The sequence below is a fragment of the Salarias fasciatus genome, chromosome 7 (genome assembly GCF_902148845.1).
Source record: "Salarias fasciatus chromosome 7, fSalaFa1.1, whole genome shotgun sequence".
Classification (NCBI taxonomy): Eukaryota; Metazoa; Chordata; class Actinopteri; order Blenniiformes; family Blenniidae; genus Salarias; species Salarias fasciatus.
Window position 1 is genome coordinate 8,289,783 of NC_043751.1, and position 144,179 is coordinate 8,433,961.

Sequence of the window (144,179 nt, forward strand, 5' to 3'; positions counted from 1 at the left end):
GTTTCAAAGATAAACACTTGTTGACTTCGTGAAAAGTGAAAATTGGAAAAGTAGTGAAATCCTCCAGATGATGATGACGATGATGATGAAGCTGCTCTCTTATTTGGCCGTCTTGCCGCCTCTCGCTGGTCCGATGTTCTGAGCTGCTCTGCCCAGAGAAACCTGCCGGATGGTGGAGCCGAACTGCAGCGTGCTGAGAGTTTCCACCACGTCCTTCACATCCGGACTCACGTTGACAAACATGCAACACTGCAGACACACAACACACACACAGCCGTCACTAAAACCCAGATTACAGAGCATCTTGTGAGTGAGTGAATCACAGCTTGCTGGGTCTGCTTTAGCTCGTCTCAGGCTTGCTGTGTCTTACTTTGGCATCTCCGCTGAGGCAGGGCTGCAGGAGATGAGTGAGTTTGGAGTTTCTGAAGGGGATGTGGAGCGCGTTGCACTTCAGAGCTCCAAACACCTGAGAGCAAAAGGAAACTACACATCAGTGACTCTTAAACGTTTCCAGAGACCGGAGCAGGTCGGTGTACCTGTCCCAGTGCTGTCAGTGACTTGTTGATGGCGGCGGCCTCCACCAGCCTCTGTCCTTCAGCTTCTGTCTTCGAGATCCGTTCCGATCCAGCAAGGTCACACAAGGTCAGCGTCCCGCGAGTCCTCAGCCCGGACACACTGTCTGAGATCTCCACCTCCAGCGCCACCAGCAGGTGAGAGCGGGAGCTGCGGCAGTAAATAACACGTTGTGGTTATGAATTCTTCTCTCAGTACAAAATGTGAATTAATTTTGGATTGTTAAAATATGATTGGAAGTTTTTGCTCTTTTTTTTATTAATCAGTCTTCTTGATACCTAAAGTACTCGTAGTCGGAGACAAAACAGTGTTTAAACCTAAACATCCATTTCAAATCAAATGTATTCAAATCAAATAGTAGACTCCAAATGAATGGCGTGTGACTGACTGAGGGAAGAATGATGCATGTAGAACTTTTGGGAAACACTCCAACACTCCAGTCTCACTGGAGACTCCTCTCTGCTTCAGGGTCATGGAGGCGCCGATCACATGTGGGAAATATGTTCAGAGCTTTCAAGGAGTTTTGTTTGTGTTGGAATAGTTACAGAATCCATCTAAAACATGCCGATATGTTCATAGATTTGCAGTGAACCTCTGCGTGTTCATCTTGGTGGAGGCGATCTTTCTGTTCCATTCACCCATCTCCATGACGCCCAGGATGTCGGCCTCGGTCTGGACCTGGACTTGGGTCAGACCGGGGACTGCCACTGACTTCCCCTGGACTCGGATATCCAGTGAAGCGTCGGGACTTTTGGTCAGAAGGTCCTTCAAGGTCTCGTAAATCTCCAGCATGGACATCTGAAAACAGGGACATTCACACTCATTTATTTGGAGATGTTCAGTTCAGTTTGATTTTCAGATAAGTTCACCTGCAGTAAACACATATTAACAAGGTCTGAGTTTCATGTTTTCAAATGTTTAAGGCCTTACCTTCAGTGTGTAGGACACCTTCTCCTTTTCCGCACAGATGTGAAGGAGTTTCCGTACAGACCTGGAAAAAAACACACACACACACACACACACACACACACACACACACACACACACACACACACACACACACTCAGTGACTTGATTTACTTCCTAAAGACAGTTGAGAAAACAGACAGGAAACCAAACTATGAAAACCAGAATCCAATATTGATTAATTGACACACATTCAAAACATTACTTTTCACCCATCCGCCATTAAAATAACCAGTAACTGAAGAACACGTGCTTTAACATCAGAGTCTCCAAAATATCAGACAAATCTCAAACAGCTCCAGAAGACAATGCTTTATTTGTTGCATTTGACCAATAGAAAGTCGATGGATTCAGAAATCTGCCATATTTAGATCCCTTTTACACAACATTTTCAAGTAAAAACGGAAAAAAGTCAGTTCTGTTTTGTGTGTCTGTTTACATGGCAATGGTGATCAGAGCTACTGAAAATACTTCATTTTGGAAACAGTTGACATTTCTGAAATGCTGCTCCTTTGGCACCACGGCCATAGTGAATAGCTCTACTGCATATGCTCAGTAGGCAGAAAATAAGAACAAAGTATTCATCCACAGTAACTCCCAGTCCATATTCTCCTGGTCCTGGCAGTTCTAGAGCTGACAGTAGACAGCTGACCAGTCACAACTGGTTTAATGGACTCGAGAAACCTCAATAGCTCTCTGGAGATCCAGTGAGTCAGCTTGTTTAGGCCTCCAGTAGGAACCACTGGGACATGGTGGTGGAACTATCAGGGTTGCATGGCTGCCTAGGCACTGAAGATTGTTTAGTTAGCCTTCGATTTAAAGCTTGATGTTGGTCTTACTTGATCTAAATCAAACTGAGAAAGCTGTGACCTGCCACTGGAGAAAAATCTTTGAATTTATCAGACCAGATGCAGACAAAAACTTCAAGCTGCACTGAAAAGACTTTTGGATGACGGACTGATGGGTGAGTCGTGGGGGTGGGGTGGTAGCTCACCTGCAGGGTGTCACTGCTCTGCTGTCCTTGAGGTGAAGAAGCTTCCCTTTCCCCCCCCTCTCAGCCTCTCTGGCCGGGGTTCCTCAGTGACCGATGCTCCGCTGCCCATCCCGACCTGCACAGACACACACTGACAACACAGAAGCATCCAGCAGCAGGAGGGGTGTGTGTGTGGTCTGTGACAGATGAGACGAGGTAATCTGAACAGCCTGGAATACATGAGCCCCATGAGAGATGATCTGAAGAGCAGCGATCCGTCAGGCAGGACGCGCCGTGCTGGAGGCTGCTGTTTGAGTAGTTTTAGCCTTTTTGACATATCAAGTCATTTCACCAGATTTTGTGTGTTCAGAGGTTTTTACAGTTTCAATATTTGAGTCATTTGACCTGTTTTAGACCCTGTTCACGTGACATTTCAAGAGGAGAAAAGATAATTGCTCTTTTATGACAATGTTTGGAATCGATGTCCGTTTACATGGAAAGGGTAGCAACGCGTAAAACGACGTAGTTAGTAAAGTAACTAGTTAACTGTTAGCTGCATAATGTGCAATTTTCATCTGTCCCAGGTGAAAGACAACACTCGTGAGAGGATCATGGTGATGTCTTGCTCTAAATCGGTGGTCCTGCGTCACACCGACAGACGACTGTTCTCATGGTCTCCTGACCAAAAACAACCTGCCATGAAACTCTGAGTGTCAGAAAGTTGGGATGATGGTGACTGCTGCGGCTGTGGCCTTAGTCAGCTGACCAATAGAAATGCAGTTTGAAGTGACGCATTGATCAGCGCAGCTCTAGAACTTACTTCAATCGGATTTCTCTCCAAACACATAAATTCCAGAATAGCGAGGGCTCTGTTCATGTTTCGCCAGTTTCTCCTCTGTGAATGACGATGGAGCACGCCTTTGACGTTTCATTCTCCTGTAATCACACTGAGGTACATTTACACTGTGATTCAGCTTGTTTTCATCATGCAGTCTGCACACAGCAAGCTTCATGCTGTACAAGTTGTTAAAATAGCAGTTAGTAGCCAGCCTCAGATGCTCAGAACACATTGCTGTGAATTCTTCTGGGGATGAAGGGTCTTGCTCAGTGGGATTTGAACCTGCAAACTTCCAAAGACCCCATAGTCCCTGTGAGGCGGCAGTCCGAACCGCTACACGCCGTGATCCTGCTGCCTTTAAATACCTGAGCTGTGAGTTCAGGCTTCACTGAAGAGACAAGGAGACAAAGACACATGTCCAAGTGATTTATTCCCTCCCACAGTCTGACATCGCTTCACGTCCTGATTGATCTCCCAGGATTCTCCACCAAGATTTCTTTTTTACTTTACAACAACCATTTCTGGTTAAAAGAACATAGATGTAGTGGAGGCTAAATACTGTGACTGGGTTCCTTGTCTGCAATCGCAGAGCGCGCGTCGGTCAGAACGCATTTGAGTTCCCCCAAGACTTAATCCAAGGATGACACTGAGATGATATGTCCCTTTATGCAGCTTTAATGGTCCTCAACAGACAGGGTACATTTCTATTCTGTGAGTGTGTATGTGTGTGGTTCTACGAATAAACAGAAACAATAATCATTAATGACCCACCACACTTATCCATCATTCCAAACACTATACATGTATAAACAACTCCACACAGATAAACAAAGATAAACAAAGCCCAACACAGCATGAACACATTATCATAAGATCAACCAGAATGTGTCGTTAGCTTCTGTGATCCTCTATCATCATTCATTAGCATTGCTAATCAACTGTAATCAACTGAGGTCAAGCCAGCACACAACTACAAACACTTGGTCAAACCAGCCCACAAGTTGTTTTGCGGTGCGCGCATTGATGGCACATTACGGTAATGGCGACAAACGACTCATTTCACAGGAAGAGCAACCTTCCACAAAACCCAAGGACTTCAGAAATGCGCACGTCAATATCACGTAGTCTTTCAAAGTAAAAGCATTTTACATGGTCGTATTTCAGTTACATTAGGCCACAAGTGAACATTAAAAAAAAAACAAAAAAACTGCCAGTTATAACTGGACCGTTCCACCTCAAACTAATAGTACTCCACCCCAGGATGAGACTCAGAAAAGATCAACTCCATCTGATGTGGAATTTCAGAATAAAAGCCCTCCCAAATCTGACACTAACTGTACTTTATGTACGCAAGGATTAGTAGTTAACGGAAAAACGAGCAGTTATAACTGGACCGTTCCACCTCACACTGAGTGTACTCCACCCCAGGATGACACTCAGAAAAGATCAACTCCATCTGATGTGGAATTTCTGAATAAAAGCCCTCTCAACTTTGACACTGACTCTACACTATGTACACAAAGATTTATGCTTTATGGGAAAAGTACCTGTTATAACTGGACCGTTCCACCTCACACTAATAGTACTCCGCCCCAGGATGACACTCAGAAAAGATCAACTCCATCTGATGTGGAATTTCAGAATAAAAGCCCTCTCAACGTTGACACTAACTCTACACTATGTACACAAAGATTTATGCTTTATGGGAAAAGTACCTGTTATAACTGGACCGTTCCACCTCACACTAATAGTACTCCGCCCCAGGATGACACTCAGAAAAGATCAACTCCATCTGATGTGGAATTTCAGAATAAAAGCCCTCTCAACTTTGACACTAACTCTACTTTATGTACACAATGATTAGTAGTTTATGGAAAAACTAGCAGTTATAACTGGACCGTTCCATCTCACACTGAGTGTACTCCACCCCAGGATGACACTCAGAAAAGATCAACTCCATCTGATGTGGAATTTCTGAATAAAAGCCCTCTCAACTTTGACACGAACTCTACACTATGTACACAAAGATTTATGCTTTATGGGAAAAATACCTGTTACAACTGGACCGTTCCACCTCACATTAGTAGTACTCCGCCCCAGGATGACACTCACAAAAGATCAACTCCATCTGATGTGGAATTTCAGAATAAAAGCCCTCTCAACTTTGACACTCACTCTACACTATGTACACAAGGATTAGTAGTTTACGGAAAAACTACTAGTTATAACGGGACCGTTCCACCTCAAACTGATAGTACTCCACCCCAGGATGACACTCAGAAAAGATAAACTCCATCTGATGTGGAATTTCAGAATAAAAGCCCTCTCAACTTTGACACTAACTCTACACTATGTACACAAAGATTTATGATTTATGGAAAAAGTACCTGTTATAACTGGACCGTTCCACCTCACACTAATAGTACTCCACCCCAGGATGACACTCAGAAAAGATCAACTTCATCTGATGTGGAATTTCAGAATAAAAGCCCTCTCAACTTTGACACTTACTGTACATTATGTACACAAGGATTAGTAGTTTACAGAAAAACTAGCAGTTATAACTGGACTGTTCCACCTCAAACTGATGGTACTCCGCTCCAGGAAAACACTCACAAAAGATCAACTCCATCTGATGTGCAATTTCAGAATAAAAGCCCTCTCAACTTTGACACTAACTCTACACTATGTACACAAGGATTAGTAGTTTACGGAAAAACTGCCAGTTATAACTGGACCGTTCCACCTCACACTGAGTGTACTCCACCCCGGGATGACACTCACAAAAGATCAACTCCATCTGATGTGGAATTTCAGAATAAAAGCCCTCCCAACTTTGACACTAACTTTACTGTACATTATGTACACAAGGATTAGTAGTTTACGGAAAAACTAGCAGTTATAACTTGACCGTTCCACCACAAACTGATAGTACTCCACCCCAGGATGACACTCAGAAAAGATCAACTCCATCTGATGTGGAATTTCAGAATAAAAGCCCAAGGATTAGTAGTTTACGGAAAACCTAGCAGTTATCACTGGACCGTTCCACCTCACACTGAGTGTACTCCACCCCAGAATGACACTCACAAAAGATCAACTCCATCTGATGTGGAATTTCAGAATAAAAGCCCTCCCAACTTTGACACTAACTGTACTTTATGTACACAAGGATTAGTAGTTTACGGAAAAACTAGCAGTTATATGTGGACCGTTCCACCACAAACTGATAGTACTCCACCCCAGGATGACAGTCAGAAAAGATCAACTCCATCTGATGTGGAATTTCAGAATAAAAGCCCTCTCAACTTTGACACTCACTCTACACTATGTACACAAGGATTAGTAGTTTACGGAAAAACTAGCAGTTATCACTGGACCGTTCCACCTCACACTGAGTGTACTCCACCCCAGAATGACACTCACTAAAGATCAACTCCATCTGATGTGGAATTTCAGAGTAAAAGCCCTCTCAACTTTGACACTAATTGTACTTTATGTACACAAGGATTAGTAGTTTACGGAAAAACTAGCAGTTATAACTGGACCGTTCCACCTCACACTGAGTGTAGTCCACCCCAGAATGTCACTCAGAAAAGATCAACTCCATCTGATGTGGAATTTCAGAATAAAAGCCCTCTCAACTTTGACACTAACTGTACTGTATGTACACAAAGATTTATGCTTCATGGAAAAAGGACCTGTTATAACTGGACCGTTCCACCTCAAACTGATAGTACTCCACCGCAGGATGACACTCAGAAAAGATCAACTCCATCTAATGTGGAATTTCAGAATGAAAGCCCTCTCAACTTTGACACTAACTCTACACTATGTACACAATGATTTATGCTTTATGGGAAAAGTACCTGTTATAACTGGACCGTTCCACCTCAAACTGATAGTACTCCACCCCAGGATGACACTCAGAAAAGATCAACTCCATCTGATGTGGAATTTCAGAATAAAATCCCTCTCAACGTTGACACTAACTTTACACTATGTACACAAAGATTTATGCTTTATGGAAAAAATACCAGTTTTAACTGGACCGTTCCACCTCAAACTGATAGTACTCCGCCCCAGGAAAGCACTCACAAAAGATCAACTCCATCTGATGTGGAATTTCAGAATAAAAGCCCTCTCAACTTTGACACTAACTCTACACTATGTACACAAAGATTTATGCTTTATGGGGAAAACTACCAGTTATAATTTGTAGTTACAGGACGTAACTCCAGTTCTATGAGTAAGTGCGTGTTCACCTACGGGCTTTGCTATTGGTTTTCCTCTTTGGTGCAGCCAATCCACTGAGACAACAGAAAACTCAACGCACCAATCCACGCCGCGTGATGGCGCATCAGCACGCCCCTCCCTGAGGGTATATACCGAGCTGGCTGCGGTCTATTCTCCCTTCTTCTTCCTCAGCCCTTGAGACATCAAGAAGCCACAAGATTCTTCGGATCAAGATTCTATGGATCAAGACTGCATGGATTCACCGGCCCGTGAAATGTCGCCAACGGACATCGGGTGCTTCACCTGCCGCTCCTGCGGCGCTCCGCTCATTTAGCAGGATCACCACGAGTGCTGCTTCATCTGCCTCGGCTGGCAGCATCACCACCAGCGGTCCTTCTGCCCGGCCTGCCTCGCTCTGCCAATTGAAGAAAGTTAGCGGCGAGCAGCCTTCATGGGCTCCACCTACCTCGGTTCCCGACCGCGAGGACGCCGCCGCCGCCGCCCGCGCCTTTGCCAAGTATGACTGGGCCAAGGTCAGCGGCAGCATCAGCAGCAGCGTCTCGGTGTCGCGGAGGTCGACTCAACATGATGACTCCGTCTCCACCTTCTCTCGAGCCAGCCGCCAGGACGCCGCCCACGAGCCTGTGGAGCACCTCGCGAGGGCTCTTCATGTCTGCTGTCGAGCGCACTGGCCTCGCGCTGCCGCCGCAGCCTCCGGAGCCGGCTCAGCGCGCAACACTCGGGCTAGCAACCCAGTCATGGACTCGTTCCCGGACTGCGGTGCTGTGTTCCGCTGTGCCATCTTTCCAAGCTAACGTGCAGCAGGATTGGGGTACGCCACTCACCGCCAAGGGGCCGGTGAAAGGCTACCGCGAATATTGTTGTGTGGACGGCTGGCCGCCGGTCTCTGGAGTACCTGCTATTGAGGACTCCGTCAGACTGTGCCTTCTCCCAAGATCCTCCGCCTGGCCTAGTGGAAAGCCCATGCTGCTGTCAGAGAGGGACAGGCGCATGGCGGGCTTCCTGGACAGAGGTTACGCTCGCGGCAATCAAACGTTTGCCCTAGCCAACAATATGACCTTTCTACTGGGCTCCATTGACAAGATATGCCACGAGAGATCCCTGTTATCCGCTGATGACATTGAGGAGATTCAGAACACGGCCGAGGTCCTGATGCGAATGTGCCGCACCATCGGCATCAATGGAGGCCGCGTCATGGACAATGCACAGCTTGCCATGAGGCACCTGTGGCTTGGTCTCTCCTCACTCTCCGAGCGGGACCAGCGAGAAGTCCTGAGGCTCCCCCTGTCCACCTCTTCTCTTTTTGGACCTGACATACAGGTCATCATCGAGCGCCTGGAGGCGGTGGCACGAGGCTCAGTGCAGCTTGCCCCGCACCTGCAGCCCTGCCATGAGCCGCACCCGCAGCGAAGAAGTTCTGCGGAGCAGCGGCGTCCAGCCCCCTGGAGTTCACCGGCACCTAGCCAGACCCGGCCGTCTCCTGCCGACCTTCCTCCCGGGGCGCTGACCAGCCAAGACGGTCCCGCGCTCCCGAGCCGCGGAGCACCCCGTCTGCTCGTCCTGCATCTGCTGTTAAAAATGTAAATGAAGGCCGTCAGGCCCGTTACATCTCTCAAAGAGCAGCAATCCTCCCCTTTTCCCGTGTTTGCATGACTGAAGCATGTCAAGCTCGACAGGGCCCTTTCCTCCCTTCTCTCACTACGTGATTGTGGAGGAGGGACGTGGTTTGCTCTCGGCTGCAGGAGAGAGGGAGGTGGGGAAGCGGCTCAGGGAGCGAGGGCAAAAGTGCAGCAGGTGTTGGCGATTGATTGATGACTGTCTTCCCTGCTAGAAGTAGTGTGCTGGAGCAGCGCGCGGGAGAGAGGAGCACAGCTGCACTGGCAGCAGGAGACTGGAGGAGCCAGCGCACGCAAGCCAGAAAAGGCTGGAGTCTGGGACGACCAGGACGGGAACTGCACGGAGTAGCCGTGCCAGCCCGGGTTCTCGCTGATGCGCGTCCCAGTCCCGGCATCATTACTGAGGTCAGCGGCTCGAGAAACTTGGGGATCATGTCTCTGCCGGGTTTGTCCCCAACAAAGCGCTGGTCCGCGGCCCTGAAGCAACCACCCGCGCTAATTCATGGGACACCCCCTCCACTGCCCTTTCGCCGGGGGCCCCGTCTCCCGAGGCCGGGAGGACGGGTGGGCCATCCCCGCAGGCCGTGGTACAGCCACTCACGCTCCGCTTCCAGACGTGGTGTGCTATGTTGGGACCGTTTTCTCCCTGGTTGTCCAGGACGCTGAGAAGTTGCTATGCCCTGCAGTTCGCCTGTCGTCCGCCTCTCTTCAACAGCATCCTCCGTACGCAGCTCGCATGCCCTGCTGGGGCAGCCGCTCTCGAAGCAGAAGTGTTCTTCCTTCTCCGCCGGGGTGCGGTACGGACCTGAGCGGGGAGGAGGTGCACTCGGGCTTTTATTCCCCCTACTTCTTGGTTCCCAAGAAGAGCGGAGGTATGAGACCCATTCTGGACCTGCGGGTCATGAACGCTCACATAGCCACCAGGAGATTCCGCATGCTGACGGTCAAGCACCTCCTGGAGAGCATCCACCCTGGGGACTGGATGACGTCGGTCGACCTCACGGACGCCTACTTCCACATATCCATTCTGAGGGGAGGCACCGAACCTTCCTGCAGTTTTTCAATACAACCGGCTCCCCTTCGGCTACTCTCTCGCTCCTTGCACCTTCACCAAGTGTGTCGAGGCGGCGCTGGAGCCGATTCGTCGTCATGGTCTGAGGATCCTCAACTACATCGACAACTCCCAGATAGCAAAATTCTTATGGCCCATATCTGGCCCATACCTGACATGTTCATATGGCCCACATACCGCGTGGAATGATGGCACTTGGGAGGTCTGCTCCTGTTTGCCAAAAGTGGGCCACAACCAAGCCTTCACAATGCCAGATGTCAACCAAAAACAGGCCAAATCTATCAGAACTCAACCGAATGTGGGCCACTAACAAAATTCTTTTGTGCATAGTGGTCCAAATTTGGGTGAGTGCTGATTTATTTGGTCTCTTCTTGGCTGACATTTGGCGCTGCTGGTTTTGGTTGTGGCTCACTTTTGGCAAACAACTGTGGACCACCTTTGTGCCATCATTCCATATCGTATATGGGCCAGAATAAAAGTGTACAGTGGCCCATATTTGGTTGAGTTCTGGTACATTTGGCCTGTTTTTGGTTGACATCTGGCATTGTGAAGGCTTGGTTGTGGCCCACTTTTGGCACACGGGAGCGGACCTCCCAAGTGCCATCAGTCCATGCAGTATGTGGGCCATATGAACATGTCAGGTATGGGCCAGATATGGGCCATAAGAATTTTGCTATCTGGGTTGGACCCGGTCTCCTGTGCTATTGGTGAAGTTTTGGAGTTTCTCCAGGCCCTGCTGGACAGCAGTCGCACTGCATCCACTCTAGCGGTGTTTGCATCAGCCATTACGGCGGGTCAAGGCGGCTTTGGCCGTTTCTCTGCACGCAGTCACCCACTGGTGAAGTGGTTTCTGCGAGGGGCGTGTCGGCTACGGCCACTCCCCAGGCATGTGGTCTCTCCATGGGACCTCCAAACGGTGTTGGAGAGTCTTAAAGGACCCCCTTTGAGCCTTTGGAGCAGGCGGAGGACCGCTTTCTCTCCTTTAAGGCCGCCATCTTGTTAGTGCTAGCATCCGCCAAGAGAGTTGGGGATCTCCGCGCTCTGTCGGTCCACCCCTCCTGTATGGTGTTCAGCCAGGATGGGGGACTCGTGCACCTCTGGCCTAACCCGACCTTTCATGCCAAGGTGATCACTTCTGACTTCCGGTCGTGAGTGATCCGGATCAGAACGCTTAGCTCCCTGCCTGGCTTGTCTGGGGACGATCCACGGCTGCGGTCACTGTGCCCAGTCAGGGCCCTGCGTTACTATGTCCAGCGCACAGCTAGCTTTCGCACTACGGACCAGCTGTTTGTGAGGTTTGGAGCCAGTGGACGTGAAGCCCCGCCTACCTCTCAGCGTCTCGCCCACTGGGTAGGGGGCGCTATTGCAGCTGCCTACGAGGCACAGAATCTCTCGCCGCCGGCAGTGATTCGTGCTCATTCCACACGGAGTGTGGCTGCCTCTGTGGCCCTGTGCAGGGGGGTCACGGTGGGTGACATCTGCCAGGCTGCCTCCTGGGCCTCTGCGTCCACTTTTGTGCATTCATATCTGTGCGGATATGTGCACAGACTCTGTGGCCATATCGGTTTTCAGCGCGAACACGAGTTCCGTCGCTTAACCGTGTTGGTCCCTGTGGCCCGGCAGCTGCATCCCGAGTGGGGTCGCAGCCCAGGGATTTCTCCACCTGCCGTTCGAGCTTTGCCTTGGCTGGCGGATGTTGTGACCCTGTCGGTGTTCAACGGGAACAGGTGTTCTGCCGCTTGACCGTGTTGGTCTCTGTGGCCCAGCTGCTGCGTCCCGAGTGGGGTCGCAGACCAGGGTTTTTCCCCGCCTGCCGTTTTGGCTCTGCCGCGGCTTGCGGATGTTGTGACCGTGGCGGTGCTTAGCGGGAACAGGAGTTCTGCCGCCTACCGTATTGGTTCTTCTAGCCAGGCTGCCGCGAGGGGTTTTCCTGGCCTGCCGCTGTGGCTTTGCCCCGGCCGGCGTGTGTGTGTCGCTGTGGCGATGCTTGTGCACATCGCGGGTGGTGCTTCGATGTCCGCCTCATTCCTCCGGAGTTCTGCGGCCGTTCTGGACGTATGGTTTGTTTACTTCCGCCGTCCACACCAATCCTGTCAGCATGCCAGCTGGGAGTACATTCATCCCTACGGCCTCCGCCTTGGTGAGTACCAATAGCGAAGCCTGTAGGTGGGCTAAGCACTTACGAAATAACATTAGAAGTTACTGGACGTAACTCCATTTCTATGAGTAAGTGCGTGCCCACCTACCTGCTGGCCCAGCTGTCTGCTTCCCTGACTTGACTGAATTCAGAAGAAGGGAGAGTAGACAGCTGCTGGCTCGTGATATACCCTCGGCGAGGGGGGTGGTACTGCGCCATCACGCAGCGGGAATTGGTGCGTCATGTTTTCTGTTGTCTCAGTGGATTGAGGGAGTACCCAATCGAGGACCCTATAGAAGTACCAATAGCGAAGCCCGTAGGTGGGCACGCACTTACCCATAGAACTGGAGTTACGTCCTGTAACTACTAATTATGACTGGTAGTTTTTCCATAAAGCATAAATCTTTGTGTACATACAGTACAGTTAGTGTCAAAGTTGAGAGGGCTTTTATTCTGAAATTCCACATCAGATGGAGTTGATCTTTTCTGAGTGTCATCCTGGGGTGGAGTACTATTAGTGTGAGGTGGAACGGTCCAGTTATAACAAGTACTTTTTCCATGAATCATAAATCTTTGTGTACATAGTGTAGAGTACGTGTCAAAGTTGAGAGGGCTTTTATTCTGAAATTCCACATCAGATGGAGTTGATCTTTTCTGAGTGTCATCCTGGGGCGGAGTACTATTAGTGTGAGGTGGAACGGTCCAGTTATAACAGGTACTTTTTCCATGAATCATAAATCTTTGTGTACATAGTGTAGAGGGCTTTTATTCTGAAATTCCACATCAGATAGAGTTGATCTTTTCTGAGTGTCATCCTGGGGTGGAGTACTATTAGTGTGAGGTGGAGCGGTCCAGTTATAACAGGTACTTTTTCCATGAATCATAAATCTTTGTGTACATAGTGTAGAGGGCTTTTATTCTGAAATTCCACATCAGATAGAGTTGATCTTTTCTGAGTGTCATCCTGGGGTGGAGTACTATTAGTGTGAGGTGGAGCGGTCCAGTTATAACAGGTACTTTTTCCATAAATCATAAATCTTTGTGTACATAGTGTAGAGTTAGTGTCAAAGTTGAGAGGGCTTTTATTCTGAAATTCCACATCAGATGGATTTGATCTTTTCTGAGTGTCATCCTGGGGTGGAGTACACTCAGTGTGAGGTGGAACGGTCCAGTTATAACTGCTAGTTTTTCCGTAAACTACTAATTCTTGTGTACATAAAGTACAGTTAGTGTCAGATTTGGGAGGGCTTTTATTCTGAAATTCCACATCAGATGGAGTTGATCTTTTCTGAGTGTCATCCTGGGGTGGAGTACTATTAGTTTGAGGTGGAATGGTCCAGTTATAACAGGTAGTTTTTCCATAAAGCATAAATCTTTGTTTGGTCTAGGAGTATGATTCTCACTTTGGGGGTGTGAGAGGTCCCGGGTTCATTTCCCGGACGAGCCCCCACTATGTTACGTCCCCCCCCCCCCTTTAGATGTTATAGTTGGCCAAGCTTGGAGCGGGGGGGGGGGGGGGAACGCAACGCTTACGCGCAGGCCTACTGGCTGATGTAAATGCTTCAGGTGGTGTGCGGACGAAGCAAGGTGCAGCACAAAAGAGTTTGGGTGGCCTTTTCCCCAAAGGAAAAGGGAATTTATATAACAAAAGATAAAACAGAAGCAACGTTACAAACAAACTCACAAGATACAACAAAAATGCCAGAATGCAGCCAGCAGGCTTTAAACAACAAAACGTAATGAGCCTAAACAAAAAAATCTGGCAAACAGCAAAAATGGGGAGAGCTAACGGAGGGCAGGCGGACGTTAGGAGAAGGGCCCTGTGGGCGGTGCCACTAAACACAAAAACCCTAATCTTCTCCTACACCTCAACCCTATGACCCTAACTATCTTACCCAGTGACTAGCCCTAACTCACTAACTATGCCTGAACCTTACCTACCTGCTACAGAAGATCGTGGCAGCCGCCCACACTTACCTAGTGTGTATATACAGAAAGTCACCTACGTGCAGAAATGTAGACCCCGGGGTGTCTTACCTGGAGCCCTTCTCCAGGGAAGAAGACAATACAGAGAATGGGGTTGACTACAAAACACACTAGGTGGGGACAGGCAGGGTTTAACAAAAATAAGTCCTCAAATAGTAGCTTTGGCTGAGGAGGGCAAAAACAAGATGTCTCAAACTTTAGTCAAAGCGTCAAAAAGCTCTCCAAGAGATGCAGTGATCTCTCTCTCACAGACAGACAGACGGGGAGAAACACAGGGTGCAAAACAATATATAGGGGCAGGACTGGAGGTTGATTGGTTGATCGGCTGATGGGATGATTGGCGACAGGTGTCCAGGATGGCTGCTGGCTGGAAAGGTGAGGTCTTGGCTGAAGGCTGGGAAAGGAAAGAAAAACACCACAACTGGACACCTGGGGGAGACAAACAGGATCAAACCCATGACACACAAAGGCAGCAGCCGTAACATACATACAGTTCAGAAAGTGTCAAAGTTGAGAGGGCTTTTATTCTGAAATTCCACATCAGACAGAGCTGATTTTTTTCTGAGTGTCATCCTGGGGTGGAGTACTGTCAGTGTGAGGTGGAACGGTCCAGTTATAACTGCTAGTTTTTTCGTTAACTACTAATCCTTGCATACATAAAGTACAGTTAGTGTCAAAGTTGAGAGACTTCTATTCTGAAATTCAACATCAGATGGAACTGTTACTTTCTGGGTGTAATCCTGGGGTGGAGTACTATCATTGTGAGGTGGAACGGTCCAGTTATAACATGTAGCTTTTTTTTTTTTTTAATGTTCACTTTTGGCCTAATGTAACTGAAATACGACCGTGTAAAATGCTTTTACTTTGAAAGACTACGTGATATTGACGTGCGCATTTCTGAAGTCCTCGGGTTTTGTGGAAGGTTGCTTTTACTTTGAAATGAGGCGTTTGTTGCTATTACCGTAATGTGCCATCAATGCGCACACCGCAAAACAACTTGTGGGCTGGCTTGACCAAGTGTTTGTAGTTGTGTGCTGGCTTGACCTGCCCCTTAGTGGCTGGATGTATGAACAACGCCTCCAGTCTTCAGAACAGCCGCCCCCAAATTTGCCTCCGCAAATATGCAGTATCCAGACTGACACTGTCCATCCTCTTCTGGAGCTGCTGGGAGTCTGACGAGACGACTCACAGGCCGAACAGAAGTTCTGCCCTGGACTTGAACTTCTGCAGTGCGTATCAGGCCATCAGCCCCAGGGAAGACCTTGCTTATCTTCTCAACCGGCCACGACGCCCTGGAGAGTTGTGGGTCAATGATCATCACCACAGTGTCCACCTGAAGAGGTGAAGTGTCTGCCTGCCACTTGGACCTCGTTTGAAGCCAACCCAGTCTCAAGGCAATTCGTGCTAGGAGTCACGTAAATTAATCTATTGAATCGCATCCCGGAGCACGATTTGCACTTTTTTTCGTGTCCACGTCACTCTTTTTAAACTAATACATTTCAATGAGAGTCGCCTGGCCACGCCCCCCTCGCGATTAAACGAGGCATAAACTATTGTTTCTTTTATCCGGACACTCAAATAATATCCAGCATTACTGTTATTGCCCTGTCCACGCTGAAGGTAACTTCAAAGATGTGTGCACCCACATAGCTGAACAGGAAAATGCTGGAAACATCGCGATCATATCCACTCAAATATAAAAGGGGAGAAAAAAATTATCCACTCTCTGTATGGTCGAAAAACATATTGGCGATCTACGTGGTTACATTCTCAGTTCAAATGTGTTCAAAAGTGAGCAAAGCGACATATCAAAGCGACTTTGACCGGGGAGGAACGGACATGCAGTGCAGGAGGCACCTACGAAAATGGTTTATGCACCAAATCATCCGTGCTTCCACATCTGCCCGGGACCCTGTGCCAAAATCATCTTATAGACTGTCAATGGACAAAAATCATTGATCCAGAGAGTGGGACAGTCGGTATCGCGAGAACACAAGATCTCGCAGGAATAGCAACATTAGCGGTCACACGGTTGCTGGCAAATAACAGAAATAAATCCAGATCGATATGTTTCTTCACTCTCAATTCATAAGACACGCATTACACTTTACCAGTAGCACATGTTCAGCTGCTCATACGGTTTATTGGCGTTCATAAGCTCATAGACGTAACCCTACGTTCAAACCCCATACGGAACTACAAAATATGTGACCCTAAGTAGAAGAGTAAAACACACAAAAAAAAGTACATTTAGGGGTTTAGAGTGATGAGGAACATGCTTCTTTGGATTATTTTTTGAAATAAAACTGACATACGTAAGTGAAATTTAGTTTTTACCACATATCGTGATGCCCCCTGCTGGTGATAATATCAAGTCAAACCTGACAGGATAGTGGAGTTCAAGAGCTTTGTATAACAGTTGGTCCCATGATTCTAGCATTTTTCATTGTCAAAATAGAAGCTTTAAAAGAAGCGCCAAAGTCAAAGTTCAAAGGTCAATATCTCTGAGCAGGAGCAAATTCAAACTTCCAGTCTGCCATAATCTTACTCCCCTGATCAAGTCCTTTACAATGATGTATCATGCTTAGTCTCATGACATATTTTTAATTTTCCCTCTTTTGGAACCAGCCTTGTTTGACATGTACGTTTCAGGGACACATGTGAGGCTCGACAGGATGAAAAGTGATTGAATTGAATTTATCTCAAATATAGTATATCTCCCCCTAGAACTGCCACCTTAACGTGGTGGGGGAGTTTGAGAGCCCGCATGATCCCAGGAGCTATGTTGCCGGGGGGCTTTATGCCCCCTAGTAGGGTCTCCCATGGCAAACAGGTCCTGGGTGACGGGCCAGACTGAGAGCAGTTCAAAACCCCCTATGAGCAGAAAAAGAACAAAGGTCGTTACGTCGCCCGGTATGGCGCAGCCGGGGCCCCACCCTGGAGCCAGGCCTGGGGTTGGGGCTCGTAAGCGAGCGCCTGGTGGCCGGGTCTTTGCCCACGGGGCCCAGCCGGGCTCAGCCCGAAGGGACGACGTGGGCCTGACCTCCGGTGGGCTCACCACCCACCGAGGGAACCGTAGGGGCCGGGTGCAGTGTGGATTGGGTGGCAGCCGACGGCAGGGTGCCCGGCGACCCGATCCTCGGACACAGAGACTGGCTCTAGGGACATGGAATGTCACCTCGTTGGCGGGGAAGGAGCCCGAGCTTGTGAGGGAGGTTGAGAGGTACCGGCTAGATATAGTCGGGCTCACCTCCACACATAGCCTGGGCTCTGGAACCCAACCTCTCGAGAAGGGCTGGACTCTCCACTTCTCTGGCGTTGCCCACGGTGAGAGGCGGCGGGCTGGTGTGGGTTTGCTTGTAGCCCCACAGCTCAGCCGCCATGTGTTGGACTTCACTCCAGTGAACGAGAGGGTTGCATCCCTGCACCTTCGGGTCGGGGATAGGTGCCTCACTGTTGTCTCGGCTTACGGGCTGAACAGCAGTGCAGAGTACCCGGCCTTCTTGGAGTCCCTGGGAGGGGTGCTGGATAGTGCTCCGACTGGGGACTCCATTGTTCTACTGGGGGACTTCAACGCCCACGTGGGCAGTGACAGTGAGACCTGGAAGGGGGTGATTGGATCGCACGGCCTCCCCGATCTGAACCCGAGTGGTGTTCTGTTATTGGACTTCTGTGCTAGTCACAGTTTGTCCATAACGAACACCATGTTCGAGCACAGGGGTGTCCATAAGTGCACTTGGCACCAGGACACCCGAGGTCGGAGGTCGATGATCGACTTTGTTGTCGTGTCATCTGACCGGCCGCGTGTTTTGGACACTCGGGCGAAGAGAGGGGCAGAGCTGTTGACCGATCACCACCTGGTGGTGAGTTGGATTCGCTGGCGGAGGAGGAAACCGGACAGACTTGGCAGACCCGAACGTGTTGTGAGGGTCTGCTGGGAACGTCTGGCGGAACCCTCTGTCAGCGTGGCTTTCAACTCCCACCTCCGGGAGAGCTTCTCTCATGTCCCGAGGGAGGCTGGGGACATTGAGTCTGAGTGGACCATGTTCTCCACCTCCATTGTCGAAGCAGCTGCTCGGAGCTGTGGTCGTAACGTCTCCGGTGCCTGTCGTGGCGGCAACCCCCGAACCCGGTGGTGGACACCGGAAGTAAGGGCTGCCATCAAGCTGAAGAAGGAGTCCTATCGAGCCTTGCTGGCTCATGGGACTCCCGAAGCAGCTGACGGGTACCGGCAGGCCAAGCGAACTGCAGCCCGAGCAGTTGTGGAGGCAAAAACTCGGGTCTGGGAGGAGTTCGGGGAGGCCATGGAGGAGGACTATCGGTCGGCCTCGAAGAAATTCTGGCAAACCGTCCGGCGCCTCAGGAGGGGAAAGCAGGTCTCCGCCAACACTGTTTACAGTGGAGGTGTGGAGCTGCTGACCTCAACTGGGGATATTGTTGGACGGTGGAAGGAATGCTTTGAGGACCTCCTCAATCCCGTCGCCACGTCTTCCGTGGAGGAAGCAGAGGCTGAGGTCTCAGAGGTGGACTCGTCCATCACCCAAGCTGAAGTCACTGAGGTGGTTGGCAAGCTCCTCGGTGGCAAGGCACCGGGGGTGGATGAGATTCGGCCTGAGTACCTTAAGTCTCTGGATGTGCAGGGACTGTCTTGGTTGACACGTCTCTGCAACATCGCGTGGCTGTCGGGGACGGTGCCTCTGGATTGGCAGACCGGGGTGGTGGTCCCCCTGTTTAAAAAGGGGGACCGGAGGGTGTGCTCCAACTATAGGAGGATTACACTCCTCAGCCTCCCCGGGAAAGTCTATTCTAGGGTACTGGAGAGGAGGATCCGACCGATAGTCGAACCTCGGATCCAGGAGGAACAATGCGGTTTTCGTCCTGGTCGTGGAACAGTGGACCAGCTCTATACCCTGCATAGGGTGCTCGAGGGTTCGTGGGAGTTTGCCCAACCAGTCCACATGTGTTTTGTGGATTTGGAGAAGGCATTCGACCGTGTCCCTCGTGGTGTCTTGTGGGGGGTGCTCCGGGAATACGGAGTCCGGGGCCCCTTGCTAAGGGCCGTCCGGTCTTTGTATGACAGGAGTAGGAGTCTGGTCCGCATTGCTGGCAGTAAGTCGGACCTGATCCCGGTGCATGTTGGACTCTGGCAGGGCTGCCCTTTGTCACCGGTTCTGTTCATAATCTTCATGGACAGAATTTCTAGGTGCAGCCAGGGGCCGGAGGGGGTCCGGTTCGGGAACCACAGGATTTCATCTCTGCTTTTTGCAGATGATGTTGTCCTGTTGGCTTTATCGAACCCGGACCTACAGCATGCACTGGGGCTGTTCGCAGCCGAGTGTGAAGCGGCAGGGATGAGGATCAGCACCTCCAAATCCGAGGCCATGGTCCTCGACCGGAGGAAGGTGGCTTGCCCCCTCCAGGTTGGTGGAGAGACCCTAGTCCAAGTGGAGGAGTTCAAGTATCTTGGGGTCTTGTTCACGAGTGGGGGACGGATGGAGCGTGAGGTTGACAGGCGGATCGGTGCAGCGGCTGCAGTGATGCAGTCGCTGTATCGGTCCGTCGTGGTGAAGAAGGAGCTGAGCCGAAAGGCGAAGCTCTCCATTTACCGGTCAATCTACGTTCCCACCCTCACCTATGGTCATGAGCTTTGGGTCATGACCGAAAGGACAAGATCCCGGATACAAGCGGCCGAAATGAGCTTCCTCCGTAGGGTGGCTGGGCGCTCCCTTAGAGATAGGGTGAGGAGCTCAGTCACCAGGGAGGAGCTTGGAGTAGAGCCGCTACTCCTCCACATCGAGAGGAACCAGCTGAGGTGGCTCGGACATCTGTTTAGGATGCCTCCTGGACGCCTCCCTGGGGAGGTGTTCCGGGCATGTCCCACTGGGAGGAGACCCCGGGGAAGACCCAGGACACGCTGGAGAGACTATGTCTCTCGGCTGGCCTGGGAACGCCTTGGGATCCTCCCAGAGGAGCTGGAGGAAGTGTCTGGGGACAGGGAAGTCTGGGCATCCCTGCTGAGACTGCTGCCCCCGCGACCCGGCCCCGGATAAGCGGTAGAAAATGGATGGATGGATGGATATAGTGGCCAAATTCTTCATTGAGAACGTTGTTTGAACTTACTGGAATGCTTTGTTGTCATTTTGGGTCTCTTCTTAAAATCTACACAGTTGATCCTCACATGTGTCCCTGAAATGTACATGTCAAACAAGGCTGGTTCCAAAAGAGGGAACATTAAAAATATGTCATGAGACGAAGCATGATACATCATTGTAAAGGACTTGATCAGGGGAGTAAGATTATGGCAGACTGGAAGTTTGAATTTGCTGATGTGACTGTAACTGAGCAGATAGAAACAAACTGTGGGTTTTGTTTGACTCAGAGGGAAACTACCTTGATTTCTACCTTCACTGTTTTGCTTTTTCCTGGACAGACTAACTGAAAAGGGGCCGGCAGCCTACATTCTCCTTCATTCTGCGGTCAACACCCACCTGGTCAATCTGTAGATTCTAGATTCTACAAACCAGAGATCACAGTGACCGACCGCCATCAATTTGAACAGGAGGTGATTAAAAGGGAAACAACATCCATGTTTATCAGCTGATTGTCATTGAACACATTCTCCTGACGTCACCAACCAGAGGCTGTCGTCTGCCTTTCAGATCGACCACGATTTCCCGATCGATCCGTCCCGTCCCATCCTGCTGCTCGCCTGGACGACCTTTAAACCACGGGCGGGAACGTCCTGTCCTCCACCAGGGAGTGCGAGAGGTTCCTCAGTTCTCTGGGGTGAAAGACGGCCTTGTAGCCCAGGAGGCCCAGCAGCGGCTGGCAGGCGGTCTGCGTGTACGCCACCATGTCGAAGGACAGCTTCACCCTCCAGTTCTCGGCGTTGGCGGCGGAGTCTCGCACCGTGGTGAACTACTGGCGGGACAACAGGTCGCTGCTGCCCCGCGTGTTGTTGGTGATCCAGTCCTCCACGCCGGGGTGCAGAACCAGACCCAGGAAGCTGTAGAGCTCCCGGGCCTTCTGGAGAGGGAACCGGGCCAGGTCTTCATACCTGGAGGAGGGAAAATGGAAATCCATGTAACTGTAGAATTACATGTTGAAATTCAAATTTTCCAGCTCCTGATCTCTGCAGTTCTGTGAGTTATCCTTTCCTGTAGAGGTCACAGGTCACAGGCGGCGAGCCCTCTCACCTCAGCAGCATGTACCTCCCCTTCAGCCAGGGCGGCTTGGCCAGGCTGGTGGACACAGAGTGCAGGAAGTCCTCGCACACGGTGTTGATCTGACCCAGGTCCAGGTTGTGCGGCCGCCGTCCGGTCGCTCTCCAGTGACGCCACAGCCGGTACGTGTCCCGGAAGGTTTCGATACGAGACGCCAGAATGCCACGAGGGTCCCGGACCAGCTGGACCACCTGAGGCCCACAAACACAGTCAGAGGGAATTTTAAAAACACCATCTGGGTTATTTTTTAGTCACAAAATGTGAAGAATGTCTGTGTTTCACACTGTAATCAACCCGTCTCACAGCAGAAAGATCTTGACCAAAGCTGACTGAAACTGGGGGCTGGTTCTACAAAGCTCCACCTCCTGTTCTACTTTTAGAGAACCGAGGAACCTCCAGCAGGCCAGCACTCTGAGAATGAAGCACTCTCCTGGGCCCATATGGGACTAGTAGCTCTTTATGATATGATGGTTCCTGGTTGTTCAGAGCTTTATACGTTAAATGGGTAGCACTTTATAATACGGCCCGCGTCTTACAGAGTAACTTCCCTTCTCTTATAGTGTAGTTTCCTCAACTGTGAAGGTAACTGTCGGACATGTACAAGTTATTTCGCGGAACCCGAGGAGTACTTACACCTGTGTCTGACAGCGTAAGCTCGCTGTTGAGCTGAAGTAAACGTGCTTTAGTGAGAACAGCACAGTAAAAAGGCAGACATCAGCGGTGTTGGCAGCTATGAAAGATGGCGGAGAGGCAGAGCGACACGTCTTCAACTTCAAGCAGAAGAAGTTCACGGACATCATGCTCGACAGCCAGCGCCACAGCACGTGCCCGTGCTAAAGCAGAGGCCGCCAAAGTAAGAGCAGCTTATGCCGACCAAGGAGCTCGACTCAAGATAGAGAAAGCAGAGAAACAGCTAGCCGCAGCTAAATATGATGCAGAGTTGGAAGCACTCACCCTCAAGCGTGAAGCAGAGGCAGCCGTTGCAGAGGCTGAAGTCTTGGAAGCTATTGAACTAAAAGGAGACTTTAAAGTGTTGGATGCCATCACAGAAGAAGAAAAAATAGAACGCACGAGTGAGTTTGTCAAGTCACAAACCGAATTCTACTCTGGTAAAGGTGGGTCACCTACACCTGTCACCCCTCTTCCACAAGTCTATGATGACGGCAGCCATCCAGAAGACCAGGCTCAGGTAACCCACAGTAAAAAGCCATCATGTCTTGACTCTATGAACAGGCCAAGACAGTTTGACCATCAAGCGGTGAGTAAACCATTCTCTATGAAAAGTGAATGCCAGCTCTCATGTGAAGAATATGACTACCAGAGACATCCAAGCAGGCCTCACCCAAATCTAAATGTTTCAGCCCAGCCTTTCACTCCCCACACCACTCCAACAGCTCATGGTAATTCAGCTGCAACCGAACCTCTCATTCAGCTCCTCGCTCGCCGAGACTTGGTGAGCTCCAGCCTGTACCAGTTTGATGACAGACCTGAAAATTACCGTGCTTGGATTTACTGACAAAATGGCTCGGTAAAGAAGGATGTGAGAAGGATGTGGTCTGTGCATGTGAATAATCCAGCAGCAGCACTCACAAAAGCATGGAGAAGACTCCATGAATGTTATGCAGCACCAGAAATAATAGAAAGATCCCTATTCAAGAGGCTGGATGAATTTCCACGGGTGTCAGCTAAAGAAAACAAAAGGCTACAGGAACTTGGTGACCTGCTCATGGAGCTTCAGTGTGCAAAGGAGGATGGTGATCTCTTGGGATTGTCATATTTAGACACTGCACGAAGCATAAATCCCATTGTTGAGAAACTGCCGTATGCACTTCAAGAAAAGTGGGTGTCCGCTGGCTCCAGTTGGAAAGAAGAAAATGGTGGTTCTTTCCCACCATTCGCATACTTCACCAGGTTTGTCTGTCACAAAGCCAGAAAGCGCATTGATCCAAGTTTCATTCTTCCCTGCAGCAGCAACACACCTGTAAAACAAGATAAACTTACCTTTAGAGGTCACAGCTCCAGAAATCCAGTCACAGTTCACAAGACAAACATCTCTTCAGAGAACTTGGATACAGAACCAGTAAAGAGCGATACTGACATAGCCAGAACATGTCCAATCCACAACAAGCCACACTCTCTTCAGAAGTGCAGGGCATTTAGGAATAAACCGTTGCCTGACAGGAAGAATTTTCTCAAAGAAAAGAGAATATGTTTCAGATGTGTATCTTCATCCTCTCATATGGCAAAGGACTGCAAAAAAAGCAGTAAAGTGTGCTGAGTGCAACAGCAGCTTGCATGAAACAGCCATGCATCCCGGACCAGTCCTGCAGCCATCCCGGCCTACTTCATCGCCAACAGATAACGGCGGGGAGGGAGAAGAAGACCGTGCTAACGAAGCCATTGTTAGCTCCAGTTGCACAGAAATATGCGGTCTGGGCCAAGCTGGCAGATCATGCTCCAAGATCTGTCTTGTAAAACTGCATCCAAAGGGTTTTTGGGACAAAGCTATCAAGGCTTATGTAATTATAGATGACCAAAGCAACCGCTCATTGGCAAGATCTGACTTCTTTGATTTGTTTGACATACAGGTTGAACCATCTTCATACTGCCTCAAGACATGTTCCGGCATGGTCGAGACATCCGGCAGGAAAGCTGAGGGATTTGTGATCGAGTCGCTCTACAGCAATGTCAGTATCCATCTGCCACCGCTTATCGAATGCAACGAGATCATCAACAACAGGTCAGAGATCCCCACACCAGATGCAGCCATGCACCACCCACACCTAAGGAAGATTGCTGAATACATCCCACATTTAGACCCACAAGCAGAGATATTACTGTTGCTTGGCAGAGATGTCATCAGAGTGCATAAAGTAAGAGAACAAGTCAGTGGGCCACACAATGCTCCCTTCGCCCAACGTCTGGACTTAGGCTGGGTGCTCATAGGAGATGTATGCCTGGGCAACGCGCACAAACCCGTGGTCACAACGTTTAAGACCAACGTGTTAGAAAATGGCCGCCCATCAATCCTCCGACCCTGCACAAACTTTCTGCACGTTAAAGAGAAAACCTCCCAAGGCAGGGAGTCACGTGATAGTTTCTTCAGGGCGAGCAAGAGTAAAGAAAAGACGATCGGACAGACAGTATTCAACAGAACCGAATCAGACAATAAGCCAGCTCCCTCCATTGAAGACGCAATCTTCATAAAAATGATGGATGAGGAAGTCTATAAGGACGAGGCTAACAACTGGGTTGCTCCACTACCGTTCAGAAAGCCACGTCAAAGACTACCAAACAACAGACAACAGGCAGTTGATCGCTTCACAGTTCTCCAGAAAACTCTGAGAAAGAACCAACAAATGCATGATCAGTATGTCACCTTCATGAGCAAGATTTTCGAGAATCGCCACGCTGAAGTAGCACCCCCGCTGGGAGAAGATGAAGAATGCTGGTACCTGCCGACGTTTGGAGTGTACCGTCCACAAAAGCCTGGACAAATTCGCGTGGTCTTTGACTCCAGCGCCCAGTTCCACAACATCTCTCTCAACGACGTGCTGCTCACGGGCCCTGACCTCAATAACTCCCTTCTTGGTGTCCTGATCCACTTTCGCAAAGAACAAGTTGCTGCAATGGCTGATGTACAGCAAATGTTCTACTGTTTCCAGGTTCGAGAGGACCACAGGAACTTTCTACGTTTCTTTTGGTACAAAGACAACGACACAACCAAACCAGTCATCGAGTACCGGATGAGAGTCCACGTTTTTGGCAACAGCCCTTCCCCCGCAGTGGCCATATATGGCCTGAGAAGAGCCATCATGGAAGGTGCATGCAGCCATGGAGAAGACACCGTCCAGTTTGTGAAAAGACATTTCTACGTTGATGACAGACTCCTTTCGGTACCAACTGAAACTGAAGCTATTGACCTGCTGAGAAGGACCCAAGCCTCACTGGCTGAATCGAACCTGCGCCTCCATAAATTTGTCTCAAGCAATCCAGCTGTCATGGCAGCCTTCCCACCTGAAGATTGTGCTAAACGTGTGAAAGATTTAGACTTCAGTGATCAAGCCATGCCCGCACAACGTAGCCTGGGACTGTTATGGGAGACAGCAACTGACAGTTTCACTTTCGTTGCATCCTCAGCAGAAAAGCCGTTCACTCGCCGAGGAGTGCTCTCCACAGTTAACAGTGTTTTCGATCCCCTGGGATTGCTGGCTCCTGTTACAATTCAAGGAAGAGCTCTTCTTCGAGAACTCACTGGAGACCAGTCTGCTTGGGACTGCCCAATCCCTGCCAAGATGCTCCCTAAATGGATGGCCTGGCGAGATTCTCTCCAAGACCTCAAAGGTCTGCACATGCCACGTGCATACACGAAAACCTCTCTCTCCAAGGCAGTACACACAGAGCTGTGTGTGTTTTCCGATGCTTCCACAAAGGCAATAGGTGTGGTGGCGTACCTAAAAGCAGTGCAAAGATGGACATGTCGACATCGGCTTCGTGATGGGAAAGTCAAAGTTGGCACCTCAGTCTGAGCCTACCATCCCAAGACTCGAACTTTGTGCTGCTGTCTTAGCTGTGGAAATGGCGGAGCTCATCCAGGATGAGCTTGACATCAACCTGAAGGAAACCAACTTCTACACAGACAGTAAAGTAGTCTTAGGCTACATATGCAATGAGACCAAGAGATTCTTTGTGTACGTCCACAACAGGGTGCAGCGAATCCGTCAGTCCATGAAACCTGCTCAGTGGCACGATGTACACACCGAAGTCAATCCAGCTGACCACGCATCTCGCTCAGTACCCGCATCACATCTGGGAAAGACCACTTGGTTCACTGGACCTGCCTTCCTACGCCAGCATCCTGCAGAAAAGACAAGAAAAGGTCAGCCATTTGAGTTGGTTGAACCTGAAAGTGACATTGAGATACGACCACAGATCAAAACCTACGCCACTCAGCTGAAAGAGAAAGGCCTCACCATTGAAAGATTTCAGAGTTTCTCCACCTTCAGCTCTCTCCTAAGAGGTGTAGCACTCCTGATCCATATTGCACGATCCTTCAGACAAAACAATGGCAAATGCCAAGGATGGCACTTCTGTAACCGACCTCGCACCCCAAACGAGCTGACTCAAGCGAAAGAAGTTGTCCTCAAAGCAACTCAAAGAGCAACTTTCTCAAAAGAACTTGTCGCTCTCCAACAGAGCAACCAAATTTCAAAAGGTAGCAGTCTTCAGCCACTTTGTCCAATCCTCGAAGGTGGCCTGATCTGTGTTGGAGGACGACTCAAGCATGCACATTTGAGTGGAGGAGAAAAGAATCCAGTTATCCTGCCTAAGGACAGCCACGTCTCTCTACTGCTTGTCAGACACCATCATGGCCAAGTGAAACATCAGGTCTGTGGATCTTGGGAGGGAAAAACTCTGATCAACTCGGTCATACACAAATGTGTGACCTGCAGAAAGCTGCGAGGGAAACTCCAACAGCAACGCATGGCAGACTTACCTCCAGAACACCTTCAAACATGTCCTCCTTTCACCTATGTGGGACTGGATGTTTTTGGTCCTTGGTCCATTGTAACAAGACGCACTCGAGGAGGACATGCAGAGAACAAATGGTGGGCTATTATCTTCAGCTGCATGAGTTCAAGGGCCATTCACATTGAAGTAATTGAGTCACTGAGTACATCAAGCTGCATCAATGCTCTTAGGCGCTTCTTCTTCATCAGAGGACCTGCGAAGCAGCTAAGGTCGGATTGTGGGACCAACTTCATAGGAGCCTGCAATGAACTGGGACTCACCCAAGACCAGAGGGGCACCAGTGTACAAAAGTACCTCAGCCAGCAAGGGTGCACTTGGGAGTTCAATCCCCCTCACAGCTCACACATGGGCGGGTCCTGGGAAAGGATGATCGGCATGGGCCGAAGAATCATAGACTCCATGTTGCTTCAAAACAATGTCCATCTGACACACGAAGTGTTGTGCACGCTCATGGCAGAAGTCACAGGGATCATGAACTCAAGACCACTCACTCCTGTGTCTACAGACCCAGACTCTCCATTCATACTCTCACCTTCAATGATTCTCACACAGAAAGCTGGAGTCCCCCCTCCTCTTGGAGACTTCACAGAGAAGGATCTCTACACCAAGCAGTGGAGACAAGTTCAAGCTCTAGCTGACCAGTTTTGGAGACGTTGGAGTCGCGAGTACTTGCCTACCTTGCAGAAGAGAATGAAGTGGACGGAACCTAAAAGAAATCTGCAGGAAGGAGACATCATTCTGCTGAAGGACAATCAAGAAGCTCGCAACAACTGGCCAATGGCAAGGATCACATGCACCTTTCCAGGGAATGATGAGAGAGTTCGAAAGGTGGAAGTGAAGACTGTGGACCAAGGATGCACAAAAACCTTCCACAGACCAGTGACTGAAGTAGTTTTGCTTCTACCGAAAGAAGAATGATGTTCAAAATCTTTATAGTAATTTAGCAGTGACCTCATAAAGGTCAGGCGGGGAGTGTGTTGTTACTTGTTATTCAGAGATGTTTCTTTATCTGACTTTTATTTTGAAAATGCGGGTTTTCCGGAAGTGTTCTTATTTTGAAGGGCCGTTTTCTCAGAGAAACAGGAAGTGTTCAGACACTCACAGAGAAGATGTAAAAATCTCCATGTTTTCAGCTCTCTCTTCTTTCAAAACATCTCTCAACTCCGTTCAAGCAATGCCGTGAGTAATATTTCATGTTAATAAGTTACAGAAAGATAAAACAGATGATAAAATGTGTTAAAAAGTGATTGTTTCTGCATCATATAAAAAGTGTTTGTGTTTCCAATTCTGGCCTGTAATACTCGAGACTGATGGCATGTAACATTATTTTATTTTGTGTATTTCAGTTTTTACTCCATGTCCATGTTGAAATGAAGAGCCTTCAGTAAATGTTCAACTTTACTACACGACTCTGTCATTTTTGGAGTGGAGTTTAGCTCGCTGTTGAGCTGAAGTAAACGCGCTTTAGTGAGAACAGCACACCTATTTTACCCACTGTATGTTCGAATCAAATCAAATCAAACTTTATTTGTAGAGCACTTTTTCATGTTTATAAAAACAACGCAAAGTGCTGAACAGTAAAAACAGTCATAAAAACAAAAGAAAAAAAACCGCACCATCAATCAGTATACACCACACACACACACACACACACACTCTCACACACACACACACACACACACACACACACACACACACACACACACAAACACACACACATGTTTGTACTTATATCGTTGTGAGGACACTCATTGACATAATGCATTTCCTAGCCCCTTACCCTAACCATCAAAAATAAATGCCTAACCCTAACCTATGCCCTAAACCTAACCTAAACCCAATTGTAACCCTAAATCAAAAACCAAGTCTTAACCCTCAAAAAGGCCAAAAAAGGCCTTTTGAAAAGTGAGGACCGGCAAAAATGTCCTCACTCTGTTGGTGAAATACGAATTTTGGTCCTTACTTTTGGGTATGTACAAGAACACACACACACACACACACACACACACACACACACACACACACACACACACACACACACACTCACACTCACACTCACACTCACACTCACACTCACTCTGAATTATTTGCACACAGCAGAAGAGACATGGCATGGCACTAAGCATCATGGGAAAACACTATCAGTGGGGCCATTCACCAGGAGAAGGTGAAGGTCATTAATATTGGGGCCCCAGCGCTCGACCCCCGACCCCGCCAGACCAAGGAGAACCCACACACCGAGGTGTGGAGACCCCCAGGTAGGGCCGGCCTGGACTTCAAAGGCGCCCTAGGCGAGCCCGAGATGAGCGCCCCTTGGGAGCGTGTTTTTCGAGCAGTCCTGAGAGTTGTTGGGGGGGGGGGGGGGGGGTGATGCCAAACGATAAGGACTCGAGCGCAGTGACCCCAGCAGAGGACCGAGACCAACTCCCGGTGTGAAGAACCCCCCTGAAGGAAACACTGGAGTTAAAACAGTTCAAGCAAAATGGGAAATAGATAACAGAGTAAGAGTGGGTAACTCAGTTATTATACATCCATATGTGAAGGAATTGTCGCCACCTGCTGGAGAAATTGTGGAAATGCACATGATTGCCACGTTTTAGCTTCTTGGGACAAATCATGTTATTAAACGTTACTGCAAGAAAACATAATGTAAGAGAGATAAATACTTTTGCTGGTGGCAGGAAAAAAGGCCCTGATGAAAAGATGGCTTTCAAGGGAGAGCTCAACCTGGACCTGAGGAGAATGGAGAGGATAACAGCAGAGTCAGTTTACAAGAAGGATCTATTTGGAAGAAATGGATGGACTATATAATCCCACACAGACCAGACTGTGGCTCTGCTTTAGATAAAGCTTAAAAATACTCATACAACCATTTAAGAAGAAAATCAATCTTAAATAAAAAAGTCAAGCTACTGATGAGACTGGTTCTACCTTCAGGTTGAGTTTGGGGTCTTCCAGCAGGGCTCGGAGGTCGCTGATCTGTGGGATTCGAACCGTCTTGATGGCAGCGTGGCGTTTGGCTCCACAGGCCTCCGCAGCCACGGACAGGCTGAGCGGCCCACACCTCCTCACACACTCGCCCTCGTCGGCCAGCACCAGACTCTGCTCCTTGGCGTCCAGCGAGGCCTCGCACACCGGGGGCAAGCAGAGAGAGCGACCTGCGGACAGAGCCAGGCGGAGGATGAGCGCCGCGCCGCGACCCGCCGGGCGAGCTGCGGGGAGTGGCGGGGTTCTTACTGGCGCCCCGTCTGAAGAGCTTGTCGGTGGCGTGCCGGGCCGGGCGGGGCGGGGCTGGATGTAACCCTCCAGGCCGTCCAGGTGACAGTGGAACAGAGACCTCAGCAGGTCTCTGGCGGCTCCCATCATCACCCTCCTCTCAGCCGGGTTCCAGCTCTGATCCAGGCGGGGGAGCAGCGCCAGCTGGACGTGGTAGAGGGGCTCGAACAGGTAGAAGACCTGGAGTGGAAAGGGAATCTGTGCTGAGCTACTGAAATACTCCTAAACATCAGTTTGTGCTTGAGGGAGGGGTTTCAATCTGGACCAGTCTCTTATTAAGCAGCGGTATGAGGGGATTTTTAAGGTTCTGTCATTTCAAGACTACAAGGAAACAAGGAGCCGTCGGTGACGGTGTGTCCCGCCCTGACCTCCGGGTGCTGGTTGAAGAGCTGACCCACGAAGGAGGATCCGCTCCGGGTGGTGGCCAGGATGAGGATGTGGGTTCTCCTGCTGCTGTTGTAGGCGGGGAGGGAGAAGGACGGAGAAGCAGACGTAGGGGACGGGGCTTCATCGCAGCCCCCCAGAGCCTTCCGGCCCACCGGCGTCAGCTGTCCGAGGCTGCAGTTGACGGCGTGGTCGGTGGGGGCCAGGCCGACGGAGCACAGCAGGTTCAGAGGGTTAGCGGAGAAGGTCCGGATGGCAGTGTACTGGATGGCGATGGACGCCAGAGCCAGCAGCACCATGGACTTCCACGAACACCGCATGGAGGCTGGACAGATGCATCAGGACGCCGCTGCACCGCCTGCAAACACAGGAGACTCTGTTTTCACTGAAACTCGTTCCAGTCAAGTTTAGAGACATCAAATGATCCCAAGCCAACGTCAAGACGGCCAACTGTATGTTCATGAAGCAATGCTAAGGAGGGAGAACGGCTCCTCATCCACAACAGGATGCTGAATATAAAAATCTCCAATCCAGGGGTGTCAAATATAAGGCATGTGGCCCAAAACTGACCCACATAGTAAACATAATCTGAAATGACACATATCTGACTGTAATGTCAGTAAATTTGAATAAAATACAGAGCTCGCTTGTCCTGTGCAAATGCACTGACAGAAACACAGATGTCAAATTACCAAATTACCGGAGGTCCCAAGGTAATACCCTGTGCAAATAGGACATACTATGTATTTAACTGTTAATCATGTTTTATTTCATACTCTCTTACTCTGTTTTGTTTTAATTTCATACTTTATTTTTCATTATTTTATATGCAGTGTATCTTCATGGGGGCCGACCGCTGGGGCAGCAAGACTCCCCAGTTGTCTTTCAATGAATGATAGACCTCAGCAATGGTCAGATGGTTGTTGCCGTTACCATGCGGTTCCTATGACTGGTTCCCTCAACCCCATCTTCCCTGAGTCTTTTCCCTTAACTGTTTTTTCTATATCTTAGTAGTTGTCCTGCTCTTTTTTTCTAACTGGTTCTATTTTTCTTTTCTCTTTTTAAGATCCTTATTGTCCACGGGATTTCTTTTTGTCTGCTTTGTCTCTGGTCCTCCACGTGCTCCTCTCTCTTTCAGCCTGTTTTCATGCTTTGTCCTCGGCTTTCTTCATGTTGACCGATTACATTTTTTTACCGTTTTCAAAAAAACCTGGCAGCTCTCCAGTCCTCAAGCTCTGCAGCCCTCCAGCTCTCCACGTTGGAATGTGTGGCGAGAAACAAGCCTTCAGGCGCTGTGCGTAACGGTCCACAAACCAAGATGGAGGCCAGAGGCATGGCTGAACATGGTGGCTGAGCACGTATTTCAGGTCACACGTTCTGAGGCGGACCATGCGGTTCATATGACTGGTTTGCTCAACCCCATCTTACCTGAGTGTTTCCCCTTTACCTGTTTTTTCTATATCTCAGTTGTTGTCCTGCTCTTTCTTTCTAACTTGTTGTATTTTTCTTTTCTCTTTTTAAGATCCTTATTGTCCACAGGGATGTCTTTGTGTCTGCTTTGTCTCTGGTCCTCCACGTCCTCCTCTCTCTTTCAGCTTGTTTTCATGCTTTGTCCTCGGCTTTCTTCATGTTGACCAATTATATTTTGATACCATTTTCAACAAAACCTGGCAGCTCTCCAGTCTTCAAGCTCTGCGCCATCCAACTCCTCAGCCCTGCTGGTCTTTCTTCCGAAGCTTGGAGTCCATTTGCTTTTGTTTAGACTCTAAAGCAGTGACTTTGTTGGTCTCAGCTTCCTGCTGATGAGGCTGGTTACTGGCTCCTGAGTGTATCTTCATGGGGGCTGTCCACATTGGGAGTTGTGTCTGGTCTGCCTATGGAGGGTGTCGTCCTGGGGACTCTTCTGGCCTGATTGGTGGGTGGCCTGCACTATGGTTCATGGACCGTGCTGTGGGTCGGCGTGATCCTGTAAAGAGCCCCCGTAGAAATGGACTGTGGCACCTTTGGATGTAGATGGCTCTCTGTGAATTGTCTTTTTGTCCTGGTTTATCAGTTCCATTGTTAAAACTGTCTTGTATTTTAATAATTGTTGACTCCCTTTCACTATTCATCGGACCTCTATACCCTCTGTTCACTCTTTCTCTGTCTCCCTCTCCCTAAAAACACATATTAACGCTGAATCAGTAAATCAATCTGTCTCTCCTGTTCTTTTCTCTCTTTCTATCGGTAGTGGGCAGGCAAGTGGCACCGACTCCTCTGTGTTTTCCTTCTTCTTCATCGTCCTCCTTCTCCTCCTCCTCCTCATCGCATCCTCCTCTTTCTATTCCTCTTAGTCTTCATCCTCCTGCTCTTCCTCCTCCTCCTCTTCCTCATCATCTTCGTTGCCCTCCTCTTCGTCCTCTTTGTGTTCGTCTTCTTTTTGTTACTCTTCCCGATCCTCCATTTCTGCGTCTACCTGAATAAATGGCAGGCTGTCTCGATTGAAGGTGTAGTCCTCCATGTTGGGGAGTCCGTGAATCACACAGCAGCTCAATGCAGCACAAGAGTCATACAAGTCCCGGACATCAGACCACAGATTCAACATCGGATCAAAGCACTCCACAGCACGGATGGTGTGAATGCGGTCGTCGAAACCCCCAACCACAAAGATGCGATCATCAAGTACTCCGATGCCAGGGGCGGTGTGCCTGCTTCCCATGGACGGCAGGACGGCCCAGCTGTCGGTCAATGGATGATAGACCTCAGCACTGCTCAGATGTTCGTTGCCATCAAAGCCACCAACCTTCAGAAAGAAAAAGGAATAATGTATTTGAAAAAAGTTCTTAATTACATGAATTAATGGATACTTCTTTTTAAATAATTGTTTTTCTTCATCAGTGGTCAGGATAAATCATATTACTAACTCAGATTCAAAACCCAGCTCATCCAGGGTTCCAAGCAGAGGCGTAATTTACGTAGGGTTGGTGGGTTATGAAAACCCACGGGCCCCCCTGGCGCCCCGACGCTCTGTGTTCCGAGTGTGCACGGAGCTCCATGCTCTCCGAGCGCTCCGACGCTCTGTGTGAGCACCGCAGCGTTCGGCACTACTCGGCATTGCTCGGACACGCTCGCCCCCCCCCCACTCGGCAACTCCCGCATGAAAACCCATGTGGAATACATCCGAGCTACGCCCATCATTCCAAGCATTCTATGAGTGAGTTACATGTTATCGAAGTGTCAGCTTGGTTTGGTAAACTTACCACATAGACGAGATTCTTATGAGCAACAGCTGCACATCCATCGCGGGGAATACTCATGTCAAAAATCCTTGTCCACTGGTTGGTTTGTGGATTGTAACATTCAGCGCTTTGCAGAGGGTCCCTCCCATTGCTTCCTCCAAAAATATAAATCTAAAAATTAAAGCAAGGACAGGAAGTCATTTTACATTTTAGGCCGTAAGTGTTGCCAATGTTTCCTATGTCACTATTGAGCTACAGTGTTATGGTAATCATCATTAGTATTCTGAACATGAGAAAATAAATAAATAAATAAATAAATAAATAAATAAATAAATAAGTTATTTCATCCTTAGAGGTCATTATAAATCCCATCTCATATCAGGTGCAAACAGACTGTCAAACTTTAAATTCAGCTGCTCTTTGGAGTCACTCACCTTCTCGTGGAGGACTGTGCTACTGGCGGCACCCCTCCTTTCATGCATGGGTGCTATGAGGGTCCACTGGTTGCTCTCGGGCAGGTAGTATTCTGCAGATCTGTGACACATCTGCCCATCAGAGCCTCCCATGGCAAAGATGAGCCCATTCAGCACAGTCACGCTGACAAAGACACGACAAAAATGCATCGGTGCCACTTCTTCAAAAACTTTCATGATGGGATTAAACCTGCACACACTGTTCAACTGCTCATTTCCGTCCGAGCCACCAATGACATAAATATATCCATTCAGGAAGGCGGTGCCGTGGCAATAACGAGGGGATTCTAAAGGGGCTGTTAACTGGAACCAACGGTTGACCCGGATGTCATATGCATCAATGTTTAAGATGACGTTTGCTTCATTAAGGCCTCCAATGGCCACCAGAATGGCATTTGGTTGACGCGGGTCGAGCAAAGGGGTTTGAGAAGATGTCACCAGCATGGTGATTGTTGAGGTAACGCAGGATTCTGGAGACTCTGGTGACCATGGCCCGGCACTGAGAGTCCTTCTTCACTAGGTCGTTGGACAGCAGCACATTCATGATGTCAGTCGAGCTCATCATACAGAGTCGCATCTAAAAAGCAATGAAATGGACACATTTTATGAGTATTACCTTATGAAATATGGCACTTGTTGTCAGTTATCTCTATTTGTCTATGATTGTGGATGTTTAAGTCAAACCCTAGCCTTTCACTATCCTGCCTAGTGTGTATGACCCTGAATATGAGTCACACAGATTACTGTACCTTTGAAATTAGAGAGCAGAGGTGTCCTTTTCGTTGATGGGGGTCATTGGTGATCCATTTCATAATGCCCTCATACACAGTTCTCTCTGTCCTTACAATAAGGTCATCTCTGCTGAGGAAATGCACAAATTCATGGACACTGAGCTGCATCAATTGCCCTGCACTACTGGAAACCACTTCTTCAAAGTGATACAGAATATAGCGTTGGACTTGAAATTCTAGCTTGGAGAAACAATAGTTTTTTGTGAACTGCCAAATGCTTATGCAATTCTCTGGACAGAGCTGTTCTTCCAGTGCATGGCTGCAGGTTTGTACAATGTCCATTATTTCAAAATGATTAGCCGTGACCATGAGGTCCTGCACATTGTCCATTGTCACAGGAACAGAGCCTGTGTATGCAAACTGGATAATAAGCTCCATAATCACAGGAGTGACGCCATCAATGACATAGTCCCTCTGGTTTGGGCTGGATCTCTTAACGAAAAGAGCTCTGAAAGAGAAAACATTTCAAATTTTTGTGAAACGGTTAAAAGGAGCACATCAGGCATTGAAACAACAACTCAAACCACAATAAAGTTGCTGGGTCCAGCACATTTATGCTAAATTAGTACAATTTACAAAATGCTCAGCAGTTTTTCATATTCTATCCATCATACCAGGTGAAATGTATCACTTTAAAAGGAAAACATTGTTTCTCTGTTTCAACTTACTCGAAGTATGGTGAACATTCACACAAGATAATTTTGTGAATTTGAAATTCAACGTCTTGAACTTTCAGAAATGCATCACAAAGCAATCCAGCTAAACGGAGCTCCTCCTGAACTGTCGCCATGTTGCAGAAATGCTGCTTTTGTGTTGTTACACGGACTCTCAGAGGTTATCATCTCAAGAGATGAAAGGGGCTTTGATGTTTGACTGTGTCTGATGACATCATTGGGAAGTCAATGACATCAGCCACTTGGGAATCAAGAACCGATTCTTTTGTGAGAATCGAGTCTTTTTCAGTTTTTATTAAGCTCACGTGTCAAACATAAGGCCTGTGAGCCAAAACCGGCCCACCTGAGGTCTGAGGTCCATTTCACCAAGCAGGTTGAAAAAACTGAGTGAAATCCTGAACTCTGTGTGGGACTAGCGACCTCTTTTATTGTGTTTTTATATTTGTTTTATTTGCATGTTTGTTGCTGCAATTTTATTGGTTGCTGTGGACATTTTTAATTGAGTCAGGCCATTCCCACTACCTGCAGTCTTCAGACCTGAAGCTGATCAGACTAATCAGGGCTGCTGTGTGGGAGTGAGGGATCCCAAGATTTAAACAGGGCAGGTGTGGAGCAGGAGGGGAGCACAGCAGAGGAGACGAGGCCAGTCCACGCTACACAGGCAGTAGTGAGGCAGTGGAGCGGGACAACACCGAGAGGGCCACCAACACGACCCAACGGAGACCGCCAGCACCCGGCATGCAGCTCCGACAGTAGCAGGGTCTGATCCCTGCCTCGCCTGTGAGTAGCCGCTGTTGAGACGGGGGTGCTGCAGGGGCGGTGCAGCCTCGGCTGTGGGGGATCGGTGGCCGTGGGCTCTTTCCTGGCCGTGTTGCGTCCAATAAGATGTGTCTGCAGCCGGATGCCGCACGAATACGACCCGCACGAATACGGCCCTACCGCAATTTACGTTTTAAATTGGTGATTCTGTAGCGTGGCGCAAGTTGCACTCCACTACACATTTAATTCGATTTTTTTATTTTGATGCTGTAAAGAGCAAAAATAAAGTATTTTTAACACCACAGTTCACATTCACTGACTTCCGTGTGTCCCCATTCTCAGAGTGTAACCACGTGAGACTATCCCTATCCCCGAACACACCGTGTAGTGAATGCCCCATCTACTGGTTAGAGTTAGACACTGCTTTATAAAACAACATTAATGTAAAACAACCACTAATGGCTCTAAATGCCACAATTCCACTCAAATTATACTTATATTAACCCCTATATTTCTTTTTACACAGCCAGAGTCTGCTCTTTCTGGACCACACCGAGTATTCAACACACACACTTTATGTTCTATGATTTTAAATGTTTAATTCACACAAGCAGTACTTATTACAATGTCACAAGTTATCAAAATATTCTATTTATTAAGAGAAAATATTAATGAAATCATCTGTAATGGCCTTTGTGGAGTCCAGATCTAACGGGAAAGAGACAAAACACAAGGGCAACTCTTAAGACAGATATATATTTATTTTACACTTGGCTAGGCAACCAACCAATATGACAATAAGCAGCAAAAGCATTATTGTCACCATGTGTGTGATGTGTGTGTGACTTGTGTGTGAAGCTTTCCGGGATTCTGATTGACTGGCCTGGCTTTACGCTTCTCACTACTTCACCCTGTGTGTGTGTGTGTAGCTTTTATTTTTATTACATGTTGATCCGTCTCCTCCAACTTTGACACACACGCACACGCACACGCACACACACACACGTCGTTGTCTGTGACTCCCGCTGTATTTTACTTCCTCCTGACAGAGACACACAGACAGACATTAACGAGAATAAGTACATATAGCAGTGATTTATCTGATAAACGGTACATATTTCACTTATTTAATAAAATATTTTATTTTTTACATTTCAAGCCAATATTTCTCCTTTGAAATGAGCAGCACGTACCAATTGAACAGTCTGCCTTCTTTCTTCAGGTCTTTCTTTAGCCTTTGACAGAATTCCTCCACTTCACTGAAATAGTAGGCAGACATTATCACTGCAGGCTTGACAGAAATACTGGGAACACTTAGAGGATACATTCACAGACATTGGTACACTTCAACGAAGGTGGCAACTACTTTAATAGGTAAACAGTTAAAAAACAAAAACATTTTAGTGCATTGTGTGAATTAAAAAAAAAATCCTTTCCTCTTACCTTTGATGGTAAGCAGGACCACTGAAGAAGACCTGCTCAGCCTCCTGCACGGACAGATTGGCCTGCTTAGACAGGCCATATATGATGGCCTACCAAAAGAAAAGAGTTCATTTGTGTTCACTGTGCAGACACAGTGGAGTGCTGCAGCGAGTGCTGTACGGGTTGAACGCACTGAACGTGGAAGCGCCGCGCACGGAGTTTCTCGCCCGCACACAACGCGCAGGGGGGCGCCGCGTGCGCCGCTAGCCGAACCTGTCCTGCGCCCCGAGTAGGAGAGCCTCACTGCGCTCCAGCTGAGCATAAAAAAAAAACGACACATGCGCTTTTAGCGGTGAAACACGGCCCATTCCTCATTATTTGCCATATCGAACTCGGCCGTATTATCAGAAAAATCACAAGGAAAATGCTGGTATGAGGCACAAACTGAAATAACAAGCGCAAATATGAAGAAAATGAAACTGAAACTTAAATCGCGAGTTTTGTCGGTGCAGCGTTTCGGCCAGCTGGGCGTTTTTCAGGCGCTGAAAACACGCAAAATAAAGGACATTTCCCTTCAACACACAATCTGGCTTAATAAAGTTAAGTGTGGCATTTAGAGCCATTAGTACACTGAAAACTGTTGTTTTGTGGGGCAGTATCTAATTCTGGCCAGTAGAGGGCGCGTTCACTACACGGTGTGTTCATGGATAGGGGTACTCTCGCCGTGATTACACCCCGAGAACGGGAACACCCACGGATGTCAGTGAATGTGAACTGTGGTGTTAAAACACATCTTTTTGCTCTTTACAGCATCAAAATAAAAGAAATTAAAATTAAATGTGTAGTCGAGTACAACTTCGTATTGTGCCACGCTACATAAGTATGAGGCAAAATTCGGCGTGACTGAATTTAGGCTGTCTTGCAGATAGGATGAAGTTTGAGGAAGGGAGCGCTCATAAGAAACTTCCATTTTTCATCTGCTCTGCTATTGGTGTGTGTGTGTGTGTGTGTGTGTGTGTGTGTGTGTGTGTGTGTGTGTGTGTGTTGGAGGGCAATCTTGATAAAGACTTGGTATTTTAAGCCATTATAAATCATATTTGATCAATTGTAAAATTATTTATGTAACACACATTTTCAATGGAATCGGCAGACTTCAAATGAGCCATTTAATCGCGATTAACTCCAGGATTGGGGTGCAATTAATCGCGATTAAGAAATTTAGTCATTGCCCAGCTCTAATTAGAAATGAAAAAAGAAGAACATATTACGACTCAAATTCCTTATTTGGAGTTTTTGTACGACGGCGACAATGACCAACGCGAACCGAACCCCCCCCCCCCCCCAAAGGAGCCAATCCTAGGGGAAACACTGAGATAGAGATCATTTCAACATGCTATTACCATCTGGTTAATTAATATGCTGCTTGTAGTAAATTATAATCACCTGGACCTGGGCCTCCAAAATCTGGCTAGGATTCAATTTAACAAATTATTAAACAATCATGGACCGTAAACAGCTAAACGTGTAGGATGCTGTAGGACTCGGAGGCTCTTATTTTCACCCGACGGATAATAGCGTGCACAATTAAAGGGGCGTGGCTTGGTCGCTCATGAAAGCAGAGGGAGGGCGGAACCTCGAGACATTGGATATCTTTCAAAACTCCGGACACGAGCTTTAAGCTTTGTTGTTATTGCACTGCTCACCCCTGGGTCAGAGCACAGTGTCCGCACAGCATTACATGCTGTTGTGTCGACCTCAGCTTCCAACCCTGCAGTCTCCACAATCCGAAAGGTTTGCTATCCACACACTCAAAAACTGAATGGCAATGAACCGGAGCCGATCAAATGGGGAAGAAACCACGAGCAAACAGCCAGGGAGTGGTATGTCACACACAGCGCACGCACAGCGAGCTGGAAGTGGAGAACTGTGGATTTATTATCAACCCCTCATTCCCTGAGTCGGGTGCCACCCCAGATGCCTTGGTTTATTGCGCTTGCTGTGGGGAGGGCTGTCTCGAAATAAAATGACCTTTCAAGCACCGGGACCACAACCTGCTACAGGCCTGTGAGAACAAGAACTTTTGTCTACAACTGACTGATGGAGTTCTGGAACTGAAACATACACACCCTTACTACAAACAAGTCCAAACCCAGATTTTTGTCACCAAGTCACAGTTCTGTGACTTTGTTGTTTGGACAAACAAAACGTGTGTAATAGCACGTGTCCTGCCAGACGAGCACATGTGGGGTCAAGTGTTACCTGTGGCTCAGGGTTTTTGTTTTTTTTTTTACAACGTTGTGCTGCCCGAGCTAGTGGCCCAACATTACACACATGACACCACACAACACAGCATCGCACAAGTCACCCCTGCTGCAGATTGCACACAGACATCCACTGTCAAAAGAAAGAAAAAGACACGCTAAGCCAGGGGTGTCCATCAGCAAACATATCTGACACTTGTAAATTCTGTACATATGCATACATATTTTTGTGGGTTGTTTTTGTAAGTTTCATGCCCATGTTTTTTGCACTACTGTTTTGTCATAATTAACTCATTAACCGCAATAAAAGAACTATAAACAAAAGATTCTGCCTTACCTTTGAGGAACTTTGAATGACGAGGTTAAATGGGAAGCAAAATATCTGTTTACAGAATGTAAAGGCAAAACTATGTGCTTGGTCTGCTTAGAGACCCTATCTGCAATGAAAGACTTTAATTTAAAGAGGCTGTATCATGCTTTTTTAGCTAGTCCAAACCCTAGAAATGGCATTAACATGGTAATTAGGGGTGTTTAAAAAAATCAATTCGACAATATATCGCGATACTACGTCACGGGATTCTCGCATCGATTCAAAACACGTCCATATCGATTTTTAATTATGTATTTTTCGGGTAAATATCCATTGCAGCTTCTTTTTGTGTGCTGTACTTTTACTCCCGGCCACTAGTTGGCAGCGCTCCACACCAGGAGCTTTGCAGAGCCACCAGTCCGGCAGAGCAAGAACAGCATCTCGCGAGAGCTATCCCAAGTGGCTTCTTTACACTACGGTCTTGCGGTATTTTGTTTACTCATGGTCTTATGGCGGGTGAACTGGAAGACGCTCCGAGGAGTATTTACAAATCAGAAATATGGACGCACTTTGGATTTTACAGCAAGGACGGAGGTAGAGATAAAAGCCACGCCATCTGCAAAATGTGCCTCTCAAAAGTAAAATACTGCGGGAACACCACCAACCTCCGTGCTCACGTTGCAAGGCACCACCAGGACGTAGAGGTAAAGGGAAAACAAGCGACTTCCTCGTCTCAACTTACTCTTGAACAAGTAACTTCAGCCAAATTTGCCTCAAGCTCACCGCGTGCTGCAAAAATAACACACTCGGTGATCTACTACATGTGTAAAGACATGCGCCCTCTGAGCACGGTGGAAGGAGATGGCTTTCGTTTCAATGTGAACACTCTGGAACCCAGGTACACAATACCATCCCGCCAGCACTTCATTGATGTCGCTTTGCCCCGCTTATACAAAGAAGAGAAAACAACTGTTCTGGATGAGCTTCGTTTTGCTGAGCGAGTTGCATTAACATGTGATGCCTGGACATCTAGGTCCACTGAGTCATATGTAACAGTAACAGCACATCACATTGACGAGTGGAAGATTAGTTCTCACGTGTTACAAACACGACCAATGTATGACAGCCACACGGGAGAGAACATTACTGCTTTGCTGCGTGAAGTTGTGGATGAATGGGGGCTGAGAGCAAAAGAACCCGTGGTTGTTACTGACAATGCTCCCAACATGGCTGTAGCTGCTCGACTGGCAGAGATGGATCACATTAAGTGTTTTGCACACAGCCTTAACCTGGCATCGCAAAAAGCACTCAAACTACCAGCAGTGGCGAGGCTGCTCGGCAGAATAAGACGTGTCACTGGATTCTTCAGACGCAGCACCACTGCAAGTCACCAGCTCCAGCTCAAGCCCAACTGCAGCTACCACAGCACAGACTGATCACAGATGTGATCACCAGATGGAACAGCTCCTATGATATGACTGAGAGGTTTTTGGAGCAGCAGCCAGCTATCGTCGCAGCACTTCTTTCCAATGAAGTGAGAAAAAATTAAAAGGAAGTGTTCACTCTGACTGAGGCTGACATCACATGCGCAGAGGAGGTACTCAAAGCACTGAAGGCAATGAAAGATGCTACCAAAGTGATGTCTGAGGAGGGCATGCCAACTCTGTCAGTCATTGCGCCACTTCATGCCAAGCTTGTTATGGAAACAGAGGAAAACTCTGAAGATTCACAAACTGTTAAAGACATCAAGGCTGCAATAGCACAAGATCTGTCGAAAAGACATGCCAATGATGAGACCCTGTACATGACATCTGCTGTTGATCCACAATTCAAGAACCTGCCCTTTCTGCCTGAAGAAAAGCAGAGGCTCATCTACTCCAGACTGACTGATGCTATCGTGACAGAAAAGCAAAAGCACAGTGTAAGTAAATAAAATATAACCTTTTTAGTTGATTGTATTATGTAATGTGAATTTTAAAATCTTGTTTTATGTTTTTTAGCAAGAACAACATGAAGAGGATCAACCTGCTCCCTCACCAGAACCTGAGAGTCAACCCATTCCCGACATGCCACCCGTGAAGAGGCCCAGAGCATCATGCGCTTTAGCTGATCTCCTTGGTTCCACATTTCCTACTCAGAAAAATGACACTGAAACAAAAAGCGATCAGGAAGCTGCAGAAGATGAGGTCAAGATGTTTAGGATGGAGTCCCCCTTGCCCCTGAATGGTGATCCGCTCAACTGGTGGATGGAACATGAGGGAGCCTATCCTCATATTGCCACTGTAGCCCGTCGATTCCTCTGCGTCCCGGGCACAAGCGTCTCTGCAGAGAGAGTATTCTCTACAGCAGGAGACATTGTAACGGCAAAAAGAAGTGTGCTGAAAGCTGAGCATGTTGACCAGCTTGTGTTCCTTCAAAAGAATCTGAAGAGAAAGCAGTAAAATTCTGATCATCTTGTGTTCCTTCAAAAGAATCTAAAGAGAAAGCACTAAAATTCTGTTGTGTTCCTTCAAAAGAATCTAAAGAGAAAGCACTAAAATTCTGTTGATCATCTTGTGTTCCTTCAAAAGAATCTAAAGAAAAAGCACTAAAATTCTTTTGATCATCTTGTGTTCCTTTAAAAGAAATAAGAGAAAGCACTAAAATATGTTGATCATCTTGTATTCCTTCAAAAGAATTTAAAGAGAAAGCACAAAAATTCTTACTGAAACACCTTAAGTGTTTTTTTTTCTTGTTGTAAACATCTACCTCTGTTAAGTTGCACTAATGTTAGGTTGCAATACAATCCATCACACAGTGATGGACCTGACCTCAAAACACCTTGCTGAGTAACAGTCACACAGAAATGTGACTACGTGCACACAAAGTGAGCTGTATCGGACGCAGACATTCACAAGAAACAAACTTGATGTTCAAGGGTAAATAACTCTGTTAAGAGATTAAGAATTGTTTTTACTTTGCCACTAGTTTCAACGAAGTGCTGTTTTGAGAACAAGACAAATACTGAACAGAAGTTATTTTGTTAAACTACTGACCAATTTCTTGTGGCACAATTCAAAGGAAAATGAGTTTTTTCATGAATGTATCAAAGCCTCCTTCAGGGAGTGATTTTTTTAAATTATTTTTAAGAAATAACTTGCATCTGAAGTAACTCACTACTTGTGTAGTTTTTTATGAAGTACTTTTTACTTTTACTCAAGTAAATATTTTTATGAGTAATTTTACTTCTACTTGAATCATAATTCTATGAAGGAACAGTACTTTTACTTGAGTACAGTTGTTGCTTACTCTGCCCACCACTGCTCATGACAAACTTCGTTTTTCATCTGCTCTGCTCTTGCTGGTGTGTGTGTGTGTGTGTGTGTGTGTGTGTGTGTGTGTGTGTGTGTTGGGGGGGTCGCGGGCGGCAATCTTGGCAAAGACTTGGTATTTTAAGTTATTATACATCATATTTGATTAATTGTAAAATTATTGTAAATTATGCTTCTTGAAAAATTCTTGCCAAAAAAAAAAAAAAAAAATTCCCTTTCCCCGGCTGGGGGCAGGATGATCACGACAGGGTACTTTTGAATTCATTAATGTATTTTCCGCATAATGTGATTAACCGCGATTAATTGCAGAAAGATTATGCGATTAATCGTGATTAAGAAATTTAATCGTTTCCCAGCACAAATTTTTTCATTGATAGGTTTTTCTTTGCAGTGCCATGCTGTGTTATTAGTTATTAATATGCATGGACTAAAGTCAAAAATTCTTCCGCTTGTTCACTTGGGGGCGACAGTAGCTCAGTTGGTAGAGCGGGTCGTCTTATAACCGGAAGGTTGGCGGTTCGATCCCCGCTCCCGCAGGCGTAAAACTGGCATTGTGTCCTTGGGCAAGACACTTCACCCACCTTGCCTAGTATGAAAGTTGTGAGAGTGAATGGTTGGTGGTGGTCGGAGGGGCCGATGGCGCAGATTGGCAGCCTCGCTTCCGTCAGTCTGCCCCAGGGCAGCTGTGGCTACAATAGTAGCTTACCACCACCGAGTATGGTGTGAAAGAAAGGGTGAAGCGCTTTGGGCTCTGTCATGCAGGGTAAAAAGCGCTATACAAGTGTAGTCCATTTACCATTTACAAGCCTCGTGCATACATCTGTACCTGTACTTTGTCGCAAGTCCGGTTTTAACCCATCTGAGCACCTGAATGTCAAACATGTAGACCAAAGCCAGTCAATATGGTTTATGGCCCTAACACAGTATAATTAACCCAGGGGTAGGGCTGCACTATTATGGCCAAAATGATAATCACAATTATTTTTGTCAATATTGTAATCACGATTATTCCCCACGATTATGCATTATGTTAGGTAAAAGGTTTTTTTTTTTTAATTAAACAAGTCTTCCATTTGAAGACGTGTGTCTTCAGCACTTCAAAGTCGGGCGTGCATGCGCACATAAACGAAGTATTTTAATTCGAATCTAAACAACTACATAGGACCACTTCAATGTTGTGAACGATCCGATTTTCCTTAGAAACGAACATACACAAGCACCGACTAAGTATTTACAAATGTTTGACCAGACCTCTGTTCTGAAAAGAGCTGGACTATGACTTTGGAACCTGAACGCCTCACAGCTGAGCGACTGTCACCTGCTGCATCCTGAGAGCAACACGATGATGACTGAACAACAAGATGAAGATAAAACAACAAGAGAACAGTGAACAGCCAAGCTAAACCCAGAAATTTAGTACGCATAATCAAGAAGTTTTGCTCGCGTTTTTCTGGAGGATCTAAAAAATAAGACACATGAGCGATTTGCCTGCTCTCTTGAGACAAACACCCCAGAAACAAAGCAACAAAACAAGGTTTTCCACACTGCAAACAAGATGCAAGGCTGCTATAAAATGGGACCACACTCCACTGGCTGACTGCCTAATGCCTACTATCTGACTCACTCAGCCCTAGTCTTCATGCAGGCCAGTGGCGGGATGGATTAAGCACCGAGCCCAGTAACCCGGTTGACTATTAGCAAGCTAACAGCCACCTGGACAGTTCTGGAGTGCCCCCGAGCAACAGCTCTAACCACTTGCTGCACAAAAAAAACAAACTAAAACAAAAAAGGGTCGATGTGGACATCTAGTGGCCCTCATTGCTTGTGCCTGGCAGGAATATGGTTCCCAATCAGACTACACAGCCTTCACCAAGTCAGCAGAGCAGAAAACAAATCTCAACAGGCTGTGTGCCAATCGAAGCTGTTAAAGGGGCTGTATCATGCTTTTTTAGCTAGTCCAAACCCTAGCTTTGGCATTAAAATGGTAATAGTTTATTTTTGGAACTAAGGAAAAGTCATTTTGTGTGAAATAAAATACTTTCTGGGGCTAATTCTGAAACCCGGAAGAGAAAACTCTGTTCCACTGAAAATCCCGCCTCTCCCCCTGTGAACTTTGACTGACAGTGTACTTCAACCAATCGGAGCTTCAAAACAAATATGTTATGCGTTGGCGTCTGTAAGGGTTAGCCCCTTAACTGTGCCGAACACCTCCTTTTAACGCTTAATCTGGCTGCACATAAACTCTCCCTGGGAAACAAAACATGCATAAACTAAGATTCCTGGACGAGCCCCATTTGTTACTGCCAGGCCCAGGGCAGACAAGAGGGGAGACAAGGAAATAATAACCATGAACAAAAACGCTTTATTCAACTGAAATAGACCCCAGTCTCCTTAACTACATCAGATTATGAAATATAGAGTCAGTCGTAGGCGGATCGGTGCAGCGTCTGCAGTGATGCGGTCGTTGTATCGGTCCATTGTGGTGAAGAGGGAGCTGAGCCGAAAGGCGAAGCTCTCGATGTACCGGTCAATCTACAGTCCCACCCTCATCTATGGTCATAAACTTTGGGTCATGACCGAAAGGACAAGATCCTGGATACAAGCGGCTGAAATGAGCTTCCTCCGTAGGGTGGCTGGGCGCTCCCTTACAGGTAGGGAGAGGAGCTCAGTCACCAGTGAGGAGCTGGGAGTAGAACCGCTACTACTCCACATTGAGAGGAGCCAGCTGAGGTGGCTCGGACATCTGTTAAGGATGCTTCCTGGACGCCTCCCTGGGGAGGTGTTTCGGGCATGTGCCACCGGGAGGAGACCCCAGGGAAGACTTAGGACACGCTAGAGAGACTATGTCTCTCTGCTGGCCTGGGAATGCCTTGGGATCCTCCCGGAAGAGCTGGAGGAAGAGTCTGGGGACAGGGAAGTCTGGGCATCTCTGCTGAGACTGCTGACCCGGTCCTGTATAAGCAGTGGAAAATGGATGGATGGATGGAGTCAGTCGTTTCAGCAATGTGTGGATGTTGAAAGTGGAGCAAACCCACAAGGGGCAGGGGGGTACTGCTGCTTCCTTTTAAGCCTTCCAGTGGCCCCGCCGTGTTCGCCAAGTAACTCAGCTCCTCCCAGCACCACCCTCCACCACTCCCAGAAGCTGCTCAAAGAGCAGAGTGAGACACCTCCAAGGGGAGCCGGAGGAGGAGGAGCTGACATGCTACCAATGCTTCACGATCATCCTCCATTTTATTTAACTTCCACACTTTTTCTGCCAACATAGAAAAATTTGTAGGTAATCTCAGTGGAAATTTTTCTCATGAGAAGGGCTGTGCAAGGCGGCGTGGCTAGTAAAAGAACGTCACTCTTCCACACAGAGTTGTGCAGATGCATCAAGCATGAAACATGCATTAGTGTCCTGATCTAACATGGACAAATGAAAAAGAAATTATTAAAAAGGCATCACTTCTCCTTTCCACAGCCTCTCTTCTGAGCTGCTCTCTCCGGGGATCAATCACAAATCACTAAAACTGTCTGCAGACCCTCGTTTTGTAGGATTTACACTTGCTGTTCTATCACTTTTAAATTACGGCCACAGTCAGATTGGTATTTCAGAAGATAAAAACCTCTCTAAAATAAGGGACTTCAGGATCTAACCTGGTCCAGAATCGGGTGAATCTCTTTAAGTCCAAGTGAATTTTCCTTCATGCACTCATGGAGGCTGTCAAGTTTCTTAAACTCAACACAGCAATGAGTCTTAGAAGATGCAAGTGTCAAACGTGAGCAGAGCCTGCTTCTCTCAAGGTTTGTAGGATCTTCACCTGGATCTTCAAAGATGGCACCAAAAGAACGCTTTAATTGTAGAATTTTTGAGGAGATCAGAATTCATATTGACCTCAAGCACCACAAAAAACAGCAAAACCTCATTGTATGGGCCATCTCAGAGAAGAATCTCATCAACTCTGACGTGACCATCCTGAAATTCATCAAGAATTATGGAGCAGCCTCAAGCAAAGAGAAAGGTTTCTGCCGTGTGGGACAATTTTCATCTTGTGTTGGAAAATAAGGTAATTATTTTAATATCCCTGTTTCATCCTGTTCCTCTCAGTTTCCACTTCATCTGTCTGAACTCAAATTAATTTCAAAGTGACTCTTAGTTAGAGCCATATGAAATCCGTGTTAACGGAAACGCGGAAATGACCAATAAAAACAGAATTGGAATAAAACGCGGAATATTGCGGAATTGGTCCTAATCTGGCCTGAAATTCAGTTTTCGGGAGAAAATGGAACCTTATAGTGCAAAGCAAACATGCCGGGGGGACCACCCAAGCTGTTGCAACGTGAGCGTGACTTCCACAATGCTGCTAACATGCTAAAGCTGCGTTCCCAACGCCAAATGCTTCCGTGATTTTGCGTCAAAATACAATTGAAAACAAATGGGAACGCGCATTCCAGCCGCGACGAGTGTCATTGTGTAATTGTGTCAACATTTAAAATGGCGGCCAAGAATGAAAACATGCCCAGCACCTCAGGGATTTCTACTCAAACCTTCTACGGTAAGAGACTCCTGCAGGTAAAAAAAATATTTTGGCATCAAGTAACACCTAATAATCACTGTAGTTGTGAAAATTTCCAAGTATTGATTTTGGATTGGGAGGATATTTCCAGATGTCCACTGAAGTGGACTGTATGCGTCACTGGATTTATTTTCACCTCCATACATGCAATTGCTGACAGTATATCACTCGACAATGCTTCATCTGAAGTAGTTTTCTTTGGTCTGAACCAAAATGTTATGCTATTAGAATGGAAGCTGCATTGTATATATCAATATCTATGTTTTGTGCATTATTCATTGCGAGTAACAGTCACAATTTATATTTTACAGGCTAGTGCCGGGCGTGCCAGGCCCAGCCAGGCCTACAAAATTGTGGAGGAACTGCTTTCTGACTCAGAAGATTCACACTACAGTGACAGCAGTGATGAAGAGTGGTTGCCAAGTAAAAAAAAAAAAAACTCTAGATCAATGTGAAAGTGCATCTGAGGAGGAAGGACCAGACGCAGAGGATAAGGAGGAAGAAAGCCCAGATGACATGGTAGCAGAACCTGATTTGGAAGCAGAGAGACCTGTTGACACACCAGCACCACCTGCAAAAGCAAAGAAAAAACAACAAAAAAGACCCATCTGGAAAGATGTTGCACAGAGATGGTCCAAGAAAGATAAGAAGATCATCACCATTGACAGACCATTCGCAGTGAAGGTGTACAACGATTATATGGGAGGGGTCGACCTGATGGACCAGATGATGGCAATCAGTGACGTGCAGTCAGGGTAGGCAGGGTAGGCACTGCCTACCCTGGGCTGATAGGAAAAAATTAAATCATTCCATTTTAATAATTCTTTTTTCCAATTTTCTTCAATTGCTTTATTATTATTTTATATATAATTTCTCAAATTTTAATTTCCAATATAGTAATATAGTACCTGTCGGCTTGAAAGTGACAGCATTTAGTGCTTTTCACAGCCCAGTAAAAATGACTCAACACAGACTCCTCCTTGCCAAGCAGAGAAGCTGCACAAGTAACTTCCCCTTGCGCTGTATTACAGTGAAGGACACACCCTCTCCTGAAGGCACAGCGCTGCTCTGCCTTTATCTGTCGTATCGTCGTAATGATGTGGGTTCGCGCAGGCGCAGTCGGTTTCACCATCTAAAAATCATGTACGCAAAAAGGCAGATCGCTACGCTGCCTTTTTTACGTTACTCTGCTGTGCCAATGCTCTACGTACGTTCACTGAGAATTAGTGAATCGGTCCTTTTCAGGTGACGTCACTCTGTTGCATTGTGGGATTGAATCGCCATTTCGCAGGCCATGGTCTCACTCTGTGATTCACGTCTTTGAGTGCGGCATCATTTCTCAGAAATGGGAAGATCGTGTTGCGTGATAGGCTGCCATAATAAGTCGCATCGACGGAATGGGAGCAGGACAGAAGGCAAGCTCCGTTTTTTTCCAGTTTCCCACGTGGAAAAGAAATGACGGGGAGCAGACTGAGGAAATAAGGAAGAGGCATCAGACGGCGGGGGTCGCAGCAGTGACATGAAAGAGCATCACTTTCCACTCCATATCTGCCAACATGGTTGTTTGCTCTCGACATTGTCATAAAGGCAAGTAAGCGAGTTTATTTGTTCTAAAGCAGTGTTGCTGAAAATGTGGTTTCTTTCTGAATGAAGTCACGTTAGCCGCTAACGGTTAGCACACCTGCGAACCAGCTTCACCAGCTGCGAACCAACTTCACTTGTGAAATCCAGTCAGCGGAGGAGGGCAGTGGAGAATCACTTAATGCTACATCTGTTAAAGGTGCTGTAGGCAGGATTCGGCATCTCCACCATCTTGCTTAGGTTTACCTAAGCAAGATGGCGATTTGACCCATCTAAGATGGCGATTTGAAACCCAGCACAGCCAATCCGGTCCTGTTTTCTCTGACATCATGAACTTACGCAAGTTAACCCCCTCCCACAACAACGTGCGACGAACGCCCCTCGACCAATCACGGTTAGAGCCTCAGGGGCTCTTCTGATTGGTCAAAGATACCTGGAGCTGTCGAGATTCCTTTTCAGCTCAGAACAGAGACAGATGGAAACGCTGCGCCCTCGTGGTAGTGCAATTATGCTACACTCCTAAAGGATTATCAATGGATACTCTAACATTTAATCCAAAGAAAACAGAAAAATTAGCACTGACTAGCAAAATCCTGCCTACAGAACCTTTAACTGTGATAACTGTGTGAATGGCATGAATTAGGGGCAAGAGGAGCGGCACATATGTGCAGTAGAGCTTTGAGCATGTTGTTTTTGGTTGTTGCTTTCAGGTGGTCTTTCATTAAATGTGTTGGGGTGTGGGCCCTGTAGAGAGAGAGACGTTTCAGCACCGCAGACAGCTCCGCGTCCGAATTGTCGTTTTCTCACTCATTTTGCGTTTCGATCACAAACAAGGAACGCGCTGTGTGGGCATGAGATATAAAGTTAATTGGGAGAGTCTTGGGACTGCTATTAAGTCATTGTTTAAGCTTTTTTAATGGTGTTATACGATCTTGATTTTGTTAGAGTAAGCTGGCACTTGCCTGCCTACACATATAAATTGTCATTGGTGTGTCCGTCGCAACAGTCCGTTGCGACTGTCTGCCTACCTAACCCTGGAGCTCACGGCACGTGCCTGATGGCAATGTATCCCCACAGACGCAAGAACAAACACTGGTACATCAGAATGTTCTTCCACTTCCTGGATGTGACCATTGTGAACGCCTGGCATCTCCTCAGATTGTCTGAATGGGAGCAGCATGGTCTTCTGCATTTCAAGGCATCTGTGGCTCGTTCATTGATAAATTCAGGCACCGTCTGCAAAAGGGGGAGACCAAGTGACACTTCCCCACCTCCTCTTCCTGTGAAGCGCAAACCTGTGACCAAGGTACCTCGCGAGGTTGGTTTATGGCCATTTTGTCTACTCCCATTTCGTCTACTCTGAAATTCCCATTTTGTCTACACCAAAACTCCCATTTTGTCTACTCCCAGTTCGTCTACTACCTTTGTGGCAAACATTCCCATTTCATCTACTTTTCTCTACTTCAACATTAGACCACCAAAATAACATTAATTATGAAAGTTGTTTAAGGAACAGGATATTTATTATGAAAACTGCTACAACAGCTACTTATCCCCCTAACCCTAACCCTGTTCTTGCTGTTTCTTCCCCTTACAATGTCGTGGCAGCTTGTTGCCTTTGAAAATGCTGAGGAACTCAGCCGACTCTGGTCCAGATCTGCAAATGTTGACGACTTCCTGGGCAAGGAGGAACGGCTGGCCCTCTTGTGCACGAGTGTGGAGGACCCTGCAGCTGACCTTAATATGACTTATGATATAGACGGTGTTGTGGTGCAGCTCCATAAAATGTCTGCAATAAAGGCACCAATCCACCGCCTGAAGCTGCCCACTTTTTCCACCAGGGACCTGTCACCCCACTTCCAAATCCTCAAGAAACACCTGCCATTGGTGGGGCTGACAGGCCGCCAAATGGCAGTCCTGAAAGACGCAATGTTTGGGGTGTGCATTGCCACAACTGATGGTGGCTATAATGTAAACTTCACATGCATGCCTAAGCGCCTGTCAGGAATACCTGATCAGAGGTACTCCCACCCAACATGGCCCAAGACAGAGGCCTTGGAAATATTAAATGGTGTGGTGGAGAGATTCAAGGGCCTCCTGAAGGGACTCCCACTGAATGAAAAGCGACGGCCGTCGCTTCAGAAAAACATTCTTTCAGACTTGGGGCATGCCAAACTCTTGATTCAAGACCAGCAATTTGTTCTGGGTGTCTTCGATGAAGCTCTCAGCACGTCAGACAACTACCACTTTGACATTTTACTGACACTGCTGCGCTTTGGGCAAAGGAGTCCACTTGTCTATGTGGACAAACTTGTTCACATGGACGGTGTCAAGTGCATGTCCATACATGCGGCATGCAACGTGACGCCACAAGACGATACTTTTATGCTTCTGTGGTCCAGGGCGGGGTTGCAGGACCTTGCAGGGACACGAGGGAAACTATTCAGCGTGTTGGGCAAGCATGAGGCTGCCAATTTCCAATCGAAACCTGGATGGCCAGGCTCCTGACTTTGCTCGGGACCTCCGGCAGTTGTGTGTCCCTCCAAGGATCCAATTCATGCAACTGTATGCTGACTTCCCCCCATGTACACATCCACTCGCCATTCAAGCATCCGGTGTCTGGCACCATCATTACTGCAGGGCTGTCACACCCACAAAATGAAAACGCAATGATGATGTGCGCTCAAAAGTACATCGACCACATGGGGGACCTTGTTGACAAGGTCACCTGTTCTGTGGCCCTCGGATGGAGATGGTGGCCTGGTTTTGGGGGGAGTGAGGAGGTCCATGGAGTCCTGGACCCAAGGCACTTTTTCCACACTTACAGACTTTTGGAACTCCTCCAAAGTCAGCCCATGGTCATGCCTTTCAAGCTGAAAGAAGACATTGAAGAGGAAGACGTTGTTGGGATTCTACACATCGTCCTCCAACACTTTGTCCAGACTCTTCAAACTCTCTTCCAGTGCCATGCTGGCAAGGGGGGCTTTGACGCCTCCTGGAAGGCATATCAAACAGAGCTGGCACTGGAGGAGATGTTCTATGGCCACCCACTGTCTCCCTGCGAAACTCAGCTGAGTGCCGCACTGGGAACAAGCACGACGCGGCAGATGTCCCTCACCTACTGGAGGGGGTTCATCGGGCTGTCGCCCCATACAGCAGCTGCTGCATCCGCCAATCCTCCTCCGCTGTCCAACTGGACAAGGGACACCCTCCAAATGGAGAGGATCAATCGCCTTTGGCCAGTGTGTGAACTTTTGGACGCGGAGCCACTGCTGGTAGGCGAGGCATTGATCCTACTCTTCTTTCAAGACCGACACAAGAGAAACAGTGACATCAACTTGGACTGCCTGACAGTGGGCCACCCCCCTCCTGGGCCCATGAAGGGTGCAATGACAGTGGCCCACCTGGCGGAGGAGCTGGCAACCAGGGACTCCTTCCCAGCACCCTTTGTCTTCCAGCGGGCCAGGCAGCTGGTACAGGGTGCTAGGAAGGATGTCGCCAACTGCCTCAAGCTGGGCTTTGCTGCAATGCGAATCAAGTACTTCCCCGATATCAAGTACAGAGATGTGAAAAAGAGGAAGGTCCTCAACTGGAACTTCCTTGATTACAAAGAGCTGTACGACGCGAGCAGCACACCCTCCATGGCGGGCCTCGCTGGTGCACTGACAGGTGACGTCATCAATGAGATCGAGCGGCAGAACCTGTCATACCGCCACAACCTCGACAGATACGTGCAGTACGGGATGCAATGGATGGAGACGAGCCTCACCCGGCTCCCAAAAGACCTGGGGCGTGCAAAAACATTGAAAATACTCACGTTCCTGTTAGGCGTGGGCATGATAATGAACTCCGACTATGTGTGTTACAAGGAGCTGGGCAGGCTCCTGACAGAAATGGATTTCTCCCAAGCCCAGCTCCAGGCACTGAACATTCAATCACGATTCCTGTTGCCGAAAGTGTACAACCTCTCCGTCTGGCGCCTGCATGACCATGTACCTTACCATATGGGCCCTCCTCCCCAACCTCCCACACAAATAATTTTTCATGAGAGGGAAGACAAGCAGCAGCCACTGGACGAGGATGTACAGGCTGCCGACCCTGACGAGGTCCAGCCAGACACATCACGGGGGGTGTTTCTAGCTGCAAACACAAAAAAACACTGGTCAGCAGCTGAAAGGAAATGATTGACACCGCGCTGAAAAGGAAAAATGCCCAGCTGCCCCAAAGATGCCGGATCGACCTCCAGCTGCTGTACAGTCCAGCGCAGAGCCTGCAGTGGCGCATGGAAGCGCTCACGCGTCACCTCCAGGTATAGAGAATTACTGAAGGCTACTGGAGCACTGCAGCATCTCTAGAGGTGCCAATTACAGATTCAGGTAAAATATATCCTCCATCAAAGTACAGAAAACCATGTATTTTTCGTTTCCAAAAATTAATTTTAGAACGAACATATTTTCTGAATAAATACCTTTGTCCTGTGGAATGAGCAGGGTAAGGACAGGACCGTGTGGGAAGGTGTCAGTCCTGATGCGCAGCCGGGGAGACTTATTTTACCAATTTTAATATGTTCTTGATTATTACTGACGGTTAATAATACAACTATTTTGTGTGTGTTGGTGTGTGTGTGTGCGTGTTTATCAGGGAAACGAGTGTGAGTGGTGATGCTGCGCAAATGCGCACTGTAAAAAGTTAAATACATTTTAAAACCTGATTTGAGGCATTAACAAAGCAGACATGAGGCATTAAAAGGTTCGCTTTAGCATTACTGCCACGTCATCACCAATTATTTTCGACCGTGTTGTTTCGGTGACTTTTTTCTTTCGGCCGAAAGCCGAAAATACACTTTTGAGTCATTTTCGGCCGAAAAATTTTGGTGGCCGAATTTTCGGTGCATCACTCCTCATTACACTACAGAGCCGAAAGGAGACGTTTCCAGTGTCTTTGGAAAATGTAAATTTATCGTGCCTGGAAAACTTACCAACCTCATTTTTTTTAATCGTGCGATTAATTGATTTATTGACTATCGTGACAGGCCTACTTCCTATTGTAACTTTAAATTCACATGCTCTACACATACTAGCCCTCAACCTTATGTTAGGCTAGAAATATCATTGTATTAAAACTAAAGTGGGCTATCAGTAAATTGACTTAGCGAAGGGGGGCTTGGAGATGCAGGGGGCACACTTTGTTTTGCAAATGCTCTGGAACGGGAGGTGTGGTGGGGGAGCCACACGAATTTCTCTGAAAGAGGTCATTGGAGAGTACAAGAGGCTGCCAGACAGAATCATTGTCCCTGTGACTGTTTACAAGACGGGGGGAGTAGACACAGTGGAGTGCTGCAGCGAGTGCCGTACGGGGGGAACACACTGAACGCGGAAGGGTCGAGCACGGAGTTTCTCGCCTCCCATATTAACTCATCTGACTGCCTGCACACAACGCGCAGGGGGGCGCCACGGCACCGCTAACCGAACCTGTCCTGCGCCCCGAGTAGGAGAGCCTCACTGCGCTCCAGCTGAGCGTAAAAAAAAAAAGACATGTGCTTTTAGCGGTGAAACACGGTCTATTACTCGTTATTTGCCATATTGAACTTGGCCGAATTATCAGAAAAATCACGAGGAAAATGCTGGTATGAGGCACAAACTGAAATAAGGAGCGCAAATGTGAAGAAAATGAAAGTGAAACTTAAATCACGAATTTTGTCGGTGCAGCGTTTCGGCCAGCTGGGCGTTTTTCAGGCGCTAAAAACACGCAAAATAAAGTACATTTCCCTTCAAAACACAATCAGGCTTAATAAAGGTGAGTATGAGGCAAAATTCGGCGTGACTGAATTTAGGCAGATAGATAGAACGAAGTTTGAGGGAGTGAGCGCTCATAAGAAACTTCCATTTTTCATCTGCTCTGCTATTGGTGTGTGTGTGTGTATGTGTGTGTTGGGGGGCAATCTTGGGAAAGACTTGGTATTTTAAGCCATTATAAACCATGTTCGATCAATTGTAAAATTATTTATGTAACACACACATTTTGAATGGAATCGGCAGACTTCAAATGAGCCATTTTAATCGCGATTAACTCCAGGATTGGGGTGCGATTAAGAAATTTAATCGTTGCCCAGCTCTAATTAGAAATGAAAAAGAACATATGACTCAAATCCCTTATTTGGAGTTTTTGTGCGACGGCAACAACGACCGACGCAACCCACTTCCGCGTCGGAAGCGGCGCGTCCTGTGTGAACCAGGCGTTTGTCGCCCCTTGTCGGCGGGCCTGCCCAACCATGTGAAAGACTCCCTGTCTGTCAATGATAAAGAATCCTTTAAAAAATTCCTGGATCCAGACAGTGATCTGGATCATCACCAAAATTTAATCAATTCTAAGTTAGCCCAAGACCCACCTTTCCACAAAGTTTCATTGCAATCCATCCATTACTTTTTCCGGGATCTTGCTAACAAACCAACCAACCGACATGATTACATAACCTCCTGGCGGAGGTAATGAATTAATGTGGCCTGTCCTACAGGTCAGGTTTTATGTTTGTTTTTTTTGTTTTGTTTTTTTTCCAGCGATAGAGAAGATTTGATTCAGTGACGCTTGATGCAACAAGCTCGGCAACACCAGAAGTCGACGTGAGAGGATACCAGTGCTGAATACCAGGCGGCTTTTCAGAAAACGCTGAATTGATGGATCCAAGGAACCCGAAGGCGAGCCAGAACCAAGAAAAGGAATTCAACTGAACACACCTCCCAAACTGCGGTGTGGTTCCACACTGGCACCATTTCTGTAAGTGGCCTTTGAGAGATACACGGTGATTCTTTAATTATTTAAGCAACTTTACTGCATGTTCAGTATTTAACATTTTCTCATTCCTCTTTCTCAGGAAACTGTGAGGAGGCTCCACAAGGCCCAGAATGATTCCAGTAAATGTTATGATGCATATTAAGGTGTGATTACAATTTTGTGTTTGGGTTATATTAAATTCTGAAAGTGTTGTTTCAGCTTGACCCAGTCAGCAGGCCATTCCCTCCTCCTAATCACAGACTCATTTGTTTGCCATTGTGTCTTCACCCCACAATTCAAAGGTGACCACCTTCTTGCACAGGAGGTTTCACTGGCCCATCCAAATGTGGAGCCTGAAACTATAGTTGGTGAGTTGAATTGTCTTGTGCCACTAAAACTAACTTGGAAGTTACATAAGTTTTCTTCCTTATATGCTGAGCTGTTCTACTATATGTGACCAATTTCATTAGTCATTGAACCCTTTCCTCTTCAGCCTGCTGCAAAACCTATTTTGAGACACTCCGGCTAACTTTCAGGGGCCAAGAGAATACTCCTGAGGAGAAGGGGAGGCGCGGGGTTGCTGCAGCAACTAAGCAGGAAGAGAAGAGTAAGTAAAGACTGCATCTCTACATGCTTTACTTTGACTCTGCCCAATCTAATTTGCTCAGTGCTAAAATGTCCATTTTCTGTGATTTGGCAGCTTTTCAAAGCCAGAGGTGGTGTTGTCCGTGGCAACGAAGAGGGCACATGGGAAATGGCATCCATTGACCGCATGTCAGAGGAGGAGGACGCCATCTTGAATGGAAAGCCTGTATGGGTCCGGCTTCCACCTCGAAGCTAGGAGTTGTCAGCGCTGTGTGCTGCGCTGCAAGGCAGACTGGAGGCTGATCCAAAATATCCAGCCTACCATCACAAGAGAGTCGCTGGGGATGTGTTTCGTGCTGCACAGGAGTGACCTGTTTGTGGCTCTGCGCTACTGTTGTACATACTTTATATTTTATTGTTTTTTCCATTGTGTGTTTGTAGATTAGATTGTACATATTGGTGTGATTTTTTTCTACAGTTGTACATACTTTATACATTTTTTTTTTCATTGTGTTTGTAGATTAAACTAAACACTGGTGAGATTTTTTTTGCAACAAAATAAATATGTATGCTCTGATAGTGTTTCATTCTTATTTATGATATAGTGTATAATAAGATTACATTAATAACTACATTAAATTATCATCATAAATTAAACTATAATAAAGTTGATATGCATATCGAATAATTCCCCCTACATACTTGACCAATGGTGGAAGGACCAGTGACTTCAAAACAACCAATCAAGTGTAAGAATAAGGCCCAAGGTGTGAGATGCTAATGCCCCCCTGCAAGAAACCGGGGGGATTATTCTGCATGGCAACTGACCATTGTGGAGCTCAAGAGGTGTCAACATTTCACACCTTTTTAAGGCCGTATGCGAGCCCTTAAGATGGTACGTATTCAGGCGTACTCAGGCTCCTACATTACAGCTGAGATACGCCTGATTACAACTTCATATGCCTGACTGCAGGAGGGGTGTGTTGCTGTAATCAGGCCTGAATACAGGTCTTTTCAAGCAGTACATGGTTGGTCAAGTGATGCAGGAAGTACTGAGACTGTTTGGTCACTCAGAATATTTCAGCTACTTATTTTGTGAATGATAAAACTGCATGGCAGTCGTTTATTTTGTTTTATTATTGTTTGTGATCTGCAGCAGCATAGCAAGTACAGAGTGTTGGGGATGCCACACAGAATTTTCTCAGTAATTGCTTTTGAATTCTAAAATTCCATGGCAGTTTTTTTGTTTTTTATTACTGCTTGTGAACTGATGCAGTACAGAGAGTACTGAGAATGTTTGAATAGGTTGTCAATTGAAGCACTGCAGTCTGTTTAGTTTTGCAATTGAAACACTGTCATTTTTCAGTGAAAAAGAAGAGCCCAGAATGGTTGATGGAAGAGAGAAAAATACTTTGAAAAGTATATTTAATTGTTTTTACATAATTCAATAAACATTGAATGTTATATCACTTGATCTTTTTTGATTTTTTTTTTTAGTATTTTAGTTAAAATCCACAAAGGCATGCAGTCAATCTGAGTGGACATGTTCATAACTCCTTTAATATTTGGTGTATAAAAACAACCAAATCAGTTCTTATTTTTATGTCTAAAAACACATAAAAACAGTAACATTTTTTTAACTCAGTATATCATGGGTCATGCATCAAAGGGTTACTATTCATATTATTTTCTGAAGGTTAAATGTCGCATTTGTTCGACAGAACTGTCTTATTTCAACAAAAGCACCTCTTCAGTGCCGAGACATTATTGGGCCAAGCATGAAAATGAAGTCCCAGATACACCCAGGATGAATTCACGTATTATTTCACTTTATTGTATGTATTTATTCATAATTCTATTTTTTTTTTTGTCGTTTTACCAGTCCTCTGCCTCTTTTCTATCTTCCTGATGTAATGTTGTCAACCTTCAACAGTCTTTCAGTAATCTATGTATCTGGAAATCTATTATATGCCTATTGTATGATTATCTTCTTGTCATTGTGCATTTTACCAGCTGTTTCAGTCCATCCACTGTCCGTAATCAAACGCACAAATGAGCACCAGCCAGGACCGTCTCCACAACAGCCGTCTGCACCCACTTCAGGCATGTTCAGCATTATTTCTGTGTTGTTTTTTGGAAATCATATACTAAAATGCCAATTTGTTGTTTTTTAGATAACCTTTGGCAACAGTTTGACATCAAAGTGGGCAGGCAGACCACAAGTGTCACAGCTGATGCCATTCAGGAGGTGCAGAGGTAGCTGGCAGAGGGCAATATTGCCAGGTCCCAAGATCCTTTGACATACTGGAACAACCATAAATGCAATATACCCAAACCTCTTCAAGCTGTCCTTGCAATTTCTCTGTACTCCAGCCTCACCTGTGCCATGTGAGCAGGTCTTGTCCACTGCTGGAAAAGTTGCACCCACAAAGCAGGCTTAATTTTAAAACTTTGGAAAAACTTGAAATAATACAATATAAAATACAATGACCTAAAATATATTATTGTATACACGAGGTCATTGAATCAATGTCAGTTGAATCTATCAATTAGGTTTGCCTGTAGGGATTCTTTAAAGAATACTCCGAAGATTTTGGACCCACGCCCTATCCCGATCATTTACAGAGTGAGATAAGCTCATAAATACCTTTTTTGTGTCCGTTCGTCCAGTGCCTGGCTAACAGCCAGAGATGGGATACTTGGACTCGAGACTCGGACTCGACTCGGACTCGAGTCACGATTTTATGACTTTTTGACTCGACTTGATAAAATCAAAAAAAGACTTGGACTTGCTTGGACTCTAAGCTCAGTGACTCTAGACTTGGACTTGACTCGAATCCTTTGACTCGACGAGTCACGTCAAGTCATAATAGTCATTTTAAAAGTGCGATGTATAAATCATTTTTATTTTTTATCGCTTCATTTCATGGGATCGCAGTGGTGAGGTGCGCCTGCGGCGGGAGCGCTTGTTTCGTGTCGCCTAGAGCACGTGCAACGGGCGGAGTTCGTTCACTTCCGCATTGACGGGAGCGCTCGTTTTCAACACCCGCGCATTCCAGGCGCATTCCAAACAACACAACAGGTCGGCCACGATTGTTTTTAATAAACTGGTTTCAACACTGCCCGCCTGGAATGCGCGCATAGGCGTCAGTTTAGGGGGAGACTTTTGCCAGGGACGTTTTTTTCTCCACTACACACAAATCCTTCACGTGTAGCCATTTTAACCCCGGTTATTTTCAGTAGTATATAACATTCCGATGCTCCCGAACGCACCGTCCGCAAGCATCAGAGACGCAAACAGACGTTCACGAGGATTAAAAAAACAAAACAAAAAGTGCGGCTGTTCTAAATGTGCGTCTGTTCCAGTGGAAGCTCCGCACAGAGCAGATCTGTCTTCTGTAACACCTGTGGTGAGTTTGAAAACTTGGTTGCTCGTTTAACCCTGTGAGTATCCCATGTTATAAACTTTATGCAAGAGGCGGTAGTCTGTTTTGAAATGTGGATATGCCCTGAAGAACTTTACTGTCAACATGCTAACAGCAACATTTTGAGGCTGTTTGGCCTCATGCTAGTCTCAGCTAATGTTCATCATCAACATACTTTTCGTCCCCGGGGGACCTGTTGCTTTTGATTAAAAAGAAATGCGAGTTTTATTGAAAGATGTGAATAGGGATGAATTTCATATTTTCATTTTTGAACTGTAATGAAGAAGAATGCATCACAGATGCTTTATTTCATTAAGGAAACACAATTTATTTTAAGATAGGTTTAAATGTGCACACTTTAGTGAAGACTTTTTTTTTAAATCTGCCCCTTGGTTCAAATCTCACTGGACATTTAACACTGAACATAGAAAACACAGCTAAACATACTCAGACACTGTCTTTTGTCCCCGACAGAACTGCAGCTGTGAGGACTGGAAGTCCTACAGGTCCAGATTTGTAGGCTAAAAGGTAACATCATCATTTTTAAAAGTGCCCAAAAACATTGTCCTGCCGTTCTGAAGTGCTAATGAAGACATGATATCTGTCCTCCTTGTCCGTCCTCCCAGCTTGTCTCTATGGACATGGCAGACAGCCACACTGCTGAGCCTCTCCTGGGACATCGTGGAGCAGAGCCTCGTTTTCAGACGCCGCAGAGAACTGAGGCTGCTCTCTGCTTCACAAGAGAACACTGAACCACCTGCAGGAGCCGGACCAGGGTCTGACCAGGGTCTCCACTGGGACCTCCAGCAAGAACCAGGGTCTCCTGATCAAATAAGTACACTTTGCACTTCCATACTAACTAGTAATCTGTAACCTGGGAGATAACCGGACTATTATTTTATTGTTTCTTTCTTCTTTCTTTCTTTCTTTCTTTGTGCAGACGTCACCTCTTCAGTCACCAGTTCTGTCAGCTTTGTTTATTTCTGTTGAACTCTGCTCCTGGACAAATAAAATAATGGAAAACACTCCTGAGACTGATGGTTCTCTGTGTCTAACACACCTTGGATGTTCAGTGATGTTTGTTCTTGTGTCGATGGTACAGTTAGTATTTTAATATATTTCTTTAATGGTGGCAGAGCATCTTTACCAGGGCAGAGACATGTCAGTATGTGTAGATCTGGTTCATTAGCTTGATCAGTCTAAAGCTATCTGAGGACGTCTGATGGTGATTCTTTGGATTAACAGACTGCCTCCTCTGATGTCGGTTGCTTTTCTTTTTGAAATGTTGAAATGTTGATTTGTGATTAGGTCTTTCCTCATATTTTATAAATGAAAGAAGGAAACAGAGTGACTGGCCGTACGCAGGTTGTACAGGAGGCAGTAAACGCAGCACAGCAGAATTAAAACTTCCATGAAACACCAGAGAGCAGGAGAGGAAGAGGTCATACCATAACCTGGAATATCCACTCACGGCAGAGTTTTGCTCCAATAATTAAAGCTAATAATAATAATAATGAGGATAATAAATTTTTCCAGCCTCCCAGCAACAAAGGTAAGATAATAAGGCTTCATGTTGTTCTTCCTCTGCTGATTCACCAGGTTTTTGTGACAAAGTTGACAAAGAGTCATCAGACAGACTGATCATTGGTGTTTCTGTTGTGGGCTGCCTGACTGTGTTTTTGTAATTTTTCCATTTACTCCTGGAGTTGCTTTGTGTAAAATGTTCGATTTGAGTGGGAATGGGATAGTTAGGCTTGAAGCCAAGATTGGTCCAGTCACAGATATAATGTTCTGGTAACAGCCTGTGTTCTAATGTAACTCCAACTGTCCTCCCGAGGTTTATTCTTTTATTCTGGAAATGCTTTGACCTTATTCCTATTTGTGATGAATAGAGTTAAGTGGTTTGTTTCTGTGCTGTCCCTGAACTGTAAATCCTGTTGGCAAGTAGCTTATGTATCTGACATGTAGCTGATTTCAACATGAAGTTCAGCATTGTTGGGTTTGTAACTCACATAAAAGTTTGAGGCCAGAGGATTTTATTAAAAACATGACAATCACCTACAATGTGAAATAATTCTCTAAGCATCTGAAGGCAGTCACACCAAAAGTAAAATCAGTTATAGTCATCATCTCAAGCACTTCTCAAAGCAGTGGTGACAGGTCATTGGGGGCAGGTGGAGCACAGCACCTTTATGCTGTGTTTGACAGATATGGTGAAAATACCCAATCTACAAGCTCGCTTCTCAAAAAGAGTATTGATATCTCAGTCCAAAATTTCCTTAACAGTGCCTCCCCAGTTTTTTTTTGTTTTTTTTTTTAATGACTTGTTTAGGACTCGAGGAAAAAAGTTTAGGACTTGGACTCGACTCGGGACTTGACTGTCTTGACTTGGGACTCGACTCAGGACTTGACTGTCAGGACTCGGGACTCGACTCGGGACTCGAGTGCAAAGACTTGAGACTCGACTTTGACTTGCAAAACAAGGACTTGGTCCCACCTCTGCTAACAGCTGTTAGCATCGTAGTTAGCTTAGCTCAACTACGGCAGGTGAAGAGGAGACAGAGCCAGACTGAGAAAGTGGACAAAATACTCCTTCCAGTGGTCCAGGGGATGGCGTATTAGCACGGGAAGTAAATCCGAATGGTTATAAAACTTTTTAAAAGACGTGTTTTCTTTTCAATCCCTTAAAATAGCGTTTTGATACACACAGATCTGCACAAGCACAGTGCGCTCCGGAAGGATATACCAGGCGCACAGCGGCTGAGTCTATGGCTTCTACTGCTGTGCTCCGGTATATCCTTCCGCGGAGCACTGCGCATTTATTTGGTAATTGTCATAGGGATACTCAAGTGCAAGTGCAAGTAGAAAGTGTAGATATTGAAAGAGTTCATGAAAATAAGTTTCTTGGTGTAGTAATAGATGACAAAATAACCTGGAAATCTCACTCAAAACATGTACAGAACAAACTGTCAAAAAGCATCTCAGAACTCAGCAAAGCAAAACATTCTGGACCACAACTCACTCCACATTCTCCACTGTTCACTGGTTTTACCACATTTAAATTACTGTGCAGAGGTTTGGGGCAACACTTAAAGCTCGTGTCTGGAGTTTTGAAAGAATTAGCTTTTTTTAATGCAATGTCTCGAGGTTCCACCCTCCCTCTGCTTTCGTGAGCTACCAAGCCACGAGCCTTTAATTGTGCGCGCTATTGTCTGTCGGGTGAAAATGAGAGCCTCCGAGTCCTACAGCATCCTCCATGTTTAGCTGTTTACGGTGGATGTTCAGCAGACCGTGGATATATCCGAGGTAAGCGGGTGGCTGCTGCATAGCTAACTCACCTCTGCCTGGGCGAGTGCGCGTGCTCTCTGGCTGCACGTTGACTGACAGCACGACAAGGCAGAAGCTCTAAATCTATTGGCCGACGCTGACCGGCACTTTTTCGGATAACACTGGGATCTATGAGACGAAGGCGGAGCTCAAATAAATTTTTATATTCCTTTATGCCAATATATTACAGTATTGAACCAGACTGACACATTTAAGCTCTGTTGAAAAATGATACATACATTGAAAACGAACGAAAACTCCAGACACGAGCTTTAAAAATGCACACTACAATCACTATCAATACCGCCGGAAGGATAATTCATGATGCCAGTTACAGAGATCACACTAATAGACTATTTTTGAAATCAAATATGCTAAAATTCAATGATCTGGTTCACTCTCAAACAGCACAAACTATGTACAAAGCAATAAATCATCTGCTTCCTGGAAATGTTAAAAAATAGTTTTCTGTTTTGTGTGTGTTTTTTTTAACAGAGAAGGGGAGTATAACTTGAGGGGGGTGAAATATTTAAAACATCCTAATGTCCGCACAACACTAAGAAAGTTTTCTATCTCTATGTGGAGTGAAGCTGTGGAACGGGTTAGGTGCGGAGTTCAAGCACTGTCTATGCATCACCCAGTTCAAAAAGAGTACAAAAGCATGGTTTTCACAGGGTATAGGGAGAATGAAGGGTGATGATCATGAGGTGTTTTTCGCAGATCATTTACTTGTTTATCGTCTCTGTAAACATGAACTTGTGCAAATATGCATATTTATGAGGGATTGGTATATGTAAATACACAGAACCGCTGACTTAATTACTGATGAAGGAGAAGGGGTAGGATTAAATAAGCATTTGCTTCATCCTACTCCTTTTCAGACATGTGGACATTGTTTTGCTGTTTTGACTGGTTTTGATTTGGGGTATTCTGTTTGTTTTGTTTTCATTATGTCTGAAATCAAAGGAATGACAATAGATATGAGTCACGGTGATGTTTATTGAAAGAGGCAGTATGGACATGAGTACTGTTGCCATGCCAGGCCAACAATAAGCAGCTTATCATGGCTTGTGACTGTCTGCACTCCCCTGTCAAGATGAGACCAAGATGTAGCCCCGCCCCCTCAGTGACATGTCAGGACCCCAATGTTACTGTTTCAATCATGCCAATATGAGCGCGTGCAGCAGCAGAGGCAGCTGGGTGACAGTCATGATCCGACTCTTAAAAGGTAACACGCTTTCAAACTCTATAGTAAATGCTGTCGAACACCAGGACAGCTATAGGTTTCAGTCAGATTTTCCACATCAGCTGTTGCCAGCAGTAACAACGGACGCTAGAGGCATTTGGTCTCCAGGTAACACTGTCACAGCTTGATATTGAACACCGGGTCTCCAGTGTTTTTTGTGCAATTTTGGTGTCGTTACACTTTCTTAGAATGACTAAGTACAAAACAGTTCATTCTTCTAGCGTGTCTAATGACTAGATGACGTGGTTACGTATTCTACCAGAAGAATAAAAAACAAAGATTTTATTTTAAAATCACTTATTTTGGAACACGTATCTACTTCCCTTCTGGCACCCGACTTGCTTCTGTTGAGACTCACGAGGAAGTAGGGCTGCACGATATTGGAAAAAACTGACATTGCGATTTCTTGGGGGCTTGCGATATATTGCGATATATATTGCGATATTAAAAATAGAAGAATTTTCATCTGATGACCTGAATAGCTCTATTTGGGGAGATGGCCACTTGAGAGAAATACGTGGTGCTTCATACCGGTTGTCGAGCATGCGGATCATTTTTTAAAATCCCTCTTTAACGATCCACGGTGTTCAATGGCACCATGTCTTTTGCTAGGTAAAAAGTTATTGCATCCGTGATTTGTCGATGCTGTTTGGAGTTCCTATCATACGGTGTTATGCCGGCAAAGGCTTCTGCAATTGTTTTTTGAGACGATGAAGTTTCACCTGGGGTCTTTGGTTTTGCACTGGAAATACAGGAGCTTGTGATGGCGTTTCAAATAGTCCAACAGGTTTGACGTATTACCTCGTGTTGAGGCAACCACGACGAGGCACTGTCGGCAGAGGACGTTGTTTTGCTCCGTATCGTCTTTTTTTTATAGCCGAAATATATCCAAATTTCACATGTTGGCCTTCTCTTGGGGACTAAATCCTCTGTCGCTTCATCCTGCATGTCGCCTGTGTTCAGAGTGTAGCCCGAACCCCCCCTCTCTCTCTGTTGTGGAGGAGGGAGGGAGGCGGTGAGTGCTGAGCAGGAGGGAGGGAGAGAGTGGCTGTGCGGAGCATGGAGCAGCTTGCTGCTTTTATGAAGCAAAACAAAAGTTAAAAATAATAATAATAAAAATATTGCACATCCTGCGATGTGACTATTGCACATGCGCACATTGCGATGGCAATGTTCAAACGATATATTGTGCAGGCCTACGAGGAAGTGCTCCAGTGTGCGGAAAAATGGATCTCTGCAGAAAGTTTCCGGACCGCCAGACGGGCTCCGTAGCGGCGCCAGAGCCGGACCGCAGCCGCACCGTGGCTGGTGTGAGCCACACCACTGAATTTAATGACTACTGATTGGATGCGGTGTCCGGACCGGAGCCAAACCAGAGCTCCGCGCATGTTACACCATCACACACACAGCGGAACCGACAAGCGGAATCATCAAGGAAACAAACAATTCCATGGAATCAAGTCACTGGGAACCGGTTCTAGATTCTCATCCCTATGAGTGTGTCTGGGCGGGTATCTCCATACACACTCTGTTAATAACCAGGAACAACAAAAATCCTTCAGTAACCTAATGTTTAGAGTTACACTGAAAATACTGCTTAAAATCACAGAAGAAGAAGCTGGGTAAACTACTCTCTTGCCTCCATACATCCATTTTCTAGACCACTTTATCCTGTTCAGGGTCACTGGAGACAATCCCAGCTGACTATGAGAGGGAAGGACACGTCCTGGACAGGTCTCTAGTCCATCACAGGACAAAAGGAGAGAGACATTAATATCTTGGGACAGTTTCAGGTCATTAATTTGCCTCACTTGTATAGTTCTGGACTGTATGAGGGAGAACATGCAAACACAAGGACTCAGCCGGCATTGAACTCATGATCATCTCGCTGTGAGGTGAGAGCACTGCTCGATTCATATTTTTGGAAACCACTAGAATTCAAGAAAATACAAGATAAAACATAAAACTAAAAAACTGAAAACCTCACACCTCACAATCAACCAACTTTGAGTGTTGGAGAAGTAGCGAAGGAAATATGAAGCTCAGCCTTTTCAACATGCTCGGCCTTGTTCAAGGAGTTTGAACGATTCTATTTGGGAGTTTGTTTTCACAGTGAATGAGTGCAGCAAGTTCCTACCGCCACCCTGGATCCCAAGAGGACGGGAAAGGCTTTAGGAGCTGAAATCTGATGAACAGGAGGATCCTGCGATGGATGAGAGGAACATGATGAGGAGCAGGAAGCAGCAGGGAGATGGAGGCTGGAGCAACACAGTTCAGTGTGAACAGCCTCAACAAAAAACACAGAAGAATCATTCAGTTCCACAAATCAACACCACCACACTCAGCAGTAAAAATGTTACGCAGTTGGAAATGATGGGCCAACTCATCCTCCATGCAACATATTTATTTTACAAAAAAAACTGCAAAACAGGAAAAGATTCATTAATCGGAGCGCACTCGGTCCGTGATCTGTAACACTGCCGCATCACGACTTCTTCTGCACAATATCAGAAAGAAAACTCACAATGTAACATACTAGTACTGTAAAACACAAAACAGTAATCATGAAAACCTTTATCTTAGTCAATAACATTGTAGCCACATCTTACCACATATATCACAGTCTTGAATTGTCAAAATCACGACATACATTTTAATCAATAGCAAAACTCCTAATCAACTCAAATCAGTTTTACAGTGCTTTTAACCATTGTACTTATTCACCGTTACATTTTCTTATTGAATTACTCCTATGAACTGTATTTATCATGCTCAGCCTATTTCAAATCAATGCTTTTAACTGTAATCCTGTTTTTGCCATGAATGACATGAACACAAATTACAACACTTTCTCTTATTGCTAATGAAAGACCAGTACTTCTAGGGCTGAAACGATTCATCGAATAATTCGATTATAAAAAAGCTTCGAATTAAATTCTATTGCTTCGAGGATTCGTTTTTCAATTGTGTACAGTGAAACTACCGTGAAACCGCTAGCGTGTAGCGCCCGGAACTAAAGCGCAGCACGTTTCCACACGACAGTGTAAGCCGCACGGACATGTCGGAGCAAGCAGATGGAGCACAGCGCGGTGAAACGACGCGAGAAATGGATAAAGCTGCGTTCACACCGCCCAATGCTTTCCGCTCCGTTCAACCAGCGACGAGACACAGACGCGTTTTGGGGCGTTGAAGAGCAGAATGAAGAAAATGCTGGTGAAAAGGAGGAAGGACAACAAAGAAAACGCCAGAAAATGTCAAAAGTGTGGGACAACTTTAAACGAAAAAAAGGGAAGAGCTCGGTGCAAAGTTTGCACTGCCAAGCGGAGTTGGTGTACTATAACAGCACCACGTCGATGCGAAAAAAAAGTGACTGAAATTGTTGTTTTGCACTCCTTCGAATGCCCTTTAAAATTTTAGGGCAGTTGTCAGTTTATAAAGGTGAATGTGCTGTTTTGGACTCAGCCTGAGTATTATTATTTTTGTTTGTTTTTGCACAAGACAGATGGCAAATTAATATCAATAGGAATTGTTTGATAATACTGAGTATTGCCTGCCGTACTTTTAGTGTTATTTAATAATCAGCTTTCATGTGCATTTTAATTAAAGTAAGGCCTAACGCCGGGAACGCACTGGACGCGGAAGCGTAGCGGAGGCGCCGCGTGCACCGCGCACGCCGGCGCTTGGCTGTTCGCACTGGAGGCATATCTGCTGCCTGTGCTCTCCGCGCTGGTCACACATCGACTGCACTCGGCTGGCTCCGTCTGCTCTCGGTTTTCACGTTTGTTCCCTCTGTCTCGCTCTGCCAGGATGGATGTGTGTGTTTTGGTGACTGGTGGAGAGACTTTTTCTCCTCCTGTCCTCTTTTTTTCTGCATCACATGAATCTCTGTCGCTCTGTGTGTGTGTGTGTGTGTGTGTGTGTGTGTGTGTGTGTGTGTGTGTGTGTGTGAGATTGGGTGCGTACGTGCGTATGTCTGTGTGTCCGTCTCTCTTGTGATTAGACCCAAGTTACAAATTATAGACAGACGAGCAACACCGTCCGTAACGAATCGTCATTTAATTTATTTTGAAAATTGACCGGATTCTCTTGCCTTTTCTGTTTCCAACTTCCTGTCTGGTCAGATCTGCTTGATCCAGCTTGACATATGGCGCTCCCGGCGCTCGTGGCTCGCGTGAAAAATAAAACGGAGCGGGCGCGCTGCTGAGCGCGAGCCACGGCACCTCCCTGGGCGTTGTGTGCGGCCAGTCAGATAGGTTAACATGGGAGGCGATCAGAAGCACCGTGCGCGGCGCTTCCGCGTCCAGTGCAGTGTTTCCCCTACCATTATATTAGGGGGGCGCCCCGCCCTCCCAACGGCAACCCCCGCCCCTCCTAGAAGGTGTTATGGCAATTTTATTTAATAAAGGGCTTCCGCCGGTGAGTTCGTTTTGGTATCTTTTATTATGCTGTACAGCAGGAGAAGTCACGCAGTCAACAGAGTAACAGAGTGAGTTCTGCCCTCGCAGGGGCGTGCAAGCCTCTAATAACTATCTGCTACGATCACTCCCAGGGGCCTTGACTGCACCCAGCCATAGACTGGACACAGGAAGACTCCCACGAGTGCCGCAGCTGCTACGCTAAGATTATCAGGAAAAGTAAATTCTAGACAAAGCATTCATGGTTCCCCACACATCTGAGTGTGTGAGCTACGGTTGTTTACAAAAATACCTCTGTGAGCACTACAAGTGAGAAAAAGCATGCATACATGAGAAATTTCCATTACATTCCCCCCTTTTGATTAAATCAACCACGGTTTAATCAACTTCAACACATGGGAGATGCCAACAGACACCCCACATCAGTCAATCAACCCCAAATCATCAGCATCATCATCATCAGAATCATCAGAAAGGTGAGCGAACAAGGATGCAAACAGTTCAGTGGAATGAAGCAAAGTATAATGAGCCAAAGTAGCTGTGAACATGCGAGCAACCAGACAATGGACCAGGGGAATAATGCAGCAGGAGAAAACCCCCAGAATCGACAGGAAAATAGCAAGCATGCCAGCAACCTTAGTAAGCCAAGCTCGCCAGCTGCCCTCAGTCAGCCATCCCAGAAGTCCCATCCAGACAAGGGGACACCCGTTTCCTGAGAGCTCAATTCAGCAAGCAGAGAAGACAGCTGAGTGTCTACGTTAGTCATGTTCTCTGAGATGTCAGGAACCCAGGAGCAGTGCTGATCACCTATGAGAGGGCAAACCCCCCTTTCTTTTCAAGAAGGAGGTCCAGGGCCACTCTGTTCAGCAGGCCCAGGACACACATGGCCTTCTGCTCCTCCATGAGGAGGCCAAACCCATCAGTAACAAGACTAGTGAGGCTCTCATGCTGGTTATGAATGGTGCCATGCCAAGGGAAGACACCTCCTTAGAATGCTGCTGAAAAGGAGAGGGAAAGGGAAAGGGTAAGGGAAAGACTAAGACTAAGGGTAAGGGTTAGAGTGAGAAGCATTAGGATGTCGCAGCTCTGAGCCAGTGCCATTCCTGCCTGCATGCAGAAATGTGTAGAGAGAATCCTGGAGAGGAACAGGAACAAGGAACAAGGAACGGTAAAGTGTTAGTGGAGGCAGCATAAGGCTTAAAGCACAAACAGTACAGTTGGCATCATGTGACTCTGGAGCTACCGTAGGGGCAGCTCTCCACCACAGGCTGTCCTGGAGTCCTGTGAGGTCCACCATACGTCTGCAACGAAGCAGGGGGACCACTGCGGTTTGGGCAGCAGCACCCTCAGGAGCAGGAACATCTTCACCGTTGCCTGGTGGAGGGTGGACTACCTCACACAGGAGCTGATCTCAGGGATTATTCTGCCCTGTGGCTGGGAGATCAGCTGTTGGAGTCAGGGTGGTGCTGGGAAAGGCTTACAGTGACTCGCCTGGCTCCAGGTAGCTCGCTTTGCTACCTTAAAGACAGCATGAGTCACCAGCAGGACCTGGACCTGGCCACTGCCTGGCCTTCCAGTGTTTCCTGCAGAAGTCCTTCACCCGGATCCAGTCACCTGGGATCAGCCAGTGAAGAGTGGAGAGGCCCTTCAGCCAGGAGGGGAAGGGCCCTGTGATGGTCTGTCTGATCTGAAACAGAGCAGCTTCACAAAGTCCACCATCAGGTGGTCACAGGGTACTCAGGTGGCGGTGAGCAGCATTCTTCACAGCGTTCTCCTCGCCTTGCCTTGTGAGCTGCACACACCAAACACTCTATAGTGCTGTTCTGCCACCACTGAGAACCTCCCGGAAAACCACAATGATGTAACCTGTTGGGAATGATAAGACCTGATGTACCATTCCCCCCTCAGAACCACCATGTACACCAAGAATATATCACATCAGAATAGGTTAGTCTGTTAATCGAAACTCCGAGCAAGAAAAAAAACTGTCCTCATTCCCCAGAAAGTTGGTGAGAGTGTAAAGGAGGGGCTGTGCAGTCTGAAGAGACAGCTCAATGAAAACAACCTCAAACACAAGCTGCATGTTATCAACATGTCCTTCAACGCCGTCCATTCCCCCAGCGCGAATCCCAAACAACCTGAGCCTGGTGGTCAAAACAGCGCATCGTGAAGCAAGCTGCTAATATAGAAGGAACATTATCATTTTACCAGAACTATCAGAACCATAACATCACAGTTTGTTCAATATCAGAAACAACGAAATGACAGGTCGAGACAGAAAAGTGAAGAAAGACTGCAGGGCCCGGGACGCTTCCAGTGCATCTGGAGTCCAGGAAACCTGCAAACATGCAGTCAGAGACCTAATGGGAGCAATAAAATCAAAATCATTTGGAATAAACTGTCGACAGCAGGAATACATTCCCAGGAAAGAGACAACCTGTTTCCTGGTGAGCGGATTCGATGTGAAATCAGGTGTATCATATGGACCGTCCGTCTCAACTAAACACCTTCAGCAGTTATTCACGCCGTAACACATCCAATACCTGTAACCACTGTCATCATCCAGGACGTGTTAATGTGACACTTGGCCTCAGTGTTACTCAGCAAGGTTTAGCTGAGCTTATTAAGCTACATAATCTTTGTTCAGTCCACAAATATTCCAGCTAAAACAGATGGAGGTGGAAGTTCCATCTGTGTCAGTGGATCTTGAAACTGACATTTGATTGAGGGTTCTTGTAGCCAATCATAAACAAACCTTCACTTAAAGGTCTAATACACGATTTTCTCGAAAAGACGAAGCCCCAAGTCTGTTACTCACTTTTTGAACAACGCCATGCGCCAGACCATCCGCCCGGCTCTCCTGCTTCTCCCAGGAAACGCGGAAGTGTACGAGCGCGAACTCCTCTTCTCCGGCGTGCACGGCTCTGTTTATAGTTTCTGCGATCCGCCTCGCTCATAAATAAAGCTTTTTTCCCGAAACAGTTACAGTTTCATTATGTCAGACTCGCCATCGGTAAGTACTAGCTCAGAAGCTCACCGGCTACATAAACACTCTGAATGCGCATGCGGAAAAGGGAGAAGCTGATTGGGCGCAAGCACGTAGAACCGCCTTACGAAAGCAGCTCGTCAGAATGATTGACAAAAGGACCCACCAATTATTTAGGTGATCCACCCAGAAATCAAAATCATGTATTATACCTTTAAATAAGTTCTCTTGTGTGTTTAGCATTGGTATATTTTCTCCATAATACGTACAGATAAACATAAAGTTCACAATATTAAAGCATGACTTCTTAAATAATTTCACTAAGACGATGAGCCTCACAGCCTGTGGTCAGAGCCACAGCGCTGTGGGGGGAGAAGTGACCCATAAGGGAGGCAGCCTGCTGCCTCTTCTTTCTCCCTTTATCAGGATTGATCCGTTCTGTTGACCCACTAATATTTCTCCCTTGAGAGTGACGAGACACAATCATCACCATTTGAAAGTTGATAAAATAACTTTGGGAATTCCAATTACCTCTCTTTTTCTCTGTCTGTGTGGTGTTGTAAGTGTCCGTGTGTGTGTGTGTGTGTGTGTGTGTGTGTGTTCATGCTCTGACCTCGGCGATCAGCCAGCAGTCAACATGTCGTCATCACGTCGGAAGTTTCCACGTTCGTAATCAAAACCCCATCGCCTCCACAACCTCCTCAACCGCCAGCCGCCCCGCCTCCAGCCTCTGGAGCAGCTCCCTCCATTATTGTGTTCACTGCTTCCACAGCCACAACAGTTTCTCCTTCTCTCCTGCATTAAAAAAAGTCTCAGCAGAAAGAGAAGAACAGAATCACCGCACATGTCCTCACAGGCTCAGGAAAAAAACAATTTCTCCCTAAATCTGTGTCAATCTGAGTCCCTCTAGTTGTGTGTGTGTGTGTCAGTACTTCCCGCTGCCGTGAAGCTGTTCCCCTCAGGTCGGTGTGGTGCGGCTGGCAATGGAGGATCGGGATTGTGGATCGGAGCAATGGGGGTACCTGCAGGAATTTTCTAACAAAACAAACAAATGCTTCCCAGACAAAAAACAAAACAAAAACACATTAGGATATTGTTTTCTACTAAACAATATGATCGGTGCATCTTCAACCTCACATCATCAGGATGCTGTTTCTCAGGCCTCTGCAATTGTTTCCTGTTCAGCTGTCCTCAGCTCCTCAGCTGATAAAGATGCAGCTACTGAATGAACTGTTTGTTTTACAGTTCGCTTGGAGGGTGATATGTTGAGAGAGATGGCGAATATTGGAGGGTTGGATCAGCAGTCGGCTGAAATCACGCGTTGTCGCACGAACCGTCCCAAATCATTCCATTGCCCATCGCGGGCGTTTGGCAAGGGAACTTTGGAAATATTTGTGAGAACCTGAAACATTAAACAAAGACATCTGGACAGTAGACAGACATACAGACGCTGCGCACTGAGTCCTGTCAAAAAAATGTTGATATAATCAAATCACTGTCAAAGTCCAGGAAAAAAACATTGTTCATAGTCAACATCACGTCCTGTATGCACAGTGCATATAATATGCACTGGGGTTTGTCTGAAGTTTTAAATTTGCGGTTGATGTGAGCACCATCTCCAGTTTGATCATCGACTGTCAGTCAATCAGAGTCATCGGGCAAAGTTTAGACAATAAGAACATGTCGCATCTCAGTGGACATGGAAAGCTTTCTTCTATTACCAGGAGTCAACATCCAATTCACCGTCCCAGAATCAACCAAGTTTATAAAAATAAACTAAAATAAAAATCCCACAGGTTTCCGTGTTATCTTGAGTGTGAGCATGGGAAACCTCAGATGTACATCAGTAATTGTGCATGAAATACAATTAATCAATGTGTTGTTTTTTGTATTCTTTTCAAGCTCTGCTACTCTATCCTGACCCTGTGCAAGCTGTGTATCAGTGCAAAGCGCTTCTTCATTGCGGTTAGCGGGTTGTGTGTTGTTTTGCGTACGTCACCCATGCCATCAGTGGTGATTTCATCTTCTCAGTCAGAATTTCCTCCGTCAGTCGGATGAGAATTCAGCGTGACCCGGTGTCCCCCCTTCTTGTGCTCCTCTGCCTGGTTCTCCACACCATCGTCCATGTCCACAGTTCTTATGTGGGCAGTTACGGACCCAGTGTCCAGTCTGTCCACCAGCTTCACCCTGGCGCCCTCCGTCCCCGTCAGGGTGGTTCTTGTAGCTTGAGCCCTGAGGAGAGTTGCTTCGGAAGAACCATGAATGATGTTGTGCTGTTGGCTCGGTTTTTACTTCCATCATTCATCCAGGAGGTGGTGCTTTCCAGCGCCGATGTGTTGGGAGTGTCTGACAGACCAGACCACTCCTTCAGCAGGAAGCCGATGCAGAGGTGGAGTTTGACACGTCAGAGAGGGTGGGAGTAGAGTAGAGCAGAGGCCATGATGGTTGGATGGATGTTTGAAGGGGAGGAGTCCAGTCACTTTCCTCACACATCCGACGTCCAGTACGAATCAACCTCAAAAGAGAGCAGATGGCACGGAGACACATGTATCTGTAGTAAAACCCTTTCATGTCCCTCATGATGTTTTCTCTCCCTGTTCTCTCCCTAAGCGGATGTCCCTCTGCTTTCTATCTCTGCTTCCAGCTTCACTCATCCAAAGTGACTTCTCAATCTTATTTTTATCCCTGGTTTTCCTGTTTCCCAGTGAACATTTTAGCAGAACCAGTCACTGTCTCATGCTCAAACTTGCCCCCTTTGGGGAAACCATTCACTCAATTCTCTCACACGTCCCACACACTCGGGCCCATACTTTCCTGACATGTCATTACATATTGGGGTGTCTGGAGGACTCTCCACTAGGAGACCAGGTACCTCCAACCTGTCTATCAGACGTACTCTGACAAACAGATGAGCCTGGGCAAAATGACTCCTCTCCCGTCCGACACCGGTACAGGGGACAAATGACCCCTTTCCGGTCTCCTAGTGGTCAACAGATCTGTTATCCATTTTCAATTGGACGTCTCCAACGGCCTCTACGGTCCCAGCCCAGACCCGAGGGTGCAAAAGTGCTAAAAAAAACCCTCTCCAATCTCTCTCCCACTCCAAACACTAAACACTCTGGGAGGATTGAAGTTTTATGCTGTGTATTATAGTGACCCAGTCACTCGCCCTCCAACCAGTCCAATATGGAAAGAACTCACCGGGTGCTTGTAGGAGTTTCCCCGAAAAGGAGGGAAACCAGTTCATGGATCCTAGCGGTGGTCCAGACGGTAGGCTCAGACCCAGTCCCCATAGAGTCCGTCAATGGCGGCGGGGCTGCAGCAATTTGTCCGCAGGATGGCCAATCACCAGGTCTCTGTCCTCCGCCGGATTCCACTCGTAGGATCCTGTTCGTGACGCCAACTGTTATGGCAATTTTATTTAATAAAGGGCTTCCGCCGGTGAGTTCGTTTTGGTATCTTTTATTATGCTGTACAGCAGGAGAAGTCACGCAGTCAACAGAGTAACAGAGTGAGTTCTGCCCTCGCAGGGGCGTGCAAGCCTCTAATAACTATCTGCTACGATCACTCCCAGGGGCCTTGACTGCACCCAGCCATAGACTGGACACAGGAAGACTCCCACGTGTGCCGCAGCTGCTACGCTAAGATTATCAGGAAAAGTAAATTCCAGACAAAGCATTCATGGTTCCCCACACATCTGAGTGTGCGAGCTACGGTTGTTTACAAAAATACCTCTGTGAGCACTACAAGTGAGAAAAAGCATGCATACATGAGAAATTTCCATTACAAAGGTCAAGTTAAATTAAAATAATTGTTACTTTTTTACACGCAAACTTTAGTTTTCCTGCATAAAGGCCGCTCCACATGCTGTCCTTATACGAGATGCGCCACTGCAAACTAGTGTTTGTGCCCCGAGTAGGAGAGCCTCACTGCGCTCCAGCTGAGCGTAAAAAAACAAAAAAAAAAAAACATGCGCTTTTAGCGGTGAAACACGATCCATTCCTCATTATTTGCCATATTGAACTCGGCCGAATTATCAGAAAAATCACGAGGAAAATTCTGGTATGAGGCACAAACTGAAATAACAAGCGCAAATATGAAGAAAATGAAAGTGAAACTTAAATCGCGAGTTTTGTCGGTGCAGCGTTTCGGCCAGCTGGGCGTACATTTCCCTTCAACACACAATCTGGCTTAATAATAAGGTAATAATAAAGGTAAGTATGAGGCACAATTCGGCGTGACTGAATTTAGGCTGTCTTGGAGATAGAATCGAGCTTGAGGAAGTGAGCGCTCATAAGAAACTTACTTTTCAAACCATTTTTCATCTGATCTGCTCTGCTCTTGGGGTGTGTGTGTGTGTGTGTGTGTTGGGGGGCAATCTCGGTAAAGACTTGGTGCATTCGGGCCGTTAGCTCTCTCTCAGGTATTTTATTTATTTTTTTATTTAAATAATTTGTGAATTTAAAGTGCAATGTTCATCCTAGCAATGAGTGTTCCTGTGAAGTTCATTAACTGTTACTGCAAGCATTAATAGAAGTTCATTTTTTTGTCCGTGGTGAGTTTTATGCTTGCCAAAATAAAACAAAAAGAAATGTTGAAAAAAAAAATATATATACATATTATCCAATTAATCGATTAATTGTCCAAATGAATTGATAGATTAATTGATTAAAAAAATAATCGATAGCTGCAGCCCTAAGTACTTCTTCAATCCAAAATACACATGTGAGCAATATGGACTTCCAACACAGTTTTACCACTTAATAAGCACTAATACTGGTCCACATATATACTTTTTAACACAGCTTTCTGACTGCAAATAGTTCATTTTGCACACACTTCTCATGACATGACACATTCACTCCGTTTCACATAAGTTCTGGCCACAAACTCATGATCAAACCACAGTTATATGCATCTTTCATTAACCCACTTTCATCACATGAACTCAGAACATACATGAAACAGTTCTATGGCTCATCGCCACCATGTGCCACGGACTACACGTCCGCCATCTTACATGCAAAACGTGGCGAGTTGCCTTTACCAACTGAAACGTTTTAAATTCAGCTTTCAACTCGATAACCATTACATTCTAAAGCATTTAAAATCTTCCCCACCTGTTGTCTAGTACCTGTATAGATTTTACAAGCCAGCTTACCTACAAAACAGAAAAAGATTCATCAATAGGAGCGCACTCGGTCTGCGATCGAACACTTCCGCGTCTCACTGACTTCTTCTACGACGTCAGCTACTGATGCACAAAGTACCGAGCGCCCCCTGCTGGAAAACCCATACAGCACTATATTAGGGCTACATTCTGCAGATTGACACGTGTTATTATCTAATAATCTTCATCTCCGTGGCTGTTGTAGAGCGTCTCCATAAGCTTTCAACATTTCCATGTTATCATTGCTTATTCTGTATTTCAACCCAGAGGTTCACTCACCTTCACTTCCTGCAGGACGCTCCCAGCAGGTGTTTCGGATTAACTGGTCCCCCTGCTAATTGGTGACTGACTTCTTCCAGCATCTCTTTGTCGCTGCAGAAAGCCGAAGTTAAAAACTGACCTAAGTCCGGAGCTGTCCTTCAAAAGTCCGTTACACCGCGTTTACAATAAAGTTTAAATTGTTGTACCCCTTGTTAGTCCTTGTGTTGGATAATCGGACACGTGCAGGACGTGACTGTCAATTAAGAGCAGCTGCACGTGCTCGTCCAGATTCTGCTACGTCACTGAGGGGGCGGGGCAACAACAGCTCACAACTTTATTAAACAAGGGAAAAATGCAAATAACAGGACGGAGAATTAAAGACAAAGGAGTATCTGAAAGAAGGACTGACACAAGAAACACACAATAGCAAACAAAATAAAGGAAATAATCAAGATGGATAATCTTTGGAAAGAATCAGTCATGAACATCCAGTCAAATAAAAAAAAAAATCAAAAAATAGTTTCAGTCTCATCACAAAACAATGATTAGTTTTGATACCAGATCTCAGTCTTCAGGCATTAGATGGGTTCACATCATTTAAGATCTGAAAGTATTGCTTCTGCTTTTGGAGCTCAGGAAGATGAATGACAGGACAGCTAGAATGAACATATGATAGCTCTGAGGATTGCTTCGGTCCCAGATTTAAACATTTTAGGATTGCTAAATGTTATATTTCATTCAGGCCGAATTCCTCATGCGATCAGAGACTGCCATTACCACCCAGGAAGTAAACTACAGACCAAATACCTTCTGTAATCCAGCTCTCCTGAGACAACGATCTGCTCTGCAAATCCATCTGTCATTGCTTTCACTGTTTCCCGCACATTTAACACACTGGAAGAACTTGGACCAGTCTGGATGAAACTCTTCATGGTGGGTTTGGTTCACTCACTGTCAGAATCATCTTGACTTGATGAATGGATGAAATGTAATGTGACATCCTGCTGTGTGTTCATTGGCACCATCTCCTGTTTCAGTGAGACGCTGATAGACATCCTGCTTCTGTTTCAGTCACTGGTTCCAAATAAACTTTTACTGTTAGTAATGAAGACATGATTTGATCAATGTAGTCAGTATCAGACATGCTGGAGACAAATTTCATACAAGTTTTCAGACATTGTGTTTCAGCAGGCAGGTGTTACATAAGAGCAAAAAGCATTTTTCCCCAACAGATTAGAAAAAGTGAAAAGTTAAATTACTCATTAAAAGAAACAAAACCCAATGGATTCATTTCAACATCCGCCCAGAGGATTGTCATATTTTTCTAAATAAAAAGCAGTAATGTAGAAAAAGCGCATTTCATTTTATTCCTGAAGCTCATTCTGTGACCAGGGGACTGTTGGTCAGACTCTGGAGTTAAACACTACTAGAAAACACACTGACTGAAATCTTTTCATTTCTTGAGTCAAACCATGAACAAATGTTCCTGAAGCTCCGTGTCCACAGGGTCTCAAACAGGAATGTTTCCACTCCACTGGAGGAGATCTGGTGGTTCTGGGCTCAAGCTGGCACAGCCACATCGGCCGCACCAATAATGCTGTGATTTCAACTTAATGAATTTGGCTATCAGTAATAATTAATGATGATCAAAGGAAATAATTAATTAAAGAATTTCAGATGTGATTTTCATCAGATAACCTTGGGGCACCACGTTTAGGAGGAAAAGATAGCCAGTTCATTGTAATCAGTCTCATAAACTATTAATAATCTAAATATTGATCCAAATTCCAAATTAAAAATTTATATTTTCAGTCACATTTTATTTGTTTATGATTTGTTGAAGAAAAATATTTTGGTTGATTTATTGGCACATAAACATATTTATTGACCCTCTTTGAGCTACACTTGAGTTTTAACTAACTTCTATTACACATTTGAATTTGAGTTGTTTTGTGTTTATTTTTACAAAGGAAGGGTCAGAATTTGGAATCACACCTTTTTTCATTTCATCCAGTCACCAAATCTGTTCTTGTTTTCTCTTTTTACTTTGACCACAAGGGGGCAGGAGAGGTAAACGTCAGTTCTCCTGGTTCAGGGCTCCAGGTATCATGAGAGAACTCGGGCAGCTCGGAGGGAGTGTCGCAGAGCTGAGCGCAGGTGGAAGAAGGACAAGCTGCACATTTCTTTCCAAATTTTAAAAGACTGCTGGCACAAATATCAGAACACCGTTAAAGGCACTAAGACAGAGTATTTGTCAAACATTATTCTGGAGAACCGCCATGACCCACGTGTGCTGTACAGAACTATAGACTCTGTTCTCAATGCCCCACAGCCTGTCTCTGTAGAACCATCCTCTGAAACCTGTGAGAACTTTCTTCAGTTTTTCATTGATCAGGTTGTTTCCACCAGGGCCCTGGTTTTAACACCTGACCACGATCCCTCTGATCCTGTTCACTGCTCTGGTGTATTTGATGAGTTCGAGCCAGTGACCTTATCATCCTTACAGGATCTGGTTGCTCACATTAAGCCCTCAGGTTCACCCCAAGATGCCGTTCCCCCTCATCTCTTTAAAGACATTTTTCCCTGCATTGGTCAGCTTGTCCTTGCTCTCATTAACAGCAGTCTGTCCTCTGGTGCTGTCCCTGTACATTTCAAACATGCAGTGATCCAACCCCTTCTAAAGAAACCTGGCCTGGATCAGGCTGTCCTGGCTAATTTTAGGCCCATCTCAAAGCTGCCCTTTACTTCAAAGATTCTGGAGAAGGTTGTCTACCTGCAGCTGAAGAACCATCTGGATAATCATAACATCTTCGAGGTCTTCCAGTCTGGGTTTAAACCCATGCATAGCACCGAGTCAGCTTTACTCAGGGTTTTTAATGACATCCTCCTGGTAAATGACTCTGGTGACTATGTGGTTTTGGTTCTGCTGGACCTGACTGCTGCATTTGATACTGTGGACCACAATATCTTGATATCCCGACTGCAGCACCTGGTCGGCATGAGTGGTTCTGTACTGCAGTGGTTCAGGTCCTACCTGACAGACAGAGCTATGTGTTCGTCTGGCCAGCTCTGAATCCTCTTCCACTCCTCTGTCATATGGGGTTCCACAGGGCTCAATCCTGGGGCCACTGCTTTTCTCTATCTATTGCCACTAGGGTCCATCCTGAGAAAGCACGGCATCTCCTTTCATTGTTATGCGAACGACAGCCAGATCTATGTCACATTAAAAAGAAAGAAGCTTTCACACTAACGCCTCTACTCCGGTGCCTGGAGGACATTAAAGCCTGGATGGCCCTAAACTTTCTAAATTTTAATGAGAGGAAAACAGAGGTAATTGTGTTTGGTCCCAGTGATTCCTGTGAACCTCCACCTGCTGACGTGGGCCCCTTGACTTCACACGTGAAGGCGACTGTTTTGAATCTGGGTTTTAAAATGGACCGTGATTTTAAACTCGATTCACAGATAAGCGCAGTGGTAAAGTCCAGCTTCTTCCACCTCAGGAAGTTGACCAGAGTGAAAAGTATTCTTGCACGTGAGCACTTTGAAACAGTAATCCATGCCTTCATTACGTTTCTGTAATGCACTTTATGTTGGAGTCAGTCAGTCGTCCATCGCATGTCTCCAGTTGGCCCAAAATGCTGCAGCGCGGCTACTAACTGGAGGACCTAAGAGGGACCACATCACTCCCATCATGGCCTCCCTCCACTGGCTACCTGTGCATTTTAGAGTCCATTTTAAGGTTCTTTTGTTTGTTTTTAAGTCCCTGAATGGTCTCGCCCCGCCTTACCTCTCTGAGCTGCTCCATCTCTACACTCCTGCTCGGTGCCTCAGATCAGCTGACCAGCTGCTCCTGGAGGTGCCGAGGTCCAAGCGTAAGCTCAGGGGGAATAGAGCTTTCTCTGTTGTGGCCCCCAAGCTGTGGAATGAGCTGCCACTGTGCATCAGGCAGGCCCCCTCACTGTCCATTTTTAAGAAAGATCTTAAAACACATTTTTATTCACTGGCTTTTAACTCAGCCTGAGACTCCGCCCTTGGTGTTTTTAATGTTTATTTGTCTCTTTTTATTGTTGTTTGTTTTGTGTTCCTTGTTCTTAATGTGTTTTACTCTTGCACTTGCACTTATATCTGTGTCTCTGTACAGCACTTTGTGCCAGCTTTAGTTGTTTTTAAAGTGCTATATAAATAAAGTTGAGTTGAGTTGAGTTGAGTTAAATGCTGTTGCAATTAGAGTTGGGATAATACACACTGCAAATGATAGCTTAATGATTATCCTTGGCTTGTGTAGTAAATTGGTGAGGTAAAAAGATTCTCTCTCTGTTATTTTGAAACGCTGTTATGACTGCCGTTTGGTCAGAATCAGTTTTTTATTGCTCCAGGAATTAGCATTTGCTTGTGACAGGGACACAGTAAACCTCAGGAGCTCTTTCAAAAATGACAACAACCTCAGTTTGCATGTTGGATAACACGAGACCGATGCAAAGTGACACAGCAGAGTGTCCTCCCAGGCAGAGACTCGGCCACAACTTCCACTAGCACAACGGTGACTATGACATGATCTATATCAAAATAAATGAATAATAGTAAAAGTCAAATGTATTATATTTCCTTATTTCTTTCAAATTAAATGAAGTGGACTTATGTTGGCTTTTAGTGAAAGATATCTTACTGAAGTAAAAAGATAAAACTGAAGTGCAATTTTATTGTGACATAAAATTTCATTATTGTCCCATCCCAAGAGTAACTGGATTACAGACATACTGTTTTGTGCAAGTATCCACACATCCCATTAGAAGATACACTCAACCTTTTTACACACCTTTTACATCTATATATTGTTTCCATCACACCAGGTAGGAAACACATATGATCACTGACAGAACATTTACAAAATATTTAGGTGGGAAAAAATGTATTTCAGGTTATTTTGGGGACTTGTCTGATACAGTGTTTTTGTAACATAATACCTTAAATATACCCATCATTCTTTTTCCTCAGATGCATCAACCAGTGCTGGGAGTGAAAGTACTGCGCAGCCACACGGCGAGCTCCAGGCTGAACCTTCTGCCTCCTGTCTTCCTTTGTCAGACCAGGACCGTGCTGGAAGCCCTGTTCTCCACCCGCCATTCCAGTGTCATCGAGCGACACAGTGTTCAACACCATCCGAGCTGCATCGAACACTCTTACACTCTGACCATCTCTGTCTCGTCTACACTGGTCTCCCTCTGGACACTTTTAACTTTTTGGCAGATCAACTAATAAAAATGATGTCCGAGACCAGATCCTGATGACACTCATGAAGCTCCGGCAGAACCTCGTGCAGGAGGACCTGGCTGACAGGTTCAGTGTGTCACAGTCTGGAGTCAGCAGGATCATCTCTGCATGGTTGGACATCATGGAGGAGAAGTTGAGGTCATGGAGGTAGATGCAGTGATAAGTTTATCACTTCAGACTGTGGCTTCCTGGACTGCCTGCGCCCTGGTGATGTTGTCATGGCCGATCGGGGATTTGTCATCTCAGATCTGCTGCATGAACGGTGGGTGAACCTCGTCATCCCAGCCTTCACTGAGAAAGGGAGGCAACTTTCAGAGGAGGACACAGCCCACGCCAGGTGAATTGCAAATGTTCGAGTTTGTGTAGAGCGGGTCATTGGCCGTCTGAAAAACTACAGTACATAATCCTCTCTCAAACTGTGCCAATAAGCCTGGCACACAAATTGAATTAAGTTCTAAGAGTCTGTGAAGCTCTGTCCAATCTACGGGGAGAAATTGTCCATGAAAATTAAAAAGATGACTAGCTTGAAAGTAAGGTGTGGGTGGGTGTGTGTTTGTGTTGTGTACTTTTTATAAAGTATTTTGATATCTGTACACCATAAATTGCATTCTAAATTTTTGTATGGTAAGTCCTGCTGTGAAGGACTGTTGTGTTTGAGCTGTAGCATTTTCTATCATGATGCTGCACCACCTGCTTCACTGTCTTCAGAGCGACTGTGGTTTGAATGTCGGGCACTGCCAGTTTTTTTTCCTTTTCTCCGATTTTCAGAATGATTGATAAAATGTTAGATTACCTGATCAGTGATAGTACTTATGAATTGTCGCATACATTTTGTTTACTTTTTACTTAAAGTAAATAAATAAACCTATACTTTATTCAGATATGTGTGGTGGTACGCGCACACCTGTCGGCCACCAATCACGCCAAGCCCAACCCTTGATTAGAGCAACTCGCTACACCTGCTGCGCTCTCCCCTCACCTCTGGCAGTCACACAGAAGCCTGCTCGAAGCAGGGCGTCAATCTGCTTGATTCACAAACTTTACTACGCTGTTGGGCTCATCAGCGCTGAGCTGAGCGCTGTCCCTCTTGTCGCCTGAGTTATTGCGCTTCCCTGGTTGTTGCGAGGGGACCTCCTTTTCTCCGACGGGCGTGTGTCAGTGATCCCGTGTATTGTTCTGAACGTGATGCGAGCATTGAGCTGCTGCTGTGACGCACACCTCGAGTCTGCGCGTATAACTCCAGCAACTTTGGCTCCCAGTGGCGGGCCTCCCCTTCCGCCCGATCTGCAGCTGCTCTCCTCCTCTTCAACAGTTTAAAAGCTCCGCTCCACTCCACCTCTTTACGCCGCTCCTCCTTCACGGACCGCGAGGGTGCGGGACATTTGTTCCACAACGACTGGTAATATACAAATTGGGGAGACTGTGGTCCTGTTAATAAAAGGAAAAAGGGCATTGAGCCCAGAGACTTGGTGGGTCCAGGTACACGCACAGTGTACTCTTTTCCTTTTTATGTTGGTTGTGACTGGATGAATGAATGAGATAAAAATATTTTACAATCATGTGTTTTAAAGGATGGTAATGTCAAAATAAAGATTAATGTATTTTCTATTCTGTTGTCCCTCATTCCCTCAGTCCACTGACTTGTGTTGCCTTTTTCAGGCAGGGTAATTTGCTGTTTAATCAGCTGGCGTTGTCACCATTTCAAAATTTAACTAGGTATAATCAATTCTAGATTTTATGAATATTTAAGTGAGGTGAATTGATTAATCTGAGGCCCATTCGGCTACATATGCAAAAGGTGGTACAATTCAGTTACATGTTTCAGGCAGTAGTATGTCATACAATTTAATTTTATGGAGTACCTAGTAAAATATGACACATTACAATTTTGAAGTAACTCGCCCAACACTGCAGCATAATAATTTGGCACACCGGATTTAGATTGTGGATTGTGTTCAGCGACACTTTCTTTGTTTAGCAGTAACTCATCAACTGAAACACACATTATAAGACATTCAATTTTACACTGTTTGGATTGTAAAAGAAGGAAAAATAATTTTATTTGTCATATAGAACTTTTGTTAAAACATTTTTTCTGCTATGCTGTATATGACCTTTGATATTCAAGCTGCACCGTCTAGTGGACTGTTCAAGAATTGTGAATTCAGTAAAATATCTCTGCTTTCTGACTGTTTTGTGATCTTTCAATAATTGATGAATGCACTACTACATTATGACAGCAAACAAATGACAACAAGAACACATTTAAACCAATAACTAGACTCATAAAAGGCCTTCATTTGAAGGACTATTTTTATCACATTTCATTAAACTATAAACGATTTCAAGCACGAGTACCTTCCATCTGTAAAAGGGGCTGACAACTGATTAAATTAATCCAATCTATGGAAGTATTTATTATTAATTGTGGAGAGCCGACTTTACCACTGTGCAAATATTGATAGGCTTCAGTGCTCTTATAATTCCTTATAGCCGGGCCATCCACGCCAAGAGACAACACGAAATAGTTGAAAATATCGCCATACATATGACCGATCACCACCTGATGGTGAGTTGGATTCACTGGCGGAGGAGGAAACCAGACAGACTTGGCAGAACGTTCTGTGAGGGTCTGCTGGGAACGTCTGGCAGAACCCTCTGTCAGCAGGGTTTTCAACTCCCACCTCTGGGAGAGCTTCTCTCATATACCGAGGGAGGCTGGGGACATTGAGTTAGAATGGACCATGTTCTCCACCTACATTGTCGAAGCAGCTGCTCAGAGCTGTGGTCGTAAGGTCTCCAGTGCCTGTCACGGCGGCAACCCCTGAACCCGGTGGTGGACACCGGAAGTAAGCTGCCGTCCAGCTGAAGAAGGAGTCCTATCGTGGATTGTTGGCTCGTGGGACTCCAGAAGCAGCTGACAGGTACCGGCAGGCCAAGCGAACTGCAGACCGAGTGATTATGGAGGCAAAAACTCGGGTCTGGGAGGAGTTTGGGGAGGCCATGGAGGAGGACTACCGGTCGGCCTCGAAGAAATTCTGGCAAACCGTCCGGTGCCTAGGAAGGGGAAAGCAGGTCTCCACTAACACTGTTTATAGTGGAGGTGGGGAGCTGCTGACCTCAACTGGGGATATTGTTGGACGGTGGAAGGAATACTTTGAGGACCTCCTCAATCCCGTCGCCACGTCTTCCATGGAGGAAGCAGAGGCTGAGGTCTCAGAGGTGGACTCGTCCATCACCCAAGCTGAAGTCACCGAGGTGGTTGGTAAGCTCCTCGGTGGCAAGGCACTGGGGTGGACAAGATTCGCCCCGAGTGCCTTAAGTCTCTGGATGTGCAGGGACTGTCTTGGTTGACACGTCTCTGTAACATCGCGTGGCGGTCAGGAACGGTGCCTCTGGATTGGCAGACCGAGGTGGTTGTCCCCCTGTTTAAAAAGGGGGACCAGAGGGTGTGCTCCAACTATATCAAATCAAATCAAATCAAATCAAATCAAATCAAATCAAATCAAATCAAACTTTCTTTGTATAGCACTTTTCATGATAATAAAAACAACGCAAAGTGCTGAACAGTAAAAAACAGTCATAAAAACAAAAGAATAAAAACCGCACCATCAATAAATATACACCACACACACACACACACACACACACACACACACACACACACACACACACACACACACACACACACACACACACACACGCATGCACGTACGCATGCACGCACACAAACAGTCATACACCCAATTTTTGCCCATAGCAAGGCAGAGGAGACATGGCATGGCCCTCAGCATCATGAGAAAACACTACTAGTGGGGCCGTCCACGCCAGAAGAAGGCGAAGGTCATTAATACTAGGGCCCCAGCGGTCGACCCCCGACCCCGTCAGACCAAGGGGACCCCGCACAGCGAGGTGTGGAGACCCCCAGGCCAGCCAGGACCTGAGGACTCGAGCGCAGTAACCCCAGCAGAGGACCGAGACCAACTCCCAGACCCAGTGTGAAGGACCCCCCTCAAGAAACACTGGAGTGAAGCAGCTGAAAACCTAAAAAGATATGATACAAAGCAAATAAAAAATAAGTAAGATAAGATTATAAAATAGAAAAGTAGAATAAATTAAAAGTACATAATAAAAATAGAATGAATAAATAGGATAAGTATATTAAAAATCAAAATGACCAAAAATAAAAATGATGGAGATAAGAACGATAAAAGGTTAATTAAAAGCCAGATTAAAAAGATGTGTTTTTAACCTCCCTTTAAAACTATCAACAGTCTCTGCGGTCCTGAGGTTCTCCGGCAGGCTGTTCCACAGGCGGGGGCCGTAGTGGCTAAAAGCCGCCTTGCCATGAGTTTTTGTTCTTGCTTTTGGAACACACAATAGGCCGCTGCCAGAGGACCTCAGGGCCCGCGAGGGTCGATAGGGTAAAAACAGATCAGCGAGGGTGCAAGGCCATTAAGACATTTAAAAACTAATAAGAGAACTTTAAAATCGATCCTGAAGCAGACAGGGAGCCAATGCAGCGACTGTAAAACCAGTGTAATATGGGCCCGCCCCCTGGTCCTTGTCAGCACGCGTGCGGCTGAGTTTTGTAACAGTTGTAGGTTTGAAGCGTTCTTTTTGGGAAGACCAGAGAGCAAGGCATTACAATAATCTAATCTACAGGAGATAAAAGCATGCATTAGCACCTCTGTACTCTCCTGAGAGAGAAACGGGCGACTCTGGCTATATTCTTCAGATGATAAAATCCAATCTTAGCTATGTTTTTAATGTGTGGAATAAAACTTAGCTCAGAGTCAAAAATCATGCCCAGGTTCTTAACTGATTGTGCCAGTTCAAAATCTAATAATTTTGGTAAAATTCTCTCCCTCTGGCCTTCTGGACCAATAACTAAAACCTCAGTCTTGTCCTGGTTGAGCTGTAGGAAATTCACTGCCATCCATGACTTGGTGTCTGAAATACAGTTAAAAAGGGTTTCTATTGGCCCTGTGTCATCAGGAGACACGACGATGCACAGCTGAGTATCATCAGCGTAACTATGGAAACTGATGCTGTGTCTCCTGATGACGTCCCCAAGTGGAAGCATATAGAGATTAAAAAGTATGGGACCTAAAATTGAACCTTGGGGAACCCCACACCTAATTTCATGGGTTCCTGAGGAACAAGTATCCAAACTGCGGTCGTTGTATCGGTCTGTTGTGGTGAAGAGGGAGCTGAGCCGAAAGGCGAAGCTCTCAATTTACTGGTCAATCTACGTTCCCACCCTCACCTATGGTCATGAGCTTTGGGTCATGACCGAAAGGACAAGATCCCGGATACAAGCGCCTGAAATGAGCTTCCTCTGTAGGGTGGCTGGGCGGTCCCTTATGCTGCGTTCACACCGGACGCCTCGAAGCTGACGCTTGTAACGCTTCAAGCACGACGCTGACACCAGGTGGTCACAAAGCTCGCGACGCTCGCGACGCTCTTGACGCGCGTCAGTTTATTGGCGCGCGGGAGGCTGATTTCTGTTTCCAGCTATGGCGGATCGTATCAGGAGAGTGGCTCGGCTTTATTTGTTAAATAAAGCCAGACCGCGTCGTCGTCGGAAAAGTCGCTATTGCCTGGTCTGCTCCTCTCTGCTCTGACTGCAGCGGGGAGCGCTGCTGAGACTGACCGCTTGTGAGCGCTTTGGGACGGGGGAGTGGCTCACGCAGCACCCGCTGCTCATTGACGACAGCAACGAGACGTCCTGTCACGTCTCCAGAGCACCAGAAAAGGTCGCTAGATTTGTCGCTAGTTGCTTTTGACAAAAAAACATCGCCAAGAGGCTTTGGAAAGTCGCCAGATTTAGCGAGAAAGTCGTCAATTTGGTAACACCGGCTGACCCGCATCGGTGCTTGGATCACTCGTAGTGACGTAGCGTCGAAAGTTCAGTTTTCCCAACTCTCAAAAAGCGACGCTCACGACGCTCCTGACGCCGGGGACCCGCCTCATGGGCGTCGACGCTCGAAACGCTTGAAAAGCGACGCTCATGACGCTCCTGACGCGCTGCCCCGCTGCCCGCCACTCCACGACGCTCGTCCACCATAGACTTTGCATAGAAAAGCGCCGCTCGCGACGCTTGCGACACGTCCGGTGTGAACGCACCATTAGAGATAGGGTGAGGACCTCAGTCACCAGGGAGGAGCTCGGAGTAGAGGCGCTACTCCTCCACATCGAGGGGGCCAGCTGAGGTGGCTTTTTAGGATGCCTCCTGGACGCCTCCCTGGAGAGGTTTTCGGGGCATGTCCCACCGGGAGGAGACCCCGGGGAAGACCGAGGACATGCTGGAGAGACTATGTCTCTCGGCTGGCCTGGGAACGCCTTGGAATCCCCCCAGAAGAGCTGGAGGAAGTGTCTGGGGACAGGGAAGTCTGGGCATCCCTGCCGAGACTGCTGCCCCCGTGACCCAGTCCCGGGTAAACGGTGGAAGATGGATGGAGATTTTACATTTAAATCTGAGAAAACTAATTTCTATTATCTAAAAAAAAAAAAAAAAAAAAAAAAAAAAAAAAAAAAAAAAAAAAAAACTGGAGCTCCACTGACAAAATAATGAAATGTGCATGTTTTGTTGTTGCAGCTTTTTTTTATTTGTTCGTTTATATTTGTTTTAGTTTTAGTTTTGCTGGACAGAGGCAACGATTTAGTTCATAATTTCTTTGGATGTTGATAACCTAACTTTGTCACTAATAGTGAATCGTTTGTTTGTTCGTTGCGTTTATTCCTTTGAAAATCACTCTGACTGCTCTGTTTACCGGAGGAAAACCAGCCATAGCTTCTCCACACCGCGGGGAGGAGGCAGTGAGCCCAGTTGTCCTCCGCCTACCCATCAAATAAAAGAAGAAGAAATACTGTTCTGTGATTGGTCCATTTCACTCGGTGTGTGACGTCGTTTCCAAAATGGCTGCCACGGGAACGGTATAGCGCAGATTTTTGAAGTTTTTGATTACTTCACTGCAGGAGCAGATTTAAACGTTTATTATTGTGATTTATGATTATAAACTGCTATTGTGGCCATTCCAGAACATTATTAATCTCACCCTGTCTTGAGGATTATACACTTTATGTGTTGATGATCTTAGAGACTGCAGACAGCAGTTGGCTGAGTTGTTAGTCTGTTTTTCTCTAACTCTGCTGCAAATAGTTTAAAATCCATCCACTAATTGCTTTAATTAGTAAAATCTAGTTTGACATGTTCGCAGATTTTTAGCTCCTGGTTGACTTTAATGTCACTCGGACACTGAGCAGAGAATCATTCAGTCAAAATGAGGCATCAGCTGAAAAATAGACACTTTCTGTTTTTCGGTCCTGTCAGGGTGGGTTTGTATAAACGTGCATAATGCAACAGTGAGACGAGAAGATTTGTTTTTTCCCGTTTTTTACTGTATTTTGCCATCTAATTTTTTCTTTAAATTTGGCTTTTTGTTGAAATTGTAGTCAGATAAGCATCCCGCCTTCATACTGCAGTGTATTCAAATTAATAATAGAAACCCAGTAAGTAGCATTTAAAGTTGAAATTTGTAACGGAATAAGAACGGCAGTGACATAAGTGGTTTGGAGCTGCGTCTCCCCCCTCTGGTCTGTTGTCCCCTCTGCTCTGGTGGATCAGCTGTCTCTTCCTCTCACAGGTCAGGACAGCATCCTGGAGCCTCTGTGTTTCCCGGAGCGGCCGGCCTGCAGCTGCAGTGCTGTGGGGGTGCAGAGTGGGGGCGCCGAGCTGCTGGTCTGCCTCTTCTGCTCCGAGTCGGTCCCCACACAGCAGAAAGACGCACTGCTCAGACACCTCCTGCTGGAGCACAAGCTGGTGATCGCCGACGTCAAACTGATCGCAGACCTGGCCAAGTAGGAGCACTGTGTGCACAAAGCACACACCTGAACACGCTGAAAGATGGATTTATTAACCTTTATTTACTGGAAGGTTGGGCACGTCTGACAGTCTCCATTACTTTAACTTATAAATCATTTTTGTTTGTGTCAGCAACTTTATTTTAATCTATCAAATAACTGATGGACAGCAGCGAAATGAGGCTTATTGGATTAACAGAATAATCAACAAAATGAAGTTAAATGCGTAAATTTAGGAATCCCAACTGAAAAATCAGATCAATATTTAGTAGAACTTCATTTAGCTAAAATAGCAGAAACTAAACGCATCTTACATCCTTATACCCGTTGCAGGCCCTGTGCGGTCTCTGCTCTGATCATCCTCTGCTGCTCCCATCAGGTACCTGCTGTACTGGAAGGGCCGGTTCATGGAACAGTCACTCACTGACTTCTGCAGTGTGATCAAGACCAACTCCACCGGCCCGGTCGGTGAGTGAAGCTCTGCTTCAGCTGCCGGTGATGAAACTGAAGGGAAATTCAGAGGTTTCACATTCAGTAAAACAGACTAACAGAACCTGCATTGGTCTTCATGCAAGACAGGGAAGATGCTATTGAGGAGTCCGATTTGACAAGATGAGCAACTGACAAGAAGTTGTCGACATTGCAGAGAAACAGGAGGAGTACTTCCTGCTGTGTGACGTCCTTCCAGAAGATCGACTCTTCAGAGAAAAGCTCCAACAGAAACGACTGGTGGGGATCGCTACCTGGATGGTACACGACACTCTCAGCATGATGAGCATGAGACTGAAAAAGCCTCTTCTGCAGGAGGAGGTGCTGGAGCAGCAGCAGAGGGAGAGAGAGGACAGCAGCTTCCATCGACTCTGCATGTTCTGCAACGAGGAGTTCACCGGGAACAGGTCGCCTTTCACACACAACCATTTTTACCTTCTTCATCAATGGACTCTTCTTTAGAAAGTCATTCATTTGTGAGCGGCGTGTCTCCAGGTCGTCCATGTTGAACCACATGGCGCGAGAGCACTCCTTCAGCATCGGACTCCCTGACAACATCGTCTACTGCGACCAGTTTCTGGACACGCTGCAGAACAAACTAGACAAGTAGGAACCGTCTCCCTGTGTCTCAGAGCAGTCTGGCTCTGTCACTTGAATGAAAAATGTGGGTTGCCTCATTTTTAACGTGAACTGTTTCGTAACAACCGACGTTTTCAACAGGCCACTTCATTTTGAAGCAGCTTGTCCACAAACACACCTGGTTAAATGGAAGATTACAACCATGTCAGGATGAAACTGGAACTTACATTTTTTTTTTAGATTTGTGAATTAAAGACAATGGTAAAAGCAACTCCAGGACATTTCTAGATCAGTTTCTGCATTATGAGGGTTTTCATAAAGCGTTGGTGAAACTGTCGGTTGACCAGTTGCTGTCTGTTGGCTTCCTGCTGTCCGTCAGTCTGCAGTGTCTGTACTGCGAGAAAACCTTCCGAGATAAAACCACGCTCAAGGATCACATGAGGAAGAAGGCTCACCGCCGCATCAACGCCAACAACCACAAGTACGACCGCTTCTACGTCATCAACTACCTGGTGAGGGGGGAGGGGCCAAGGGGGGGCTGAAGAGCAGTGGACGGTGTTTTCTTCCTCTCACACTCTTGTTGTGTTTCCCTGCCAGGAACTGGGGAAAACCTGGGAGGAGGTGCAGAGCGAGGACGACCGCGAGCTGGTCGAGGACGAGTGAGTAATCCTCAGAGGGGTGTCCAACATGAGGCCCGTGGCGTCGTTCTGGTCTCGTGTGGAATCCAGAGGTCAGAGCTGCTCCACTGGTGAGTCTCAGGTGACGTGTCTGTGTCGTCCTCAGCGATTGGTCGGACTGGCGGGCTCACCCGGTGTCTGCTGTGTGTCTCTTCTGTGAGCATCAGTCGGAGACGATGGAGCAGATCTACACACACATGAAGGTCAGCCGCTGATAGATCTCTGTTCTCAAACCCTGATCAGATTTTTTGTGACGTCTGAACCTTTTTGGGACTGGGGTTTTACCGGTTTCTGGTTTTGTGCTGACTGCAGGAGAGCCATGGCTTCGATCTTCACCGCCTGAAGACAGAGCTGAGTGAGTAACCACTGCCACTGGGACAGTTTGAGTCCACAGCGGAGGAGGACTCCTCTCTGTTGACGGATCCTCTTCGTCTTCTTCCAGACCTCAAGTTCTACCAGCAGGTCAAACTGGTGAACTTCATCCGGCGTCAGATCCACCAGAGCCGCTGCTACGGCTGCCAGCAGGCGTTCGACTGCAGAGCCGACGTCCTGCGTCACCTCGAGGCCGAAGGTCACATGATGGCGCTGCCGGAGGCGTCCGCCTGGGACCAGCCTCAGTCAGTAGCCAGAGCAGAGAATAATGATTCAGTCACAGCAAACCTGAACACTGGCAGGAGAAATTAGTCAGTCAATCAATGCTCGTCTCTTCCAGGTACTACTTCCCCACATATGAGAACGACGCTCTGCTCTGCACGCTCTCCGACAGCGAGGAGGACGAAACGGACACGACGGAGCACGGCGAGGACGTCCCGGTGATCGCAGAGGACATTTCCAACCTGAGAGACATCCGGCAGAGCAGCGTCCTCGGCCAGCTGCTGAGGAGCCGAGCGTCCTGCAGCTGACGCTCAGCTCAAACCCTCTACATGCACTTTCAGCCGTCTGACCTTCATTCATGCCCTGAAGATCCCAACGTGTGGTCGCAAATCGAAACAAGCACACATCCACTGACAAAGGCACATGTAAATAAAATAATCAGTAAATGCTTTGATGGTCTCAGTGCTTCTTAATCTGTCTCCGTGTAAACGGTGGAAATTAAGTCACCATAATAACAATCCAACTTGGTAGACTGTCAATACGAATGTCTGTGTTCTCTCATTGTTAATATTTATAGTTTATTGTTCTCTTCATAAGTGTGTGTGTGTGTATAATCAACAGCATCCACTGCCGGCCCAACATGAAAATGAGACCTTTCTCTGTCATTTCCATGGAAACACATTATTTTCAACTTTTCTGAAACGAACATGCAAAAATGAGAAGCTGAATCCCTCCAGGAAATCCCAGGACATCCTCCACCTTGCATGTCTCTGGTCGTGGTGGATGGATCAACAATAATAATCAATACTATTATTGGCAATGCTTGATCCAAGAGAAATGCGGTATTCTGCAGTTTGTCACCTCACGCAGAGACTGAATGAGAAACAAGTTCAAGCTGGATTATTTGTAATAAGAAAAAGTCTGAGATGCAGAGGCAATGCGACAGATTTATAGTAAATCATAAAAATGTTTTTTCCAAAGCCAAACATATAATACAAAAAGTAACATCAATGTCATTATAAAGCCAATTTAAGGGAAAATACAATGAAATGTCAAAAAAAAAAAAACTCCTCTCACCGTTTTATTATGGTTTTTTAAATTTGACAGTCACTTAAAAAAATTATCACACACACACACTCAGTTTTCTCTTAAATCTTCTAACCTGAATTTTCTACAATTTCCTATGATCATACATATCTGTGGATCAACTGTGAAGTCGTGTATCTCTATAAATCCTGAAAGGAATTTCTCAATCCTTCTTCCTTTTAAGTCTTGTATGAGTTTCCAGTGATTTATACCTCGAATCACTTGTCTCTCTGTAGATACAGCCAGTTTATGTCTTGAATCCGCTGTTTCAAAGATAAACACTTGTTGACTTCGTGAAAAGTGAAAATTGGAAAAGTAGTGAAATCCTCCAGATGATGATGACGATGATGATGAAGCTGCTCTCTTATTTGGCCGTCTTGCCGCCTCTCGCTGGTCCGATGTTCTGAGCTGCTCTGCCCAGAGAAACCTGCCGGATGGTGGAGCCGAACTGCAGCGTGCTGAGAGTTTCCACCACGTCCTTCACATCCGGACTCACGTTGACAAACATGCAACACTGCAGACACACAACACACACACAGCCGTCACTAAAACCCAGATTACAGAGCATCTTGTGAGTGAGTGAATCACAGCTTGCTGGGTCTGCTTTAGCTCGTCTCAGGCTTGCTGTGTCTTACTTTGGCATCTCCGCTGAGGCAGGGCTGCAGGAGATGAGTGAGTTTGGAGTTTCTGAAGGGGATGTGGAGCGCGTTGCACTTCAGAGCTCCAAACACCTGAGAGCAAAAGGAAACTACACATCAGTGACTCTTAAACGTTTCCAGAGACCGGAGCAGGTCGGTGTACCTGTCCCAGTGCTGTCAGTGACTTGTTGATGGCGGCGGCCTCCACCAGCCTCTGTCCTTCAGCTTCTGTCTTCGAGATCCGTTCCGATCCAGCAAGGTCACACAAGGTCAGCGTCCCGCGAGTCCTCAGCCCGGACACACTGTCTGAGATCTCCACCTCCAGCGCCACCAGCAGGTGAGAGCGGGAGCTGCGGCAGTAAATAACACGTTGTGGTTATGAATTCTTCTCTCAGTACAAAATGTGAATTAATTTTGGATTGTTAAAATATGATTGGAAGTTTTTGCTCTTTTTTTTATTAATCAGTCTTCTTGATACCTAAAGTACTCGTAGTCGGAGACAAAACAGTGTTTAAACCTAAACATCCATTTCAAATCAAATGTATTCAAATCAAATAGTAGACTCCAAATGAATGGCGTGTGACTGACTGAGGGAAGAATGATGCATGTAGAACTTTTGGGAAACACTCCAACACTCCAGTCTCACTGGAGACTCCTCTCTGCTTCAGGGTCATGGAGGCGCCGATCACATGTGGGAATATGTTCAGAGCTTTCAAGGAGTTTTGTTTGTGTTGGAATAGTTACAGAATCCATCTAAAACATGCCGATATGTTCATAGATTTGCAGTGAACCTCTGCGTGTTCATCTTGGTGGAGGCGATCTTTCTGTTCCATTCACCCATCTCCATGACGCCCAGGATGTCGGCCTCGGTCTGGACCTGGACTTGGGTCAGACCGGGGACTGCCACTGACTTCCCCTGGACTCGGATATCCAGTGAAGCGTCGGGACTTTTGGTCAGAAGGTCCTTCAAGGTCTCGTAAATCTCCAGCATGGACATCTGAAAACAGGGACATTCACACTCATTTATTTGGAGATGTTCAGTTCAGTTTGATTTTCAGATAAGTTCACCTGCAGTAAACACATATTAACAAGGTCTGAGTTTCATGTTTTCAAATGTTTAAGGCCTTACCTTCAGTGTGTAGGACACCTTCTCCTTTTCCGCACAGATGTGAAGGAGTTTCCGTACAGACCTGGAAAAAAACACACACACACACACACACACACACACACACACACACACACACACACACACACACACACTCAGTGACTTGATTTACTTCCTAAAGACAGTTGAGAAAACAGACAGGAAACCAAACTATGAAAACCAGAATCCAATATTGATTAATTGACACACATTCAAAACATTACTTTTCACCCATCCGCCATTAAAATAACCAGTAACTGAAGAACACGTGCTTTAACATCAGAGTCTCCAAAATATCAGACAAATCTCAAACAGCTCCAGAAGACAATGCTTTATTTGTTGCATTTGACCAATAGAAAGTCGATGGATTCAGAAATCTGCCATATTTAGATCCCTTTTACACAACATTTTCAAGTAAAAACGGAAAAAAAGTCAGTTCTGTTTTGTGTGTCTGTTTACATGGCAATGGTGATCAGAGCTACTGAAAATACTTCATTTTGGAAACAGTTGACATTTCTGAAATGCTGCTCCTTTGGCACCACGGCCATAGTGAATAGCTCTACTGCATATGCTCAGTAGGCAGAAAATAAGAACAAAGTATTCATCCACAGTAACTCCCAGTCCATATTCTCCTGGTCCTGGCAGTTCTAGAGCTGACAGTAGACAGCTGACCAGTCACAACTGGTTTAATGGACTCGAGAAACCTCAATAGCTCTCTGGAGATCCAGTGAGTCAGCTTGTTTAGGCCTCCAGTAGGAACCACTGGGACATGGTGGTGGAACTATCAGGGTTGCATGGCTGCCTAGGCACTGAAGATTGTTTAGTTAGCCTTCGATTTAAAGCTTGATGTTGGTCTTACTTGATCTAAATCAAACTGAGAAAGCTGTGACCTGCCACTGGAGAAAAATCTTTGAATTTATCAGACCAGATGCAGACAAAAACTTCAAGCTGCACTGAAAAGACTTTTGGATGACGGACTGATGGGTGAGTCGTGGGGGTGGGGTGGTAGCTCACCTGCAGGGTGTCACTGCTCTGCTGTCCTTGAGGTGAAGAAGCTTCCCTTTCCCCCCCCTCTCAGCCTCTCTGGCCGGGGTTCCTCAGTGACCGATGCTCCGCTGCCCATCCCGACCTGCACAGACACACACTGACAACACAGAAGCATCCAGCAGCAGGAGGGGTGTGTGTGTGGTCTGTGACAGATGAGACGAGGTAATCTGAACAGCCTGGAATACATGAGCCCCATGAGAGATGATCTGAAGAGCAGCGATCCGTCAGGCAGGACGCGCCGTGCTGGAGGCTGCTGTTTGAGTAGTTTTAGCCTTTTTGACATATCAAGTCATTTCACCAGATTTTGTGTGTTCAGAGGTTTTTACAGTTTCAATATTTGAGTCATTTGACCTGTTTTAGACCCTGTTCACGTGACATTTCAAGAGGAGAAAAGATAATTGCTCTTTTATGACAATGTTTGGAATCGATGTCCGTTTACATGGAAAGGGTAGCAACGCGTAAAACGACGTAGTTAGTAAAGTAACTAGTTAACTGTTAGCTGCATAATGTGCAATTTTCATCTGTCCCAGGTGAAAGACAACACTCGTGAGAGGATCATGGTGATGTCTTGCTCTAAATCGGTGGTCCTGCGTCACACCGACAGACGACTGTTCTCATGGTCTCCTGACCAAAAACAACCTGCCATGAAACTCTGAGTGTCAGAAAGTTGGGATGATGGTGACTGCTGCGGCTGTGGCCTTAGTCAGCTGACCAATAGAAATGCAGTTTGAAGTGACGCATTGATCAGCGCAGCTCTAGAACTTACTTCAATCGGATTTCTCTCCAAACACATAAATTCCAGAATAGCGAGGGCTCTGTTCATGTTTCGCCAGTTTCTCCTCTGTGAATGACGATGGAGCACGCCTTTGACGTTTCATTCTCCTGTAATCACACTGAGGTACATTTACACTGTGATTCAGCTTGTTTTCATCATGCAGTCTGCACACAGCAAGCTTCATGCTGTACAAGTTGTTAAAATAGCAGTTAGTAGCCAGCCTCAGATGCTCAGAACACATTGCTGTGAATTCTTCTGGGGATGAAGGGTCTTGCTCAGTGGGATTTGAACCTGCAAACTTCCAAAGACCCCATAGTCCCTGTGAGGCGGCAGTCCGAACCGCTACACGCCGTGATCCTGCTGCCTTTAAATACCTGAGCTGTGAGTTCAGGCTTCACTGAAGAGACAAGGAGACAAAGACACATGTCCAAGTGATTTATTCCCTCCCACAGTCTGACATCGCTTCACGTCCTGATTGATCTCCCAGGATTCTCCACCAAGATTTCTTTTTTACTTTACAACAACCATTTCTGGTTAAAAGAACATAGATGTAGTGGAGGCTAAATACTGTGACTGGGTTCCTTGTCTGCAATCGCAGAGCGCGCGTCGGTCAGAACGCATTTGAGTTCCCCCAAGACTTAATCCAAGGATGACACTGAGATGATATGTCCCTTTATGCAGCTTTAATGGTCCTCAACAGACAGGGTACATTTCTATTCTGTGAGTGTGTATGTGTGTGGTTCTACGAATAAACAGAAACAATAATCATTAATGACCCACCACACTTATCCATCATTCCAAACACTATACATGTATAAACAACTCCACACAGATAAACAAAGATAAACAAAGCCCAACACAGCATGAACACATTATCATAAGATCAACCAGAATGTGTCGTTAGCTTCTGTGATCCTCTATCATCATTCATTAGCATTGCTAATCAACTGTAATCAACTGAGGTCAAGCCAGCACACAACTACAAACACTTGGTCAAACCAGCCCACAAGTTGTTTTGCGGTGCGCGCATTGATGGCACATTACGGTAATGGCGACAAACGACTCATTTCACAGGAAGAGCAACCTTCCACAAAACCCAAGGACTTCAGAAATGCGCACGTCAATATCACGTAGTCTTTCAAAGTAAAAGCATTTTACATGGTCGTATTTCAGTTACATTAGGCCACAAGTGAACATTAAAAAAAAAACAAAAAAACTGCCAGTTATAACTGGACCGTTCCACCTCAAACTAATAGTACTCCACCCCAGGATGAGACTCAGAAAAGATCAACTCCATCTGATGTGGAATTTCAGAATAAAAGCCCTCCCAAATCTGACACTAACTGTACTTTATGTACGCAAGGATTAGTAGTTAACGGAAAAACGAGCAGTTATAACTGGACCGTTCCACCTCACACTGAGTGTACTCCACCCCAGGATGACACTCAGAAAAGATCAACTCCATCTGATGTGGAATTTCTGAATAAAAGCCCTCTCAACTTTGACACTGACTCTACACTATGTACACAAAGATTTATGCTTTATGGGAAAAGTACCTGTTATAACTGGACCGTTCCACCTCACACTAATAGTACTCCGCCCCAGGATGACACTCAGAAAAGATCAACTCCATCTGATGTGGAATTTCAGAATAAAAGCCCTCTCAACGTTGACACTAACTCTACACTATGTACACAAAGATTTATGCTTTATGGGAAAAGTACCTGTTATAACTGGACCGTTCCACCTCACACTAATAGTACTCCGCCCCAGGATGACACTCAGAAAAGATCAACTCCATCTGATGTGGAATTTCAGAATAAAAGCCCTCTCAACTTTGACACTAACTCTACTTTATGTACACAATGATTAGTAGTTTATGGAAAAACTAGCAGTTATAACTGGACCGTTCCATCTCACACTGAGTGTACTCCACCCCAGGATGACACTCAGAAAAGATCAACTCCATCTGATGTGGAATTTCTGAATAAAAGCCCTCTCAACTTTGACACGAACTCTACACTATGTACACAAAGATTTATGCTTTATGGGAAAAATACCTGTTACAACTGGACCGTTCCACCTCACATTAGTAGTACTCCGCCCCAGGATGACACTCACAAAAGATCAACTCCATCTGATGTGGAATTTCAGAATAAAAGCCCTCTCAACTTTGACACTCACTCTACACTATGTACACAAGGATTAGTAGTTTACGGAAAAACTACTAGTTATAACGGGACCGTTCCACCTCAAACTGATAGTACTCCACCCCAGGATGACACTCAGAAAAGATAAACTCCATCTGATGTGGAATTTCAGAATAAAAGCCCTCTCAACTTTGACACTAACTCTACACTATGTACACAAAGATTTATGATTTATGGAAAAAGTACCTGTTATAACTGGACCGTTCCACCTCACACTAATAGTACTCCACCCCAGGATGACACTCAGAAAAGATCAACTTCATCTGATGTGGAATTTCAGAATAAAAGCCCTCTCAACTTTGACACTTACTGTACATTATGTACACAAGGATTAGTAGTTTACAGAAAAACTAGCAGTTATAACTGGACTGTTCCACCTCAAACTGATGGTACTCCGCTCCAGGAAAACACTCACAAAAGATCAACTCCATCTGATGTGCAATTTCAGAATAAAAGCCCTCTCAACTTTGACACTAACTCTACACTATGTACACAAGGATTAGTAGTTTACGGAAAAACTGCCAGTTATAACTGGACCGTTCCACCTCACACTGAGTGTACTCCACCCCGGGATGACACTCACAAAAGATCAACTCCATCTGATGTGGAATTTCAGAATAAAAGCCCTCCCAACTTTGACACTAACTTTACTGTACATTATGTACACAAGGATTAGTAGTTTACGGAAAAACTAGCAGTTATAACTTGACCGTTCCACCACAAACTGATAGTACTCCACCCCAGGATGACACTCAGAAAAGATCAACTCCATCTGATGTGGAATTTCAGAATAAAAGCCCAAGGATTAGTAGTTTACGGAAAACCTAGCAGTTATCACTGGACCGTTCCACCTCACACTGAGTGTACTCCACCCCAGAATGACACTCACAAAAGATCAACTCCATCTGATGTGGAATTTCAGAATAAAAGCCCTCCCAACTTTGACACTAACTGTACTTTATGTACACAAGGATTAGTAGTTTACGGAAAAACTAGCAGTTATATGTGGACCGTTCCACCACAAACTGATAGTACTCCACCCCAGGATGACAGTCAGAAAAGATCAACTCCATCTGATGTGGAATTTCAGAATAAAAGCCCTCTCAACTTTGACACTCACTCTACACTATGTACACAAGGATTAGTAGTTTACGGAAAAACTAGCAGTTATCACTGGACCGTTCCACCTCACACTGAGTGTACTCCACCCCAGAATGACACTCACTAAAGATCAACTCCATCTGATGTGGAATTTCAGAGTAAAAGCCCTCTCAACTTTGACACTAATTGTACTTTATGTACACAAGGATTAGTAGTTTACGGAAAAACTAGCAGTTATAACTGGACCGTTCCACCTCACACTGAGTGTAGTCCACCCCAGAATGTCACTCAGAAAAGATCAACTCCATCTGATGTGGAATTTCAGAATAAAAGCCCTCTCAACTTTGACACTAACTGTACTGTATGTACACAAAGATTTATGCTTCATGGAAAAAGGACCTGTTATAACTGGACCGTTCCACCTCAAACTGATAGTACTCCACCGCAGGATGACACTCAGAAAAGATCAACTCCATCTAATGTGGAATTTCAGAATGAAAGCCCTCTCAACTTTGACACTAACTCTACACTATGTACACAATGATTTATGCTTTATGGGAAAAGTACCTGTTATAACTGGACCGTTCCACCTCAAACTGATAGTACTCCACCCCAGGATGACACTCAGAAAAGATCAACTCCATCTGATGTGGAATTTCAGAATAAAATCCCTCTCAACGTTGACACTAACTTTACACTATGTACACAAAGATTTATGCTTTATGGAAAAAATACCAGTTTTAACTGGACCGTTCCACCTCAAACTGATAGTACTCCGCCCCAGGAAAGCACTCACAAAAGATCAACTCCATCTGATGTGGAATTTCAGAATAAAAGCCCTCTCAACTTTGACACTAACTCTACACTATGTACACAAAGATTTATGCTTTATGGGGAAAACTACCAGTTATAATTTGTAGTTACAGGACGTAACTCCAGTTCTATGAGTAAGTGCGTGTTCACCTACGGGCTTTGCTATTGGTTTTCCTCTTTGGTGCAGCCAATCCACTGAGACAACAGAAAACTCAACGCACCAATCCACGCCGCGTGATGGCGCATCAGCACGCCCCTCCCTGAGGGTATATACCGAGCTGGCTGCGGTCTATTCTCCCTTCTTCTTCCTCAGCCCTTGAGACATCAAGAAGCCACAAGATTCTTCGGATCAAGATTCTATGGATCAAGACTGCATGGATTCACCGGCCCGTGAAATGTCGCCAACGGACATCGGGTGCTTCACCTGCCGCTCCTGCGGCGCTCCGCTCATTTAGCAGGATCACCACGAGTGCTGCTTCATCTGCCTCGGCTGGCAGCATCACCACCAGCGGTCCTTCTGCCCGGCCTGCCTCGCTCTGCCAATTGAAGAAAGTTAGCGGCGAGCAGCCTTCATGGGCTCCACCTACCTCGGTTCCCGACCGCGAGGACGCCGCCGCCGCCGCCCGCGCCTTTGCCAAGTATGACTGGGCCAAGGTCAGCGGCAGCATCAGCAGCAGCGTCTCGGTGTCGCGGAGGTCGACTCAACATGATGACTCCGTCTCCACCTTCTCTCGAGCCAGCCGCCAGGACGCCGCCCACGAGCCTGTGGAGCACCTCGCGAGGGCTCTTCATGTCTGCTGTCGAGCGCACTGGCCTCGCGCTGCCGCCGCAGCCTCCGGAGCCGGCTCAGCGCGCAACACTCGGGCTAGCAACCCAGTCATGGACTCGTTCCCGGACTGCGGTGCTGTGTTCCGCTGTGCCATCTTTCCAAGCTAACGTGCAGCAGGATTGGGGTACGCCACTCACCGCCAAGGGGCCGGTGAAAGGCTACCGCGAATATTGTTGTGTGGACGGCTGGCCGCCGGTCTCTGGAGTACCTGCTATTGAGGACTCCGTCAGACTGTGCCTTCTCCCAAGATCCTCCGCCTGGCCTAGTGGAAAGCCCATGCTGCTGTCAGAGAGGGACAGGCGCATGGCGGGCTTCCTGGACAGAGGTTACGCTCGCGGCAATCAAACGTTTGCCCTAGCCAACAATATGACCTTTCTACTGGGCTCCATTGACAAGATATGCCACGAGAGATCCCTGTTATCCGCTGATGACATTGAGGAGATTCAGAACACGGCCGAGGTCCTGATGCGAATGTGCCGCACCATCGGCATCAATGGAGGCCGCGTCATGGACAATGCACAGCTTGCCATGAGGCACCTGTGGCTTGGTCTCTCCTCACTCTCCGAGCGGGACCAGCGAGAAGTCCTGAGGCTCCCCCTGTCCACCTCTTCTCTTTTTGGACCTGACATACAGGTCATCATCGAGCGCCTGGAGGCGGTGGCACGAGGCTCAGTGCAGCTTGCCCCGCACCTGCAGCCCTGCCATGAGCCGCACCCGCAGCGAAGAAGTTCTGCGGAGCAGCGGCGTCCAGCCCCCTGGAGTTCACCGGCACCTAGCCAGACCCGGCCGTCTCCTGCCGACCTTCCTCCCGGGGCGCTGACCAGCCAAGACGGTCCCGCGCTCCCGAGCCGCGGAGCACCCCGTCTGCTCGTCCTGCATCTGCTGTTAAAAATGTAAATGAAGGCCGTCAGGCCCGTTACATCTCTCAAAGAGCAGCAATCCTCCCCTTTTCCCGTGTTTGCATGACTGAAGCATGTCAAGCTCGACAGGGCCCTTTCCTCCCTTCTCTCACTACGTGATTGTGGAGGAGGGACGTGGTTTGCTCTCGGCTGCAGGAGAGAGGGAGGTGGGGAAGCGGCTCAGGGAGCGAGGGCAAAAGTGCAGCAGGTGTTGGCGATTGATTGATGACTGTCTTCCCTGCTAGAAGTAGTGTGCTGGAGCAGCGCGCGGGAGAGAGGAGCACAGCTGCACTGGCAGCAGGAGACTGGAGGAGCCAGCGCACGCAAGCCAGAAAAGGCTGGAGTCTGGGACGACCAGGACGGGAACTGCACGGAGTAGCCGTGCCAGCCCGGGTTCTCGCTGATGCGCGTCCCAGTCCCGGCATCATTACTGAGGTCAGCGGCTCGAGAAACTTGGGGATCATGTCTCTGCCGGGTTTGTCCCCAACAAAGCGCTGGTCCGCGGCCCTGAAGCAACCACCCGCGCTAATTCATGGGACACCCCCTCCACTGCCCTTTCGCCGGGGGCCCCGTCTCCCGAGGCCGGGAGGACGGGTGGGCCATCCCCGCAGGCCGTGGTACAGCCACTCACGCTCCGCTTCCAGACGTGGTGTGCTATGTTGGGACCGTTTTCTCCCTGGTTGTCCAGGACGCTGAGAAGTTGCTATGCCCTGCAGTTCGCCTGTCGTCCGCCTCTCTTCAACAGCATCCTCCGTACGCAGCTCGCATGCCCTGCTGGGGCAGCCGCTCTCGAAGCAGAAGTGTTCTTCCTTCTCCGCCGGGGTGCGGTACGGACCTGAGCGGGGAGGAGGTGCACTCGGGCTTTTATTCCCCCTACTTCTTGGTTCCCAAGAAGAGCGGAGGTATGAGACCCATTCTGGACCTGCGGGTCATGAACGCTCACATAGCCACCAGGAGATTCCGCATGCTGACGGTCAAGCACCTCCTGGAGAGCATCCACCCTGGGGACTGGATGACGTCGGTCGACCTCACGGACGCCTACTTCCACATATCCATTCTGAGGGGAGGCACCGAACCTTCCTGCAGTTTTTCAATACAACCGGCTCCCCTTCGGCTACTCTCTCGCTCCTTGCACCTTCACCAAGTGTGTCGAGGCGGCGCTGGAGCCGATTCGTCGTCATGGTCTGAGGATCCTCAACTACATCGACAACTCCCAGATAGCAAAATTCTTATGGCCCATATCTGGCCCATACCTGACATGTTCATATGGCCCACATACCGCGTGGAATGATGGCACTTGGGAGGTCTGCTCCTGTTTGCCAAAAGTGGGCCACAACCAAGCCTTCACAATGCCAGATGTCAACCAAAAACAGGCCAAATCTATCAGAACTCAACCGAATGTGGGCCACTAACAAAATTCTTTTGTGCATAGTGGTCCAAATTTGGGTGAGTGCTGATTTATTTGGTCTCTTCTTGGCTGACATTTGGCGCTGCTGGTTTTGGTTGTGGCTCACTTTTGGCAAACAACTGTGGACCACCTTTGTGCCATCATTCCATATCGTATATGGGCCAGAATAAAAGTGTACAGTGGCCCATATTTGGTTGAGTTCTGGTACATTTGGCCTGTTTTTGGTTGACATCTGGCATTGTGAAGGCTTGGTTGTGGCCCACTTTTGGCACACGGGAGCGGACCTCCCAAGTGCCATCAGTCCATGCAGTATGTGGGCCATATGAACATGTCAGGTATGGGCCAGATATGGGCCATAAGAATTTTGCTATCTGGGTTGGACCCGGTCTCCTGTGCTATTGGTGAAGTTTTGGAGTTTCTCCAGGCCCTGCTGGACAGCAGTCGCACTGCATCCACTCTAGCGGTGTTTGCATCAGCCATTACGGCGGGTCAAGGCGGCTTTGGCCGTTTCTCTGCACGCAGTCACCCACTGGTGAAGTGGTTTCTGCGAGGGGCGTGTCGGCTACGGCCACTCCCCAGGCATGTGGTCTCTCCATGGGACCTCCAAACGGTGTTGGAGAGTCTTAAAGGACCCCCTTTGAGCCTTTGGAGCAGGCGGAGGACCGCTTTCTCTCCTTTAAGGCCGCCATCTTGTTAGTGCTAGCATCCGCCAAGAGAGTTGGGGATCTCCGCGCTCTGTCGGTCCACCCCTCCTGTATGGTGTTCAGCCAGGATGGGGGACTCGTGCACCTCTGGCCTAACCCGACCTTTCATGCCAAGGTGATCACTTCTGACTTCCGGTCGTGAGTGATCCGGATCAGAACGCTTAGCTCCCTGCCTGGCTTGTCTGGGGACGATCCACGGCTGCGGTCACTGTGCCCAGTCAGGGCCCTGCGTTACTATGTCCAGCGCACAGCTAGCTTTCGCACTACGGACCAGCTGTTTGTGAGGTTTGGAGCCAGTGGACGTGAAGCCCCGCCTACCTCTCAGCGTCTCGCCCACTGGGTAGGGGGCGCTATTGCAGCTGCCTACGAGGCACAGAATCTCTCGCCGCCGGCAGTGATTCGTGCTCATTCCACACGGAGTGTGGCTGCCTCTGTGGCCCTGTGCAGGGGGGTCACGGTGGGTGACATCTGCCAGGCTGCCTCCTGGGCCTCTGCGTCCACTTTTGTGCATTCATATCTGTGCGGATATGTGCACAGACTCTGTGGCCATATCGGTTTTCAGCGCGAACACGAGTTCCGTCGCTTAACCGTGTTGGTCCCTGTGGCCCGGCAGCTGCATCCCGAGTGGGGTCGCAGCCCAGGGATTTCTCCACCTGCCGTTCGAGCTTTGCCTTGGCTGGCGGATGTTGTGACCCTGTCGGTGTTCAACGGGAACAGGTGTTCTGCCGCTTGACCGTGTTGGTCTCTGTGGCCCAGCTGCTGCGTCCCGAGTGGGGTCGCAGACCAGGGTTTTTCCCCGCCTGCCGTTTTGGCTCTGCCGCGGCTTGCGGATGTTGTGACCGTGGCGGTGCTTAGCGGGAACAGGAGTTCTGCCGCCTACCGTATTGGTTCTTCTAGCCAGGCTGCCGCGAGGGGTTTTCCTGGCCTGCCGCTGTGGCTTTGCCCCGGCCGGCGTGTGTGTGTCGCTGTGGCGATGCTTGTGCACATCGCGGGTGGTGCTTCGATGTCCGCCTCATTCCTCCGGAGTTCTGCGGCCGTTCTGGACGTATGGTTTGTTTACTTCCGCCGTCCACACCAATCCTGTCAGCATGCCAGCTGGGAGTACATTCATCCCTACGGCCTCCGCCTTGGTGAGTACCAATAGCGAAGCCTGTAGGTGGGCTAAGCACTTACGAAATAACATTAGAAGTTACTGGACGTAACTCCATTTCTATGAGTAAGTGCGTGCCCACCTACCTGCTGGCCCAGCTGTCTGCTTCCCTGACTTGACTGAATTCAGAAGAAGGGAGAGTAGACAGCTGCTGGCTCGTGATATACCCTCGGCGAGGGGGGTGGTACTGCGCCATCACGCAGCGGGAATTGGTGCGTCATGTTTTCTGTTGTCTCAGTGGATTGAGGGAGTACCCAATCGAGGACCCTATAGAAGTACCAATAGCGAAGCCCGTAGGTGGGCACGCACTTACCCATAGAACTGGAGTTACGTCCTGTAACTACTAATTATGACTGGTAGTTTTTCCATAAAGCATAAATCTTTGTGTACATACAGTACAGTTAGTGTCAAAGTTGAGAGGGCTTTTATTCTGAAATTCCACATCAGATGGAGTTGATCTTTTCTGAGTGTCATCCTGGGGTGGAGTACTATTAGTGTGAGGTGGAACGGTCCAGTTATAACAAGTACTTTTTCCATGAATCATAAATCTTTGTGTACATAGTGTAGAGTACATGTCAAAGTTGAGAGGGCTTTTATTCTGAAATTCCACATCAGATGGAGTTGATCTTTTCTGAGTGTCATCCTGGGGCGGAGTACTATTAGTGTGAGGTGGAACGGTCCAGTTATAACAGGTACTTTTTCCATGAATCATAAATCTTTGTGTACATAGTGTAGAGGGCTTTTATTCTGAAATTCCACATCAGATAGAGTTGATCTTTTCTGAGTGTCATCCTGGGGTGGAGTACTATTAGTGTGAGGTGGAGCGGTCCAGTTATAACAGGTACTTTTTCCATGAATCATAAATCTTTGTGTACATAGTGTAGAGGGCTTTTATTCTGAAATTCCACATCAGATGGATTTGATCTTTTCTGAGTGTCATCCTGGGGTGGAGTACACTCAGTGTGAGGTGGAACGGTCCAGTTATAACTGCTAGTTTTTCCGTAAACTACTAATTCTTGTGTACATAAAGTACAGTTAGTGTCAGATTTGGGAGGGCTTTTATTCTGAAATTCCACATCAGATGGAGTTGATCTTTTCTGAGTGTCATCCTGGGGTGGAGTACTATTAGTTTGAGGTGGAATGGTCCAGTTATAACAGGTAGTTTTTCCATAAAGCATAAATCTTTGTTTGGTCTAGGAGTATGATTCTCACTTTGGGGGTGTGAGAGGTCCCGGGTTCATTTCCCGGACGAGCCCCCACTATGTTACGTCCCCCCCCCCCTTTAGATGTTATAGTTGGCCAAGCTTGGAGCGGGGGGGGGGGGGGGGGGGGGGGGAACGCAACGCTTACGCGCAGGCCTACTGGCTGATGTAAATGCTTCAGGTGGTGTGCGGACGAAGCAAGGTGCAGCACAAAAGAGTTTGGGTGGCCTTTTCCCCAAAGGAAAAGGGAATTTATATAACAAAAGATAAAACAGAAGCAACGTTACAAACAAACTCACAAGATACAACAAAAATGCCAGAATGCAGCCAGCAGGCTTTAAACAACAAAACGTAATGAGCCTAAACAAAAAAATCTGGCAAACAGCAAAAATGGGGAGAGCTAACGGAGGGCAGGCGGACGTTAGGAGAAGGGCCCTGTGGGCGGTGCCACTAAACACAAAAACCCTAATCTTCTCCTACACCTCAACCCTATGACCCTAACTATCTTACCCAGTGACTAGCCCTAACTCACTAACTATGCCTGAACCTTACCTACCTGCTACAGAAGATCGTGGCAGCCGCCCACACTTACCTAGTGTGTATATACAGAAAGTCACCTACGTGCAGAAATGTAGACCCCGGGGTGTCTTACCTGGAGCCCTTCTCCAGGGAAGAAGACAATACAGAGAATGGGGTTGACTACAAAACACACTAGGTGGGGACAGGCAGGGTTTAACAAAAATAAGTCCTCAAATAGTAGCTTTGGCTGAGGAGGGCAAAAACAAGATGTCTCAAACTTTAGTCAAAGCGTCAAAAAGCTCTCCAAGAGATGCAGTGATCTCTCTCTCACAGACAGACAGACGGGGAGAAACACAGGGTGCAAAACAATATATAGGGGCAGGACTGGAGGTTGATTGGTTGATCGGCTGATGGGATGATTGGCGACAGGTGTCCAGGATGGCTGCTGGCTGGAAAGGTGAGGTCTTGGCTGAAGGCTGGGAAAGGAAAGAAAAACACCACAACTGGACACCTGGGGGAGACAAACAGGATCAAACCCATGACACACAAAGGCAGCAGCCGTAACATACATACAGTTCAGAAAGTGTCAAAGTTGAGAGGGCTTTTATTCTGAAATTCCACATCAGACAGAGCTGATTTTTTTCTGAGTGTCATCCTGGGGTGGAGTACTGTCAGTGTGAGGTGGAACGGTCCAGTTATAACTGCTAGTTTTTTCGTTAACTACTAATCCTTGCATACATAAAGTACAGTTAGTGTCAAAGTTGAGAGACTTCTATTCTGAAATTCAACATCAGATGGAACTGTTACTTTCTGGGTGTAATCCTGGGGTGGAGTACTATCATTGTGAGGTGGAACGGTCCAGTTATAACATGTAGCTTTTTTTTTTTTTTAATGTTCACTTTTGGCCTAATGTAACTGAAATACGACCGTGTAAAATGCTTTTACTTTGAAAGACTACGTGATATTGACGTGCGCATTTCTGAAGTCCTCGGGTTTTGTGGAAGGTTGCTTTTACTTTGAAATGAGGCGTTTGTTGCTATTACCGTAATGTGCCATCAATGCGCACACCGCAAAACAACTTGTGGGCTGGCTTGACCAAGTGTTTGTAGTTGTGTGCTGGCTTGACCTGCCCCTTAGTGGCTGGATGTATGAACAACGCCTCCAGTCTTCAGAACAGCCGCCCCCAAATTTGCCTCCGCAAATTTGCAGTATCCAGACTGACACTGTCCATCCTCTTCTGGAGCTGCTGGGAGTCTGACGAGACGACTCACAGGCCGAACAGAAGTTCTGCCCTGGACTTGAACTTCTGCAGTGCGTATCAGGCCATCAGCCCCAGGGAAGACCTTGCTTATCTTCTCAACCGGCCACGACGCCCTGGAGAGTTGTGGGTCAATGATCATCACCACAGTGTCCACCTGAAGAGGTGAAGTGTCTGCCTGCCACTTGGACCTCGTTTGAAGCCAACCCAGTCTCAAGGCAATTCGTGCTAGGAGTCACGTAAATTAATCTATTGAATCGCATCCCGGAGCACGATTTGCACTTTTTTTCGTGTCCACGTCACTCTTTTTAAACTAATACATTTCAATGAGAGTCGCCTGGCCACGCCCCCCTCGCGATTAAACGAGGCATAAACTATTGTTTCTTTTATCCGGACACTCAAATAATATCCAGCATTACTGTTATTGCCCTGTCCACGCTGAAGGTAACTTCAAAGATGTGTGCACCCACATAGCTGAACAGGAAAATGCTGGAAACATCGCGATCATATCCACTCAAATATAAAAGGGGAGAAAAAAATTATCCACTCTCTGTATGGTCGAAAAACATATTGGCGATCTACGTGGTTACATTCTCAGTTCAAATGTGTTCAAAAGTGAGCAAAGCGACATATCAAAGCGACTTTGACCGGGGAGGAACGGACATGCAGTGCAGGAGGCACCTACGAAAATGGTTTATGCACCAAATCATCCGTGCTTCCACATCTGCCCGGGACCCTGTGCCAAAATCATCTTATAGACTGTCAATGGACAAAAATCATTGATCCAGAGAGTGGGACAGTCGGTATCGCGAGAACACAAGATCTCGCAGGAATAGCAACATTAGCGGTCACACGGTTGCTGGCAAATAACAGAAATAAATCCAGATCGATATGTTTCTTCACTCTCAATTCATAAGACACGCATTACACTTTACCAGTAGCACATGTTCAGCTGCTCATACGGTTTATTGGCGTTCATAAGCTCATAGACGTAACCCTACGTTCAAACCCCATACGGAACTACAAAATATGTGACCCTAAGTAGAAGAGTAAAACACACAAAAAAAAGTACATTTAGGGGTTTAGAGTGATGAGGAACATGCTTCTTTGGATTATTTTTTGAAATAAAACTGACATACGTAAGTGAAATTTAGTTTTTACCACATATCGTGATGCCCCCTGCTGGTGATAATATCAAGTCAAACCTGACAGGATAGTGGAGTTCAAGAGCTTTGTATAACAGTTGGTCCCATGATTCTAGCATTTTTCATTGTCAAAATAGAAGCTTTAAAAGAAGCGCCAAAGTCAAAGTTCAAAGGTCAATATCTCTGAGCAGGAGCAAATTCAAACTTCCAGTCTGCCATAATCTTACTCCCCTGATCAAGTCCTTTACAATGATGTATCATGCTTAGTCTCATGACATATTTTTAATTTTCCCTCTTTTGGAACCAGCCTTGTTTGACATGTACGTTTCAGGGACACATGTGAGGCTCGACAGGATGAAAAGTGATTGAATTGAATTTATCTCAAATATAGTATATCTCCCCCTAGAACTGCCACCTTAACGTGGTGGGGGAGTTTGAGAGCCCGCATGATCCCAGGAGCTATGTTGCCGGGGGGCTTTATGCCCCCTAGTAGGGTCTCCCATGGCAAACAGGTCCTGGGTGACGGGCCAGACTGAGAGCAGTTCAAAACCCCCTATGAGCAGAAAAAGAACAAAGGTCGTTACGTCGCCCGGTATGGCGCAGCCGGGGCCCCACCCTGGAGCCAGGCCTGGGGTTGGGGCTCGTAAGCGAGCGCCTGGTGGCCGGGTCTTTGCCCACGGGGCCCAGCCGGGCTCAGCCCGAAGGGACGACGTGGGCCTGACCTCCGGTGGGCTCACCACCCACCGAGGGAACCGTAGGGGCCGGGTGCAGTGTGGATTGGGTGGCAGCCGACGGCAGGGTGCCCGGCGACCCGATCCTCGGACACAGAGACTGGCTCTAGGGACATGGAATGTCACCTCGTTGGCGGGGAAGGAGCCCGAGCTTGTGAGGGAGGTTGAGAGGTACCGGCTAGATATAGTCGGGCTCACCTCCACACATAGCCTGGGCTCTGGAACCCAACCTCTCGAGAAGGGCTGGACTCTCCACTTCTCTGGCGTTGCCCACGGTGAGAGGCGGCGGGCTGGTGTGGGTTTGCTTGTAGCCCCACAGCTCAGCCGCCATGTGTTGGACTTCACTCCAGTGAACGAGAGGGTTGCATCCCTGCACCTTCGGGTCGGGGATAGGTGCCTCACTGTTGTCTCGGCTTACGGGCTGAACAGCAGTGCAGAGTACCCGGCCTTCTTGGAGTCCCTGGGAGGGGTGCTGGATAGTGCTCCGACTGGGGACTCCATTGTTCTACTGGGGGACTTCAACGCCCACGTGGGCAGTGACAGTGAGACCTGGAAGGGGGTGATTGGATCGCACGGCCTCCCCGATCTGAACCCGAGTGGTGTTCTGTTATTGGACTTCTGTGCTAGTCACAGTTTGTCCATAACGAACACCATGTTCGAGCACAGGGGTGTCCATAAGTGCACTTGGCACCAGGACACCCGAGGTCGGAGGTCGATGATCGACTTTGTTGTCGTGTCATCTGACCGGCCGCGTGTTTTGGACACTCGGGCGAAGAGAGGGGCAGAGCTGTTGACCGATCACCACCTGGTGGTGAGTTGGATTCGCTGGCGGAGGAGGAAACCGGACAGACTTGGCAGACCCGAACGTGTTGTGAGGGTCTGCTGGGAACGTCTGGCGGAACCCTCTGTCAGCGTGGCTTTCAACTCCCACCTCCGGGAGAGCTTCTCTCATGTCCCGAGGGAGGCTGGGGACATTGAGTCTGAGTGGACCATGTTCTCCACCTCCATTGTCGAAGCAGCTGCTCGGAGCTGTGGTCGTAACGTCTCCGGTGCCTGTCGTGGCGGCAACCCCCGAACCCGGTGGTGGACACCGGAAGTAAGGGCTGCCATCAAGCTGAAGAAGGAGTCCTATCGAGCCTAGCTGGCTCATGGGACTCCCGAAGCAGCTGACGGGTACCGGCAGGCCAAGCGAACTGCAGCCCGAGCAGTTGTGGAGGCAAAAACTCGGGTCTGGGAGGAGTTCGGGGAGGCCATGGAGGAGGACTATCGGTCGGCCTCGAAGAAATTCTGGCAAACCGTCCGGCGCCTCAGGAGGGGAAAGCAGGTCTCCGCCAACACTGTTTACAGTGGAGGTGTGGAGCTGCTGACCTCAACTGGGGATATTGTTGGACGGTGGAAGGAATGCTTTGAGGACCTCCTCAATCCCGTCGCCACGTCTTCCGTGGAGGAAGCAGAGGCTGAGGTCTCAGAGGTGGACTCGTCCATCACCCAAGCTGAAGTCACTGAGGTGGTTGGCAAGCTCCTCGGTGGCAAGGCACCGGGGGTGGATGAGATTCGGCCTGAGTACCTTAAGTCTCTGGATGTGCAGGGACTGTCTTGGTTGACACGTCTCTGCAACATCGCGTGGCTGTCGGGGACGGTGCCTCTGGATTGGCAGACCGGGGTGGTGGTCCCCCTGTTTAAAAAGGGGGACCGGAGGGTGTGCTCCAACTATAGGAGGATTACACTCCTCAGCCTCCCCGGGAAAGTCTATTCTAGGGTACTGGAGAGGAGGATCCGACCGATAGTCGAACCTCGGATCCAGGAGGAACAATGCGGTTTTCGTCCTGGTCGTGGAACAGTGGACCAGCTCTATACCCTGCATAGGGTGCTCGAGGGTTCGTGGGAGTTTGCCCAACCAGTCCACATGTGTTTTGTGGATTTGGAGAAGGCATTCGACCGTGTCCCTCGTGGTGTCTTGTGGGGGGTGCTCCGGGAATACGGAGTCCGGGGCCCCTTGCTAAGGGCCGTTCGGTCTTTGTATGACAGGAGTAGGAGTCTGGTCCGCATTGCTGGCAGTAAGTCGGACCTGATCCCGGTGCATGTTGGACTCTGGCAGGGCTGCCCTTTGTCACCGGTTCTGTTCATAATCTTCATGGACAGAATTTCTAGGTGCAGCCAGGGGCCGGAGGGGGTCCGGTTCGGGAACCACAGGATTTCATCTCTGCTTTTTGCAGATGATGTTGTCCTGTTGGCTTTATCGAACCCGGACCTACAGCATGCACTGGGGCTGTTCGCAGCCGAGTGTGAAGCGGCAGGGATGAGGATCAGCACCTCCAAATCCGAGGCCATGGTCCTCGACCGGAGGAAGGTGGCTTGCCCCCTCCAGGTTGGTGGAGAGACCCTAGTCCAAGTGGAGGAGTTCAAGTATCTTGGGGTCTTGTTCACGAGTGGGGGACGGATGGAGCGTGAGGTTGACAGGCGGATCGGTGCAGCGGCTGCAGTGATGCAGTCGCTGTATCGGTCCGTCGTGGTGAAGAAGGAGCTGAGCCGAAAGGCGAAGCTCTCCATTTACCGGTCAATCTACGTTCCCACCCTCACCTATGGTCATGAGCTTTGGGTCATGACCGAAAGGACAAGATTCCGGATACAAGCGGCCGAAATGAGCTTCCTCCGTAGGGTGGCTGGGCGCTCCCTTAGAGATAGGGTGAGGAGCTCAGTCACCAGGGAGGAGCTTGGAGTAGAGCCGCTACTCCTCCACATCGAGAGGAACCAGCTGAGGTGGCTCGGACATCTGTTTAGGATGCCTCCTGGACGCCTCCCTGGGGAGGTGTTCCGGGCATGTCCCACTGGGAGGAGACCCCGGGGAAGACCCAGGACACGCTGGAGAGACTATGTCTCTCGGCTGGCCTGGGAACGCCTTGGGATCCTCCCAGAGGAGCTGGAGGAAGTGTCTGGGGACAGGGAAGTCTGGGCATCCCTGCTGAGACTGCTGCCCCCGCGACCCGGCCCCGGATAAGCGGTAGAAAATGGATGGATGGATGGATATAGTGGCCAAATTCTTCATTGAGAACGTTGTTTGAACTTACTGGAATGCTTTGTTGTCATTTTGGGTCTCTTCTTAAAATCTACACAGTTGATCCTCACATGTGTCCCTGAAATGTACATGTCAAACAAGGCTGGTTCCAAAAGAGGGAACATTAAAAATATGTCATGAGACGAAGCATGATACATCATTGTAAAGGACTTGATCAGGGGAGTAAGATTATGGCAGACTGGAAGTTTGAATTTGCTGATGTGACTGTAACTGAGCAGATAGAAACAAACTGTGGGTTTTGTTTGACTCAGAGGGAAACTACCTTGATTTCTACCTTCACTGTTTTGCTTTTTCCTGGACAGACTAACTGAAAAGGGGCCAGCAGCCTACATTCTCCTTCATTCTGCGGTCAACACCCACCTGGTCAATCTGTAGATTCTAGATTCTACAAACCAGAGATCACAGTGACCGACCGCCATCAATTTGAACAGGAGGTGATTAAAAGGGAAACAACATCCATGTTTATCAGCTGATTGTCATTGAACACATTCTCCTGACGTCACCAACCAGAGGCTGTCGTCTGCCTTTCAGATCGACCACGATTTCCCGATCGATCCGTCCCGTCCCATCCTGCTGCTCGCCTGGACGACCTTTAAACCACGGGCGGGAACGTCCTGTCCTCCACCAGGGAGTGCGAGAGGTTCCTCAGTTCTCTGGGGTGAAAGACGGCCTTGTAGCCCAGGAGGCCCAGCAGCGGCTGGCAGGCGGTCTGCGTGTACGCCACCATGTCGAAGGACAGCTTCACCCTCCAGTTCTCGGCGTTGGCGGCGGAGTCTCGCACCGTGGTGAACTACTGGCGGGACAACAGGTCGCTGCTGCCCCGCGTGTTGTTGGTGATCCAGTCCTCCACGCCGGGGTGCAGAACCAGACCCAGGAAGCTGTAGAGCTCCCGGGCCTTCTGGAGAGGGAACCGGGCCAGGTCTTCATACCTGGAGGAGGGAAAATGGAAATCCATGTAACTGTAGAATTACATGTTGAAATTCAAATTTTCCAGCTCCTGATCTCTGCAGTTCTGTGAGTTATCCTTTCCTGTAGAGGTCACAGGTCACAGGCGGCGAGCCCTCTCACCTCAGCAGCATGTACCTCCCCTTCAGCCAGGGCGGCTTGGCCAGGCTGGTGGACACAGAGTGCAGGAAGTCCTCGCACACGGTGTTGATCTGACCCAGGTCCAGGTTGTGCGGCCGCCGTCCGGTCGCTCTCCAGTGACGCCACAGCCGGTACGTGTCCCGGAAGGTTTCGATACGAGACGCCAGAATGCCACGAGGGTCCCGGACCAGCTGGACCACCTGAGGCCCACAAACACAGTCAGAGGGAATTTTAAAAACACCATCTGGGTTATTTTTTAGTCACAAAATGTGAAGAATGTCTGTGTTTCACACTGTAATCAACCCGTCTCACAGCAGAAAGATCTTGACCAAAGCTGACTGAAACTGGGGGCTGGTTCTACAAAGCTCCACCTCCTGTTCTACTTTTAGAGAACCGAGGAACCTCCAGCAGGCCAGCACTCTGAGAATGAAGCACTCTCCTGGGCCCATATGGGACTAGTAGCTCTTTATGATATGATGGTTCCTGGTTGTTCAGAGCTTTATACGTTAAATGGGTAGCACTTTATAATACGGCCCGCGTCTTACAGAGTAACTTCCCTTCTCTTATAGTGTAGTTTCTTCAACTGTGAAGGTAACTGTCGGACATGTACAAGTTATTTCGCGGAACCCGAGGAGTACTTACACCTGTGTCTGACAGCGTAAGCTCGCTGTTGAGCTGAAGTAAACGTGCTTTAGTGAGAACAGCACAGTAAAAAGGCAGACATCAGCGGTGTTGGCAGCTATGAAAGATGGCGGAGAGGCAGAGCGACACGTCTTCAACTTCAAGCAGAAGAAGTTCACGGACATCATGCTCGACAGCCAGCGCCACAGCACGTGCCCGTGCTAAAGCAGAGGACGCCAAAGTAAGAGCAGCTTATGCCGACCAAGGAGCTCGACTCAAGATAGAGAAAGCAGAGAAACAGCTAGCCGCAGCTAAATATGATGCAGAGTTGGAAGCACTCACCCTCAAGCGTGAAGCAGAGGCAGCCGTTGCAGAGGCTGAAGTCTTGGAAGCTATTGAACTAAAAGGAGACTTTAAAGTGTTGGATGCCATCACAGAAGAAGAAAAAATAGAACGCACGAGTGAGTTTGTCAAGTCACAAACCGAATTCTACTCTGGTAAAGGTGGGTCACCTACACCTGTCACCCCTCTTCCACAAGTCTATGATGACGGCAGCCATCCAGAAGACCAGGCTCAGGTAACCCACAGTAAAAAGCCATCATGTCTTGACTCTATGAACAGGCCAAGACAGTTTGACCATCAAGCGGTGAGTAAACCATTCTCTATGAAAAGTGAATGCCAGCTCTCATGTGAAGAATATGACTACCAGAGACATCCAAGCAGGCCTCACCCAAATCTAAATGTTTCAGCCCAGCCTTTCACTCCCCACACCACTCCAACAGCTCATGGTAATTCAGCTGCAACCGAACCTCTCATTCAGCTCCTCGCTCGCCGAGACTTGGTGAGCTCCAGCCTGTACCAGTTTGATGACAAACCTGAAAATTACCGTGCTTGGCACTCATCCTTCACCAGCGCCATTAGAGGGCTAAGCCTCACACCAACAGAAGAATTGGATTTACTGACAAAATGGCTCGGTAAAGAGTCCGGTGAACATGTGAGAAGGATGTGGTCTGTGCATGTGAATAATCCAGCAGCAGCACTCACAAAAGCATGGAGAAGACTCCATGAATGTTATGCAGCACCAGAAATAATAGAAAGATCCCTATTCAAGAGGCTGGATGAATTTCCACGGGTGTCAGCTAAAGAAAACAAAAGGCTACAGGAACTTGGTGACCTGCTCATGGAGCTTCAGTGTGCAAAGGAGGATGGTGATCTCTTGGGATTGTCATATTTAGACACTGCACGAAGCATAAATCCCATTGTTGAGAAACTGCCGTATGCACTTCAAGAAAAGTGGGTGTCCGCTGGCTCCAGTTGGAAAGAAGAAAATGGTGGTTCTTTCCCACCATTCGCATACTTCACCAGGTTTGTCTGTCACAAAGCCAGAAAGCGCATTGATCCAAGTTTCATTCTTCCCTGCAGCAGCAACACACCTGTAAAACAAGATAAACTTACCTTTAGAGGTCACAGCTCCAGAAATCCAGTCACAGTTCACAAGACAAACATCTCTTCAGAGAACTTGGATACAGAACCAGTAAAGAGCGATACTGACATAGCCAGAACATGTCCAATCCACAACAAGCCACACTCTCTTCAGAAGTGCAGGGCATTTAGGAATAAACCGTTGCCTGACAGGAAGAATTTTCTCAAAGAAAAGAGAATATGTTTCAGATGTGTATCTTCATCCTCTCATATGGCAAAGGACTGCAAAAAAAAGCAGTAAAGTGTGCTGAGTGCAACAGCAGCTTGCATGAAACAGCCATGCATCCCGGACCAGTCCTGCAGCCATCCCGGCCTACTTCATCGCCAACAGATAACGGCGGGGAGGGAGAAGAAGACCGTGCTAACGAAGCCATTGTTAGCTCCAGTTGCACAGAAATATGCGGTCTGGGCCAAGCTGGCAGATCATGCTCCAAGATCTGTCTTGTAAAACTGCATCCAAAGGGTTTTCGGGACAAAGCTATCAAGGCTTATGTAATTATAGATGACCAAAGCAACCGCTCATTGGCAAGATCTGACTTCTTTGATTTGTTTGACATACAGGTTGAACCATCTTCATACTGCCTCAAGACATGTTCCGGCATGGTCGAGACATCCGGCAGGAAAGCTGAGGGATTTGTGATCGAGTCGCTCTACAGCAATGTCAGTATCCATCTGCCACCGCTTATCGAATGCAACGAGATCATCAACAACAGGTCAGAGATCCCCACACCAGATGCAGCCATGCACCACCCACACCTAAGGAAGATTGCTGAATACATCCCACATTTAGACCCACAAGCAGAGATATTACTGTTGCTTGGCAGAGATGTCATCAGAGTGCATAAAGTAAGAGAACAAGTCAGTGGGCCACACAATGCTCCCTTCGCCCAACGTCTGGACTTAGGCTGGGTGCTCATAGGAGATGTATGCCTGGGCAACGCGCACAAACCCGTGGTCACAACGTTTAAGACCAACGTGTTAGAAAATGGCCGCCCATCAATCCTCCGACCCTGCACAAACTTTCTGCACGTTAAAGAGAAAACCTCCCAAGGCAGGGAGTCACGTGATAGTTTCTTCAGGGCGAGCAAGAGTAAAGAAAAGACGATCGGACAGACAGTATTCAACAGAACCGAATCAGACAATAAGCCAGCTCCCTCCATTGAAGACGCAATCTTCATAAAAATGATGGATGAGGAAGTCTATAAGGACGAGGCTAACAACTGGGGTGCTCCACTACCGTTCAGAAAGCCACGTCAAAGACTACCAAACAACAGACAACAGGCAGTTGATCGCTTCACAGTTCTCCAGAAAACTCTGAGAAAGAACCAACAAATGCATGATCAGTATGTCACCTTCATGAGCAAGATTTTCGAGAATCGCCACGCTGAAGTAGCACCCCCGCTGGGAGAAGATGAAGAATGCTGGTACCTGCCGACGTTTGGAGTGTACCATCCACAAAAGCCTGGACAAATTCGCGTGGTCTTTGACTCCAGCGCCCAGTTCCACAACATCTCTCTCAACGACGTGCTGCTCACGGGCCCTGACCTCAATAACTCCCTTCTTGGTGTCCTGATCCACTTTCGCAAAGAACAAGTTGCTGCAATGGCTGATGTACAGCAAATGTTCTACTGTTTCCAGGTTCGAGAGGACCACAGGAACTTTCTACGTTTCTTTTGGTACAAAGACAACGACACAACCAAACCAGTCATCGAGTACCGGATGAGAGTCCACGTTTTTGGCAACAGCCCTTCCCCCGCAGTGGCCATATATGGCCTGAGAAGAGCCATCATGGAAGGTGCATGCAGCCATGGAGAAGACACCGTCCAGTTTGTGAAAAGACATTTCTACGTTGATGACAGACTCCTTTCGGTACCAACTGAAACTGAAGCTATTGACCTGCTGAGAAGGACCCAAGCCTCACTGGCTGAATCGAACCTGCGCCTCCATAAATTTGTCTCAAGCAATCCAGCTGTCATGGCAGCCTTCCCACCTGAAGATTGTGCTAAACGTGTGAACGATTTATAATAATAATAATAATAATAATAATAATAATAATAATAAACTTTATTTGTATAGCACCTTTCGCAGATAAAATCACAAAGTGCTTCACAGTGCAAAAAACAAAAATAAAAACAATATCAAAATAAACGTGATAAGAACAGATTTAGATTTCAGTGATCAAGCCATGCCCGCACAACGTAGCCTGGGACTGTTATGGGAGACAGCAACTGACAGTTTCACTTTCGTTGCATCCTCAGCAGAAAAGCCGTTCACTCGCCGAGGAGTGCTCTCCACAGTTAACAGTGTTTTCGATCCCCTGGGATTGCTGGCTCCTGTTACAATTCAAGGAAGAGCTCTTCTTCGAGAACTCACTGGAGACCAGTCTGCTTGGGACTGCCCAATCCCTGCCGAGATGCTCCCTAAATGGATGGCCTGGCGAGATTCTCTCCAAGACCTGAAAGGTCTGCACATGCCACGTGCATACACGAAAACCTCTCTCTCCAAGGCAGTACACACAGAGCTGTGTGTGTTTTCCGATGCTTCCACAAAGGCAATAGGTGCAGTGGCGTACCTAAAAGCAGTGCAAAAAGATGGACATGTCGACATCGGCTTCGTGATGGGAAAGTCAAAGTTGGCACCTCAGTCTGAGCCTACCATCCCAATACTCGAACTTTGTGCTGCTGTCTTAGCTGTGGAAATGGCAGAGCTCATCCAGGATGAGCTTGACATCAACCTGAAGGAAACCAACTTCTACACAGACAGTAAAGTAGTCTTAGGCTACATATGCAATGAGACCAAGAGATTCTTTGTGTACGTCCACAACAGGGTGCAGCGAATCCGTCAGTCCATGAAACCTGCTCAGTGGCACGATGTACACACCGAAGTCAATCCAGCTGACCATGCATCTCGCTCAGTACCCGCATCATATCTGGGAAAGACTACTTGGTTCACTGGACCTGCCTTCCTACGCCAGCATCCTGCAGAAAAGACAAGAAAAGGTCAGCCATTTGAGTTGGTTGAACCTGAAAGTGACATCGAGATACGACCACAGGTCAAAACCTACGCCACTCAGCTGAAAGAGAAAGGCCTCACCAGTTGAAAGATTTCAGAGTTTCTCCACCTTCAGCTCTCTCCTAAGAGGTGTAGCACTCCTGATCCATATTGCACGATCCTTCAGACAAAACAATGGCAAATGCCAAGGATGGCACTTCTGTAACCGACCTCGCACCCCAAACGAGCTGACTCAAGCGAAAGAAGTTGTCCTCAAAGCAACTCAAAGAACAACTTTCTCAAAAGAACTTGTAGCTCTCCAACAGAGCAACCAAATTTCAAAAGGTAGCAGTCTTCAGCCACTTTGTCCAATCCTCGAAGGTGGCCTGATCTGTGTTGGAGGACGACTCAAGCATGCACATTTGAGTGGAGGAGAAAAGAATCCAGTTATCCTGCCTAAGGACAGCCACGTCTCTCTACTGCTTGTCAGACACCATCATGGCCAAGTGAAACATCAGGTCTGTGGATCTTGGGAGGGAAAAACTCTGATCAACTCGGTCATACACAATTGTGTGACCTGCAGAAAGCTGCGAGGGAAACTCCAACAGCAACGCATGGCAGACTTACCTCCAGAACACCTTCAAACATGCCCTCCTTTCACCTATGTGGGACTGGATGTTTTTGGTCCTTGGTCCATTGTAACAAGACGCACTCGAGGAGGACATGCAGAGAACAAATGGTGGGCTATTGTCTTCAGCTGCATGAGTTCAAGGGCCATTCACATTGAAGTAATTGAGTCACTGAGTACATCAAGCTGCATCAATGCTCTCAGGCGCTTCTTCTCCATCAGAGGACCTGCGAAGCAGCTAAGGTCGGATTGTGGGACCAACTTCATAGGAGCCTGCAACGAACTGGGACTCACCCAAGACCAGAGGGGCACCAGTGTACAAAAGTACCTCAGCCAGCAAGGGTGCACTTGGGAGTTCAATCCCCCTCACAGCTCACACATGGGCGGGTCCTGGGAAAGGATGATCGGCATGGGCCGAAGAATCATAGACTCCATGTTGCTTCAAAATAATGTCCATCTGTCACACGAAGTGTTGTGCACGCTCATGGCAGAAGTCACAGGGATCATGAACTCAAGACCACTCACTCCTGTGTCTACAGACCCAGACTCTCCATTCATACTCTCACCTTCAATGATTCTCACACAGAAAGCTGGAGTCCCCCCTCCTCTTGGAGACTTCACAGAGAAGGATCTCTACACCAAGCAGTGGAGACAAGTTCAAGCTCTAGCTGACCAGTTTTGGAGACGTTGGAGTCGCGAGTACCTGCCTACCTTGCAGAAGAGAATGAAGTGGACGGAACCTAAAAGAAATCTGCAGGAAGGAGACATCATTCTGCTGAAGGACAATCAAGAAGCTCGCAACAACTGGCCAATGGCAAGGATCACATGCACCTTTCCAGGGAATGATGAGAGAGTTCGAAAGGTGGAAGTGAAGACTGTGGACCAAGGATGCACAAAAACCTTCCACAGACCAGTGACTGAAGTAGTTTTGCTTCTACCGAAAGAAGAATGATGTTCAAAATTTTTATAGTAATTTAGCAGTGACCTCATAAAGGTCAGGCGGGGAGTGTGTTGTTACTTGTTATTCAGAGATGTTCCTTTATCTGACTTTTATTTTGAAAATGCGGGTTTTCCGGAAGTGTTCTTATTTTGAAGGGCCGTTTTCTCAGAGAAACAGGAAGTGTTCAGACACTCACAGAGAAGATGCAAAAATCTCCATGTTTTCAGCTCTCTCTTCTTTCAAAACATCTCTCAACTCCGTTCAAGCAATGCTGTGAGTAATATTTCATGTTAATAAGTTACAGAAAGATAAAACAGATGATAAAATGTGTTAAAAAGTGATTGTTTCTGCATCATATAAAAAGTGTTTGTGTTTCCAATTCTGGCCTGTAATACTCGAGACTGATGGCATGTAACATTATTTTATTTTGTGTATTTCAGTTTTTACTCCATGTCCATGTTGAAATGAAGAGCCTTCAGTAAATGTTCAACTTTACTACACGACTCTGTCATTTTTGGAGTGGAGTTTAGCTCGCTGTTGAGCTGAAGTAAACGCGCTTTAGTGAGAACAGCACACCTATTTTACCCACTGTATGTTCGAATCAAATCAAATCAAACTTTATTTGTAGAGCACTTTTTCATATTTATAAAAACAACGCAAAGTGCTGAACAGTAAAAACAAAAGAAAAAAAACGCACCATCAATCAGTATACACCACACACACACACACACACACACACACACACACACACACACACACACACACACACACACACACACACACACACACACACACACTCTCTCTCACACACACACACACACACACACAAACACACACACACAAACACACACACACATGTTTGTACTTATATCGTTGTGAGGACACTCATTGACATAATGCATTTCCTAGCCCCTTACCCTAACCATCAAAAATAAATGCCTAACCCTAACCTATGCCCTAAACCTAACCTAAACCCAATTGTAACCCTAAATCAAAAACCAAGTCTTAACTCTCAAAAAGGCCAAAAAAGGCCTTTTGAAAAGTGAGGACCGGCAAAAATGTCCTCACTCTGTTGGTGAAATACGAATTTTGGTCCTTACTTTTGGGTATGTACAAGAACACACACACACACACACACACACACACACACACACACACACACACACACACACACACACACACACACTCACACTCACTCTGAATTATTTGCACACAGCAGAAGAGACATGGCATGGCACTAAGCATCATGGGAAAACACTATCAGTGGGGCCATTCACCAGGAGAAGGTGAAGGTCATTAATATTGGGGCCCCAGCGCTCGACCCCCGACCCCGCCAGACCAAGGAGAACCCACACACCGAGATGTGGAGACCCCCAGGTAGGGCCGGCCTGGACTTCAAAGGCGCCCTAGGCGAGCCCGAGATGAGCGCCCCTTGGGAGCGTGTTTTTCGAGCAGTCCTGAGAGTTGTTGGGGGGGGGGGGGGGTGATGCCAAACGATAAGGACTCGAGCGCAGTAACCCCAGCAGAGGACCGAGACCAACTCCCGGTGTGAAGAACCCCCCTGAAGGAAACACTGGAGTTAAAACAGTTCAAGCAAAATGGGAAATAGATAACAGAGTAAGAGTGGGTAACTCAGTTATTATACATCCATATGTGAAGGAATTGCCGCCACCTGCTGGAGAAATTGTGGAAATGCACATGATTGCCACGTTTTAGCTTCTTGGGACAAATCATGTTATTAAACGTTACTGCAAGAAAACATAATGTAAGAGAGATAAATATTTTTGCTGGTGGCAGGAAAAAAGGCCCTGATGAAAAGATGGCTTTCAAGGGAGAGCTCAACCTGGACCTGAGGAGAATGGAGAGGATAACAGCAGAGTCAGTTTACAAGAAGGATCTATTTGGAAGAAATGGATGGACTATATAATCCCACACAGACCAGACTGTGGCTCTGCTTTAGATAAAGCTTAAAAATACTCATACAACCATTTAAGAAGAAAATCAATCTTAAATAAAAAAGTCAAGCTACTGATGAGACTGGTTCTACCTTCAGGTTGAGTTTGGGGTCTTCCAGCAGGGCTCGGAGGTCGCTGATCTGTGGGATTCGAACCGTCTTGATGGCAGCGTGGCGTTTGGCTCTACAGGCCTCCGCAGCCACGGACAGGCTGAGCGGCCCACACCTCCTCACACACTCGCCCTCGCACACCGGGGGCAAGCAGAGAGAGCGACCTGCGGACAGAGCCAGGCGGAGGATGAGCGCCGCGCCGCGACCCGCCGGGCGAGCTGCGGGGAGTGGCGGGGTTCTTACTGGCGCCCCGTCTGAAGAGCTTGTCGGTGGCGTGCCGGGCCGGGCGGGGCGGGGCTGGATGTAACCCTCCAGGCCGTCCAGGTGACAGTGGAACAGAGACCTCAGCAGGTCTCTGGCGGCTCCCATCATCACCCTCCTCTCAGCCGGGTTCCAGCTCTGACCCAGGCGGGGGAGCAGCGCCAGCTGGACGTGGTAGAGGGGCTCGAACCTGGAGTGGAAAGGGAATCTGTGCTGAGCTACTGAAATACTCCTAAACATCAGTTTGTGCTTGAGGGAGGGGTTTCAATCTGGACCAGTCTCTTATTAAGCAGCGGTATGAGGGGATTTTTAAGGTTCTGTCATTTCAAGACTACAAGGAAACAAGGAGCCGTCGGTGACGGTGTGTCCCGCCCTGACCTCCGGGTGCTGGTTGAAGAGCTGACCCACGAAGGAGGATCCGCTCCGGGTGGTGGCCAGGATGAGGATGTGGGTTCTCCTGCTGCTGTTGTAGGCGGGGAGGGAGAAGGACGGAGAAGCAGACGTAGGGGACGGGGCTTCATCGCAGCCCCCCAGAGCCTTCCGGCCCACCGGCGTCAGCTGTCCGAGGCTGCAGTTGACGGCGTGGTCGGTGGGGGCCAGGCCGACGGAGCACAGCAGGTTCAGAGGGTTAGCGGAGAAGGTCCGGATGGCGGTGTACTGGATGGCGATGGACGCCAGAGCCAGCAGCACCATGGACTTCCACGAACACCGCATGGAGGCTGGACAGATGCATCAGGACGCCGCTGCACCGCCTGCAAACACAGGAGACTCTGTTTTCACTGAAACTCGTTCCAGTCAAGTTTAGAGACATCAAATGATCCCAAGCCAACGTCAAGACGGCCAACTGTATGTTCATGAAGCAATGCTAAGGAGGGAGAACGGCTCCTCATCCACAACAGGATGCTGAATATAAAAATCTCCAATCCAGGGGTGTCAAATATAAGGCATGTGGCCCAAAACTGACCCACATAGTAAACATAATCTGAAATGACACATATCTGACTGTAATGTCAGTAAATTTGAATAAAATACAGAGCTCGCTTGTCCTGTGCGAATGCACTGACAGAAACACAGATGTCAAATTACCAAATTACCGGAGGTCCCAAGGTAATACCCTGTGCAAATAGGACATACTATGTATTTAACTGTTAATCATGTTTTATTTCATACTCTCTTACTCTGTTTTGTTTTAATTTCATACTTTATTTTTCATTATTTTATATGCAGTGTATCTTCATGGGGGCCGACCGCTGGGGCAGCAAGACTCCCCAGTTGTCTTTCAATGAATGATAGACCTCAGCAATGGTCAGATGGTTGTTGCCGTTACCATGCGGTTCCTATGACTGGTTCCCTCAACCCCATCTTCCCTGAGTCTTTTCCCTTAACTGTTTTTTCTATATCTTAGTAGTTGTCCTGCTCTTTTTTTCTAACTGGTTCTATTTTTCTTTTCTCTTTTTAAGATCCTTATTGTCCACGGGATTTCTTTTTGTCTGCTTTGTCTCTGGTCCTCCACGTGCTCCTCTCTCTTTCAGCCTGTTTTCATGCTTTGTCCTCGGCTTTCTTCATGTTGACCGATTACATTTTTTTACCGTTTTCAAAAAAACCTGGCAGCTCTCCAGTCCTCAAGCTCTGCAGCCCTCCAGCTCTCCACGTTGGAATGTGTGGCGAGAAACAAGCCTTCAGGCGCTGTGCGTAACGGTCCACAAACCAAGATGGAGGCCAGAGGCATGGCTGAACATGGTGGCTGAGCACGTATTTCAGGTCACACATTCTGAGGCGGACCATGCGGTTCATATGACTGGTTTGCTCAACCCCATCTTACCTGAGTGTTTCCCTTTACCTGTTTTTTCTATATCTCAGTTGTTGTCCTGCTCTTTCTTTCTAACTTGTTGTATTTTTCTTTTCTCTTTTTAAGATCCTTATTGTCCACAGGGATGTCTTTGTGTCTGCTTTGTCTCTGGTCCTCCACGTTCTCCTCTCTCTTTCAGCTTGTTTTCATGCTTTGTCCTCGGCTTTCTTCATGTTGACCAATTATATTTTGATACCATTTTCAACAAAACCTGGCAGCTCTCCAGTCTTCAAGCTCTGCGCCATCCAACTCCTCAGCCCTGCTGGTCTTTCTTCCGAAGCTTGGAGTCCATTTGCTTTTGTTTAGACTCTAAAGCAGTGACTTTGTTGGTCTCAGCTTCCTGCTGATGAGGCTGGTTACTGGCTCCTGAGTGTATCTTCATGGGGGCTGTCCACATTGGGAGTTGTGTCTGGTCTGCCTATGGAGGGTGTCGTCCTGGGGACTCTTCTGGCCTGATTGGTGGGTGGCCTGCACTATGGTTCATGGACCGTGCTGTGGGTCGGCGTGATCCTGTAAAGAGCCCCCGTAGAAATGGACTGTGGCACCTTTGGATGTAGATGGCTCTCTGTGAATTGTCTTTTTGTCCTGGTTTATCAGTGCCATTGTTAAAACTGTCTTGTATTTTAATAATTGTTGACTCCCTTTCACTATTCATCGGACCTCTATACCCTCTGTTCACTCTTTCTCTGTCTCCCTCTCCCTAAAAACACATATTAACGCTGAATCAGTAAATCAATCTGTCTCTCCTGTTCTTTTCTCTCTTTCTATCGGTAGTGGGCAGGCAAGTGGCACCGACTCCTCTGTGTTTTCCTTCTTCTTCATCGTCCTCCTTCTCCTCCTCCTCCTCATCGCATCCTCCTCTTTCTATTCCTCTTAGTCTTCATCCTCCTGCTCTTCCTCCTCCTCCTCTTCCTCATCATCTTCGTTGCCCTCCTCTTCGTCCTCTTTGTGTTCATCTTCTTTTTGTTACTCTTCCCGATCCTCCATTTCTGCGTCTACCTGAATAAATGGCAGGCTGTCTCGATTGAAGGTGTAGTCCTCCATGTTGGGGAGTCCGTGAATCACACAGCAGCTCAATGCAGCACAAGAGTCATACAAGTCCCGGACATCAGACCACAGATTCAACATCGGATCAAAGCACTCCACAGCACGGATGGTGTGAATGCCGTCGTCGAAACCCCCAACCACAAAGATGTGATCATCAAGTACTCCGATGCCAGGGGCGGTGTGCCTGCTTCCCATGGACGGCAGGACGCCCCAGCTGTCGGTCAATGGATGATAGACCTCAGCACTGCTCAGATCTTCGTTGCCATCAAAGCCACCAACCTTCAGAAAGAAAAAGGAATAATGTATTTGAAAAAAGTTCTTAATTACATGAATTAATGGATACTTCTTTTTAAATAATTGTTTTTCTTCATCAGTGGTCAGGATAAATCATATTACTAACTCAGATTCAAAACCCAGCTCATCCAGGGTTCCAAGCAGAGGCGTAATTTACGTAGGGTTGGTGGGTTATGAAAACCCACGGGCCCCCCTGGCGCCCCGACGCTCTGTGTTCCGAGTGTGCACGGAGCTCCATGCTCTCCGAGCGCTCCGACGCTCTGTGTGAGCACCGCAGCGTTCGGCACTACTCGGCATTGCTCGGACACGCTCGCCCCCCCCCCCACTCGGCAACTCCCGCATGAAAACCCATGTGGAATACATCCGAGCTACGCCCATCATTCCAAGCATTCTATGAGTGAGTTACATGTTATCGAAGTGTCAGCTTGGTTTGGTAAACTTACCACATAGACGAGATTCTTATGAGCAACAGCTGCACATCCATCGCGGGGAATACTCATGTCAAAAATCCTTGTCCACTGGTTGGTTTGTGGATTGTAACATTCAGCGCTTTGCAGAGGGTCCCTCCCATTGCTTCCTCCAAAAATATAAATCTAAAAATTAAAGCAAGGACAGGAAGTCATTTTACATTTTAGGCCATAACTGTTGCCAATGTTTCCTATGTCACTATTGAGCTACAGTGTTATGGTAATCATCATTAGTATTCTGAACATGAGAAAATAAATAAATAAATAAATAAATAAATAAATAAATAAATAAATAAGTTATTTCATCCTTAGAGGTCATTATAAATCCCATCTCATATCAGGTGCAAACAGACTGTCAAACTTTAAATTCAGCTGCTCTTTGGAGTCACTCACCTTCTCGTGGAGGACTGTGCTACTGGCGGCACCCCTCCTTTCATGCATGGGTGCTATGAGGGTCCACTGGTTGCTCTCGGGCTGGTAGTATTCTGCAGATCTGTGACACATCTGCCCATCAGAGCCTCCCATGGCAAAGATGAGCCCATTCAGCACAGTCACGCTGACAAAGACACGACAAAAATGCATCGGTGCCACTTCTTCAAAAACTTTCATGATGGGATTAAACCTGCACACACTGTTCAACTGCTCATTTCCGTCCGAGCCACCAATGACATAAATATATCCATTCAGGAAGGCGGTGCCGTGGCAATAACGAGGGGATTCTAAAGGGGCTGTTAACTGGAACCAACGGTTGACCCGGATGTCATATGCATCAATGTTTAAGACGTTTGCTTCATTAAGGCCTCCAATGGCCACCAGAATGGCATTTGGTTGACGCGGTCGAGCAAAGGGGTTTGAGAAGATGTCACCAGCATGGTGATTGTTGAGGTAACGCAGGATTCTGGAGACTCTGGTGACCATGGCCCGGCACTGAGAGTCCTTCTTCACTAGGTCGTTGGACAGCAGCACATTCATGATGTCAGTCGAGCTCATCATACAGAGTCGCATCTAAAAAGCAATGAAATGGACACATTTTATGAGTATTACCTTATGAAATATGGCACTTGTTGTCAGTTATCTCTATTTGTCTATGATTGTGGATGTTTAAGTCAAACCCTAGCATTTCACTATCCTGCCTAGTGTGTATGACCCTGAATATGAGTCACACAGATTACTGTACCTTTGAAATTAGAGAGCAGAGGTGTCCTTTTCGTTGATGGGGGTCATTGGTGATCCATTTCATAATGCCCTCATACACAGTTCTCTCTGTCCTTACAATAAGGTCATCTCTGCTGAGGAAATGCACAAATTCATGGACACTGAGCTGCATCAATTGCCCTGCACCACTGGAAACCACTTCTTCAAAGTGATACAGAATATAGCGTTGGACTTGAAATTCTAGCTTGGAGAAACAATAGTTTTTTGTGAACTGCCAAATGCTTATGCAATTCTCTGGACAGAGCTGTTCTTCCAGTGCATGGCTGCAGGTTTGTACAATGTCCATTATTTCAAAATGATTAGCCGTGACCATGAGGTCCTGCACATTGTCCATTGTCACAGGAACAGAGCCTGTGTATGCAAACTGGATAATAAGCTCCATAATCACAGGAGTGACGCCATCAATGACATAGTCCCTCTGGTTTGGGCTGGATCTCTTAACGAAAAGAGCTCTGAAAGAGAAAACATTTCAAATTTTTGTGAAACGGTTAAAAGGAGCACATCAGGCATTGAAACAACAACTCAAACCACAATAAAGTTGCTGGGTCCAGCACATTTATGCTAAATTAGTACAATTTACAAAATGCTCAGCAGTTTTTCATATTCTATCCATCATACCAGGTGAAATGTATCACTTTAAAAGGAAAACATTGTTTCTCTGTTTCAACTTACTCGAAGTATGGTGAACATTCACACAAGATAATTTTGTGAATTTGAAATTCAACGTCTTGAACTTTCAGAAATGCATCACAAAGCAATCCAGCTAAACGGAGCTCCTCCTGAACTGTCGCCATGTTGCAGAAATGCTGCTTTTGTGTTGTTACACGGACTCTCAGAGGTTATCATCTCAAGAGATGAAAGGGGCTTTGATGTTTGACTGTGTCTGATGACATCATTGGGAAGTCAATGACATCAGCCACTTGGGAATCAAGAACCGATTCTTTTGTGAGAATCAAGTCTTTTTCAGTTTTTATTAAGCTCACGTGTCAAACATAAGGCCTGTGAGCCAAAACCGGCCCACCTGAGGTCTGAGGTCCATTTCACCAAGCAGGTTGAAAAAACTGAGTGAAATCCTGAACTCTGTGTGGGACTAGCGACCTCTTTTATTGTGTTTTTATATTTGTTTTATTTGCATGTTTGTTGCTGCAATTTTATTGGTTGCTGTGGACATTTTTAATTGAGTCAGGCCATTCCCACTACCTGCAGTCTTCAGACCTGAAGCTGATCAGACTAATCAGGGCTGCTGTGTGGGAGTGAGGGATCCCAAGATTTAAACAGGGCAGGTGTGGAGCAGGAGGGGAGCACAGCAGAGGAGACGAGGCCAGTCCACGCTACACAGGCAGTAGTGAGGCAGTGGAGCGGGACAACACCGAGAGGGCCACCAACACGACCCAACGGAGACCGCCAGCACCCGGCATGCAGCTCCAACAGTAGCAGGGTCTGATCCCTGCCTCGCCTGTGAGTAGCCGCTGTTGAGACGGGGGTGCTGCAGGGGCGGTGCAGCCTCGGCTGTGGGGGATCGGTGGCCGTGGGCTCTTTCCTGGCCGTGTTGCGTCCAATAAGATGTGTCTGCAGCCGGATGCCGCACGAATACGACCCGCACGAATACGGCCCTACCGCAATTTACGTTTTAAATTGGTGATTCTGTAGCGTGGCGCAAGTTGCACTCCACTACACATTTAATTCGATTTTTTTATTTTGATGCTGTAAAGAGCAAAAATAAAGTATTTTTAACACCACAGTTCACATTCACTGACTTCCGTGTGTCCCCATTCTCAGAGTGTAACCACGTGAGACTATCCCTATCCCCGAACACACCGTGTAGTGAATGCCCCATCTGCTGGTTAGAGTTAGACACTGCTTTATAAAACAACATTAATGTAAAACAACCACTAATGGCTCTAAATGCCACAATTCCACTCAAATTATACTTATATTAACCCCTATATTTCTTTTTACACAGCCAGAGTCTGCTCTTTCTGGACCACACCGAGTATTCAACACACACACTTTATGTTCTATGATTTTAAATGTTTAATTCACACAAGCAGTACTTATTACAATGTCACAAGTTATCAAAATATTCTATTTATTAAGAGAAAATATTAATGAAATCATTATTTATTTTACACTTGGCTAGGCAACCAACCAATATGACAAAAATAAACGCTACACACACACACACAGGGTGAAGTAGTGAGAAGCGTAAAGCCAGGCCAGTCAATCAGAATCCCGGAAAGCTTCACACACAAGTCACACACACATCACACACATGGTGACAATAATGCTTTTGCTGCTTATTATTACATGTTGATCCGTCTCCTCCACTCTACATGCAAACATTATGAACAATATCAACTTTGACACACACGCACACGCACACGCACACGCACACACACACACACACACACACACACACACACACACACACACACACACACACACACACACACACACACACACACACACACACACACACACACACACACACACACGTCGTTGTCTGTGACTCCCGCTGTATTTTACTTCCTCCTGACAGAGACACACAGACAGACATTAACGAGAATAAGTACATATAGCAGTGATTTATCTGATAAACGGTACATATTTCACTTATTTAATAAAATATTTTATTTTTTACATTTCAAGCCAATATTTCTCCTTTGAAATGAGCAGCACGTACCAATTGAACAGTCTGCCTTCTTTCTTCAGGTCTTTATTTAGCCTTTGACAGAATTCCTCCACTTCACTGAAATAGTAGGCAGACATTATCACTGCAGGCTTGACAGAAATACTGGGAACACTTAGAGGATACATTCACAGACATTGGTACACTTCAACGAAGGTGGCAACTACTTTAATAGGTAAACAGTTAAAAAACAAAAACATTTTAGTGCATTGTGTAAATTAAAAAAAAATCCTTTACTCTTACCTTTGATGGTAAGCAGGACCACTGAAGAAGACCTGCTCAGCCTCCTGCACGGACAGATTGGCCTGCTTAGACAGGCCATATATGATGGCCTACCAAAAGAAAAGAGTTCATTTTTAAGCAATATAATTGACATATACCATTTTACAGCAGAGCAAGCCATGTTAGATGGGCAAATACACAAATGGCGCCATAAAAGGTTGGATATTTATTGAGTCTATAAAAGTGCAGGAGCAGAAACATGTATAATTGTATTGTATGGCAAAGCCTACCTCTGGAAAGAGAACACCACAGATGAACTGCACTTCATCTGTGAAGCTCAGCTGTGTTGGTGTTCTGTTCAGTATAGCTTTTAGGAAACCAAACAGCTTGTCCTGTTGTTCCTCATTATCCAGGTAGATGGGCATCTGGTGACAAGTGTCCTGACGAATCCTGGTAGAACATTTGCCTCCAAGTACATCCTGAGGGCAACCCAAAGTACAGAAACAAGATCAGACCATTTTGTGAACATAAACAAACATAAATCAAGTTTAATCCGAGGGTTGGACAAATAAATTTAAAATGTTCTGCCCTGGATTCAGTCTGTGAAATCATGCAACTTCATAAAGGCTGTACAGTACACACAGTGAAGGATAAGCATCAAAAACATCAAACCTGAGCATTACATATACTAAGCCTCAGCATCACAAAAAAAGTGACAATGAAAAGTCTAACTATGAAGTAAATGTACTTTCACATTTTAATCCTTTTCACAGCAGATATTTGAACTGGTCACAGGTGCAAAAACTAATAACAGAGGTCCATAAAGTTTCTTGGTAAACTATGCCAGAGAAACCAGTAGAACACAAACAATTCTAACAGAAAGTTCAGTGTTTCCCCTACCATTATATTAGGGGTGCGCCCCGCCCCCCCAAAGGCACCCCCACACCCCCCTAGAAGGTCAAGTTAAATGAAAATAATTGTTACTTTTTTTTACACGCAAACATAAAGGTCGCTCCACATGCTGTCCTCACACGAGACGCTCCACTGTAAACTAGTGTTTGTGTGTGTGTGGTGGGGGTGGGGGCGCAGTGTGTGATTGTTTACAAGACGGGGGGGGGGGGGGGGGGGGGGGGGGGGGCAGACACAGTGGAGTGCTTACATCGAGTGCTGTACGGGTTGAACGCACTGAACGTGGAAGCGCCGCGCACGGAGTTTCTCGCCCGCACACAACGCGCAGGGGGGCGCCGCGTGCGCCGCTAGCCGAACCTGTCCTGCGCCCCGAGTAGGAGAGCCTCACTGCGCTCCAGCTGAGCATAAAAAAAAAACGACACATGCGCTTTTAGCGGTGAAACACGGCCCATTCCTCATTATTTGCCATATCGAACTCGGCCGTATTATCAGAAAAATCACAAGGAAAATGCTGGTATGAGGCACAAACTGAAATAACAAGCGCAAATATGAAGAAAATGAAACTGAAACTTAAATCGCGAGTTTTGTCGGTGCAGCGTTTCGGCCAGCTGGGCGTTTTTCAGGCGCTGAAAACACGCAAAATAAAGGACATTTCCCTTCAACACACAATCTGGCTTAATAAAGGTAAGTGTGGCATTTAGAGCCATTAGTACACTGAAAACTGTTGTTTTGTGGGGCAGTATCTAATTCTGGCCAGTAGAGGGCGCGTTCACTACACGGTGTGTTCATGGATAGGGGTACTCTCGCCGTGATTACACCCCGAGAACGGGAACACCCACGGATGTCAGTGAATGTGAACTGTGGTGTTAAAACACATCTTTTTGCTCTTTACAGCATCAAAATAAAAGAAATTAAAATTAAATGTGTAGTCGAGTACAACTTCGTATTGTGCCACGCTACATAAGTATGAGGCAAAATTCGGCGTGACTGAATTTAGGCTGTCTTGCAGATAGGATGAAGTTTGAGGAAGGGAGCGCTCATAAGAAACTTCCATTTTTCATCTGCTCTGCTATTGGTGTGTGTGTGTGTGTGTGTGTGTGTGTGTTGGAGGGCAATCTTGATAAAGACTTGGTATTTTAAGCCATTATAAATCATATTTGATCAATTGTAAAATTATTTATGTAACACACATTTTCAATGGAATCGGCAGACTTCAAATGAGCCATTTAATCGCGATTAACTCCAGGATTGGGGTGCAATTAATCGCGATTAAGAAATTTAGTCATTGCCCAGCTCTAATTAGAAATGAAAAAAGAAGAACATATTACGACTCAAATTCCTTATTTGGAGTTTTTGTACGACGGCGACAATGACCAACGCGAACCGAACCCCCCCCCCCCCCCCCCCCCCCCCCCCCCCAAAGGAGCCAATCCTAGGGGAAACACTGAGATAGAGATCATTTCAACATGCTATTACCATCTGGTTAATTAATATGCTGCTTGTAGTAAATTATAATCACCTGGACCTGGGCCTCCAAAATCTGGCTAAGATTCAATTTAACAAATTATTAAACAATCATGGACCGTAAACAGCTAAACGTGTAGGATGCTGTAGGACTCGGAGGCTCTTATTTTCACCCGACGGATAATAGCGTGCACAATTAAAGGGGCGTGGCTTGGTCGCTCATGAAAGCAGAGGGAGGGCGGAACCTCGAGACATTGGATATCTTTCAAAACTCCGGACACGAGCTTTAAGCTTTGTTGTTATTGCACTGCTCACCCCTGGGTCAGAGCCTTGGTCAAACGGGTCCTAGTCCCTCCACTAGGTGGTGTTGTCAAACAACTTTAAATTAACTTATTTATAACCCCCTCGGCCACACCTGCGTTGATCTACTCTGAAATGGAAAACGCTGGGTTTTCGGTTACACAACAGCTGATTTGAGTTGGATTACTCACCTTCAAGTAGTTTCACCTGGAGTTTAGCACGTGCACGTGTCAGGTTCAAATCCTGATAGAAAACGGACAACAGACATTACAAAAAGACACAAGACTCGATCGAGTTTTACTTCCTGCAAGAAGGAGAGCCCGACTGAAAGACGTATCCTCCAGCCTGATCTCTGCAATACTCCTAAACAGAGCTGGGAAGAGGGGTAACGCATTCAAACAATATTTCTGTCACAAAATTTACCTTTGAACAAACTCCAGTGTCCTTGCAGCTTCTTCTTGGAATTCCAGGTTGAACACATAGAATGTTGTGAAACCTGCAGCAAGCTCCGAGCAGGGCCGGTGATTAGGCTGGGCATCCGGGGCACTTGCCTAGGGCGCCGAGCTATAGGGGGGCGCTTGATGAGGCTGTGAGGAGCACCGCCCAGGGTGCGTCGCTGTGACGGCCGTTTGAGCAGCGCACTGCTTGGTTCCCTCGCTCGCCCCCCCCCCCAACAACTCTCGCGGCGCGACTCTCCGCGACACTACCACGGGGCGCTCGCGTCGGGCTTGCCCAGGGTGCCTGAGAAGCCCGCGCCGGTCCTGGCTCCGAGATCAAGCTTTTTTGGGTGCCTTCACAGATAACCTGGCTTTCAATGCTGATCATCCAGTGGTCCAATGTGACTCCATCACCAGCAACTGAGGCAAACAATTATGGAAAAAAAAAAAAAATCAGGGTGTAAGAGCCATATATGAGGATAACAAGTTAAAAGAAAAAGTAACGCATAATATATATAGTCTTTTACTTTTAACATTGCTACAGTGTTGGCCTGAATATAAGACAACACGGATTACAAGACGACCCTGTCAGGATTGTGCTCTGGCAGGCTAGGGGGCAGTCCCAGTCTCCCTGGGTCCTGCTGATTACTCATTACAGTCAGCTGGGGGCTGCCACCCTGCCTGCCTATTTAAGCCTCTCCCAGCCACCTGGTCCGTGCCGGATCGTTATCCTCTCTGGTCTGCCGTGCTGCTGCAGAAGCGCTCTCCTGCCCAGCACATCTCAGTGAGGGATCACGCCTCGACCTCGCCTCGCCTCGCCATGCCTTGACCTCGCCTCGCCACGCTACACCTCGACCTCGCTACGCCTCGACCTCGCCTCGCCACGCCACGCCACGCCACGCCTCGACCTCACCCTCAGCCAACCTGCGGCACTGCAGCCAGGCTGCAGTCCTAGTGACTCTGCACCGAATAAACCATTGCACGTCTCCGTCTCTGCGCTTGGGTCTAACGGCACTCCCACCATGACAGAACGATCCGGCCAGACCCCAGACCCAGCAGAGAGTCGCCCCAAGGAACGCTTGGATGCTGTTGGGTGTAACGGCACTCCCACCATGACAGACCCCTATTTTTTAAATATCATTTTGTGAAAATAAAAATATGTTGAAAACATTAAGGTTACTCATAAAATAACTTTTTACTGCACAATTATTCTAAACTCAAAAACTCACAACAGTGATAACATTTCGCGTGATTTAAGATTAAAAATTTTTTACTGCAGTATTTTTTTTCCCCTCTCCTTGTCCAGGCGCTGCAGAATTTAGCGCGAGCGGGGCGCCCGGACTGAAAAGGTCTGGCGGAAACCCTGCTGATTTTTTTTTTTTTTTTTTTTTTAATAATATCAGTTATACAAACCGGAGTTTAAAAAATAAAAGGAAAATGAGCAAATGTGACAGTTTGGTTATTTTTAAGTAATTATTTGAATTTACAGGGGAAAAATAATACCGTGATATGAAATTTCTGATACTGTGATATAAGATTTTGTGCATACCTCCCAACCCTACTATGTACCCTGTGTTTATATATGAATTGTATGTACATACAAGAAAATGTCTGTCCTATCTCCTTCTCTCTCTCTTTGTGTCCCCTCACCCAAACCGGAACAGCAGAGAGCCGACACCTCTGAGCCTGGTTCTGCAAAGGTTTCTTCCTGTTAAAAGGGAGTTTTTCCTTTCCACAGTCGCTTATGTTTGCTCATGTGGATCTATTGGGTTTTCTGTAAAAGTGTCTTGAAACGACCATGTTGTAATTGGCAATTCATAAATGAAGCTGAATTGAAAATAAATAAAGCTGAATACATACCACAGACACACGCCCCCACATACATCTGCATGTACACTCAGCACCATGGATAGTGACGACAGATTGATGTCTAAACATTCAGTCATTCTAATTCAAACAATTAGCAGCTGTCCACAACGACTGAAAACCTGCAGAGGCTAGCAATAAGCAGAGCACTGTCCTTTTAGAAGTGCTTTCGTCTGATCTTCTTTGCAGAGAATGCTTTGATTATGTCCTTGAAATCCCAGTCATGAAGGATGTCATGCTCAATGGACCAGTGTTAAAGGGACTTAAGGCAAGATTTGTGAAAAACTACACATGCATTTCCACTTTATTCAATGCTAATGGGTCGTGAAGCATTAAAAACCTAAAATAACAGGCCAATCCGCGTATCTGTCTGTTGCCTTATACAGGCTGTGTGCCAAACAATTTGTTGCTGTTCGGGGTCCGAATTTCCCGCGCAATCGTGGGGATGTGACGTAAATTGACGCTGTATGCGCGTTGCCGAACAGGAAGAACATGGCCGCCGTGGACACGGACTCAAACACTGCTGGGATCAGGGGCGGGCAGTGTTGCCAACTTGGTGACTTTCTCGCTAAATCTGGCGACTTTCCAAAGCCTCTTTTCTACTTTTTTTTTTTTTGTCAAAAGTAACTAGCGACAAATTTAGCGGCTTTTTCTGGTGCTCTGGAGACGTGACAGGACGTCTCCGCTGTTCTCAGCAAGCAGCGGGTGCTGGGTGAGCCCCTCCCCCGTCCCAAAGCACTCACAGGCGGCCAGTCTCAGCAGCGCTCTCTGCTGAGTTGGGGCCGATTGGGTAAATGGCGCGGAGCTGCTCCACGGCGGCGAGGGGAGAGCTCCAGCAGCCGCGGCCTGCTTCACGCGCCTCCGTGGTTATGCGGCGGGTCCCTGCGCGCTCCGCGGCCGGCACGGAGCGCGTCTCCGCCCGGGAGCAGAGATCCGGAGCTCTCCCGTCAGCCTCCGTGGGGCAGCTCCACTCGGCCCATGGAAGCCGCGGCCTGCTTCACGCGCCTCCGTGGTTATGCGGCGGGTCCCCGCGCGCTCCGTGGCCGGCACAGAGCGCGTCTCCGCCCGGGAGCGGAGATCCGGAGCTGCCGCGCCGCGGCTTGCTCCACGGAGGCGCGTGAAGCAGGCCGCGGCTTCCACGGGCCGAGTGGAGCTGCCCCACGGAGGCTGACGGGAGAGCTCCGGATCTCTGCTCCCGGGCGGAGACGCGCTCCGTGCCGGCCGCGGAGCGCGCAGGGACCCGCCGCATAAACACGGAGGCGGAGAGGAGCTCCGCGACGGATTTAAAAATGAATCGTTCGATTAATCAATGCATCGAAAAACTATTTCCTAGATTAATCGATTACAAAAGTAATCGTTTAACGCAGCCCTATTATCAGCATTATCTCGTGAGTCAAAAAAAAAAAAAAAAGACCGAAGCAGCACCCGAATAAATATTGGATATGCTTTTGATTCATGGAGGGACCTTCAGCTGCATTTGGGAGTGAAAATGGATGCTTACAAAAATCACATAATATGCACTGTGGTCTTGCAGTAATCCGCGACATAGTAAACAGCAGGAGCATCCCTGGTGCAGCGCTGTGAAGACGGACATTCTGTAAAATGTTTGTGCGCGCTCCCATGCCGCCTTGGCTGGTGGCTGCAGTTACCCGCAGCACCTATCGCGGCAGCACTGAGGTACATTTTGAAAAGTTGCCTTAAGTCCCTTTAATTTTGACATGAATTTTTCATTGGATTTTAGTCTTAGACACTCACCAAAGACTTTATTTAGTTAAAGTCACATTTCAGTTTTTTAGTTATTTTTTTTTTAGTTTTGTTTCGTTTTAGTTAAAATTTAGTCTGCGGAAATTAGTTTCAGTCTTAATTTTAGTCTTGATGAAATTTGACAAATTTGTTCTACTGTAGGATGGGTAGATAGATAGATAGCTAACTTCATTCTCCTAGTGGGAAATTTGTCTTGGGCAAAGTGCAAAGTGCAACATCAACATACATATACATATAAAAACAACACAACATAAAACCATATTTGTCACGGTTGTAAAAACTCCATTGTAAGCATGTCTTTAGATATTTAAATTTAGAATGTTTAATATAACTCTTGTATCATAAATATTAATATCTAATGCTTGTTAGAAAAATTTAAATACACAAACTTCAGATTCTTTCTGTAAATTTTTACAATAAATGACAACCTGCAAGAAAAAAGCTCCAATCATAATGACCAGCAGATGGCAGTAATGCAACCAACGGGATGCAAGCTGCAGTAAAACATCACAGAAGAAGAAGAGAAGCACAACAACAACAACAACAACAACAATAACAACAACAAACACTGCACAGTGCTGCAGTGCTACAGAGACGGACCAGAGCCAGTGAGCCCGGCGTCAGGATGGTTGTAACCCAGCATGTCCGGCGGCCGGCATCATCACATCTTTACTCGTCAGTTCATAATGTCCTGAAATTTAGTTTTAGTTTTTGTTGTCATTACTTATTAAATTTACGTTCTCGTCACAAATAAGTCACAAAGAATCCTGTGAATTTTAGGATGCTCTTCAGTAATTCTTTTTCTCGTGATTCTTCTCGCGAACCACCTTTTGCTTGTGAGCACCGCTCTCAAATTTCTTTTTCCTCGTCATTTTCCACCTGTCACTCAAGGGGGGAAGCTTGATAGACGTAGAAACGGTCAGTAAACAGGGAGGCGGAGCGGGGCTGGTGAAGGGTTAATTTGGATCAATCAGCAGCCACAAATGTGAAGTATAAAATGACTGACAGAAAACTTGACAAGTAACTAAACAATGCAACTTTTCCTTTTCCAGCTTATTGATAGGCCCCTGAACTTGGTAGGCCCCTGGGCTTCAGCCCAGGTAAGCCCGTGCATTAAAGCGGCCTTGATTATAGGATGAGGGACAGCATGGAAATGTTCTTTTTTTCTTTTTTTTTTTGAAATGTTCTTTTGGACTCGAGACATGAAGAATGCATTGGTGTCCCCCACTGTCCCACACAAACTTGGTCTCTGGGGAGTCAGGATCTGGTCAGCCTAATTTCAGTCCTTCAAAAAGCTGTTCCCGCTGCTTATAACAGCACATCAGCCTTCACAGTGCCGAGCGCACATTCACTACTTCCTCTTACAGAGACTTGATTACCCATACTGCCCTGGGCTTCACGAGAGAGGTACGCATGAGGAGGAGCTTGTTGAGACGACCGTTACTGATGGTGGAAGTGAGGATTCCCACCTCACTGTGAGAGACTCCACCACCCGGACACTCACTGCTGCTGCAGTGGAAATCTTCAACGTGTTTCAACTAACTATCGTCCAGTACCAGGAGAAGATTGATCGCCAACACAGACTGCTGGAAGTCATCCTCAAGCCTCAAATCAAGTTACACAGAATCGGTACGTTAAAGTGTGAATAAACAATGAGTGTGACTGCTGGAGGATCTCCATCGTTATGGCTGTTTGTTTCATCCACCACAGACAGAAGCAGGATCTGTGTGTGTTATGTTTTTAATATTTTCATCACCTGTATTCAGCAGACTGGTAACTCCAAATACTTTCACTCTTCTTCTCCACTTTCTACTTCAACTAGCACAAAGTGCTCCCTCTGGTGTGGAAGTTTATTCCCAGCACTGTATTCCACTTTAGGAAACACAGCATGTCCTTTTTCCTCAAGGAAATATATGCCAGAGCTTTAACAATGCTTTAACAATGTACTGTGTAACATGAAAATGAAACCAGGGGTGCACATTTTATGTTTTTTTTTATGACAGATAACAGATGCCCTTTAACCGATTAATAACCGTTAACCGGTAAGATTTAAATGCCCTGTTGAGTGGTTACATGCTACCAGTCCGACATTCCGACAAACCACCATTTAGACATATCACCATTCCGAAATACCGCTATTCCGACACGCAAACGTCCCACCATTCCGACAAGGCTTTCCACCTAAGGAAATGTGCATTACTCCAAGTGAGTCACTGACTCGGCACTGTTCGGTGCTTAGCTGCAGATTTACAATGACAGCAAATACTCATCTAAAATGTATAAAAAGCTACAAGATTTAGATATAATCAACAGTACTGTAGGCTTCAATCGTCTCCTATTGCTTTTTAAATTATGTGGAGAGCGAGCGCGCTGGTGATTTGAGTTCTGATTAATTTCCAAAATAAAGTTTTAGCTCCTGAAATCCGATTTTTAAGCAGTTCTGATGGAGCTTAATGTTTATCTGGATGATGTGGCTTCATACCGAACCACTTCACTGTAAATCTGGACGCCCCGCGGCATCTGGAGATAAAAAATAATATTCAATATCACACTGACCGGTTTTGTGCCACATGCGCAAATGCACACAAAGGTACACACACAGCAAATTTTCCAGTGTTGAATTAACTCTGAAAGTGTTAAAGAGTGGTCTCATATATACACTTTTGTAGTGTTAAAATCCCAACACTAACCAGTGTTAATTTTCTAATGTTGACACTCTGTGGAGTTACATTAATATTCCTCTCTGTTGACCAGTGATCCTATTTAACTCTATACAGTGTTAATTCTTAGAATGAACACTTTAAAGTGTATATTTTAACACTTACATTTAACACTACAACAGTGTATATATGAGACCACTCTTAACACTTTCAGAGTTAATTCAACACTGGAAAATTTGCTATGCACCCTCCTCTACTGTAGAACATGAAGGCAACTGGAATTAATCAGTGACTTAATGGTGCTACAACTGAAGAAAAGTTCTGACAGAAGTATCTGTAGTACCCCACTAGCCCCAGGAAACGCATGAGCTCTTTTTTGGTCACTGGGACAGGGAACTGCTTTACTGCCTGCACTTTAGCTTCCACAGGGCGAACCTCACCTTGGCCGACCACACGACCCAAGTAGGTGACAGTCGCCCTCGCAAACTCACACTTTGCCAGGTTGACTGTCAGCCTCGCCCCTGCCAGCCGCGTGAAAAGCTCCTCAATGCGCTCCACGTGTTCCACCCAGGTATCGGAGTAAACCACCACGTCATCCAAATAAACAGCGCAGTCAGCCATGTCGCCGACCACCCTATTCATCAGACGCTGAAACGTCGCCGGCGCGTTTCACAAGCCAAAAGGTAACACAGTGTAGGAGTATAGGCCTGATGGCGTAATAAACGCAGACACCTCACGAGCACGGGCCGTCAGTGCAATCTGCCAAAAGCCTTTCAGAAGATCAAATTTGCTGACGAATCTAGCAGAGCCAACCTGGTCGACACAGTCGTCCATCCTAGGCAAAGGAAAACAATCAGGTTTTGTAACAGCATTCAGTTTACGAAAATCAGAACAGAACCGTGGAGTACTGTCTGCTTTCGGCACCAATATGCAGGGAGAAGCCCAGCTCGAAGTGCTAGCTTCTGCAATGCCATTGTCAAGCATGTAATTAACCTCTGCATCTAATTATTTGCGCTTCTCCATATTGACCCTGTAGAAACGCTGTTTAATAGGCTTGGCATCACCGACATCCACATCATGCTCGATCAGGTGTGTACGTCCCGGCACATCTGCAAAAAGACAGGAAAATTTGCCAATTAAATCAGCCAACTGCTTTACACGGTTCTCAGGCAAATGAGAGAACAAAGTATCCAAATTGCGTAATGTTTCAGAATTTTTAAGTCGTCCATGCGTCAAAGCGCTATCCATAGTGCTGACGTCACCACAAGACAATGTGCTGTCCGTGGTACTGACCTCCAAAGAGCCAACTGCACACGCAGCATTAGCAGTAAGT

At 46.9% G+C, this 144,179-nt stretch overlaps 4 protein-coding genes and 2 pseudogenes across 4 annotated transcripts; 1 reads left to right on the forward strand and 5 right to left on the reverse strand.

Annotated features, from left to right (window-relative positions):
* Positions 1 to 21,135: 21,135 nt before the first annotated feature.
* Positions 21,136 to 31,167, reverse strand: LOC115391940 (carbohydrate sulfotransferase 1-like; annotated as a pseudogene).
* Positions 31,168 to 31,171: 4 nt separating this feature from the next.
* LOC115391534 (kelch-like protein 10) lies at positions 31,172 to 34,968 on the reverse strand. The gene is made up of 3 exons (XM_030095806.1): positions 34,486 to 34,968; positions 34,126 to 34,222; positions 31,172 to 31,191 (listed from the first exon to the last, which is right to left on the reverse strand). The coding sequence occupies exons 1-3, from the start codon at positions 34,966 to 34,968 to the stop codon at positions 31,172 to 31,174; spliced, it is 600 nt and encodes a 199-aa protein (XP_029951666.1).
* Positions 34,969 to 35,264: 296 nt separating this feature from the next.
* LOC115391535 (kelch-like protein 10) lies at positions 35,265 to 36,105 on the reverse strand. The gene is made up of 2 exons (XM_030095807.1): positions 35,984 to 36,105; positions 35,265 to 35,763 (listed from the first exon to the last, which is right to left on the reverse strand). Exons 1-2 carry the CDS (start codon positions 36,103 to 36,105, stop codon positions 35,265 to 35,267), a joined length of 621 nt encoding a protein of 206 aa, XP_029951667.1.
* Positions 36,106 to 53,581: 17,476 nt separating this feature from the next.
* LOC115391536 (zinc finger protein 277-like) lies at positions 53,582 to 94,162 on the forward strand. The gene is made up of 12 exons (XM_030095808.1): positions 53,582 to 53,928; positions 91,231 to 91,512; positions 91,895 to 91,983; positions 92,162 to 92,244; positions 92,320 to 92,411; positions 92,500 to 92,610; positions 92,963 to 93,095; positions 93,181 to 93,242; positions 93,367 to 93,463; positions 93,573 to 93,615; positions 93,703 to 93,877; positions 93,973 to 94,162. Exons 1-12 carry the CDS (start codon positions 53,582 to 53,584, stop codon positions 94,160 to 94,162), a joined length of 1,704 nt encoding a protein of 567 aa, XP_029951668.1.
* A 22,016-nt stretch (positions 94,163 to 116,178) lies between these two features.
* LOC115391957 (carbohydrate sulfotransferase 1-like) lies at positions 116,179 to 126,406 on the reverse strand (annotated as a pseudogene).
* Positions 126,396 to 131,329, reverse strand: LOC115391537 (kelch-like protein 10). Its single transcript, XM_030095810.1, has 4 exons — positions 131,208 to 131,329; positions 130,498 to 130,987; positions 130,187 to 130,325; positions 126,396 to 126,415 (listed from the first exon to the last, which is right to left on the reverse strand). The coding sequence occupies exons 1-4, from the start codon at positions 131,327 to 131,329 to the stop codon at positions 126,396 to 126,398; spliced, it is 771 nt and encodes a 256-aa protein (XP_029951670.1).
* Positions 131,330 to 144,179: the final 12,850 nt, after the last annotated feature.

What these genes read in the sequence shown, in the direction of transcription:
- LOC115391534 (XM_030095806.1), bottom strand. Translation starts at nt 34,968, where the DNA reads ATGCTGGTGACATCTTCTCAAACCCCTTTGCTCGACCCGCGTCAACCA. An exon ending in GCACAGTCCTCCACGAGAAG is followed by an intron (nt 34,223 to 34,485) that starts GTGAGTGACTCC and finishes TTTAATTTTTAG; the next exon opens with ATTTATATTTTTGGAGGAAG. An exon ending in GACAAGGATTTTTGACATGA is followed by an intron (nt 31,192 to 34,125) that starts GTATTCCCCGCG and finishes CTGTGTTTGCAG; the next exon opens with GCGGTGCAGCGGCGTCCTGA.
- LOC115391535 (XM_030095807.1), bottom strand. Translation starts at nt 36,105, where the DNA reads ATGGCGACAGTTCAGGAGGAGCTCCGTTTAGCTGGATTGCTTTGTGAT. An exon ending in GAATGTTCACCATACTTCGA is followed by an intron (nt 35,764 to 35,983) that starts GTAAGTTGAAAC and finishes TTTCTCTTTCAG; the next exon opens with AGCTCTTTTCGTTAAGAGAT.
- LOC115391536 (XM_030095808.1), top strand. Translation starts at nt 53,582, where the DNA reads ATGACAGTGGCCCACCTGGCGGAGGAGCTGGCAACCAGGGACTCCTTC. An exon ending in CTGCAGAACAAACTAGACAA is followed by an intron (nt 92,611 to 92,962) that starts GTAGGAACCGTC and finishes GCTGTCCGTCAG; the next exon opens with TCTGCAGTGTCTGTACTGCG. An exon ending in CGCGAGCTGGTCGAGGACGA is followed by an intron (nt 93,243 to 93,366) that starts GTGAGTAATCCT and finishes TGTCGTCCTCAG; the next exon opens with CGATTGGTCGGACTGGCGGG.
- LOC115391537 (XM_030095810.1), bottom strand. Translation starts at nt 131,329, where the DNA reads ATGGCGACAGTTCAGGAGGAGCTCCGTTTAGCTGGATTGCTTTGTGAT. An exon ending in GAATGTTCACCATACTTCGA is followed by an intron (nt 130,988 to 131,207) that starts GTAAGTTGAAAC and finishes TTTCTCTTTCAG; the next exon opens with AGCTCTTTTCGTTAAGAGAT. An exon ending in TCTGCTCTCTAATTTCAAAG is followed by an intron (nt 130,326 to 130,497) that starts GTACAGTAATCT and finishes ATTGCTTTTTAG; the next exon opens with ATGCGACTCTGTATGATGAG.